At 39.6% G+C, this 121,896-nt stretch overlaps 15 protein-coding genes, 1 non-coding gene and 3 pseudogenes across 19 annotated transcripts; 9 read left to right on the top strand and 10 right to left on the bottom strand.

The window, feature by feature from the left end:
* Positions 1–9,340: 9,340 nt before the first annotated feature.
* LOC126785645 (phosphatidylglycerophosphate phosphatase PTPMT2-like) lies at positions 9,341–11,940 on the bottom strand. 2 transcript variants are annotated; one of them, XM_050511264.1, is made up of 7 exons: positions 11,758–11,940; positions 11,443–11,645; positions 10,880–11,002; positions 10,477–10,570; positions 10,301–10,383; positions 10,121–10,210; positions 9,341–9,964 (listed from the first exon to the last, which is right to left on the bottom strand). In XM_050511264.1, exons 2-7 carry the CDS (start codon positions 11,629–11,631, stop codon positions 9,704–9,706), a joined length of 840 nt encoding a protein of 279 aa, XP_050367221.1. In that variant the 5' UTR covers positions 11,632–11,645; positions 11,758–11,940; the 3' UTR covers positions 9,341–9,703. The 2 variants fall into 2 exon arrangements, with proteins under 2 accessions (XP_050367221.1, XP_050367211.1); XM_050511254.1 differs by having other exon boundaries at positions 11,753–11,939.
* A 10,536-nt stretch (positions 11,941–22,476) lies between these two features.
* On the top strand, positions 22,477–23,948 carry LOC126791612 (leucine-rich repeat extensin-like protein 4). Its single transcript, XM_050518092.1, has one exon. The coding sequence runs from the start codon at positions 22,520–22,522 to the stop codon at positions 23,735–23,737; it is 1,218 nt and encodes a 405-aa protein (XP_050374049.1). The 5' UTR covers positions 22,477–22,519; the 3' UTR covers positions 23,738–23,948.
* Positions 23,949–24,232: 284 nt separating this feature from the next.
* Positions 24,233–26,120, bottom strand: LOC126791268 (acid phosphatase 1). The gene is made up of 3 exons (XM_050517699.1): positions 25,576–26,120; positions 24,664–24,873; positions 24,233–24,536 (listed from the first exon to the last, which is right to left on the bottom strand). The coding sequence occupies exons 1-3, from the start codon at positions 25,965–25,967 to the stop codon at positions 24,359–24,361; spliced, it is 780 nt and encodes a 259-aa protein (XP_050373656.1). The 5' UTR covers positions 25,968–26,120; the 3' UTR covers positions 24,233–24,358.
* Positions 26,121–27,390: 1,270 nt separating this feature from the next.
* On the bottom strand, positions 27,391–29,825 carry LOC126792342 (uncharacterized). Its single transcript, XM_050518794.1, has 2 exons — positions 29,133–29,825; positions 27,391–28,214 (listed from the first exon to the last, which is right to left on the bottom strand). The coding sequence occupies exons 1-2, from the start codon at positions 29,726–29,728 to the stop codon at positions 27,548–27,550; spliced, it is 1,263 nt and encodes a 420-aa protein (XP_050374751.1). The 5' UTR covers positions 29,729–29,825; the 3' UTR covers positions 27,391–27,547.
* Positions 29,826–41,739: 11,914 nt separating this feature from the next.
* Positions 41,740–44,349, top strand: LOC126800365 (derlin-1). Its single transcript, XM_050527731.1, has 7 exons — positions 41,740–41,852; positions 42,424–42,559; positions 42,641–42,714; positions 42,959–43,052; positions 43,290–43,418; positions 43,509–43,669; positions 43,939–44,349. Exons 1-7 carry the CDS (start codon positions 41,836–41,838, stop codon positions 44,066–44,068), a joined length of 741 nt encoding a protein of 246 aa, XP_050383688.1. The 5' UTR covers positions 41,740–41,835; the 3' UTR covers positions 44,069–44,349.
* Positions 44,350–44,874: 525 nt separating this feature from the next.
* LOC126800383 (profilin-2) lies at positions 44,875–46,176 on the top strand. The gene is made up of 3 exons (XM_050527752.1): positions 44,875–45,169; positions 45,436–45,573; positions 45,987–46,176. Exons 1-3 carry the CDS (start codon positions 45,041–45,043, stop codon positions 46,119–46,121), a joined length of 402 nt encoding a protein of 133 aa, XP_050383709.1. The 5' UTR covers positions 44,875–45,040; the 3' UTR covers positions 46,122–46,176.
* A 1,648-nt stretch (positions 46,177–47,824) lies between these two features.
* LOC126800371 (profilin) lies at positions 47,825–49,002 on the top strand. Its single transcript, XM_050527743.1, has 3 exons — positions 47,825–48,041; positions 48,192–48,329; positions 48,612–49,002. Exons 1-3 carry the CDS (start codon positions 47,919–47,921, stop codon positions 48,744–48,746), a joined length of 396 nt encoding a protein of 131 aa, XP_050383700.1. The 5' UTR covers positions 47,825–47,918; the 3' UTR covers positions 48,747–49,002.
* A 673-nt stretch (positions 49,003–49,675) lies between these two features.
* Positions 49,676–50,558, bottom strand: LOC126793519 (caffeoylshikimate esterase-like; annotated as a pseudogene).
* Positions 50,559–51,602: 1,044 nt separating this feature from the next.
* On the top strand, positions 51,603–57,936 carry LOC126793511 (cactin-like; annotated as a pseudogene).
* Positions 57,937–58,583: 647 nt separating this feature from the next.
* On the bottom strand, positions 58,584–61,621 carry LOC126787887 (glucan endo-1,3-beta-glucosidase 13). Its single transcript, XM_050513805.1, has 4 exons — positions 61,356–61,621; positions 59,030–60,310; positions 58,892–58,922; positions 58,584–58,791 (listed from the first exon to the last, which is right to left on the bottom strand). The coding sequence occupies exons 1-4, from the start codon at positions 61,408–61,410 to the stop codon at positions 58,656–58,658; spliced, it is 1,503 nt and encodes a 500-aa protein (XP_050369762.1). The 5' UTR covers positions 61,411–61,621; the 3' UTR covers positions 58,584–58,655.
* Positions 61,622–62,243: 622 nt separating this feature from the next.
* On the bottom strand, positions 62,244–64,431 carry LOC126793494 (pentatricopeptide repeat-containing protein At5g65560-like). The gene is given in 4 exon segments (XM_050520035.1): positions 62,244–62,282; positions 62,284–62,536; positions 62,538–63,252; positions 63,255–64,431. Coding segments are annotated over 4 exon segments (2,184 nt in total).
* A 516-nt stretch (positions 64,432–64,947) lies between these two features.
* Positions 64,948–68,503, top strand: LOC126786101 (mitogen-activated protein kinase kinase 6). 2 transcript variants are annotated; one of them, XM_050511825.1, is made up of 8 exons: positions 64,948–65,193; positions 65,499–65,577; positions 66,117–66,251; positions 66,820–67,044; positions 67,153–67,335; positions 67,497–67,720; positions 67,815–67,860; positions 67,958–68,503. In XM_050511825.1, the coding sequence occupies exons 1-8, from the start codon at positions 65,111–65,113 to the stop codon at positions 68,048–68,050; spliced, it is 1,068 nt and encodes a 355-aa protein (XP_050367782.1). In that variant the 5' UTR covers positions 64,948–65,110; the 3' UTR covers positions 68,051–68,503. The 2 variants fall into 2 exon arrangements, with proteins under 2 accessions (XP_050367782.1, XP_050367774.1); XM_050511817.1 differs by having other exon boundaries at positions 64,950–65,193; positions 65,499–65,583; positions 67,958–68,496.
* A 1,301-nt stretch (positions 68,504–69,804) lies between these two features.
* On the top strand, positions 69,805–70,773 carry LOC126804982 (protein OXIDATIVE STRESS 3-like). The gene is made up of 2 exons (XM_050532064.1): positions 69,805–70,233; positions 70,355–70,773. Exons 1-2 carry the CDS (start codon positions 70,100–70,102, stop codon positions 70,587–70,589), a joined length of 369 nt encoding a protein of 122 aa, XP_050388021.1. The 5' UTR covers positions 69,805–70,099; the 3' UTR covers positions 70,590–70,773.
* Positions 70,774–71,013: 240 nt separating this feature from the next.
* LOC126804981 (arginine--tRNA ligase, chloroplastic/mitochondrial-like) lies at positions 71,014–76,811 on the bottom strand. 2 transcript variants are annotated; one of them, XM_050532062.1, is made up of 18 exons: positions 76,688–76,811; positions 76,403–76,473; positions 76,154–76,287; positions 75,984–76,059; positions 75,767–75,868; positions 75,453–75,668; positions 74,927–75,007; positions 74,604–74,687; positions 74,416–74,520; positions 73,584–73,762; positions 73,349–73,433; positions 72,994–73,177; positions 72,729–72,798; positions 72,167–72,236; positions 71,877–71,966; positions 71,568–71,636; positions 71,348–71,449; positions 71,014–71,255 (listed from the first exon to the last, which is right to left on the bottom strand). In XM_050532062.1, exons 1-18 carry the CDS (start codon positions 76,785–76,787, stop codon positions 71,145–71,147), a joined length of 1,929 nt encoding a protein of 642 aa, XP_050388019.1. In that variant the 5' UTR covers positions 76,788–76,811; the 3' UTR covers positions 71,014–71,144. The 2 variants fall into 2 exon arrangements, with proteins under 2 accessions (XP_050388019.1, XP_050388020.1); XM_050532063.1 differs by having other exon boundaries at positions 76,403–76,477; positions 76,688–76,806.
* Positions 76,812–79,634: 2,823 nt separating this feature from the next.
* On the top strand, positions 79,635–79,707 carry TRNAK-CUU (transfer RNA lysine (anticodon CUU)). Its single transcript has one exon. It is a non-coding gene; the product is annotated as a tRNA-Lys (tRNA).
* Positions 79,708–81,088: 1,381 nt separating this feature from the next.
* Positions 81,089–85,185, bottom strand: LOC126793483 (probable glutamate carboxypeptidase LAMP1; annotated as a pseudogene).
* A 3,905-nt stretch (positions 85,186–89,090) lies between these two features.
* On the top strand, positions 89,091–91,533 carry LOC126793199 (probable pectinesterase 53). The gene is given in 5 exon segments (XM_050519656.1): positions 89,091–89,467; positions 89,637–89,847; positions 89,850–90,116; positions 90,572–90,807; positions 91,380–91,533. Coding segments are annotated over 5 exon segments (1,227 nt in total). The 5' UTR covers positions 89,091–89,102; the 3' UTR covers positions 91,528–91,533.
* A 2,351-nt stretch (positions 91,534–93,884) lies between these two features.
* LOC126795309 (protein IQ-domain 26-like) lies at positions 93,885–95,788 on the bottom strand. Its single transcript, XM_050522150.1, has 3 exons — positions 95,157–95,788; positions 94,794–95,009; positions 93,885–94,662 (listed from the first exon to the last, which is right to left on the bottom strand). Exons 1-3 carry the CDS (start codon positions 95,592–95,594, stop codon positions 93,991–93,993), a joined length of 1,326 nt encoding a protein of 441 aa, XP_050378107.1. The 5' UTR covers positions 95,595–95,788; the 3' UTR covers positions 93,885–93,990.
* An 11,249-nt stretch (positions 95,789–107,037) lies between these two features.
* LOC126790800 (protein DETOXIFICATION 51) lies at positions 107,038–108,865 on the bottom strand. The gene has a single exon (XM_050517152.1). It carries the CDS (start codon positions 108,704–108,706, stop codon positions 107,063–107,065), a length of 1,644 nt encoding a protein of 547 aa, XP_050373109.1. The 5' UTR covers positions 108,707–108,865; the 3' UTR covers positions 107,038–107,062.
* Between the last annotated feature and the right edge of the window lie 13,031 nt (positions 108,866–121,896).

The raw sequence follows: 121,896 nt of genomic DNA, 5'->3' as shown, positions 1-121,896 counted from the left end.
TGAAACCCTACCTTCTTTTCAGCTTTATTCTATTCCAGATTCGAGCCTTTTGAGCTGAGTAAAGATGTGCTTATCTTGATGCATGCCATGAGAGAGAGAGAGAGAGAGAGAGAGAGAGAGTACTAACGTGCATGCTATTGATCTATGGGACGTGCATGAATCGAAATAAAGATAATTGAAACCCAACATGGAGGGTATAGCTAGGGCTCTGCAGCTTCATCGTAGTTTCTGAAAGGAATAAAGAGGGAATTGAACCAAGAATGAAAGGACAAGAATAAACTTTAAAGCTTCAAAAATATCCAGCAGCCCCTGCATTATCCTATAAATGAATTCCGATACATAGAGTACGTACGGAAGCATATATCTTCGACTCTTAAATACAAATGTTGTAGAAAGCTTAATTCGCATATATATCCCCTCCTATATACAGTTAAATGAGTTAACGAAGCTATATATACAGGATAAGATGTATACTCTTGCGAATATTATACCGGTCCAATTCGTACATTCGATATACTATAGATCGATCCGTAATCGGAATATTAGCATCTTCGAACGATATGAGTTGCTGTAGACACATGAAATTTAATGAAGTAAATTATCTTCGTTAAATAATTAAATCGACCAAGAGCCCGACAAAATTGCACACGTGGCCAAAAAGTCAACAAAGTTTGCGCGGATCCAAATAAAACTCGTGTCAGCACATAAACGGATGATCGTAATCGAAGCTACGTGATTCCGTTTTGCACCGGAAAATTGAATGTCATTGACGATTCGAAATGGTAATCGGATATTTGATTAAATTAATAAATTCCTTAACGGTCATAATTAAATCAATTATTTTTTTTGTTTAATTTAGTTATGAGAATAACTAATTTTAAATTAATCGGAAAATACATATTGATTTAATTATACAATTAAAGAATTTATTATTTTAGTGTCATTAAAATATTATACAAAATAGAAACTTTGACACTATAAATAGCCCTTTCAACATAAAGAGAGGGAGGGATTTTTGAGACTTGGAGAAGAAGAAGAGAAATCACTCGAGCAAGAATCACTCTCGACAAATCCAACCTCAAGTCCACGAAGAATCGTCAAGCCACCAAATCGCTCGTTCTTCATCAAATCCAAATCCAACCTCAAGTCCACGAAGAATCATCAAGCGGCCAAATCGCTCGTTCTTCATCAAATCCAAATCCAATCCAAACTCAAGTCCACGAAGAATCAGCAAGCGGCCAAATCGCTCGTTCTTCATCAAGTCAAATCCAAATCAAACTCAAATCCTCAAGATCAAGTGCACGTCACCCTTGAGCCAAATCACATACGGAGATAGAATCAGAGGAGTTCACCAAAGATTGTAACCCCGCGCTTGATATTCAATAAATTACATTTATTTGTACACGTGTCTGCATTCTCTTGCTTGTTTTCAGATTCGCGTTCTACAAATTGGCACGCCCAGTGGGACTTTTTTGGCCTCTCATCTCCTTCTCCGAAGAAATCTTCAATCCGTTGGTGCGATGGTTTCCAAGAACAACCAAGCCGTCCTAACGAAGAAATCCAAGTCCACAACCGCGAGGTCAAGCGGAGAGGCCGAGCCGGTCAGGAAGTCCAAACAAACATCATCAAAATCAAAGAGTGAACCGATTGCCCTTGTCACCCGGAGCGTGGCCAGAGCTCAACCCACGACATTTATGGCACTTGCTAGTAAGCCTCGTCAACCAGTCATCACCTTGGAGAGGTTGGGAGCAACAAAGCATGTCTCTCAAAGTAGGAAGAAGCAAGTGTCAAAGGAGAAGATGCCAAATGAGCAATCTCCTCTATCCGTTCATAGTGATGGCCCTATCCTGGAAGACGTTTTCTCTGATGACGAATCAAGCACGGCATCATACCATGGAAGTCCCAAAGAAGATGGCGACAACTTCCATTCTATGACGCATGAGTCCTCTTCTGACAATGTGCAAGTCTTGGTGACGGGGACATCCACAATCGAGGAGCAACTCTCCAATCTGTTGGAGATGGTTGAAAAGCTCACCCGAACGGTTGAAGAAAAGGACGTGCAAATCGCTGAGCTTTATAGCAAGTTGGGAGATCATGATGATGAGAACTCCACCAAGGGGTCGCCTGACAGGAGCAAAGTAAACGGAAAGGGAGAAACGTCCAAGAACAACGACGAATCGCTTGGTTCCTTATCACTCCAACAATTGCAGGACATCATCACCAACTCAATTCGGGCTCAATATGGAGGTCCTTCTCGTGACTCCATCACTTACTCCAAACCTTACACAAAGAGGATTGACAGCTTAAGGATGCCGCGAGGGTATCAGCCACCAAATTTCGAACAATTTGAAGGTAAAGGAAACCCAAAGCAACATGTTGCCCACTTCGTGGAGACTTGCAATAATGCCGGGACAGAAGGCGATCACCTTGTCAAGCAGTTTGTTCGCTCGTTGAAAGGAAATGCCTTCGAGTGGTATACAGACTTAGAGCCGGAGTATGTTGACAGTTGGGACCAAATGGAGCGCGAGTTCCTTAATCGATTCTATAGTACAAGGCGGACGGTGAGCATGATGGAGCTAACTAACACGAAGCAACGGAAGGATGAACCCGCGATCGGCTACATCAATAGATGGCGCACACTTAGCCTTGATTGCAAGGACCGATTGTCAGAGATGTCAGCCGTTGAAATGTGCATCCAAGGCATGCACTTTGATTTGCTATACATCTTGCAAGGAATCAAGCCTCGTTCTTTCGAAGAGTTGGCTACTCGAGCCCACGACATGGAGCTAAGCTTGGCAAGTCATAAAGGAAAGAATGAGTCCCTGGTTGACCAACGAACATATAAAGTTTTCGGAAGCAGATTTGACGAGGTTGTGAAGAAGTCTTCCAAAGAATCAATGGTCATCAATACTGCACCATTTAAAATCTCTACGCGGGATAAGAAGGAGTTCAATAAGGTGGAACCTCCTCGAACCTACGATAGGAGTAAACGCACGTTGAAGGAGATGGAGCGAAAGACGTACCCGTTCCCAGACTCTGATGTGGCAGGCATGTTAAAGGATCTGCTCGAAAACAAGATAATAGATCTTCCGGAGTGCAAGCGTCCAGAAGAAATGAATCGAGTCAACGATCCGATGTATTGCAAATATCATCGCCTCGTTAGTCACCCTATAGAGAAATTCTTTGTTCTCAAGGATTTGATCATGAATCTCGCCAAGCAAGGGAGGATTGAGTTGGACGTTGACGATGTTGCTGAAGTCAGTTGCACTACCGTAACATTCGGGTCGTTCGAGCCAGTTCCACTCTATTTTCACCCAATCAAAGCATCGTCCCATTTTACAAAGGAGGCGCACGAACATAAGGAACGACAAATAAGCAAGAAGAAAACGACTTGTAGTCAAACGGAGAGCAAAGAAATCCGAAGTCTTATCCCGTCGCGCATGAAGAGGCAGTGTGTGTTGGAAGTGAATTCCACGGATAAACTCAAAGTGAAACGACATACCATCATATTCACTGGCCAAAAAGGAGAAACTAACCTCGGTAACGGCGATGAGGATAACATTATCCAAACCTTTTATCATATCACGGTGGCAGAAGCATATGCCGTAGAGGAAGACGATCATGAAGATTTTGAAATTGAAGTAGACGAAGCTCCTCCAGAACTTGAAGACGGGGGGCAAGCCACAAATGCTACACCGTATTCTCTTGTCTATGGTGTCGAAGCCGTGTTACCATTAGAGAAAGAAATTCTGTCGTTGAGAATCGCTTTGCAAGAAGGTCTCACAAATGAGGAAAATGTCAAGTTGCGCCTTCAAGAGTTAGAAGCTTTGGACGAGAAGAGGCTTGATTCACAACAACACTTGGAATGCTACCAAGCTAAGATGTCACACGCCTTCAATAAAGGTGTTCGACCATGGTCATTTCAAGTTGATGATTTAGTTCTTGCTGTTCGAAGACATATCATTATAACGCACAAGTCTGGCTCCAAATTCAAGTCAAAGTGGGATGGTCCTTATGTCGTTAAAGAAGTATACACCAATGGAGCTTACAAAATTGTGGCGGAAGACGGTTTGAGAATCGGTCCCAGCAACGACAAGTTCTTGAAGCAGTACCATGCTTGAAAACGTCAAAGAATGCTCCAAGTCCGCACGAGCATAAACTGCATATGACGCAAAAAAAAAAACAAAAAAAGCATGCTCCAAGTCCGCACGAGCCTAAACTGCACAAGACACACACACAAAAAAAAACAAAGTACGCTCCAAGTCTGCACGAGCCTAAACTGCATAAGACACACACAAAAAAAAAATGCTCCACGCCTGCATGAGCTTAAACTACACAAGGCACCCAAAAAAAAAAACCTTTGAACTACGTGATGACTTGATTCCTTCTTTAGAAGGATACGTAGGCATCTTGAGAAAAAACAATCTTAAGTTCAGTCACATCAAAAAAAAATAAGGGTTTAATTGAAAAAAAAAGAGAAGAAAGGAGCAAAACTTGATCATTCAAGTCTGTCACATCCAGGTCAAACCCTTGAAGCTGCTCCGACGTTCTTCAAAGCTGGCTCTCAGTTATGGAATCTCTCGGATTAGACACTTCTTCTTTGACTTGAAGCTGTTCCGACGTTCTTCAAAGCTGGCTCTCAGTTCTGAAATCTCTCGGATTAGACACTTCTTCTTTGACTTGAAGCTGTTCCGACGTTCTTCAAAGCTGGTTCTCAGTTCTGAAATCTCTCGGATTAAACACTTCTTCTTTAACTTGAAACTGCTCCGACGTTCTTCAAAGCTGGCTCTCAGTTCTGGAATCTCTCGGATTAGACACTTCTTCTTTAACTTGAAGCTGTTCCGACGTTCTTCAAAGCTGGCTCTCAGTTCTGGAATCTCTCGGATTAGACACTTCTTCTTTGACTTGAAGTTGTTCCGACGTTCTTCAAAGCTGGCTCTCAGTTCTGAAATCTCTCGGATTGGACACTTCTTCTTTGATTTGAAGCTGCTCTGACGTTCTTAAAAACCGACTCTCAGTTCTGGAATCTCTCGGATTTGGGCACTTCTTCTGTTCCGGATCAACAAGTTTTGCATCGTGAAGAAAACTCTTGAAAGCCGCATGTTGAATGTGATGCGTAAAGCCTAATCCGCTTTTGTTGACTGCCGTCAAGTCTATGAATTGAGAGCAGTCAAGCGATTAGGTCGTTTACGTGCTTCAAATCCGTCAGAAATCAACGCGTTTCGAAAGAAGTCGAATGGTTAGATTGACCGCGGCGCTCGAATTGTTGTCAAAATCCCACAAAAAAAAGTTCAAAAAAAAAAATTCGGATTCAAATCATTAAAAAAAAAATTCAGATTCAAAAAAAAAATTCGGATTCAAAAAAAAAAAATTTCGGATTCAAAAAAAAAAAAAATCGGATTCAAAAAAAAAATCGGATTCAAAAAAAAAAAAAAAAAAAAAACCGATTGCAAGAAGGCATGACTACACTTGATTAATGAATGATTCAATGATTATCAAACCTCTCACATTTATCTCTCTGCGTCTGAAACAACCAGTACCCTTTTCTCAGAGCCAGCCGCTCAAAAGCATCCACACTACCTTCTCTGTCAGGAGCCAACCAGTCAGGAGCCTCCACACTGCCTCCATCTCTCTCTCTCTCTACAGGTTCCCTCCTCACTCTTATTAATTCTGAGACCGAGATCGAAGCCTCTCGAGGTATGGCAGAGGGATCTTCAATCGAAGGTCCTCAGAGGAAGAGGCTGTTGCAACGCCTTAAAGACCTTCACCAGTAAAACAAGACACTCATGAAGCTTGTTGCAGGTAAAGATAGGTGTATTGAATCATACATGATAGATTTTGAAGAGCTGAATAGTGTGAAACTCAGTGTCCAGAAATTGGAGAAACAAAATTTCAAACTCACCCAAACAAATAGTCAGATGTTGCAAGAGGCTGCTGGAGCTAGCACGTCTGCTACTGCGGCAACTGTGCCTGTGGAAGAGTTTGCTGATGGAAGTGACAAGGATGGTGCCTCAGGGAGGATGAAAACTGACAAAGCTGTTTGTGGATGAAGCTTCTCCAACTCCTTTGTTGAACCAACGATTACATCGGATTAAATAGGACTTGCAGCTCATTAATGTAGAATGCAAAAGCATGCTCAAGTAGACAAACATGTAGCTCATTAATGCAGGCAGAGGAAAAAACTGTCAACACTACTGGGCAAGCATGCAGCTCATTAATGCAGGCAAAAAAAAAAAAAAAAGGGGGGGCCAACACTGATGAGCAATCAATGCAGCTCATTAATGCAGGCAGAAAAAAAGGGCCAACACTACTGAGTAATCAATGCAGCTCATTAATGCAGACAAAAAAAAAACCAACACTGCTGAGCAATAAATGCTAGAGATGGATTGTCAATGATCATCAATAAATGTTCAAGCCATACCGAATCAACACCAAATCAAATAAATCGACGGGAGAGCCAGTAATTTCCCTTTGTGACGAACTAAATCTCGGAAGTCATAAGGAAAGATTACTACAAAATTTGCGGAGCCTCGAAAGCTAGCTCCACAAATTCTCCAAATCAAAAGTACATACTTCAAGCTGCGCTTTCGGCACGTAACGACGACATGTCTGCAGCACGACTTGAAGTGGGGGCATTTGTAGACACATGAAATTTAATGAAGTAAATTATCTTCGTTAAATAATTAAATCGACCAAGAGCCCGACAAAATTGCACACGTGGCCAAAAAGTCAACAAAGTTTGCGCGGATCCAAATAAAACTCGTGTCAGCACATAAACGGATGATCGTAATCGAAGCTACGTGATTCCGTTTTGCACCGGAAAATTGAATGTCATTGACGATTCGAAATGGTAATCGGATATTTGATTAAATTAATAAATTCCTTAACGGTCATAATTAAATCAATTATTTTTTTTGTTTAATTTAGTTATGAGAATAACTAATTTTAAATTAATCGGAAAATACATATTGATTTAATTATACAATTAAAGAATTTATTATTTTAGTGTCATTAAAATATTATACAAAATAGAAACTTTGACACTATAAATAGCCCTTTCAACATAAAGAGAGGGGGGATTTTTGAGACTTGGAGAAGAAGAAGAGAAATCACTCGAGCAAGAATCACTCTCGACAAATCCAACCTCAAGTCCACGAAGAATCGTCAAGCCACCAAATCGCTCGTTCTTCATCAAATCCAAATCCAACCTCAAGTCCACGAAGAATCATCAAGCGGTCAAATCGCTCGTTCTTCATCAAATCCAAATCCAATCCAAACTCAAGTCCACGAAGAATCAGCAAGCGGCCAAATCGCTCGTTCTTCATCAAGTCAAATCCAAATCAAACTCAAATCCTCAAGATCAAGTGCACGTCACCCTTGAGCCAAATCACATACGGAGATAGAATCAGAGGAGTTCACCAAAGATTGTAACCCCGCGCTTGATATTCAATAAATTACATTTATTTGTACACGTGTCTGCATTCTCTTGCTTGTTTTCAGATTCGCGTTCTACAGTTGCGCGCAACTGTAAACCAGCCACTGTTGCAGCGGAGAGAATCAAAATATTATATATGACGACATGGTATAAATAAGTGTACGTAGATGCTTGATTTTGCCATATTTCTGTTAACTCTACTTGATAAAACAAACAAAAAAAAAAGGAAGATCCTAATGAAGCAGAAAGAGGTCGGAAGTGTCTCTATCCACGAACAAGTATGCAATAGAAAATGAAATAAAGGAATGCCATGTCCTGTATCAACTTCATCCTAGCTCTATATATAAAGGTGATACTCAATTTTTTCGCTTTTATGGAAGATTTTGGATGCTTTTCATCTTTATGAGATAGAAGGTAGCTAATACAAACTAGTAGTGAGAGAGAGCACAGAGGGACATACATGTTGTGTTTGCAGAGATTTGGTCCGAAAAAGAAGTTGCACCAAGAATTGTGATTAGTGCGAGGACGAATATAACAACATGCATGCATAGCCTAAAGCCAAACCTAACCTTTTACGGATTCTTCCACAAACCAAACCCTAACCTTGCTGCAGCTTTCGCTTTGCTTTTATTTACTTACACCGCTTTTCATTTTTAATTTCATCGTATATATAGGAAAATTCTAGTATATATCATGTATGTCATGCATCTCATATCTGACGGTTGATATTGTTTTGTGAGTGAGATCAAAAAAATAATATTTGTTGTTAACCGTCAGATGTGAGATATATAACATACATTGATGTATAATAGATTAACCCGTATATATATCACTCATTTAAATTCTAAACCAATGCTATACTTATAAATTGCAATTGCTGATTGCAGCAAATGTAAGATTCTGTTGCGAAGGTAGCTCGTGAGCCAAGGATATGAACAGAAATTAAAGGCATAATCATAACGTACGGTCCCTTCCTTAGTATACAATTTCACCTGTATATTAAATCCTCCATAAATATCTTCACATAATACAAGGACCGACTCATATCAAATGTACCAAATAATAATTTCTCGAATACAGTCGTTGTATTTCAGTGAGCATATTATCATGCCTTCATGGCTTCATGTACGTACTACAGATTAAGTCTACTTTCGTAATAGAAAATCGATTAATAATGCAAATATTAGTTAAAGGGTGACATAGTGAACACTAAAGAACAAACATCTTCCGTACCGATATGCTATATACTACGTCATTTCGTGCCCGAACGAATTTTTTTTTTTTTTGACAACGTGCCCGAACGAACTTGGAAAAGGAGCTTTCTTTGAAAAGCCATTAGTTTAAGGCCACAGATAAGATAGTTTTCTCTTTTGTATACATTTGTGTCGAATTAAGCAAATAATTCTCCCATTGGACAATTATAATATAGATATACCATATAATATTGATGTTTTTTTAATCAAAATATAATATTGATGTTGAAAAGTGATAACTAATATTTGTCCCAATATGCTAATAATATAATTTATCGGAATGATAGGGTTAGATAAGAATGAGAAAATGACACTTTGAACTACCACACTAAGTGTATGATATTAAAAATGGTTTGTCACTATCCATCAGAATCCACGGACGGAGTCATTAGACTTGTCACGACAGAACAGGTAAAGGGTTGAAGTCTAGAAGATCATATGCCTTTTTTAATAGTGTAGTAATACAAGTAGAGAAAAGATTAACATTTTATTGAAGATGTGAAATTGGAATTAACATGAGTTTCAAACTTAAACATGGGATTATCATTTTCGACCCAAACCAAAATATGGGCTTTTAGATGGTCGGTTAGATGGTCGGTCCACTATAGAATAGGAACCAGTTAGGATGTGAATCTTGATTCAAAACCACATCAATGAAACTTCCAACTTCCAAGGTCAAGCAAAATGATGACTGAAATTCCCGCAAATTACATAGTGTGGTTGGTACAAAACTAGGACATTGACAAGCAAAATGACAGCAGGAAAGGAGAAAATTGAGATACAATTATGTACAGAACTGCAATTACATTCCTCAGCCATTGACAGTGTTTGGTATACACGACCTTGACAAACGCCGCCGCTTTGATTTTTTTGTTCTTTTCTTTTCCTTAGTATCTTCATTTACCCTTCTCTCATGAACATGAAGATACTAAAAACCTTGGAACTTTGTAAAACTTCCAAAATTGTTTCCTCTTTTGTACAAACAAACAACTCGTGCCACTTAGAAATGAGGGACTCAGCAAGCGCGTGACTCTGGAACTGGCAGCCGCCTTGTGACTGGTCCACCGGAAACTTTCAAGGATGCGAAAAGGCAGGACAACCGCGCTATCATGGGGCTGGATTTCACCATCTTAGGTACCATTGTCAACTGCTTAACATCAGTATTGTCATAACTGCCATGATACCCTTCAAGATCATCTTTCGTAATAAAAACCGCATCTCCTGAGGGAGAGCACGCAGTGGTAGCTCTACAACATCTGCTGTACTCTTGAACAGCCTGCTTATTTATTAAGATGTAAGCAAAAGCAGAGAATGGAGAGCAAGAGTTTTGTGGGAATGAGATGCAATGATTCAGTTACTGGGACTGACCCAAACAACTAGTGGAAGGATGTTGGAGAATTAAACAAAATGATTAAAATCAAGAAATACGTACCTTCCACTGTGAGGGGGCTAACAGCACACGGGGCCTTCTAGATCGCACATACTCCAGGGCAGCAGATGGGGTCATATTCTTGTATTCCACCTACAGACAAACCAAGTCAATCCATTGATTTTCAAATGGTCTAGAAGAGGTTATGATCACTATAAAGCTGAATTTGTAAGAGCTAGTTACCAAATAACAAAGCACAATGGTAGTGCTCCTTCCCCGACCTGCTTTGCAGTGAACATAAGTAGTTCTACCACTTGATCCGTTCTCTGTATACCAAAATTTCAAATTATTATAACATATGAACAACCCTAGCTAAGACATGACAAACTAGAAGATAAAAGTGGAATAAAATCACTCACTGTGAATGAACTCCACAGCCCTACTGATATCTTCAAACGAGGGCGCAAAGAGATAATCACGTGTGGGGATTACCAAATGCTCAATTCCATGGGCCTGATGCACATCAAACATATCAACCGGATGAGTGCATAATCTAAACAGGGAAAAAGACTTGAATGCAGTATTGTTGTTTGATCGCTTATAGGAAGAAGATATACAAAATCAATTTTTTCTGATATTCTCAACCCTGTGCACTCCATTGGAGGGAAACAAAGATAAAATTTAGCTTTTTAACCCTTAATATTTTCTCAAGAGAAAAATTAGATGCTTTGAATAACTCATTCTTAGCATCCAAACAGAACAAGCAAGAAAATGTATAGCTAACATGCTAATAGAAACTGACAACCAATAGAAGCCACTCACATGATACAGAGACGAAGGAACCAGCGTCTCATAAGATTCATTGAGCGTGATAACACCGCCAACACCAAGCCGCTTCAGGTGAGGCACATCTTTCGGGAAAGGAACTGCGCCGAGGAGCACAAACTAAAACAAAAAAAGCCACTCATCCATTAAACACCATAGAAATACGCAAACTCATGTTCTCAATCTAACTTACATCGAAATACACAACTGCAAAACCAATTTAAACCACGCTGTATATATCTCATTACACAAACTAGGTCATCATAAACTCAATCACAGTGGTCCAACCTAAAATTACATAACAGAGTACACAAGTATCAAACATTCAACATCTCTAAAGATCATAGATAACTCAGAAGTCACTAGACCAAATCACATATCTTCCTACACATCAACTATAACCAAGCAAAACTCACGGCAAAATAATCAAAATAAAAAAAAAACTCATACCAACTTGAATTGGCTCCAAAAAATCAAAAAAATCCAACAACAAACACATGAGAAAAAAAAATCAAAGAACAAGCTTTCAGCACAAAATAAAAAGTCAAAAGGATGAAGACCTGGTCAACTTCATCCCACCATCTGAACTCAGCTTCCATCTTATTCCGAAGCACATTATACAGAAGGGTCGGGTAAAACAGGATCCGAGCACCGGCTCCGACCAGAGCTCTCTTCGCTTCGTGAACCCTTACAATCTGCTTCAATTCGCTCCGATCCAACTCCGGCTCGTCCAATTGCTCGATCCTCATCTCCCTCCAAAGCCCTAACCCACCAAAAAAATCCAATCTTTACAACAAAATCACACAACCCTAATTTCCCAAATCTCCCAAAACAAAAACAAAATCCCCAAAATAACAAAAAGATACGAACTTTACGATCAAGCTGCCGAATTGATTGAACCGCCAAATTGGGTATCGATCGCGTAAGAGCTCTGAGGTTGAAAATCAAGGAGATTGGGAATATTCGAGAGGTGGGCTTGGTTTTCTAAATTTGGGGAGACTGTGAAAAAGGAGAGAGAGAAAGAGTGGTCTAGTGTTAACTTAGATGCCAAGGAATTTGGGGTTTTTGATATAAATTGGTCAAGGAAATTTAGGTAACTGAAAATTGTGATTGTAACAGTTAATATGGGAAATTAAAGAGGGGGTTTTAACTAGGGGAATGTAATTATGGTAATCTAATCCTTGTTTGGAGGTGATTGGTGGATTACATTTTCCTTAATTGTGAGTCAAAATTTTCAGAGAGGTTACCATGAAAATCTTATTTAATATATGTACTTAAATGTGTGTTTTTCACACCCCGGATAATTTAATAATAAATACAAAAAGAGGGGGAAAATGGATATGTTTGGCTTGACTAATGTCTAAATGTCTATTCCCCTCCATCTGCCAAAGGAAGAAAATTTTCTTAACTATATTTGTGCGCTGAGATTAGATTGATGTGTGTTGTTTGCGGTCATGGGTAGGAATTTAGAGTATGCACTTCCAAAACAGGCAGTGAGAGACTGACTGAGAGGAAGCTTCAAAATTAGAAGGAGAAGGAAGGGTAGCTCATGGTTTGGTACAGCCTCTTGTTTTTTTGGAACCTGGTCCCCAATTTCTCTTAAAAAGGATCAAACAGTCTAAAAAAGTTGGTTTCAGAAATGACCCAAAAGAGGTCTCACATGGAATCATGGATGGCCTTTAGCTTCGACAAGAACTAGCAATTCAAAATTGAACTAAGAAAACTTAGCTTTAAGTTAAGGATGACACCCCCTTTTGTTCCTAGAATCACTTTGGTGTATCTATCTGCCATGTCGTTGGGTTGATCTTTGAGTTGTTATCACCAAGACATCAACCATATATGGTTTCTATATATTAACTCCAGTCCATTCACCTCTATAGTTTTACTCTTCACTCGATTGCCTTTATTCATTTGATATTTGCGTGGATGGTTTAGCACCAACATAAAATCGAAAGATATCAAACTCTATTACAAAATTTTGAGTACAATCACATAAGCTAGGCATGTGAACTTGTGAAGTACTCAAGGTAGCGATGCTTTTGATGGTAGGAGGACCAAGTGGTGGAGTGGAAAATGAAGCATTTGGCACTTGGATTTGTTGTTGATGACAGTGACAAGGTCCCAGTGACAAATATGTAGCTGTTCATGATTCTAGTATTGATGTGCTTCCCATTCAACTTAATCCTCTTCCTCTTGGACTTAATTGGTAAGATGAATATGCTATTGGAACAGCTGCCCTGATGTTCCCTATCTTCAAGAACCTAGTTTAACAACTAGCAATGCCATTTTGATTGCGTGATTGGACTAGGTTGCTGGGGTCATTTCCTCAATTATTAGTTGAAACAGTATCAGATCATTTATTATTGCACCAATTCACCTCTGCAGACCTAGCAAGATTACAAGACCTGTCATATTGGGCTACAATCTTCTTGGGTTATGATAGGTTAATCCAAAGACTAAAATATCGGCCAGATTGGAAACATCGACACTCCAAAAAACAGAAATGTTTTGACGATACATTGATTTTTCATAAAATATCGAAAAACAATAATTGAGTGTAAAAAAAGTATATATAAATAAAATGTAGGTAATATTACAAAACTGGGGTTAGCAGTCTAGGTAATATAAATAAGTGGTTGCAATATGACACACCAGTTCATGGGTTCGACTCCCAGCACAGATTATTATTTTTATTGAATCAAGGAATAATTGCAGAATATTTTAAAAATCTCTAAAACATCGTCAAAGATTTTTGTAAAATATTCTGAATTTTATGAAAAAAATTGAGAATTTTGCACGAAATTTTAATTGGAAAGTGTCAAAAATATCCACATCAAGAAAAAATGAAAATATCACCGATTTTTTGGCGATATTTTCGATTTTTTAGTCTTTTGACATAGTTATAAAAAACAGGCTAGGCCGCCGCCAATCCACTGTTCCGATTTTTGCATAATCGGCAGTCTAGGCATTTTTTTTGTCAAAAATGCCACCTAGGCAACCTAGGCGGTTCTAGGCATATTCAAGGCGGGTTCTAAACGGTTTTATCTATATTTTCAGTATTTTTTATTTAGAACTATTAAAATATCTATTTTAATTTTTATATGCTATATAAAAAGAAAAAATAATTAAAAAATACAAACCGCCTTGTTCACGCCTAGTCCCCCTACTAGTCCTCTAGGTGCTAGTCTCTAACAATCCGCATGACTAACGCTTTGCGTTTTTTAGAACCTTGTCCATGGGTTGATCAAATTTCTAAACCCAATTCTTTCCAAAACCTTATATCTCCTCCAATAGAAAGATCACATGATCTATTGCTATCAAGGGAAACTTTATAGAATTATTGAGTGCAATAGTCAATAGTGTGTTCCAGACTTCCAGTCCATAAATGTATAGTCTGTAATCACTGGATATGGATGTAGGAGAACACAGAAGGAATTGGCATTAACTTCTATTAGAATAGCTCTCACCAACTAGAACACAAGCAGAAGCACATGAAATACATGCAAGTATTTTGGTGTAGTTCATAATTGTTCATGTACATTAATGGTCTAAAACAAAGAAAATGCATAGGGCTTTGTATTACATTACTTTTTTTTGGTAATTTGAACTTTCATTAAAAACCAGAGGACCAAAGCAAAACAGAAAAAGAAAAACATTAAGGAGGAGGAGCAGCTGCATCGAACAAGAGAATACGCATTAGGGAGGAGGGGGGATTGGAAACCCAATCTTCAGTACACATCTTGCGTAAGGCTTTCGAGGCGACCCAATTGGCCGTTTTGTTTGCCTTTCTACTGGACCAATTCCAATTAACTCGTTGGAAGCGATGGAGACGCTTGCGGGTTCTAGAGAGCATTGCAGACGTCGTCCAGTCAACCAACGACATAGGATTCTTTAAAGCAGAGATTAGGGAGAGAGAATCAGACTCCACAATTATGGAGGGAAGAGAGATGGACAAAGCTAGATATATGCCCAAGTCAATTGCCTTTGCTTCAACAATTAGAGAAGAGGAAGCAAAATCCAAAATCGCAGCACCGTTGACCACCACACCATTAGCATCTCGAATAACAGCTGCAAGGCCACAAAATTGAGTGGATTCATTCCAAGCCGCATCTGTGTTAATTTTGAAAGAGCCCAACACCGGAGCCACCCAACCTCTATTAGAGGCCTCCGTCTCCAAATTAACTGAATGCAAAGGAGGGGATAAGTTCACAGGAATGGCAAGAAATTCACCTGCAGCAGCACATGCAAGAGATGCAGTCGTGATAGGATTTGGTTGAGAATGATAAAAAATAACAGAGCATCTACCCTTCCAAACATACCATAATTGAAAAACTAAGAGAGTTTCCTCCATAGATTTTGCCTTGAAAAAGGAGGGATCACCGTTGAAAATGTCCTCTAACCATCTAGGGAAAGATGAAAATCGTTGATGGGAGACCGAGTAACAAACCAAGATATGGATACCCAAGGACATAGGAAAAGAGAGTGTTCAATAGTTTCCTCATACTGCTCACAAAGAGGACAAGTAGCATCTCTGGCAAGGTGACATCTAAATCGGTTATTATTGGTGGCCAGAGCATTTGACGCCGACCGCCAAACAAAGTTCTTAATTCTCGGGGGAGCATGAAGATTCCAAATCCAGTTCCATACTTTCTTGGAGATGATGTGAGAGCTACTGGCATAAGTGGTGGAGGGAGGGAGATGAAAGTGTACAACTGATTTGTATCCAGATTTAACAGAATATAATCCGTAAGTTGAATGTTTCCAAACCAAGACATCATTGTCATCCGAGGAGCCAAACGAAGTTGCTTTAATTGCATTGACCACATTAATAGGAAGAAAATGCTCAATATAATTGAGAACCCAAGTCTCAGAAAATCTATTAATCAAAGAACAAACAGGGGTGAACTACGAAACTTGCGGGCGGAAGGAGACCAAATTCCCCATAGGAAAATTATGAATCCAATTGTCATTCCAAAAATCCACATTCGTCCCAGCTCCAATCTTCCACGAGAGGCCCAATTTAAGTAGCTTCCTACCTTCTAATAAGCTGGCCCAAGCCCAAGAAGGAGAGGACCCTCTAGTTGCCTCCAAAAAACTCTTATGCGAAAAATAACGGTCTTTCAAAACACAAGCCCAAAGAGTCTCAGGGTTACAGATAAGCCTCCAACATTGTTTTGCAAGCATAACATCATTAAAATCAGCAATATTACGAAAATTCATTCCACCCTCATATTTTAGAGCACACAAACTCATCCAGCTTTTCCAATAAATGCCATTTGAGGAAGAAGAACCCCACCAAAAGTTTGCCATAGTAGAATCGATGTGCCTGCAAGTGGATTTTGAGAATTTGAAGACTGACATTGGATAGGTGGGGACAGTTGAAGCAACAGATTTTATCATGACTTCTTTGCCTGCTTGTGAGAGAGTAGAGAGGTTCCAACTCATGATCTTGTTTAAGATACGGTCTTTGACATAACTCGGAGCCTTTACTTTTGATCTACCCCAAATTGTTGGGAGTCCAAGGTAGATACCCGAATTTGGAACGGCGTTCATATTCATCACATAGCTCAAAAGCTCAACAATTTCAGGCCTAGTATTTGGACTGAAATAGAGAGAGGATTTTTGAAGATTAATGAGTTGTCCTGATGCCGAGTAGTAATGGTGAAGGGTATCAGACAAAGTCTCGCAGTTGTAGAGACTCGCCTTGTGAAAAAAAAAAAAAAAACCATCCGCAAAAAAGAGATGGCTAATTTGGGGACCATTCTGACTAATTCTAACAGCATCCAGAAGGTTGTCCGAACATAATTTCCTAATCATGAGGGAAAACACATCATTAACAAAGAGAAACAAGAATGGGGATAAGGGGTCACCCTACCTTAGACCTCTTGCAGGTTTAAAACCTTTTCTCGGCGTTCCATTGAACAAGACAACCATAGAGACTGAAGTGACACAAGACATCACTAATCGAATCCATTGATGAGCAAAGCCCATTTTGGAGAGAACTGCCTCAAGAAAAGACCAATCCACTCTATCATAAGCTTTATTCATGTCAAGCTTTAAAACAAACTCTTCCGCATCACCACATTTTTGCATCTTCAAGTAGTGAAAACATTCATGAGCAATATGGATATTATCCTGGATTTGTCTCCCCCGAAACAAAAGCCGATTGATTTTCAGAAATGAGAAGAGGCATGAAGGGTTGGAGTCTTGTAGAAATGATCTTGGTAAGAATTTTGTATGCAAAATTACATAGAGCAATAGGTCGGAACTGAGATGCCACTTCAGGGTTTTCCACCTTAGGAATAAGAGCAATGAAAGTTGCATTAAATCGTTCAAAGGAAGAAAGAACGAGGACGAGGTAGCAGCAAAAATAAGCTCATTTACAATATTCCAATGAGCTTGGTAGAAAGTACCCAAGAACCCATCTGGCGTGGGAGATTTTAAAGCACCAAGACCAAAAAATGCTGACTTGATTTCTTCCAGAGTAACCTCAGCAAGCAGGGCAAAGTTCAACTCAGATGTAACAACCGGACTCACAAAACCTAAAACAAGGTTTTGATGCTGAGTGGAATTGGCTGTATACATATCCTTAAAAAACAAGTTGAGGTGAGATGAGGTATCTCTTTCATTTTGAAGCCAAATACCATTATCATCCTTAAGACGAAGAATCTTGCTACGTCTTCTATTCATTAGAGTAGTATGATGGAAAAAGCTGGTATTACGGTCACCAAGAGCCAATCATAAAACTCTGGAGCGTTGCTTCCAATATAATTCTTCAAGAGTCCAAAGATTATGGATGGAATTGGTAGAATCTTGGATATCATCAAAAATCTCATCATTCCCAGAGTCAATGAGATTTTGAATCTTAGAAAGGCTCTTGTTCACATGTTTACTAACATTATGAAAAGAAAACTTTGCCTATTGAGACAAAGCATGACTACATCTTCTCAAATTTAAACACCACTGATCCACAAAATTAGGAGGAGAAGAAGGTAACCAATTACCCTTAACAATTTGGGAACACAATGGGTGACTATTCCATAGATGTTCGAAGCGGAACAACTTTGGCGCTTTAAATTGCATGGGAAGAGTGTCCACCAAAATAGGACGGTGATCAGATCCAATCTTAGGGAATTGAAAAACTTGACAGCATTGGAAACAAGAAATCCAAGCATCATTAGCAAGGGAACGATCTAGTCTTTCTTTCATCACAATTTTCTTATCTTGAAAGCAGAACCATGTGTATTCCGGCCCTTAAAACATCAAGTCATGAAGAGTGGTTCAAGCAATGAAGTCTCGAAAGAGATTCAATCTCCATTGAGGTTGAGGAAGGCCTCCCCATTTCTCATATTGCCATTGGATTTCATTGAAATCACCAAGACAGAGCTACATAATCAATCTTTGGTTGAAAGCCGGGTACAAAGAACGTCAAAAGTGATTTTTTTCATTGACATTAGGAGTGTCATACATCCAAGACACATTACAAGTGAAAGCATTCGAGGAGAAGGTAACACAAGTGTTGATAAAAATCTCTGAACTAGTAATACTAGAAATACTAACAGAATTATCCCAAAGTAAAGCTAAACCTCTGGAGCTCGTCGTTGTCGGGTTCACCACAAACATATGGTCATAACACAGCTTAGACTTCCAAAAATCAAGAACTTATTCCACCTGATGAGTTTCCATAATAAATAACATAGAGGGCGATAACGTTTCACAGTACTCTTGAGTGATTTTCCAGTCAAATCCACCCCAAGACCTTGACAAGCCATAAACCTCATGGAGGACCCGTAGCTGCATCAGGCCAGCTACCGGTGCCTTGATCCGGATACAGATCAACTTCAAAAATTACATGACGGCCACCCACTGCTTTATTGGAAAGGGTCTCCCTCATGATAGTAGGATCCTCAAGGAGAGTAATCATAGTAGCACAAGCATAAGAATATGTCGTCACGCCATCACAAACAGCTTGGATAGGAACTGGAGTTTGTTCATTAATCTCACAGTGTGACATATCAGAGGAAGAAGACATCAGAACCATAGCAGCTGAGAGGAGTTCCTGAAAAGTCATAGAGTTAATATCCAAAAAAGAAGCAAGAGGGAAAGATTCAACTAAAGCCAGGTTCATTGCTTTCAATCCATCCTCAATGCCTTCGACATGGTTCGGAGCTGGATCCAGAGGAACAACTTCAACGTTAGCAAAAGATAACTCCACCACCCGAGAACGACTACGACATCTCTTAGATCTACCCCTCTGCCTCACTTTTCCACGAGTTGCATTAGCACTAACAGAGCAGTCAAATTTCCCCATAATCTCATAAAAGAGACCACTGCCGGAATCTAAAAGGGAGACAGAGGAAAACGTGTCATTCTGAAATCTCTTCTTGATAGGCAGCTCAAACACCCTTGAAGATTCCTCCATAGCTCATGTTCCTCTTAAAAGACTGAATAAAAGAGTTAGTTTCAGAGCTACCAATAGGGCTTGGATCATTAAAATCAGATAGATCTGCTAAAATATCTTGACCCTCCATGGTCTTGCCATCAAACTTTCCCCCAGAGTAATTATTAGAGATGATGGGGTTTTCTTCCATATGTTGAATAGTGAGAGATGAGAGAGGGGTGGTGATTTGGGTGATCTCAGTAGACAAGAGAGAAGTCTGGATAACTGGAGTAGAATCAGACACACGACTGGGGAAGGGAGATAATGGAATTATGCGGGAGTTGTTGCTTGGAGTCTGAGCTACCACCGAATAGAGGTCATCTTGGTCAATAGAAGGAGAAGAGATAATCTGTTGGGCCATGCTCAGGTTAGACTTACTGGTCCAGGTAGATAGACTTGGATCAGGTTCGTGATGGATAGGAGGGTAGAGATTGGGCTCATCATGGTTAGGAACAGTAGTGTACGGCCCATTCCGGGGGGGGAGATGAAAGGCAGATTATTAGGAGACTTTGAGATATATTTTATTACATCATGGCTATGATAGATGTAACCAGGGCTCTGGGCAGTCACATAATCAGGAATCTCTTGGTAAATACAGCCAACAGGTACAAATTCCCCCAAACCACGATTAAAAGCATTATTGCAGGGCCAGAGAAAGGTTTTTCCAAAGAAGAAGGATTGACACCACTTTTTGAGCTCCTTCCAGTAGAAGTCCCCTCCAAAGGCTGAGTAGAGCTAGCTTGGGTAAGCTCCTTACCCTTGTCCCTGGCAGAAAACCTCCCATCATTGGTTCTATCATTCATAAATATATTCCCAGAAGTATGCCTGACAACCTGATTCAAATGGCCAACAGAGATTAAGGCATTGTTGGAGTTACCAAAGGGGGGATGGCTAAATTCAGACTGAGGTCCTCTATGAAGGAGCCGAGATTGGGAAGGAGGTGGTCCTGGATATGACTATTGGTTTTGTCTCTGGTGAAAAGATTTGCTTTGAAAATGCTCCCAGCTTCGATCGGATTCCTGATTCTGATGTTTTTTAACTGTGGGAGCCAGCATCCAAACCTCAAACCGTTCAGCTTTCAGATGTCTAAAATGAGAGCATAGCCTCTCACTATGCCCCAACCTGTCACACCGAAAACACAACAGTGAAACCCTTTCATATTTAAATTCAACCCAAAAAGGCTGGTGAGTGCCATTCTTAATCTAAGTTCCAGGAACAAGGGCATCTTTAGAGTTGATCATGACTCTAGCTATGAGGAAACTACGAACGATTTCCATGGGGTTCTCAGGCTCTTTGATTTCTCCAGCCAAGCCTGCAATAAGGTGGACATTCTCCAGAGTCAGGTGCCCCCTTGGTAAGCCATGAACCTGCATCCACAAAGTTAGCATATAGAGAGGAATATCATCAAGTCGAGCTTCCATCAGCCAAGGCTGTATTTCATTACTTATTGTCAATCAAATTTAAATTCTTTACCTAATATACAACTGTTTCCTGGATCCTGCATTTTGGTTTTCTCAGTACTAATTGGGTATTACTGATGTAAATGGTGTCAGTAAATTTCTTGTGGACTAAAGCTTTATGAAAAACACAACTACTTCCCCAAGATCTGGTTCTACAATTGGATAATTCAGTCTCTTTTTTTTTTTTTTTGGTGATTTGGTGGATGAGATTGTGACTGCCTGACTGGCCATGGGAGCTAGCTGCCATCCATTTGTAGTATGCGCTTGCCTTTTGATTGCTATTCACATCATGAATCTCTCTTTTGCCCCAGTGATGCATTCTGTGCCAAATCCTTGTGACCTTGATAGTCCAGACACTCCATGTTACTATGCATTGCAGTAGAAGCGGTACATGTCCTCAATCAACAACATCATAAATTCATAATCATGTTATTTAGCTCCATTTTGTATAAGTGAAACAAAAGATAATTATATGGAATGAGTTTAGTACTAATCCACCTTCTGAGGCTAAGGTTGTGATCACTTGAAATGAGTGGATCACAATTTTCACTAATTCACATATACATTGTTCTGTCTAAATGCTAGTAGTTGATCCAATGCAGGGGCGGACCTAGGTATATTGTTGAGTGGACTCAAGTATTAACCCTCTTCTCATGGCCAAAAAAAAATCCTAATGCTATGTGTATATATATACACTAAATATATAGTAATATATGACCCTCTAAACAATTAAATTTGACCCAATAGAATGTGTGAAGCCCAATCAGCTAATAAGTCTAAAAATTAAGCATTAATTTCTCTTATCTCAGCCACACGACCTTTAATTTCAATGACAAAGCAACGCCCAACGACGAAGTCTACGTTTCACATCATTATTTCCTTTAGTGCCTCGACAGTGCTCTCCGGCCTCTCTCCACAGTCCAGTGCTTCAACGAGTTCAGTCCCTCCCTCCCTCAGTCCCACACAACAACAACAACAAAAATTTCTTGGAAAATTCAAGTCCACCCAAAGTTCTAATCATGGGTCCGCCACTGGATCCAATGCCTTAACTTCTGCCCATTCCAAAGCCAGCAAATAATCCTCAGCTTTGTTGTGGATCAGCTAGTAATTATTGAAGTGTCTGCTTATTAATGCCATGAACAATAGCCGATGGGGCTTAGCATAAGTTGGTGTTAACATTAATGGACTTTTGTACTGCTATACTATATTAGGAGAATCCATACACTCCTTTCAAGTATTGAAGGTTAGATTTCAGATTAGGTACTTATTTATCTGAGATCTTGAGCTCCTACTTAATAGGATTGAGAGGTCTAAGCATGGGGTAATTTCATAGGATTGAACCTAATCACAGTACTCTTGGCTGTAAACTGATTGTTACTGAGCCATTATCCAGAAGAGGTCCCTCTGATACTTCTCAATCGACCTCCTCCTACTTGTTAATCATTGGGATTACTAGTAAGCAAGTTCATAATAACCACTAATCTACATTGTTTATGTGTTTTGGTGAGGATATATGTGAAGTGTGAAGTCTGAACTGATCAACCTTCTCTATCACAAGTCAACAAAACTACAGAAGAACAAAGAAAGAAGTGAAAAACATAAACAAAGTGAAACGGGTCATTCAATACCAAATAACCCCACAAAGTCTGTCCCTTCAATAACTCAACCACATTTGGACAACTTCACAAGTACAAACCCATCAAGCAAGCATTATAGTGTTATTTCTCTACTGAGAACATGAACTGCTGGCTTCTGGCTTTTCTGCTTCTGCTTATAATTCCCACAGAAGCTGGTTTTGGTGTTGGTGGGGGTATTGGAGTTAATGTTGGCCCTGTTGGTGGTGGTGGTGGTGGTGGTGGTGGTGGTGTTTGGATTGGTGGAGGCATCAGTGGCCAAAACCCTTCATCTGGGTCTTCCTCCTCAGACCTTAGCAGAGCCTACACTGCTTTCCAGGCATGGAAATCAGCAATCTCTGATGACCCAACTAGGGTTTTGGACACTTGGGTTGGCCCAGACGTGTGTTCTTACAAAGGAGTCTTCTGTGCAGATTCTGAGGATGGCCAAACTACTGTGGCTGGTATAGATCTCAATCATGCCAATCTCAAAGGCACTCTTGTCAAAGAGCTCTCCTTTCTAACGGAAATGTCCCTGATCCATCTCAACAGCAACAGATTTTCAGGCTCAATTCCTGACACTTTTAGAGACCTCAACTCTCTCCAAGAGCTTGACCTCAGTAACAACCTATTCTCAGGCCCTTTCCCCACAACAACATTATACATTCCCAGCCTCATTTACCTTGACCTCAGATTCAACAATTTCATTGGTTCCATCCCTGATGAGCTCTTCAACAAAAACCTTGATGCTATTTTTCTCAACAACAATCAATTTGAAGGTGAGCTGCCTCAGAGTTTGGGGAATGCACAAGCTTCTGTTATCAATTTAGCTAACAACAAGTTCAGTGGCAACTTCCCAAGTAACTTTGGGTTCATGGGTACCAAACTGAAGGAGATTCTGTTCCTCAATAATCAACTAACTGGTTGCATCCCTGAAGGAGTTGGGCTCTTTTCTGAGATCCAAGTCTTTGATGTGAGCTTTAATTCTCTGATGGGTCATTTGCCGGACACAATCTCCTGCCTCCAAGAAATTGAAGTACTCAACTTGGCACACAACAAACTCTCAGGGGTTTTACCAGACTTGGTTTGCTCACTGAAAAGCCTAGTGAATATTACTGTTGCTTACAATTTCTTTTCTGGGTTCAGCCAGGAATGCACTAAATTGTATTACAGGAATGTTGGTTTTGATTTCTCTTTGAATTGCATTCCTGGAAGGAACATGCAGAGACCACAGCCTCAGTGTTCTTTTATTCCAGGAGGTGGGTTAAATTGTCTGAGAATTCCTGGGGCAAAGCCTCTTGTTTGTGGCGGAGTTCTTCCAAGCTCATCATCATCTCCATGAAAATTTGTATGGAGCTAGCAGTAATTGTACAAGAGGTTGGTGAGTGGTTATTTATGTATTAGTTATCAACTTATCCTTCAGAGCTTCATCTAATTTAGTTCCTTTATTAACTCCTACCTGAATCTGGAAACAAAGTTCTCCAGGTTATGTTTTGATGATTAGCCGTAGGAGAATTATTAGTTAAATTAATCAAATATAAAACTTGGTTTCACTGCTTGGCTTGTGACATTTATGTGGGAATCATATTATACTGTGGTGTTTATGAACATGTTTATCTTTTTGTGTCACGTGACATCTGTGAACCCAGAAAACCTTGATTTACCATTTCCCAATTCACAGAGCTCTAGGCCTTGCCTTAATGGCTTTCATCTTTTTCCATCTTAGCCAAAATAGATAAATACCAAAGTGATTTTCAAGCTCCATGTTTCTGATGCGAATATAGAAAAATGCAAATGGGATTTACAATTGTCTGAAACCAAGGTAACTGAGAGAATGTAGCTGAGACATTGTTATCATACAAGGCTTCTCCCAATCGCAACCAAAATCAAATATTATCATGGTGGTCAATGATGAAATAGTGAAGAGAGGTACAACAATGCTAGAGTTATATCACACAAATATTTACGCAATATAATACATTGGGTTTGGAAGTTTAAAGGATCGCCGGGCAACTGCAAAGCCCGACAAGTCACTCCACTGATCTCCCGAGCTCCCATGAATCCGGAAACCTTCGCTTATCAGTTCTGCTCTCTTCTTGGACTTGTATTCAGTCGCGAGTGTTCCTTTATCCGAAGCTCCCCTGTAATCATCGCCAACTAAATTTTAGTAATCCTTACCATGAGGCTAGTTATCCTACTTTTTTATCAATGCATAATGTACATGAAATGCTCGAGGAGAAGAGCTGCAAAAGGGTTAGCTGATGTAACCTCAGTAGCAGCCTCTCCCAGTCGCTGTAACCCGAATATAGGAGGTTTTTCACCGTGGCATTTCTCTGAAATTCGCTCCGCCCAGTTAGCAGGAAGATCTTGAACCCCAACCGTTGGAGCCCCTTGTACAGAATCAAACTTGCTGGGATAGCAGGGGCCTCAGCCAAATCCACCCACTTATCAAAAGATACCTCATCAAATGTCACTGATCTGTAACATCATAGACCTAATCAATATTCATCACATAGAGAAATAGAGCAGCTAATCCATAACACAGTTGAAAATCTTTGATGCAAATTGAATAATCCCGCATCAATTAGGAAACCAGGCAAGTTACACTCTAGTAACATCTAAGTGTATTATGTATCTTCATATAGAGCAAACAAAAACACATATAACTTTAACTTCATAACACTAATACATGCGAGATTTTTCGGTTTTTCTATTATTATACCGAAAAATTCCAGTCAATAATCCTTACAACATCGAAAACTCTAGCGAATAGTTAACCTGTAGACCTTCATATTCCCTAAATCCCTAATCACTACAATGCAATAAGCCAATAAATACTTGAATAACCTTTTCTTTCTTCTTCTTTTTTCTAAATTGATTTTCTTGACAAATAAATACTTCATTTTTCCTACAAGCAAAGAACAATTCTGGGCCTAATCGTTAACAATTATATCACGACCACAATACTTATGTGTCCCACGAGTTCCATGTGGCGATCACCCATTGGCCCATTCTATCTAGAATGACAAGCCAATCACACGTCTACTCCCTACCAACCAGAACACGACAATACAACAACCCCAACCCTACAGGCCTACACCATCCATGATCAACCACCAATCATACAAATCCTCAGAGCAGTAATTAAATCAGACGGCGGTAAATAAATCAAGGGCTTACCCGAAGCCGTGTTCCTCATAGTACGGCAAGTTGGATAGCAGCGTCTCATCGATATCGAAAACCCAGGCGTCTTTCCCGTCGCCGCCGAGCTTAACCCCCTGGCCGAACGCCAGCGAGAAATTCGAGACGATCGCCGAGTCGGAAGCGTACTTGTCGCCGGTCATGTAATCCTGAACGAACCCCACGCACCGGGACGGAATGCTGGCCCAGCTGCCGGCGTCGTTGGTCTCGACGGAGAATCGCCAGCTGTCGCAGTAGATGTTGTCGTCGGCGCGGAGCTTCCGGTCTTCGGAGGCGTGGCGGTTCGGCGGGATTTGGATTATGGAGTGGGACAGGGCGGCGGGGATGGTGACGAGGACGGCGAGGAGGAAGGGGACGGCGGAGGAGGCCATTTGACGGAAAAACCCAGATAGGTCTTTTAGGGAGGCAAAAGAGCTTTCTGGTTTTTCGGTCTTTTCAGAGATGGAGAGAGAAATCAGAGGGGGAGAGAGAGGGAGCTGCAGAACGGAGGGAGAGGAAGGAAGTGTTTTTTGACGAAGAAGAGAGAGGTGTTGGGTTTGGTTTTATCCTGTGGAGACCGGAGTCAAATGTGAAGATTTTGGCTGGTAAAAAAATGTATTTGGGGTAAATTGTTTTCAACTTACACGAAAAGAACACGAGGGATGATGTAACTATTGGGTTGGATAACAACTTACAGTATACGATATTATGCAAATCAAATTTAGTGTTTAATAACAAAATATTGTGTTGGATTTTCGATGAATTTTTTTGAATGACTCGAATAATGCCTTTTGTTGTCTGTATTGTCGTTGATCGGTATTTGACACTTTTACTAAGATAAGAAACATAAAATAAAATATTTCGACTAATGATTTAGGGTGAGTTTGGCCCCGAAATGAGTTTTTTATAATCAGTTTCAACGGAATTGATTGAATAATCAGTTATAGCTGAGCTGCGAGAATAATCAGCTGTGAGTACTTGAAATATTGTGAATATTGGTATGAAAGTGTAGTGAGTTTAGAAAAGTGTGGTAGTAAGATGATAAACAGATTATAATCTATTCCCTATAATCAGAAGTTTCAATTTATAGCTTTTAAAATTTAACTTAGTAGGTATGAAATTCTCATATAATCACATATAATTTATATTTATCAAATATTTTAATTAAATTATTTAAGAATTTAAGCATACTCGGGCTAAACTCGCCCTTAAACAAAAGCTGGATTGTGTGTGTTTAATATATATATCTGGCTCGCGTTCACAGCCCATCTATAGATATGATTTCTTTTGCATAAATATAGGATTGCTTGATTGCAAAGGAATACGCTCTAACTCTCCTTGTGTGAAATCGTATTACATGAACTTAATTAGTTGATAGTGACAGAGGATAGGGTCGTAGCCTAGAGAACTTCCCTCTATTATTTCTAGAATTATAGAGGTATAATAGCTTAAACTTCATCAGAGCTAATCATATTAGCCTACACTAGGCATCAGATTGATTTGATTAGCCCAGGGTAATATCTAATCCTAGCTCTGTCCATGTTAGTTGACAATCTAATTTCGATTAGATACACAAGTACATTCTTTTACATCTTGAATGGATTTGGTATATATTCCGTGATTTGTAACCCCTTCGATCTATAAGTTCCTTGTGCAAAAGTACATTAGCCGTAGTACAATGTGTTTGATTACAACCCCCAAAACTACCAGCAGATGAAAGACAACGTTCATTGAATTAATAACACCAAAAATAACTGGGACAAATTACAGAGAAAACCTTCAAGATCTGTGAGAAAAAAGAATTGTGAGAAAAAAATAAACATGATCAAAAAATGTGGACAAAGATATACATGCATTTTGCTCAAACCAACAGTGCCTCAAATTAGCAAAAACTAATTGGTTGTCACAGCAGCTAGCAAGTAGAATACATATTAGCAGCAAAATTAGTCCAAGGCTAGGTTTGAACCAATTTCTAGGACAAGAAATCCTGTTCATCGTAGCAAAGCTCCTTTCTTAGTTTATGTGAGAAGAGTTTGCAAGCATCCATGCTGAGATCAATGGCAGCAGAAAGTGCTACAAATAGAGCAGCATCAGCCGTACAAGTTACATGCTGCACTCCAACTTGCACCATAGGCTTGCTCACCTTTCCTTCCCCTTCGACGCTTGATCCCATCACGAATCCTTTAACCGGCGACCTTGAGTAATTCAAACCCGAGTCTCTCAGTAGCCGACTGTCGATGCAAAACTCTCCGCCTTTTTTGATGCTCAGTGTAGCTTCAGCAATGGTAATGCTGCTACTTGGACCATTGTCATTGACAAGCTCAAACTTGTACCCCAAGCCATCGACAGGGCCTCTCTCGCGCCAAGCCTCCAACCGTCCCCATGGCTTCCAGTTGTTAACAGAGAAGCCATGAGGTCGGAGGATGAGCCAAGCACCCGGGTTGGACCTAGAGACACGGTCGGACCCCGGGGAAGGTACAAAGGGCGTGATCATGGAGGCAGCCGCCACAGGCGAGCCGGATAGATCATGAATTGTTATCATCCAACCCTTTCTCTCCCTTCCTGGTCTTTCTCTTTCACCTGAAAAGGTTCTCCTCCATCCTCTATTATTTTTGCTGGTGAAATCTGGTGGCAGAGATCTGATTTCAACACAAAATCATATTATTATACAGAATACACAAAAATATATATGAGAATGTAGTTGTCAAATTGGATTATATTCCTCTAAGTCTATAACAGAACATGAAGAACTGATACCAACTATATGCACATGGTAGGAATCCCCAATTATATCTAATGAGTAATGAGGCTGTTTTGATCTTCTCAAAAAGTTTTTTGTTTTGAAGTTGACATTGTCTGTTTGACCAAGTTTAGTTATGCAACTAGCCAACTAGAATGCCTTCATTGATTTGTTTTCTAAGTTTCTCGGTTCTCAAAAGCCACCGTTTGAATCAATTAACCACCCTATTTCAAGTTGACGACCATTCTAGAGAGCCGAACTAAGCTAAAAACTCACAAGCAACATATATTTTCCACTAATTAAACCATAAAAGATACACTCTAAAATACGTTAAATCTAATATGTCACACTAACACACTCTGAATTACGATAAAACTATCACCGTGCCAAAATCTCGTATCCTACCCCAGGAATTTCAGTTAGTCGGATATTGCAGTGCTGATTTGGCCACGACTCATGAAGTACAAACTAAATGTCCTCATTATCATGAAAGGAACACATGAAGAATCTCTAATTAAGCATGAAAGAAACGTAAAACCCTGAAATGAACCAACTTGGCATGTGAATTTTGTTTGGACTCCAGCTAGAGATAAAGACACTGACTCTTCCCGCTTCAAAATTGCTTAACCAAAAAAAAACCCACACCGTGATGAAACCCTCAATTTTCTCATTCACTCACACCAATAGTAATTTCCACCAATAAAAGTAACCCTTTTTCCAGAACTATCTTGGCCCACGTTAGCAAAAAGACATAATCAACAACTAGAGTGCGCCATATATTACAGAAAAAAGAAATGCAGTAATTAAACGTACTCACCGGAATCTGGAGTTACGGTCGGCACTGAACTTGCAGCTGAAAACAGGCTGTCGTATATCCCTGCCCTGAATCTGGAAAACCACAGGACTACACTCCGGCTCGCCACCGAACTGGAAAACAAACCGAGGATCCGGTTCAGCCCGGACAGTCATGTGTAATCGCGCTGAGGGCTTGTCACTGCGACTCCCGAGCTTCATCCACCCGTTGTGGATAACCTGCGGGCTGGCTTGAGCCGCGTCCAGATCAATGCTGAGGTTGACGCGGCCTAGCAACTTCCCGCTGGTGACTCCACATGTGTTGCCCATCCGCCCGGTGTATACAGAGACACGCAGCGTGATGGGTTTTCCCGACAGCCGCCTGAGCGCAGTCGGGTCCAGGTTGAACCCGTGGGCTGAGGTGGAGGAGTCGGGAGGGGAGTCATTAGTAGAAGAAGAGAGACTGAGAGGAGCAGTTTGGGGAGGAAAGTTCTTGATCCTCATCTCGCAGAAGCAGGGAGTGGTGGAGGAGTGAACGCCGGAACCGGCAGGCCTGGTGGCGTGTGGTAGCTTCAGAGATAAAGAGTCGACCATGACCCGAACAAAGGGACACGGATCCATGAAAGCAACGTTATAATTGCTGTGGTCTATGAATGAATGTTGGTCTGTGTGTCTGGTTCGCTCTGTGAGTGAGTGAGAGAGAGAGAGAGAGAGAGAGATAGAGAGATGGAGGAGAGTAGAGACAGCTGCCTTTTAGGTTTTGGGTGTTGACATGGTACCAAGTAAGGAAGATTATATATATGTGGGATTGTTTAATGGAGGTGAAATGGATGATGATGATGATGATGATGATGATGGGTTGGTTTGCATGTTACCGGTTTTGACGATTCACTTGCTGGAAAAGGCTTGGATGGGGGGATTGCAGTTTAGCTGGAGCTGAGTAGTTTTTACTGTAGTATTTTGATTTGGACGGATTCTGTGTTGCAGTGTTAGATTCCATGCCATCTTAATTTAAATACGTATCATTTTAAACTAATTACGTACAGACTAAAAAGGTTAACCTAGCTAGTTATTGCCATCGATCTAGTTTTTCTCATGTCTTATCCGAAAATTCTTCTCTCCACCCTGTGGAGGTTCACCTGCGTATGTGGCATAGCTTCAGCCACTTATTTCCGTCAGTTTTTGTCCTGGTGTTAGTCCATTTAGGTTTGATTTAGTTTCTTTAGAATACAAGACATGGTCAAAAAATCAATTACAGAAGTTGGATCTTAGTGAAATTTAAGGTAAGCTTTGATCTTTTTCATCTTCGTTCTTCTTCCTTAGAAGGGGTGGCGTCAAGGGCGTCGATGAGAACAAAGTCGGAGCCAGAGGAACTGGAGTTCAGATGATGCAGTTAGGAATTGTATTTGAGGGTGAACCTTCACTTGGGTGAAGGGAAGAACCTCCGTGTCTTATCTGCATAAAGTGGGATCGAATGATTGATTTAATCAAAAAACTAGCTTCCTCATGGATCCGTGAGAGGTTTTAGTAGAGTAGTTTGTCATCTCCTAACTCCAAAATTCACAGGATAGTAACATTAACCCGCCCTTTTACGGTAAATTATGGGTGACATCTACCAAATGTCATCTATGACCTCATAAGCGAATTTGTAATGCACATCAAATATTTACGATGCATTGGTTTCATAATAATGGCTACTATAACATGCACTATATAAATAAGGTCTCGACTCTCGAGTTCAAGTTACTCATCTTTCAATATGACAAAATCAAAAAGAAAAACAAAATAAAGTATTTTTTCTCAACACAAACTCTTACTCTAAATGAAGTAGGTTTTTTTATATGTTAAATTCAATTTTAGTATGTTGCTCGCATTTAACATCAACTTTAGTGACGCAGATGAGGGATCATCTACGCTAGCTCGCCATAAATTGAAGATCAATTTATAGATTTTACAAGTATATGTGTAAAAATATAACAAATCGAATGCATTTTCATATCACAATAGGTGTGTGTGCATATATGTATATAAACTTGATCAATGTGGTTATGATAAAGGGTTTACACTAAACTTATCCATGAGAATCAATTTATACCAACCTCGAGTAAACTCTCAAAGCTGGCAAGATTATGACTAGAAGTTTTAAAGTCAAAAACTTTAGTGACGGAAATAGTAATTGCAAACAAAAAGGGTAAAATCACAAAATGAGAAAGCAAGATTGGAAGAAGGAGCCCACAGTGGGAGCCATGGCAGCTTGGCTAAGGTTGTCACCACGTTGTCAACAAGGCCTGCCTGGATTTTTATACACAATACAATTGGAAAATACTAGCAGTAAAGAACTGTTGACGTGGCATTCTCGGCGCCGCCTAATCAAACTGATCCTGACACCGTTAACATTTTTTTCTTATCTATTAGCCTAATTAAGTACCTCTTAAGTCTTAACTAATTTTTAAGTTTTTTTTTCTTTATTTTGTTAAACTCGATGCTACGTGGTCCATATATGAATGAGATCATTCTTTCTTTTTCCGAAATGTATCGATTGGTATTGTAATCACCTTGATTGATAGTCTAAACTAAAGATAATGTACAAAAATATGACTTTAGTAGATCATCGATCGAAAGAACCACTACAATAGTGCTGACTGAGTTTAAGTTTATGACTAGACTCGAATTCATGTCTCTTAAAAATTTATGTAGTTTACAACGTGCAGGTGTGGCCACAATAAAGATTTAATGTGGTACTCTGATAGATTGAAATGCTGAAATTAAAGAAAAATTATACAGTATGTTGCTTCGGTTGATCAATGTAAATTATATCGTGAATGTTATTAAAATTCATTATTAATGATTATGGGATTGTGGATGTTTCTGGTTGGATTGGTGGGTGGTTAATATAAAATGCTAATTGGCCGGTAAAGGTGCATGAATTTATGACCAAATGCAATTTGTTCTTCATATATATTCACAACAAAATCAAATGTCATATGCAATGTCTTATTCAGAAGAAACTAAACTTTGGAATGTTTTGGTCTAAGAGCCTTCGTATCTGTCATTTGTGGTGGAGGTAATTACTAATAGAATTTCTTTAACAATTTAGTTTTCGAGTAGGAATCAAACTAATCAATTGTTGTGCATGCAGTGGCACGCAGCAACTCGATCAACCAAGCATGTAGGTGGTAGTGGTACCACCCTTGCCTATTGTGATCGGCAATCTCATTTTCCCAGCATGATGCTTGTTTCATCGCTACGCTACCAAATGTTTCACTCCTCAAAAGCTAGCCCGGCCAACTCTTTTATCATGCATGCGTATAATCCCTTAAAAACGCACCCAATCCGTGAACTAGTATGTCTCCATCCTTGGTCAAGACTTCTCTTCTCCATTGTCGTTTAATGTTAGCAGATACAGTGTTGATCGAGTAGGGTATGCAATATCATTCAGTCGACCTGTTTAATTGGTATGTGACATGTAAAGTCGATCAGTGTTAATTTGTTAACGTTATAAAAGGGCAAATTAAAGAGACAACCTAGCTATCTGGTTGTAGTTTTGTCCCAGGACAAAGTTTTTTGGGGTCCAAAAGACACGAAAATATATTCATTGGTCCTTAATTTGGAGGGCGATCGATCGAGCTAGGCTGTAGTGTCTCTCACAAACCTTCACCAAACTCAGTGATCGAGTGCTTCATACTAGGGTTACTATGGGTCGTGGTCTTTCCAAATAAGCTAGGGTTTCCAGACAACCCATGCCAGCATGGTGGTGATCGAAGAAGTTGGCAGAGACAACTTAGACAGGTCATTTGGGCGTGTATGTAGACTGATATTATCTTCTGACCAGATTGGGTAGAGTGCAGGATATAGACCAATGGAAATTGAATATAAATGATACATCACATATATTGATATATGCTATTCTACTCTTATATCCACCAATGCATTCTACCATATATTATTGGCACTGGTAAGACCTTGTTAATTAACACCGTAAGACGTTGTCATCTTAATTGGTTCGTCGTGTATGGATGCTCATGCCCAACGTACCTCTTATCTCCGGTCAATGGGAATATATATTAAGCGAAGCAATCTGATTAAAATCATTCTGTTCGTACTTATCTCATCTCTTTCACCCTAGTAGGCTAGTATATGAAAATATGTTACAACAAAAAATCATAAGTTTCAGGAAGTACTACGTCTGATCTTAGAAAAAAATGCGACGTTACCCTTGAGTGGAGTATTGCACGATTACCCTTTCCAATGCTGGTGCATTATAGAACAAATATATGACAAATTTTCGGTTGAATGCTATCTTCGTATCTTGAGATATATCTTCACGTACAATCTTTATTTGATCAACAAATTAAATTCCAGGTTCTCAGATAACTTTCAGAGCTCATGCTCTTTTGGTAAACTCTTTCATCTGTCAATAAGTCAAATAGTCAATTAACATATCAATGAATATCATGCACGCAAGAAGAAAAACAAGTATTAAGGTGGTCAGAAAATATGCAAGAAATACTAAGAAGAACGATATGAAGATATGATCTGATGATAGATATTTCAAATTGGGAAATCTTGGCGGGGAGGTAGTTAGAAGGCCTTCTGTAGTTGCGCTGCCCTATCGGTATGTACATACAAGTTCTGTATAGCAGTGAATTTAAAATTCCATGCACCACAATTCACAAAACATATTAATCAATAGTGACTGATGAACCGCAGTACAAAACTCAAGAAAGATCAATGTATGTATATAAGTACGTACCTGTAGAATATTTTCACGTACACAGAGTTTCGGCATTGCTGATAGATTGCATTAGCCTACCACTTCTTGGACCAAATCTAGTAAGCTAGCTATATGTCACATCCCGCCAAACTTAAGCAAAATTTTACCTTGAGCATTCTAGGCGGGTCCGGAATATGGTGGAACCCTTTGGAAGAACCTAGAAGATGTTAGAAGTCTCAAGAAGCCTTGGGACATTTCCGGAAATCTCTAGAACCTTGGAGAGGCTAGTGGAACTAGACTATTCAAGAATCCTCTAGAACACTCAAGGATAATCTCAAAGTCTTATAGATTTGGATAGACTTAAGGAGAATCATCTAGAACTCTCTAACCTTGTAGATTTGGATAGACTCAAGGAGAGTTATCTAGAATATACATAGTCCTAGAAGTATCTAGAACTTGTAAAGTAGGATGAGGAGGCCTATAAATAGCAAGGCACCCCTCTCATTTACACCATCAAGTAATCAAGCAAGCTATCAAGCATACTTGTAAGTTCTCTCTTGTTCAATATAAGTTCTCTTTCGAGATATTCTTCTTTGCCTTTCAATTGTTCTAGCAGGGCATTTGCGAGAGTAAGGCTGACTTAGCATAAGGGAGCTGCTAAGGCCGCACGAGTTGCATAGCAAAAGAGTAAGCTCGTGACAGTTGGTATCAGAGCCGAAGTTCGATCAAGAGGCTAGCTCGACACAATGGCAAAGAACGGCAATCCTGTTGGTAGTGTTTCCGACGACACGCAAGAGAAGGGTCATGAAGAACTTGTCAACCCGACGGTTCCAAAGAAGGAACGAATGAAGGACATACTAGCTGCAATCGACTCACGACTAACCCAAGTGGAAGAGAGCGTGAGTGGCATGGGAGCCCAGGTGGAAGACTTGGAGGCAGAGGACGCCGCAATCCACACTGCGATCAAGGGCATGATGCTCAAGCTAGAGGAGTCCTTGCAAGGCGAGATAGACAAGGTTCGCGAGGAGTTCATGGGGGAACTCGCCCGGATGCGTGAAGTTCAAGAAAGGGAGCACAATAGCATGCTTGCACGCATGGAGGAGATGCAGGCAGATTCTGCACGCATGGAAGCTATGCAGGCAGACCTTGCCCTATGCAAGCGCGCACTAGCCGCGGGGGCTAGCACCAGCAGTAGCGTAGAGGCCAAGCGGATCGAGGCGCCAAAGCCAAAGAGCTTCGGAGGCATGCGCAACGCTCGAGAAGTAGACAACTTCTTATGGGGGCTAGATCAATACTTTGGGGCCGTAGGCATCATGGAGGAAGATGCCAAGATAAAGACCGCGTCTCTTTATCTCACCGACACCGCCATGTTATGGTGGAGGAGAAGGCGAGGAGATGTCGAAAGAGGTACGTGCACCATCTCTACCTTTGATGACTTTGTGAAAGAGCTTAAGAAGCAGTTTTATCCCGAGAATGCCGAGGATGAGGCAAGAGCTCGCTTGCGAAGGCTCAAGCACACCGGGCCAATTTGTGATTATGTTAGAGAATTCACTAACTTGGTGCTTGAGATTCCCGACCTATCCGACAAGGATGCTCTCTTCAACTTCATGGATGGTCTCCAATCATGGACCAAGACGGAGCTAAGGCGACGAGGAGTGCAAGACCTTGCTACCGCCATAGCCGTGGCCGAAAGCTTAGTTGATTTCTCAAGTCCAAGAGAGTCCACCAAGCCCAAGGAGAAGAGGAGCAGCTATGCCAAAGGTGGGGGAGACAAAATCCAACGCAAGGAGGAGCCCCGCCGTGAGAGCCACTCGGCAAGGTTCAAGGATAAAGGCAAGTCAAGAGACATGCGGAGCTCGGACAAGCCAAATGACAACAAGTGCTTCTTATGCGATGGTCCGCATTGGGCTAGACATTGCCCACAAAGGAGAGCACTAAGCGCGCTCTTGGGAAGTCATCAAGGCGAGAGTGAAGCCGAGGGTGGCAATGGAGGTGCACATTTGGGGTCTTTGCAGGTGCTTAATGCTATCCGCTCAACACCCAAGGTCCAAGCCAAAGGTTTGCTCTATACGGACATCACCATATGTGGGAAGCCAACAACGGCGATGCTCGACACGGGGGCAACTCACAACTTTATTTCCGTTGAAGAAGCACGCAAGCTTGGACTTAAGGCAACAAATGGAGGAGGTTCCATTAAGGCGGTTAACTCACCTGCCCGCCCAATACAAGGAGTAGTTCGAGGAGTCAAGACAAGCGTGGGAGCTTGGTGTGGGAACCTAGACTTCTCGATTGTACCGATGGATGACTACAAGGTAGTCTTGGGGTTGGAATTCCATGATCAAGTCAAGGCATTCCCGGTGCCATTCGCCAATAGCTTATGCATTATGGATGGCGAGAGGTCGTGTGTGGTGCCAACAACCCGAGGAGCAAAGCAAGACATCAAGGTCTTGTCGGCACTACAATTCAAGAAAGGCATCAAGAGGGAAGAGGAGAGCTACTTGGCCATCCTTAGTGAGTTTGATGATGAGGAGCCAAGGCCTCAAGATGACATGCCCAAGGAGGTAGCAGCAGTTCTTGAGGAGTTCAAGGATGTATCACCCGCGGAGCTGCCCAAGAGACTACCCCCAAGGAGAGAGATCGACCATGAGATAGAGTTGGAACCAGGGACCAAACCACCCGCCATGGGTGCATACCGCATGGCGCCACCGGAGTTAGCAGAACTAAGGAGGCAATTGAAGGAACTTTTGGACGCGGGGTTCATTAGACCTTCGAAAGCCCCATTCGGTGCCCCGGTATTGTTCCAAAAGAAGAAGGACGGATCTCTACGCATGTGCATTGACTATAGGGCGCTCAACAAGATCACGGTAAAGAACAAGTACCCTATCCCTCTCATTGCCGATCTCTTTGATCAATTGGGTCATGCACGCTACTTCTCAAAGTTAGACCTTCGTTCGGGGTACTACCAAGTGCGCATTGCGGAAGGGGATGAGCCAAAGACCGCATGCATCACAAGGTACGGTTCTTATGAATTCATGGTCATGCCATTTGGTCTAACTAATGCACCGGCGACATTTTGCACCTTGATGAACAAGTTATTCCACCCCTACTTGGATCGGTTTGTGGTCGTCTACTTGGACGACATAGTGGTATATAGCAAGACCATGCGGGAGCATGTGGAGCATTTGCGGGAAGTGCTCAAGGTTTTGCGGGAAAACCAGCTATACGTCAAGATGGAGAAATGCTCATTCGCGAAGCCGGAAGTGTCGTTCTTAGGACACAAGATCAAGGACGGCAAGCTTATGATGGAGGATTGCAAAGTACATTCCATCCAAGAATGGGAACCACCCACCAAGGCATGGGAATGGACAACAAAGTGTCAAGAAGCCTTTGAAGACTTGAAGAAGGCAATATGCGAGGAGCCCGTACTTAGCCTACCGGATCACTCCAAGCCATACGAAGTGCACACCGATGCTTCCGACTTTGCCATCGGTGGAGTCCTCATGCAAGAAGGACATCCAATTGCTTATGAGAGTCGGAAGCTCAATGACACGGAGCGGCGCTACACCGTGCAAGAGAAAGAGATGACTGCCATCATCCATTGCCTTCGAGTGTGGCGACATTACTTGCTTGGGACCAAGTTTGTGATCATGACCGACAATGTAGCAACAAGCTTCTTCCAAACTCAAAAGAAGCTAAGTCCAAAGCAAGCAAGGTGGCAAGACTTCTTGGCGGAATTTGACTACACCATGGAGTACAAACCCGGGAAGGCGAACGTGGTAGCGGATGCACTAAGCCGCAAGACGGAGTTTGCAAGCATCTCGCAAGTCACTAGCCCATTGCTAAGCAAGATCAAGGAGGGACTAAGGGTAGACCCTCAAGCACAAAGCCTCATCACCTTAGTAAAAGAAGGCAAAACTCGAAGGTTTTGGCTAGACGACGACCTTCTCTATACAACAGGCCGCCGCATCTACGTACCAAAGTGGGGAAGCTTGCGAAGGGAGCTAATCAAGGAGTGCCATGATTCCAAATGGGCCGGCCACCCAGGTATGAAACGCACACTTGCCTTGCTAAAGTCCATGTATTATTGGCCAAGGATGCGGGACGGGGTCGAAGAGTATGTGCGGACTTGTCTAGTTTGCCAACAAGACAAGATAGTTCAGCAGCAACCGGGGGGCTTGCTAGACCCTTTGCCCATTCCCGAGAGACCATGGGAGAGTGTCTCTATGGACTTCATCACTTGCCTGCCGAAGTCCGAGCAGTTTGGGAGCATCATAGTGGTAGTGGACAGATTCAGCAAGTATGCAACCTTCATGGCCGCATCAGCCGACTGCACTGCGGATGAGACAACAAGGCTATTCCTACGCAATGTAGTCAAGCTTTGGGGAGTTCCAAAGAACATTGTCAGCGACAGAGACCCGCGCTTCACGGGGAGATTTTGGACGGAGTTGTTCAAGATGTTGGGGTCAGACTTGAACTTTTCAACAAGCTTCCATCCACAAAGCGACGGTCAAACGGAGCGCGTCAATGCTCTCTTGGAGCTATACTTACGGCACTACGTGAGTGCCAATCAAAAGGATTGGGCCAAGCTTCTAGATGTGGCGCAGTTTTCCTACAACCTGCAGCAAAGTGAGGCCACCAACAAGAGTCCTTTTGAGATTATTTTGGGACAGCAGCCTACTACCCCTTTATCCCTTGCCACTCACTATGAAGGGAAAAGTCCAGCCGCATTCAAGTTCGCCAAGTCATGGCATGAGCAAGCGGAGTTAGCTCGAGCGGCGTTGCACAAGGCTGCCAAGAGGATGAAGAAGTGGGCGGACAAAAAGAGGAGGCATGTCGAGTTCAAGGAAGGAGACCTTGTACTTGTGAAACTCTTGCCGCAGCAGTTCAAGGCCTTTAGAAAGGTGCACAAGGGCTTGATCCGCAGATATGAAGGGCCGTTTGAAGTTATCAAGCGCATAGGCAAAGTTTCATACAAACTCAACCTCCCGCCCAAGTTAAAGATACATCCGGTCTTCCACGTGAGTATGTTGAAGCCCTACAATGAAGACGAGGAAGACCCATCAAGGGGCATATCACATCGGGCACCAACAGCGGTAATCACCAACTTTGACATGGAAGTCGATGAAGTACTTGCAGATCGGGTCATTCGACGTCGAGGCGTGCCAAGTTATAAAGAGTACCTCATCAAGTGGAGAGGTTTGCCCGATACGGAAGCAAGCTGGGAGTCCGAGGATACGCTTTGGCAGTTCAAGGACATGATCCAGCAATACAATGAAGCGCGATGAGGGCATCGCGGGATTCGGTGGGGGAGAATGTCACATCCCGCCAAACTTAAGCAAAATTTTACCTTGAGCATTCTAGGCGGGTCCGGAATATGGTGGAACCCTTTGGAAGAACCTAGAAGATGTTAGAAGTCTCAAGAAGCCTTGGGACATTTCCGGAAATCTCTAGAACCTTGGAGAGGCTAGTGGAACTAGACTATTCAAGAATCCTCTAGAATACTCAAGGATAATCTCAAAGTCTTATAGATTTGGATAGACTTAAGGAGAATCATCTAGAACTCTCTAACCTTGTAGATTTGGATAGACTCAAGGAGAGTTATCTAGAATATACATAGTCCTAGAAGTATCTAGAACTTGTAAAGTAGGATGAGGAGGCCTATAAATAGCAAGGCACCCCTCTCATTTACACCATCAAGTAATCAAGCAAGCTATCAAGCATACTTGTAAGTTCTCTCTTGTTCAATATAAGTTCTCTTTCGAGATATTCTTCTTTGCCTTTCAATTGTTCTAGCAGGGCATTTGCGAGAGTAAGGCTGACTTAGCATAAGGGAGCTGCTAAGGCCGCACGAGTTGCATAGCAAAAGAGTAAGCTCGTGACATATAGCTCAAGAAAGATCAATGTACGTATATAAGTAAGCTAGCTATAGCTCTTCCAGCGTCAATGAATTTAGATTTGCAGCAGAAATCCTTATTGTTTTGGTGTCAAGATGGTGTCATGATAGGTGGGATATGCTCTCGGCTTCAATATTAATACTGTCGTAAGTACCAATTATTAACAATTAACCACCGAAGAGAAATTGGACAGGAAATGGTTAGAGTTTTCACTCCTCGAACATTACGTATGAAAACAACTCTCGCAGGTTTTTACACGACTTGGGGAGCCACTTCTCCAACAAGTCTGGCGAAATAGCAACACTTGATAATTCTAAGACTCGGAGATTTAATGTCATATTAGTACTATCATCGGGGATGAAGACGTATATGTCTCCTGTTAGTGTTATTAATACCACTGTGATTAGGCTTACAATGATTGGTCAAGTTTGTACATAGGAAGAAAATAATAACTGTGATTTTCCGAAGAGGGGAATTTCTATATCTCTGACAGTATCAACTGCAATTGCTTTTCCAATCCATCTCCACAACAGTAGACCTTCTTCGCTGTGAGCTGATCTTACCGAAAACTTCCACCAAAGATTAAGACCACGCAAACTCTTTTCTTGGGACACTTTCTCAATGTGACAATTCAGAAATTTCAAGAACACTTTTCTCTTTTGTTCAGATCGTCTCCGATTTTTTCTGAATTAACACACAACCTTGGAAGCAATGTGCAAAACTTGTTAAATTCTTTCGACAAGGCGATGGCTCGAGCAAGGTCTTAAATGTCGAGGTAACCTAGTATACATCTCAAACGTAACTCCCTGCGATAGCTCACTGAACCTGTTCCGTTTTTCTTCATCCAACTTCAACATGGCTCAATACTCTCAAGCAGGGACAGATCCTCTTCATAGAAAGGGATGCTCAAGCATCCCCAACCAATCACAAAAAAAAAGAAGTAATATACACATATTTTTTTAAAAATGGAAGCATCCCCTACACCCATCGACACTCAACATGTTTACATGCGCACATAATAGTAATTAATTAAATTCACTTTTTTTCCGATCTCAAAAACTAAGGCCTTAATTCCTAAACCAAATCTCTACCTTAGCTCCACTCTCCACCACAATATTGCCGTATTTCATTAACTACTAAAGTGTGGTTTCACGGCGTTACTCGGCCAGCTCTCTAGATCGAATTTGGGGATTTATAGTTTTTATTTTTGTTTGGCAATCTCAAGTGAAGGAGGTGATGGAATTGGAATTAGGATTTAGTTTTACTTTGTTTAATTATTTTGATTTTTCTGATTTTGAGTTTGGATTGAGTTGAATTCTAATTGCTACTTACTTTTTGAAATAGTCAAGGAAGAGAACAAATAATAAGCAGGTTTTTGTCCATCTACTTCATCGGTTCAAACTGCTTTAATCATTCAATTAACATAATTAAGTACTTATTGATGTATGAATTGATTGAATAAGATTATAGATTCCCGAATTGTTTTGTGACTTTTGTGGTCTACTATTTTATCGAATTGTTTAGTTATATATGTGCACTTATCAATTTTGGTAGCTAGCTGTAATGTCACATTGTTAGTAGTGGTCTAATATAAGTATTGTTTTTCAATGATTATAGGTTATTAGACTAAGATCATGTAATATCAAAACTTCAGCCAAAACGAAGCGTTTGAAAAAAAATACTTCATGGTTTTTAAACACCGTCTAAATTCTCATTATTTACTTATTATTCGATTTAGAAATTAGAACTTCAAGCATCTCCGATGTGACTATTCAGGATCGCCACTGCTCTCAAGTCCCAACCTAGCTAGCTTCAAGACCAACAATTTCTTAGTGCTGATTTTTCATTAGTTAACAGTTAAACCGGCAATTAGTCCTATTTCTAATTGGGAAGGGGTAACCTAGGGCAGGCCCATCGAGCCCAACTCAAATCCGTCGCACGCTTAAGCAAATCCCACTCGTGTGGGGGTCAAGAAACGTGCACGTTAACTAGACAAGTAGAGAAGCTTCTTCTCTCCCTGTTATTTTCTTAATACCCAAGTCGGTGTTCTCACGATTTCAGAGCGAGAGAGATCTGAGCTGGGCTGTCACTGAAATCTGTTATCGAATTCTGGGTTTGCAATGTCGACTCCTGCTGAGTAATACCCTTGTTTCCTTTTTGCTTCTTTGGTTCATGTATTGCTTGATTCTTGTGATTCTTTTCTGCTATAGGGTTTTGGGTTTTATACGCTTTGATATAATGCCAGTATATCGCAATCTTCAAGATGAATTCTGGGATTGCTTTGTTTTAGAGTTTTAGTGATTCATTTTGTAATAATTGGTATCTTGGAATTGAATTTAGCTGAGGTTATGTGAAGCTGGACTGATCCCACTACAAAGTTAATAGGGCTTTTGGTGTTTTGGATAAGGTTTGCTGGAAATTGTAGAACTGGGTGTATTCGGTTTATATATAATCACTAGATGAACCTTAGAATCTGTTTTACTCGGAATCATATTAAAGAAATAATCAGATATGGACCTTAACCTTTTCTTGTTGTTTGGTTTCGGATGAAGTTATATTAGGAACAATGCATACTGAAAATATAGTATCATCAGTCCATGTAATTTTGTCTGCATGTGTTAATGGCTTCACTCTTGTTATATTATGCACCAGTTCTTGTTTTCATTAAGGTAGAATTGTTCAAATGAGTTTTTATTTGCTCGTTTCAGATTCTATCAGTCACTCCCACCCATAAGCAAGGCTTACGGGACCATCTGTGTAGTGGCAACTGCGGCCTTTCAGTTGGGGCTTTATGATCCTCGTACAATTGCATTATTATACGGACCAGTTTTTTCACAGTTCCAGGTATAGGTTCGTGGAATAGGTTGAGGTATTGTGTTTAGTTCTGGGGATAGAACACTTCTTTAACTTCACATTCTGTTGTAGGTGTGGAGGTTAATTACGAATTTCTTTTTCCTTGGGAAATTCTCTGTCAACTTTGGAATTCGCCTTTTGATGATGTAAGTACCTGAATGACTCCTGATCAGTGATCATTTCGGTGCATGTCTATCATCTGCTTTGGTTTATGTAGTCAAATGTTACATCTCCTGTTAGAAGCATAAAATTTTATGTACCATAACATCATGCATAGAAGGAAAGAGACCAATTCATCTTTGCCCTGTTTTAACTAACAAAACAATTGATTATATTAGTTATTAACTAGATGGGTGGGGCACTAATACAAAACTGTTAATGGTTGCACAGAGCAAGATATGGCGTTCAACTTGAAAAGGGACCATTTGAAAGGCGTACCGCTGATTTCTTGTGGATGATGATATTTGGAGCCTTGACACTATTGGTGTGTGAGTTCACTGAGTTGTATTCATTTTCTTTTCCTTCAGAGTGTAAAGATTAAGCTGGAACTAGTTTGGAACTGAAAGGATTGCACATGTGGTGTTTCCTGAATTATTTGTTTTCTTGTTTCTTATATTTTCCTAAATATGGTGTTTAGCTTGCTCGGATTTAGTAATGTTGAATTATATACCATCCATGATTTCTCTTGTTTTCACCTCTTATGCTTGTCTTGAAATTATAGGTTTTATCTGCCATCCCACTGTTTTGGTCTCCATTCTTGGGGATATCACTTGTGTTCATGCTTGTTTACGTTTGGAGTAGAGAATATCCAAATGCGAATATCAACTTGTATGGTCTCGTGCAACTTAAGGTATGAACTGTGGTGTTTTCCCGAACTCTGTTAGGTGTTTTATTTTGTTATGTAACTGCGGCTGCTGCATATCTTAATGTCTGCGTGCAGGCATTTTATTTCCCCTGGGCAATGCTTGCTTTGGACGTCATTTTTGGTTCACCAATTTGGCCAGATCTGCTGGGAATCATTGCTGGACATCTGTACCACTTCTTGACTGTGTTGCATCCATTGGCAGGTGGCAAGAACATATTAACGACTCCAAGATGGGTGTATCCTTTTTATATTTTCTCAAGTGAAATTTACTCTGTTTATGGCATATCTGCTTGAATTTAGTTTTTCATCCATCGTTGCATTCACCTAAGAAAGTTACAACTCATCATCGTAATGTTCTTCTTTTGGAGTGGTAGTAGTGTTTATTCTCAGTGTGTTGTTGATTTGTTTCAATGCTTTTATTATCCATGCTTCAGCTAAAAACTAGTGCCTAGTACAACAAATCACCTGCTTGTCCCTGTAGCTTTTCTTGACTGCTACTGCTTAGACATAAAGTTGTTGCCAGATGGAGGATAGGTGCCCCTCCACGAGCAAGCCAATCCCAACCTGCCGCCGCCGCTGCCGCTCCTGGTACTGGTGTGGCTTTCAGAGGGAGGTCTTATCGACTTGCTGATTAATTGTGGTCTGTCAAGGGCCTGAGACACCCCCATTCATTTCAACACTATCAGAATCTTTGCTGGAAAACTAACAAGCAGAAAGGATGGCATTTCGTGATAGGACTCTTAACCGTTGCATATGTAGCAAAACTATGTTTTTCTCCTTTGAGATCATTTTCATAACTTGTTAAACTTGTAAGAGAAAGGAATTGCTATAGACATAGCTTACAGTATTCGTTCCTCAGAGCGGATGTTAAATGAATGTCGATGACCTAGATAATATACTTCATTTATTGTTCGAACTTTGGATACAGCTTCTCTAACAGATTCTTATTATTTATGATCATTTAGTTTGATATAGGATGCCAACAAAGTGTTTCCTCGTCTAAGAGGGATCAAACATAATTTTCTTACTAATTGATGTAATTGGGTTTCCGCATGCAGTTCAACACCATACAACATTCAGTCACTAGTTCAATTAAACCATCAGATTTCGTTTATTGGATTTCGCATTTGAGTTTGAGAAGTTGCGAGTCAGGACCAATCTCACATTTATGGTGGGATGTGGAATTGAAGAGAAGGGAAGAAAGTGCCATGAAGTAAGGCTTGAGATAAATAGTAATTTCTCAACGGAAGCAGAGGAAATATCGTGAAAAAGAGCAAGGACCAAGGGTGAAACGACACTTGGTAGAGTAAAATTTGAAAGTAGAGGGAGAAATTAGAGGTGATCCATCAGATGAGATCCATGTTTCTTAGCCTTCAAAGGTCGCTCTCCCCACATTTATCTCCTTTCCCTATTTATAATTTCCTTGTCAAACTAACCACCACTGACCAAGCCATAACATTAACTCTAAAAAGCTATTCAAGGAAGACCCTCCTTCACTTCCATATCAATATATCATCCAGTGTTATAGGCATAGCCTATATACAACAAAGAAGAAGCAAAGAAAGTAAGGAATATCAGAGACACAGAAGGTAACCAGAGAAGGAAAAATGTCGTGGCAGACTTATGTAGATGAACACTTGATGTGTGACATTGATGGCAACGGCCAGCATCTTGCGGCAGCGGCCATTGTTGGTCATGATGGCAGCCCATGGGCCAAGAGTGCTTCCTTCCCGCAGGTTCAACCCCACTATTAGTAGTACTTTATCATCCATCTATATCCCATTTGCATATGAATGCACGAACTTCTTTCAAATGTTTTATGTTAGCGGAATCATGTCAAACCTGTGCTTTACAATGTGATCTGCAACCTGGCAATGTACCATGATATGATCTCATTTGGTATTAAATGTGTTGCACTGCGTATGAGCAATGCAGCATTGTTGTTTGATGTACTAATTGCATGTCCTAATTGTGGATTTTGGTTCATCTATGTTGGTTGCAGTTTAAGGCTGAGGAGATCACTGGTATCATGAAAGATTTTGATGAGCCTGGACACCTTGCTCCGACTGGCTTGCACCTTGGGGGAGTAAAGTACATGGTAATCCAGGGAGAACCTGGTGCGGTTATCCGTGGAAAGAAGGTGATCATCTCATCTCTTTGTACATAATCCTGTCAACCAGATCATCTACTTGCTTGGTTATCAATGTGCTATCATAGGAAAACCAACTCATATATGCTAAATGTATGTATTGTAGTCAAGTCATGGTACATTGGTACTTACACCTGCAAGCCCTTCAAATGCCTTCAAATCTGTACTTGCTAAAAAAAATCTTTGCAGAATGTAGTGCCATAAAAGTAGCCTACCAGGCATTCACTAGTTAAGCTGTATATGAATGAGAAACACATTAATCAGATCAAAAACCATGGTGAATTGATGATCTCTTCGTTTACATCATATCTACTATCTTTAAAATGAATCTATAATGTGTTTTTGGTTGGATATTACAAGTTTTTATAGAGTATGATATTCTTAATTTGTAATTGATTTTTCAGGGCTCTGGAGGAATCACTATCAAGAAAACCGGACAAGCACTAGTATTCGGAATCTATGAAGAACCAGTGACTCCAGGACAGTGCAACATGGTTGTTGAGAGGTTGGGCGATTACCTTGCTGATCAAGGCCTCTAGGGTGCTCATCTACCACAATACGTTCTAGTATTTACCTCTTGAACATTTTTGTTTTTCTTTTTACCTTTTTCTTTTGGGGTTTGGTTCCAAGTTTGCATCTACTTCATCAAAATTCACCTGCAATAGGTGGTGAAGGCATTGTTGCAAGCAATAACCACGCGAGAAGGACTAAAAGCAGTTGTTTGATCAATTGCAGAAACTTAATATTTTCATGATATAATTTGTATCCTTTATTCCCTATTTAAGTTTTCTTGTAGCTTTTCTCTACGGTACATTATTTCATTGGAACAATATTAAAGATTATTTGTCTGGCCAAAGTTTGCCAGCACATATTTGAATATCTAGCTGGTGTGATTTCTGATTTTAGTTCTTCATAGACTTAGGGAATTGATGAATATAATACACTTCCATATGAATTGAAGCATCTTAATCTACTCTGTCTGCTGTCCTTGGCCATCATTGATGCACTTGTATGGCCACATTTGTATTTACAACCTGTGGTTTCCTAAAGAATAAACCCTCACATTTCTATGTTAGATGATTAAAGTGATATTACTTTGTGGGTAAAAAACACTCTTTTGTTAGACAGTTTGATATATTATGTCGTCAAATTTGAACCAATGGCGAATTCGGCGATGAATGGTTCAGCTGTCACAGGGAAGATTTCTCATTATATACATGCTCATGGAGGACCTCAGATAGTGCAAGTTGATGTCCTCACATATCATAGGGAATATCCAGTCAAGCATTCTTAGGGAAAGTGATGGGCCAGAAAATCAACAATCTAAAGTTGAATTAGATTTTACATTTACCAGAAAGAAACGAGTACTGTGACTGAGATAGAGATTCTCTCACAGACTTGGCTTTCCAAAATGCTTTGGTATTATTAAAAAAACCAAGCATCATGATTTTATTAATTATAGAGGTCCCATAAGCTTGTGTAAGAAAAGGGTTTGATCATTTGACAACTAGCTCCTCTTCTTTTGATTGTGTAGGGCTGGCTGGAGATAAGATGCTCAAATGAGCTGGTGTATTTGCCAGTCTATTCCATTCTGCTTTCAGCATCATGCTATTCATAACCTCTCTTAATCTTCTTACCACACCCTAACAATATAATCAAAGTAATTTCACCTTATGAACAAGTCATCAACAGCTTAAAGCAAACCAAAGGACAATCCATATCAAGAACTGTAAACTCAATGATTAATGCAGAAAAGTAGAAAACCAGCTGTGAAAGGGTTTGGGGAAACTAGCATCATATTCACTGATATAACACAATAAGAAAAAGTAGAATTGATCTCCAACTATGTTTGTACCTTATATTTCTGACACAAGATTAATAAAAAAATCACATTCTTAACTCTTAAATCTTGATTATAACAAAAACCATAAAAACTATCTTATCCGACTATGATCAAAATGTTCTACTATATGTTTATCGAGATTAAGTGCTACCATCGTAACTAGAGACTCCCTTGTCGGAATTAGGGAGTCACCAAATTCTTGACTTGTTTATCTTCATTTACTAGAGCTTATTGTAGAATTTACTCCTCTCTTGACAAAGAGTAAAATCAGTAAATATCAGAAATGAAACATTTTTTTAATGAAGGGAAAATAGGGGTTTTTTTTTAATTTAAAAAAAGAGAATAAGATCTGTCTCTTCAATATTTAAAGTGTGTGCGGTGCGTTGTTTCAACGCTGAAATTCACAAGAAGAAGAAGAGAAGCAGAACCCAAAAGCTTGAGACTTTCTTCCCCCCCCAACAAACTCCGATCACCGCCGATTCAAAACCTCAAGATGTCGTGGCAAACTTACGTCGATGACCACTTGATGTGCGAAATCGAAGGCAACCACCTCTCCGCCGCCGCCATCATCGGCCTAGACGGCAGCGTTTGGGCCCAGAGCGCCACCTTCCCTCAGGTTCGACCCTTTTGCTCAAAGCTTTGATCTTTATGTCTAATTTGAAGTTTCATTGATCCATTAGATTAGCCCTCTTTATTGTGATTCGGGTTTTTTGTTTGAATCAAATCTTGAAGTGTTTGGTTTTGTTGGGTTTAATGTGTGGTGTAGTTGAAGCCTGAAGAAGTTACTGCCATTGTGAAAGACTTTGAAGAACCTGGAACACTTGCTCCTACTGGGTTGCATCTTGGAGGCACTAAGTACATGGTGATCCAAGGAGAGCCTGGGGCTGTCATCAGAGGGAAGAAGGTAGCTGAATCTGATTCATTTTTTGCTTGAAAACCCAAATCATAGTTATGCAAATCGACCCAGTTCATGGAATTTGCATTTTGAGACAGTTTGTGGCTTTGCATTGTGATCCAGTTTGTGTGTTTGCAGGGTGATGTGGTTTTTAGTTATGTGGTTTTGACCCTGTTCATGATTTGTGAGCTTATGCATTGTGATCCAATTTGTGCTTTTGCATGGTGTTTGTGTTTATGTGTTGTGACCCAGTTTGTGGTTTTGATCCGAGGTTGGTGAATTTAATTTCAGGGCCCTGGAGGTGTTACTGTGAAGAAGACTACATTGGCTTTGCTCATTGGGATCTATGATGAGCCAATGACTCCTGGACAATGCAACATGATTGTGGAGAGGCTTGGCGATTATCTGGTTGAGCAGGGTATGTAGACACTCTTGGTATGTCTTGTTTGGTTTGATTGCAGTGAAAGCAAACATGTACTAGTAGTGGTGGTGAGTGGAAACACATTTGGTGCTTGAGAAATGATGATTATGGTCTTTGTCTTATTGTCTGTGTACTACTTTGATGGATGGTATTGTAAGATTTTAAAGTGAGGTACTTGTTACCACTGTATTTCCGCAGATGCATGCGGCAAATTGATTTGCATTAATTTTATAAATACTTTTACTTCAGGTTTGTGCAGTTGATGGTTGTGTTTCAGTTTTTGTCAAATTTTTCTTCAACATGTTTGAAGCATACAAGAGATCAAAGCTACATGTGTATTCTTACTTGCATAATGTATGATGATTGATATCTGCAAATCTGCAATGATGAGATTTCAAAGTTCACGGCATGGTTTCATAGAGAATAGTGAGGCAATATGGACATTGAAGATCTTTTAATAGTGTGGGACGGGAAAGATGGTTCGGATGGTTTTCTGGGGTTCAGCCAGGGTGGTGTTGGTGGATGGTTTAAGTTACAGATCTAGTTTAATTCTTCTTGTGGGCTTTAGGTACGGAGATGGTTAATTAAATCTTATTAAAACAGAAGAGTGGTCTTGGCTGATATCTTGACATTCCAATTCTTGCTTTGCATTTCGGTTCTTTTAATTATAACCTACATACCTGCCGATTTTATCTCACATATACAAATATTCTTGTACAGTGTGATCAACAAATTTGTGATCACGCCAGTTCTGAATTGACAGTGGGGAATCACAATATGAAGTATACGTTTTAGTTTGTAGGTAACAAATATACAATGATTTTGAATCTATTGACAGGCGATAACAAATATCCTGGTCACCAATTCTCCTCGAATTACTTGAAGTTTCTTATCTTCCACTATCTCTTCTCGAGTCTCCCTCCGACCTTGTAGTTCAGCGGGCACTTTTCCTGTCTAACCAGTTGATTATGTCTGAAAACACAATTTCAGTATTCTCCGGTGGTTCTCCATAGAGGTGATCATGCCACATATTTGGGTACAACTGCAGTGTCTTATCACAACTGGAGGAAACCTCGTAGAGCTGTTTGCTTACTGATGTGTCGGTAACTTTATCGTCTTCACCATGGAGAACTAGGAAGGGCAATGTGATCTCCTGAAGCCTCTGTTCAATATCTGTGCTGACCCTCAAAAGTTCGTAGGCGGTTTTCAGACGAGGTCGGCCTTTGTAGCAATAAGGGTTTTCTCTCGTCTGTTTCCTAACCTCAGGTACTTTAAAAGCAACATCGATGATATCATCGTGGGGATTATTTTCCAAGTTGGAATAACCCTGCAAAGCTTTATCAAAATACTGATGACAGTAGGAGATGGCCTCATGTCATCTGCAATCTTACACATCGGTGCAACCAAGACCTCCCAATATTCTGGGCTTTTCCTATGAACAAGCAGCGCCACTGCTCCTCCTATTGACTCGCCCATCAGATACCTCACTTTTCCTTTGTTCTCTTTGCTCTCACATATATTTGTGAAGTGCAGTCCTCCACAAGAAGATCAAAACTCTTGACATATCCTTTAAGGCCCGACGATTTTCCATGGCCTTCGTAGTCTTTCCAGTAAACGGCAAACCCCGCTTTGGCAAGTTTGGTTGATGTACTGTTCATGGTTATGCTGCACTCCATGCCATATCCATGGCAGATGAAGATCAATGCTTTGGGAGGTTTGTTATTGTTTGGAAGCCATTTGCATGTGAAAAGCTTCATTCCTCTAGAGTTGAGGATGAACTTCTCTTCGTATTTGACATCCTCCATATCATAGGCCATGATTTAGAAGTGAAGAACCCGGTTTTAATCCAAATATTCCAATTGAGGAGAGATTTCCGGTTAAATTCTCTCTTTCTCACTACTGTTTTACTGCCAAACGAGGTCTCTTCTATTGCGCTCTACTTGTAGGAACAGAAGATTTTTCCTAATTGTCTAGCTTTTAGTTGTTTTCAACTTTGGGGTTCGACAATGTAGTGGTTCCTATTTGGATTTGGAATAGTCTTTGGATAATAATTTATTCTAGTCGGTTAAGAAATCTCAGTCTAGGTCAGTAGCCCTTTTAGAAGCAAAGGCCCTCGAGTAGACTAATGCTAGGTAGCCCAAAATTTAGGAAAATTCTGGCATGCGCTAGTGCATGGTGTGTAGCAGCATTTTGCACCACACACTACCGTCATACACACTCGTGCATCATATGACACTCTTCTATCACCATACACATATGTGTGTATTTCATACATTGCTGCACAACATACACTCCCCAAAGTGTCATCAAAACACAAATTTGTTATCAATTTATTAATTACATTTTTTATAAATACGAAATTCGTTTTTTGGGTACTTTTTCTAATTTATCTTTTTAACCTAATTTGTTTCTATACCTAATCTAACTCAATTCACTTCTTTCTTTCCTAGCCTCCACTCCTCTCATCTATATTTGATCGATCACAAACTAGTCTTCAAAATCAATAAAGTTCTATAGTTGAACATGTTTCATCACAAGAACCTCTTTCAAACGTGGTCAAATTCCAATCTTGTAGAGGAGGATATGAGTTTACGAAACTCATCTTGAAAATGATAGATCTTACAATTTCCTCTGCTAATCTTGTTGTCTAGCATGTTCTTAGGTTAAAAAGATAAATTAGGAAAAGTAAAAAGAATTTCGTAATTATAAAAAAATAGAATTAATAAATGAATTACATAGCTTATGTGGCAAAGTTGACACTAAGGTGGATTCTAGACTTCTAGGTAGTCTCCTAAATTATGGGCTACCTAGCATTACTCTACATACTATATTTCTTTTAAGGATTTTAACAACCCTAAACAATGAGTCGGCACAGAAGAAGAAGATCATCGGAGTCCTCCGACAGCGAAGAGAGCCATGGCCGTCCCCAACGCAGAAAGAGGAAGCTGCCTGCGGAGGAGGAGGATCGAATGATTGCTGAGTACTTGGCCAAGAAGGCAGAAAAGAAAGCTTTGAAATTAGAGAAGAAGAAGAAGACCGAGAGTTTTTATGGAAAAAGAAGATCGAGCGAGATGTTTGCCAAGGGCGTGTGCCCCTTGACGACTCCTACATTGCAGTTAAAGATGAGGAAGAAATACTGGCGGAGATCAAAAGGTCCAGCGAAGCAGGGAAGAAATTAAAGGGCACGTCAGAGAGCACAACGCAAAGATGAGATGGAGCTTTTAGCTAGAGAACGTGCAAGAGCCGAGTTCCAAGATTGGGAGAAGAAAGAAGAAGAGTTTAACTGTGAACAAAGCAGCATCAATTCGGAGAATCGATTGCGAGAGGGGAGTTTCAAGCCGATTGATGGTCTAGTTCTAATGTCTAAGCATCTCAATAGCGGCTCCGTATCAGATGAGGAGTTTGATCAATTGGGAATAGATTCGACGGAGAAGGAGCCTTACATGCATGCATTCCAGGACTTGGCAGTGGAGGGATTGGAAGAGCTTCGAGATGATATCCAAATGAATGTTGATTATTGTAACAGCGCAATGCTAGAGCATGCATTGTTTTGGGAGGCACTGCTGGTGGTTTGTGAATCAAAGCTGGTTGATGCTAGGAGAAAAGATGCAGTCGATCGAGCTACGGTTTGTGGAGAGGAACCTCCCGCCGAGCGAAAAGGCTTGCATTCTAGCGTTGAAGCAGATGTCAAGGCTGTTCTAGATCAATGTATGTACTCTTAGTGAGCTGGAAACATTACAACGCAAAACCAAAGAGAAGGTGAGAGGAGAAGACAAACTTACTGAATTTTGGGAGGCTATTCTTTCACAGCTTCAGGCCGGTAATCACGGTGAATCACGGAGCAATTGGTGGTAGATTAAGTTATATAATCAATTACAAGATGTGAATCAAAAAATCAATCAATATAGCATTAACTTTCCACTTGGTATCAGAGCCAATTTCTTCTATTTTCTTGGTTTTGTGTTCTTACCATTTCAGAGAACCGGTAGTGTTCTTGCAGAAGCTCGGCGCCTTTCTCCATCCTTGTCGGAATCATCCGACGACGTCGGCAATCCGCGGTGCATCTAGCAGTCCTCCAAATCGGAGTAGTCCTCCTCGCCCCCTCTGCACCCGCCTCAACGCTCAACCCTTCACTCCTCTGCCTCCGCCTCGGCGCTCACCTCTTCGTCGCGTCCCAGCGACACCAAGCCACACTCTCTGCTCTAGTTCGACCTCACCGGTCTACTCGGGTCTCCACCGGCACCGATTTCCGGCTCCACCGCGCCGCCCGAGATCGAATCAAACAGGGGCAGCTTTCGGGAGCAGATGAATTCCAATTTCTGGCAATTTTCGGGGCATTTCAGCCCTAAAAATACCACCCGGATCAATCCCAAACTCCGACCCGGCCTAGCCCAGAATCGGTGCGACCCGACCCGACCCGGTCCAGCAAGAATCAATATCTTTTTTTCATGTTAGTGCATACTCACCGTCAGTGCAAGTGCACCAGAGACAGATTCTTCTCCATTTTTGTGGTTTTTGTTGTCTAATCCCTGATTTTTACATTGTTTATTTTTCAATGGGTTCTGGACACGAAACAGAGGGTTCTCAGCTCCCTAATGTTCCGACCTTCGAAGTATCTGTCAAAGGTTCTGACAGTGGTTCATTTGGGGGCGCCAAACTCAACGGAACCAATTTCCGTAAATGGAAACGCTTATGGCTGCTCATCTTCGAGGCATGCATAAGATGAGACATGTCACCGGTGTCACTAAGGCTCCTAGTCCTGAGGATATTGTTGCCTACACTAAATGGGACGACGACGACGATGGTCTTGTCATGTCCGTCTTGTGGAAAGCTATGAATGATGAGATAGTTGATCTGGTGGAGGCATGTGCCACTGCGCAGGTCATATGGGAGACACTGGCCGGCTTATATACTAATGACTCTGATTTCATATAGGTTCATGAGTTAATGTGCACAGCTTTGGCAATACACCAGGATGGGCAACTGGCGACGCACTATTTCACCAAACTAAAGAATATTTGGGCTGAGATTGATGTGAAACGTCCTTGCATGATCAAAAATCAAGAGGATATTGTTTGATACCAAAAGGAGAAGGAACTTGAACGAGTTCACCATTTCCTGAAAGGTCTTGATGCAAAGCATACAAACGCGAAAGATCAATTGCTCCGAATGACCGAACCACCTAGCCTACTCACCGCTTTCACCTATATCTGAAAGGATGAGTCTCAGCAGGAGAGTATTCTTCAGGCACCGGTTGTCGTTTCCAGTCTGACTGTTCATGCTTGATCTCCGGCACCACCCCTTCCGTTAGCAACTTCCGCTCTCCTTCATCGACAAGGACCACCACCAGGCTTCGGGAATCAGCCCCGCCCTCCTTGCTCTTATTGTCATGATACTAACCATGCTCGTGCGACCTGTTGGAAATTGTATCCACACCTTAGGCCTACAATGCCTCATTATCGTCCCCAGACGAAAGCAACTCTTCAATTAGTTCCAGAAAATTAGATATCTATGGTGTGGTTGGGCATGATCATCATACTGTTGGAAGAGCACCTACAACCTCCATCGTTGGCCGTGATCAAATTGGTATGGTTTTCAATATTTCTCACTCTGTTAGTTTGATACATGGATTATTGATTATGGTGCATCTGATCATATGACTTATGACAAATCTTATTTTACCACTTTGTCCCCTCCACCCGTACCCTATGTTACTAATGCTAATGGTGAGGCATTCCCCGTGTTAGGGACATGGTCTGTTCGTATTACTCCCACCATAGAGCTTCACAATGTACTATATGTACCTGCTTTATCTCATCATTTGATATTTGTTCCCCATTTGAACGCTGACGCTCAGTGCTCTGTGACCTTTTTTCCTATGTATGTGATATTTCAGGATCTTCTCACCGGACGAGTAATTGGTCGGGGGTATCTGAGGGGCTGGTTGTTTCATCTGGATCTGACATACGCAGGGGAAAAACCAGGGGGACAGTCTCAGACCACTTTACTCTCCACTTCTGACAAGCTAACTGAAGTTTGGTTATGACATCGTCGCTTAGGGCATCCATCTTTTAGTGTTATGAAAAAATCCATGCTTACTTTGTTTATTAGTGTGGACGAGTCTTGTTTATGTTGTGAGACATGTGTTTTGGGCAAGAGTCATTGATCTACTTATTCCCCTAGTACTTCTCCTAAAAGTTTTATTCGTTTTGAATTAATTCATTATGATGTTTGGGGACCCTCTAAAGAGTCTACTGTGTCAGGAATGCGATATTTTGTGTCATTTATTGATGATTGCACACGTCTTTCATGGATTGTTCTTCTTAAAAATAAAGATGAGGTTTTTGGAGCTTTTCGTGCCTTCCATACCTCTGTCCAAACACAACATAATGCCACCATTCGAGTTCTTCGTTCTGATAATGGGGGGGAATATGTGAATCATGTGTTTTAGGAGTTTTTTAACACACACAGAATTGTTCATCAAACGATGTGTCCTTACACACCTGAGCAAAATGGGGTTTCTGAAAGAAAAAATTGTCATTTACTTGATATGGCTCGGTGTATTCTTTTTAGTGTCCACATGCCTAAATACCTTTGGGTAGATGCTGTCATTACTTCCGCCCACCTCATTAATCGTCTTCCATCTTGTGACCTTCAGGGGAAAATTCCATATGAGGTGCTTGCATCTCATGTCTCATTACCCTCTTTTCATAATCTTCATGCCCGTGTTTTCAGTTGTGTTTCTTTTGTTCATCTTCCACAACATCAGCGTTCTAAGTTGGATGCCCGGGTAGTTAAATGTGTGTTTGTTGGGTACAGAGGACATCAGAAAGGGTGCCGGTGATATCATCCCCCTACTCGGAAGTACTATGTCACTATGGATGTTATCTTTTTTTAGGACATGAGTTATTTTTCCTCTTCTGATACTGCTCTTCAGGGGAGAATTCATATTTTGAATAGCTGTATCATGGAGAGGGGGAGACAAGTGAGCCAGTCGATATGGTAACAGGTTCCGTTGAGATTACCAATGTGTCAGCTACATAAGCACCATCAGATGTCGTCACTCGAGAGATGCAGGTACCAGAAGATGACAACACAACTGCCCCTCATGTCTCCCGTACAGCTGTTTATACCACTGATCAATGCTCTCATGGTACAGAAGATCACCCATATGAGGTTAGTGATTCTATTAGGGCTAATAATAGACAATATGTTTTGCCAAATAGGTATACTCGGGGTCAACCAACAAAAAAATATGAACCTACCATTCAGACTAAAGCCAAGTATCATGTGGCAAATTTTATATCTACCAAAAGATTATCTAAGTCATATGAGTCATTTGTGAATCAAATATCTACTGTATCAGTACCTAACAAAGTGCGGGATGCATTGGGAGATCCAAAATGGAGGAAAGCAATGGAGGAAGAGCTGGATGCATTACAAAAGAACAATACTTGGGAGCTTGTACCTCCACCATATGCAAGAAGACTGTAGGATGTTGTTGGGTGTTTACAGTGAAGCATAATCCATATGGGTCAGTAAGCAGGTATAAAACACGACTAGTAGCAAAGGGGTTCACCCAGACATATGGCATAAACTATGATGAAACATTTGCACCTGTTGCAAAAATAAACATTATCCGGGTATTACTCTCTATCGCTGCTAACTTGAACTGACCACTTAGGCGGTTTGATGTTAAGAATGTATTCCTTTATGGAGAACTAACAGAGGAAGTATACATGGATCTTCCGCCTGGATATGTGGCCGCTTCTCCAACTACCTCTGTATGCATATTGAGAAAGTCTTTGTATGGTCTTAAATAGTCACATCGTGCTTAGTTTGGAAGATTCTCACAATTCATGAGGAAAATTGGCTACAGACAGAGTAATTCAGACCACACGTTATTTCTCAAACATCAACAAGAGAAGGTAACAACCATAATTATATATGTTGATGATATGGTAGTTACTGGGAATGATACTGTTGAGGTGGATAGATTACAGAAACAGCTTGCCAAAGAGTTTGAGATGAAGGACCTAGGTACACTCAAGTACTTCTTAGGTATTGAAGTAGCCCGGGGAAATGAAGGTATATATCTCTGTCAGAGGAAGTACATTCTTGATCTATTAACATAGACATGTATGTTGGACTGCACTCCCATTGATACTCCTATTGAGCAGAACCATCGGTTACCAGAGTAACCAGATCAAGTCCCTACTGAAAAACCTCGTTATCAGACGCCTAATTTATCTATCACATACCAAACCAGATGTTGCGTATGCAGTCAGTGTAGTGAGTCAGTTCATGCATAATCCCAATGAGGACCACATGGATGTTGTTGTAAGGATTTTGAGGTACTTGAAGTCAGCTCCGGGGAGAGGAATAATGTTCTCTAATCACAATAATATCCTTGAAAATTGTGGCTTCACAGATGCAGACTGGGCGGAAGATATTACATATCAGAGATCCACATCAGGGTACTTTACCTTTGTTGGGGGTAATCTTGTTATATGGAAGAGTAAGAAACAAAATATGGTAGCACGATCTAGTGTTGAAGCAGAATACAGAGGTATGACTTAGGGAGTGTGCGAATTGTTATGGCTTAGAAATTTGCTACAAGATTTGGGTATTAAGCCTAAATGTGCTATGCAGCTGTACTGTGACAACAAGGCAGCCATTGATATTTCACATAATCTTGTGCAACATGATTGTACAAAACATGTGGAGGTTGATCATCAGTTTATAAAAGATAAGCTAGACGCGAAGATCATTAGTTTTCCTTTTGTTTCTACAGAATAGTAACTTGCCGATATGCTGACAAAAGGAATGTCTAAAAAGGTCTTTTATGATTCACTTAGCAAGTTGGGCATGGTTGATATGTATGCACCAACTTGAGGGGGAGTGTCGGCGTGAATCCGACAGGTAATCACGGAACAATTGGTGGTAAATTAGGTTATATAATCAATTACAATATGTGAATAAAAAAATCAATCAATATAGCATTAACTTTCCATTTCCTGTATTGAAGGCCAATGCATATTTGAAAAAGCAGTATTCTAAGATTTTGCATAGTTAATAAAGATTTGGAATACTCTCGAAAGAAGCCGAAAGAAGGGGTTTAAGTGCACATTTGAGCGAGGCATTTTTCAACTTTACTTCAACTTCAAACGTTACCGCTACCGCTACCGCAGGTGAATTATGTATGAACTTGCACACCATTCCTTAATGTAATAGTCAGAACGCAACAAAGTTTCTTGTTTTATTGATGATGCTCAAATCTTTCTTTTGTATCTAACTGAAAATATCCCAGAACTAACACCTGCACGACACCACTCCCTGCACTGATGTGCAGCGATCACCACAGATACAAGGATCGCAAGTTAATACATGAAACGTCAAATCAACAAGACCAGAAGAAAAGTTTATGTATGATAAAGATGTGACTTTCAAAATCAATTGCATTACTACGCCAACGAAAATCCATTGGAGATATGAAGTGGTTACTGAGCATGATCATTGGATGTACACATTATTATGGTGTAAGTTGACGTAGGTGGTAGACTGATTTTGGATCTAACAGTTCATTCAAGCCACTACAATCCCCCTTTAATTAAACCTTAGCCATTGGATGTACACATTATTATGGTGTTAGTTGACGTAGGTGGTAGACTGATTTTGGATCTAACAGTTCATTCAAGCCAATACAATCCCCTTTAATTAAACCTTAGCCCTCTGCATTCATGCCATCCCACATTCAGAAGATCCAACACTAATATACAAAAAAGCATGGGGAGCAGATAGATCTAACACAGCAGTTACATTCTTTCTAAAACCAACCTGCAGTATATAAATCACTGCAACACAAGGATCAGTACTAGTTTCCGTGCAAAATGTCTTCTGCTTCTCAGCCACGGTCAACTTACAACGAGAAATGATATGAAGGTCGCAAGAAAGCAAGTGAAAATCCATGCTGGAACTCCCTTAACTGCGGTAGAGGAGGAAGTAGAAGATATTGCTGTTGTGTTACTACTAGCAATAGTTTTGTTGCTCCTGTATTCAAAGTTGCAAATCAAGACAGACAGACATGGGTAAATGAGTTAATAATGATATTAATAAAATAGAACTAGGATGTCGGATATGTAATACTCACCCTGCAGTCATATAGAGGCAGCTGTCATAACCTACATGAATTAAAATCAATTTTTGGTTAGTCCTTTTGAATGGGATTCACAAGCATGAAGTAACTTAAGCAAGTCTGATGTAAAAGATGATGATGTCGTAGACATACTTGGGTTCTTATCGACTTTAATCCCTGACCCTCCAAAACTGCAAGCAATATCTGTAGCCCCATTTTGCTGGTAATAAACGTTGAAAGCATACGATGCATGAGACACGGTATTATCTGGCTCAAAACAAGGCTGGCTCGGCTGAATAGGGGTACAGTCCACATTCCCAGAGCCACAGGCCCAATCTAACGCATTCTGCAAGTCCGCTTCAGAAGCTTTACTTGAAGCAATGCACCAAGTTGTTGTTCCATTTGAACTGGTAACATTAGAATCTGTGGTGGTCATATCCACAGCATTTTTTCCAGTGAAATCCACATTGTAGACGCTTGTCTGGTCAGGATAAAATAGTCCCCAATTCCTCTCAGATTCCAAACCAGGCTTCCTATTTTCATTAAACAAAGAGAAGAGGTAGGTATCCAGTTTCTCCCCAGGCTTTGCAGGTGTACCAGTATTGTTAATGACATGGCGAATCAGATTTGTATTGTAAGTTTGGGCATTGTCAGGAGTTGCAGCTGTCTCTTTTGGCGATCCTTTCGACGGCCAGCCTGTTTCAGTGACCATAACATTGATTGTTTTGAAATTCAGAGCCATAAGTGCGTAGTATATAGCATCTATCTGAGCATCAAACATGTTGGTGTACAACAACCCAGTATTTGGATCAATTACTTCTGAGGATGCCTGAAATAGAGCGTAGTCAAGGGTGACATTACTTGGGGAATCTCTGTAAGCATAGTATGGATATATATCAATCATGAAGGGGGACTGGTTTTCAGCAAGAAATTCCAACAGGGGTTTCAGGAAAGATGCGTAGCTGCTACTAAATGCTCCCGCAGAGGGAGGGAATGATCTAGACAGAACACCGAGGGAATGTGTACTTGATACTTTAATCTTCTTACTAAGACCAGCTTTCTTCAGTGCTGAGAGGACATTTCTCATGGCAGGTACTACACGAGCAGAGACATTACCAGTGGTCTCAGTTACTTCAGCTCCCACTGTTATGTATGTGATCTTTGTAGCCGGATAGTAAGGGAGAATGCTGTTCTTAAGCCAGGTATCTGCATTAGTTTGGAACTGGGAAAATGGCAATAAGTCTGAGTTTGGAACCCCAATCATAAGTTCAACACCAGTGTTTGCAAAGGCCTTGAGGACCTGTATGTTGGAGTCATAAATCCGAACATATTTGATGTTGTGAAGCTGCACAAGCTGCGCAGCTTTGTCAGGTGTAGGAAGGTCATCAGCATTTCTTCCATAGCAAATTCCCACAATGCTTCCTTGGCAAAGATCTGTAAAAAGAATCAAGATGATTTAAGCAAATGTGCATTCACTGAATTCTGAAAACATGGGTTAAGAAAGGATTAATTAAAGAGGACTAATTATGGAGTCAACAAAAAATATTGTAGGAACAAAACACTAAAACCACACATAGATCCTAGTTCCAAAAGTCATAGACTCATAGCCATTGTCAAACAATTGCAAAAGTCACTACTGAGAACAAAGGTGTCCTTTCAATAATCCATCTTCTACTACGATTACATGAATGGCAAGTTAATCAGTAAAGTTCCTATCAACTGCACACTTCAGCCTATAAGGTAAAAAAGCAAAGCAAACAATACTTGTGCATCAAAAAGAAAATTAGCCATTTCCCCACAGCAACCAAATTATAATGATTGTTCTTTACTTATCATTTTTACAAAATGTATAATGCCAAACTGGATAGGGTCTCGAAAACTCCATTATTGAATTGTAGCTGTCCATCAAAGGAATAACCAGAAACCCCACCAAGCACCAACTTGCAAGAATACAAATAAAAACATGGCAGAACACTTCAAAAGAATACTGTAGATTAAGTTCCACAATATTACCCAGAAAATTTTAAGAGTCCAAAATACATTAGTATTTAAGCTACACTAAGCTCTCATTAAAAAATGATGACCCTTGGAGCTAAAAGCAAGCTAATCACCTAAGCCTATACTTATTCTTCCACCAAAATACCAATCATTCCTCAGAAAAAAATATATGAACTTGAATACTTTAAGCTGCTAGACTCTTCTAGGATCCAAGGCAAGGTCTGTAAGAAGAAAAGGTGCAAATCAGAGAAACCCAATAGGCCAATAATGCTGAAAGTTGCAAGTAACCCCACCGACACTTTCTATTTCGTATGTAGATTTGGCTATGTTAATTAGATACCATAACTCAAGAACAAACAAAGATCCGAAGAAGGCAAAAATTTCAGCACAGACATTCAACCCCATTACATACTGAACATAAAAGAAGATATATTGAAAGAGATTTATGAAGAAGAACAAGAACCCAGAAAGAGAAACCAACCCAAAAGCACAAGCAGCTGCAAAATGGCAAAGACAAGTCTGAACCCACAAACCATTGCCTTCTTTCACTCGAGCTCCTTCAACCCACTAAAACCAAACCAAAGTCTTCACCTTTCCTGCTCCTCCTCCTTCTCAGATATAGCAAAGCCTTCAACTTTGTCTGCTTCAACGGCTCTATTCTCCTTTCAAGCCAAAACGAGAGTGAAAAGCACACAACACTAGCTAGTGTAAGAGCTTCGTGTAGAACAAACAGTCCACTCTTTAGTGCTTGTGTCAGGGACACAAGACCAAGACCGGACTTGAGACCATTGTTATGAAATGTGGTTTAATCAATGGCCTCGGTTCCGGAACCTTTTAAAGGATGTCTGCTGTTCCCCACATAAATATATGTCTAAACTCCACACTGTGCTATACTTAGCTACGCGCCACTTAGAACGGGTCTATTCCCAGGTCTGGTTTTGGGTTTTAATATTCAAGTTTTATCTGCCAGAGACAAATCTTTGTTTCTTCTTGCTTTTGGGATTTTTGGACCCTTTTGCCTCGCCTTTTGTTTTTGGGGTGGAAAAGAGAGCTACGGTATTCTCTATTGAATATATTTTGGAGAATATGTTTGTTATATTGGAGAAAACAAGTTCAATCTCTATAACATACAAGTGATCTATAACATTTGATATGCAAATGTCATGTATATTTTCGAGGAATTATATTAGGTTGGACTCACATCATAGTGTGTAACCAAGCCAGGGGATGTTCGTACACTTCAATCAGGAGGTGTAGCATAATAACTTTTATAATATTGTGTATGCAGAAAATCTATGATCCACTCTTCGAGCTGATCAGAAAGATAGACAGGTGAGACAACAGTGAAGATCAGTAGTATTATACACCATCAAAATCCCTCAATTAACATTGAATAGGTCTCAGGATGAAAGCTTGTAACCCATATTCTCAATGACGGTTACCATCTCAGAGCACCTAATGATATGACCTCTCTGAAGTAAACCTTCAAGAAGAACTTTCCAAGCTACTTCATCGTAGTTATACGCGCAACAAAGAATTCGGCAGAAAACAGATTTTGCTTTCTCGTTATTCTCTTCTTCAAAGAGTCCGCATACGAGCAATTTGCATGCCTGCAATGCTGGTAAATAACCAAGCTGTATCATAGTGTCCACCAAAATAGCTTTCTCCATATTCTTTCAACCTACAGCAGCATTGAAGAAGAGAATTACAAATATACTCACTGGGAGAAATACTGCTATCTCTCATATGAGCATACAATTTACGGGCTACGTCCAAGTTCCTAACTTTGCAAAGTGCCACAATAAGCTCGCTGTAAGTGCTCATATTTGGTGCACAGCCATGTTCATCCATCTTCTGAAGGAGCTCTAAAGCAATTTCAAAGTCCACTGTTTTCCATATATCAGCTGATGGGACACTTGAAACCATTTGAAGTCCTATTACATTATCATCAATCTTCAGCAACTTTTCATTTGACAGGTGTTTGATGAGTAAGGAATAGATGCGATGACAAGGGCTGCAATGAGCATTAACCATGCGCTGAAAGACATCAAATGCAGATTCTACTAATCCCAAACGGAGATATGCCTCGATCAAAAATGCATATGTCAAAGAATCTGCAGAAACTCCTTCTTCATCCATCTTAATCATTACCTTCTCTGCTTCTTTAATATCATCAATGCTGCAATATGTATGAACAAATGTACCGTACATAACTGCATCAGGTTGGTAACCAAGAGAGACAAATTCATTTAGAAACCTCTGAGCATGTTCGAAATTCCCTTCTTTTAGCACATGGTTAATTAGAACGTTACAAGTATGGACCGTAGGCTGCACACCAGTACTTAACATCTGTTCCACCACTGACAATGCTTCCTTTGTTTTTCCTCTTTGCACAGCCCACCTAGGAAGGCACAATAAGTATATGAGTTTGGGACACAACCCTCAACAAGCATTCTATCAAATAAAATGCGAGCATCATCAAGTTTCCCAATCTTGCAATAGACATCAAGTAAAGCAGTAAAAATCACTTCATTAGACTTGATGACTTTCTCCTTGAGGGAATCAAATATGAATTGAGCTTCTTCTAATCTCCCAAACTTACAGAGACTGTCAATGATAACACTGTAAGACCACTGGTCAGGAACTACACCACTATGTTTCATCAAATTAAGCAACCTATAAGCACTATCTACATGACCTGCTTTACACTGCCCATTGATCAATGAATTGTATGTAATCCGGTCCGGTGAGAGCTTCCGTTCAAGCATCCTATCAAGAAGCGCCATCGCCTGGTGCACATTGTTCCTTTTGCAAAACCCATGAATCAATTCAGTAAATATGCCAGCATTGGGACGGCACTTATTAGATTCCATCAAATCCAGAATCCCGAAAGCAACCTCAACCGCTCCCTCCTTGCAAAACCCATCAATCAATGCATTATATGTGACAACATCCGGAACCAACCCTTTCGCCGACATCAGGTCCAGAACCTTTCTAGCATACTCAATCTTATTCTCGTCACACAAGCTAGTAATAAGCACATTATAAGTATTCACACTCGGCTCACACCCCTTCTCCTTCATCTCCCTAAACAAATTCATCCCCTCCATTCTCCTCCCCCCTCTACACAACGCATGAATAAGCACATTATATGTCGGCGCATCTGGCACACGCTCATCCTTCTCCATATTACCAAACAACTCAAACGCCTCACGGCTCCTCCCAGCCGCACAAAGCCCATGTATCAACACATTATAGGAAACCACATCTGTTCTACAACCCTTGTCAGGGATCACCTTAAAAATCCCAAAAGCACTATCTACATCCTTATTCCTACAATGCCCCATTATCAAAGAATTATAAGTATTCGTATTCGGCTTCAAACCGGCCTCGACTATCTTACTAAGATACACACCAGCCTCAACCACATTGCCTAGTTTACAATAGGCATTCACCATGATATTATATATATGCAAATCAGGGCGTATTCGATCCAATACCATGTCTGAGTACAACGTTTTCAAATCTCCAATTCCGAGAAACTTGGCTTCACGCATGTTTAATTATAAATTTATAACTACCTTTATTTCAACGCCAGTGGAACGCGCGTTCGGTAGGCTAGTAAAAATATTAAAGGAAGAAAATCATTCCTTATCATTGGTCAAATTTCTCAATAATCCATTGCAAATTATAAAGAAATTTTATTTAATTTCCACCAATCTTTCATTGATAACTGGGAAGATTGATGACTACACCTTCAATGCTTCAAATATGTATACAGCTCGTCAAATAAACTTTTGAAAGAGTAAAGCAAGTTAACGAATGCATGAACCAAGGAGAATCATCTTCACATTTTCAAGTTGGTGGGCAATGTTCATAACTTCATAAATATATCAGCTCGTCACAATGTTCATAACTTCTCCTTAACCTTCTAGTAGACACATCAAGATCACATCTCTCATCTTAACCTTATGATCAACGGTCAGATCCACTAGATAAAAAGTTGTATCATCATAAAACAATAGAACCGTCTACACCAGATCGAACCGAAATAATTCAAGCTTTGTATTATTTGCAACGGAAACAACAAATAATTCTATATAATTTTCGCGGTCTTCATCATTTGAATTTCTCTGTTTCTACTTTCACTCCAACTTAATCAAAACCCTCTCATTTCCCCAAAATCGAATACCCAATTTCGTTAGAAACCCAATTAGGTCAAAAAACCCGATTAGGATGAAGACTAAGACGCCATTGAATCTGAAGAAGCAGCTCAAGCTCTCTGTTCCTGCTCAAGAAACCAACATCACCTCATTCTTGTAAGTACCCAAAGATTCCATCTTTCTTATAATCTTTCCCCAAATTTCCATTCTTGGATAGCATAAAGTGACATTTATGGAATGAAATTAAAGAAAAAATGGTATCTTGGGTCTTTGATTGTACTCCTGTTCTGGGTTAGGGTTTTAATATGGTAATTTCATGATTGGGGGATTGATGGATTTGATTGAATAAGGGTTGTAATTAACTTTCTTGTTTTGATGGGTTTGAGTGGAAAGTTTGATTCTTGTTTGGGTTTTGTGGGTTTATGGAATTTTTTTTTCTGAGTCAAGGCATTGAATTTCAGGACTGCCAGTGGTACATTTCATGATGGGGGTTTGCTTCTGAACCAGAAAGGGTTGCGGCTTACCTCCGAAGCGAAAGAGGTTCGAGTAAGTTTAACTTTGATTGTGGTAAAGAGAATTGACTTCTGGATTGATAATTTGATGTATTCAGTTAACCACCATTATCAGTCATATCTGCTTTAAATTGCGTGTTACTTTTTCTCTGTGATGGATTTTGGTGACTGATTACCCATTTGATCATTTGATATACTCCCTTCCCACATAGAGATTAGGAATTGAAAGTGATGGAATTCAATTGTGAGGGCATGGGGGCACGTTCAAGTAGTGCTTAGCTTTATAAGCTGTGTATTGCTTTAGGCAAAGAATGTAAACTTGCCACACTATTTGACTCTTTAGTGTTCTTGGGTGCATAAGAAGTCTGTTTTTATGCCACAAACGAGTTGGTCTCACATTCTTAAGTTGCAGGCTGCACTTCTTGTGTTTTCTTTTGTATCCATCATGAATACATGCTTAAGGTGATTAGTTTTCATCTGCATATGGTGCAGGAATTTGTTTTACAATTTTTTCTATATCCTCCTATGTTTGCCTTTTCATTACCTTTTTCTGGTGTATCTGAACAGCCTTCTGATAATAAGGAGCTCAATGTTGAACTTTCCTTGGAAGATCTTGAGACTATCAAAGTGATTGGGAAGGGAAGTGGTGGTGTAGTCCAACTTGTCCGCCATAAATGGGTTGGAAAACTATTTGCCTTGAAGGTCAGTATTAGAAATCATAACTGTATTCCTACCTTTGTCTGCTTGTCTTTTCCGTGTCAAATTGAAAAGAAAGTTCAATTTAACCACAAGGCCTATGTGCAGGTAATCATTGTTCTAATTGATCTGGGAAAAGGTTTATATCGTATATATATTTTCTTCTTGTTTTTTGGAAACAACATTTTCTTAAAAGTACAGTAATGTAGCAATAGGCCTTATTTTGGTAACTCCTTTTAGTCGCAACTAATTGAATTTCCAAGTCATGATCCACCCTTCCAGAAAAGCTCATGAGATTCTTTTGTTGCATGTGGTGCAGAATATAGATGCTTCTTAGTTATGGCTGTATGGGTTTTATAGAATTCTAATATTTGTGGTCTACTCAGTTCTCTCATCTTAATATCCTTATACTCACATGCTATTTTCCCTTGCTATACTGTCTCCTCTAATCACATCTGTGCTCCGGGAGTACTCACATGCTATTTTCCCTTGCCTATACTTTCTCCTCTAATCACATCTGTGCTCCGGGAGTAAATGTATCACTAGGAATTCTTTCTTTTTATATGTTTTGCAGGTTATTCAGATGAACATACAAGAGGAGATTCGTAAACAAATTGTGCAGGAGCTAAAAATAAACCAAGCAGCACAATGTCCACATGTGGTGGTTTGCCACCACTCCTTTTATCACAATGGGGCAATTTCTCTTGTGTTAGAATACATGGATCGTGGATCTCTTGCAGATGTAATCAGACAAATTAAGACAATTCTTGAACCATATCTTGCAGTCGTTTGTAAACAGGTACATGAGTCCATCACTTCTCATCGCATGTGAAGACTAAGTTCATTTGCAACATTTTGAAAAGTTATATTTTTCTCTTGGCTAATAAGATCTATACTTATGCATCAGGTTTTACAAGGGCTTGTCTACTTGCACAATGAAAGACATGTAATTCACAGAGACATAAAACCATCCAATCTGCTAGTAAACCACAAAGGGGAGGTCAAGATTACTGATTTTGGTGTGAGTGCTTCACTTGCTAGCTCCATGGGTCAGAGGGATACATTCGTTGGTACTTACAATTATATGTCGGTATGTAATGATTCTTTCTATTTCTCTTCCTTTCACTGCTAGGAGTGCTAGCTCCCAAGACTAAAATTTAGATGCTTATTCTTAAGCTTGCAACATGTTACATTGCAGAATCTGTGTTACAATGAGATTTACCTTTTCAGTTTTTTTTTTTTTTTTTGCAGCCAGAGAGAATTAAAGGAGGCACTTATGACTATAGCAGTGACATTTGGAGTTTAGGCATGGTGATACTTGAGTGTGCTATTGGGCGGTTCCCTTACATGCAATCTGAAGATGAACAAAGCTGGCCAAGCTTTTATGAGCTTTTAGAGGCAATTGTTGGAAGCCCACCTCCTGTTGCTCCACCAGATCAGTTCTCTCCCGAATTCTGTTCTTTTGTGTCTGCCTGGTAATCCCATGTCCATGCATTGATTGCATTCTTCACCTCTGAAATGGATAATTTACAGCAATGTGACCTTTCCTATTTCCCTTTGCATTTGCAGCATACAGAAGGATCCTCAACACAGATCATCAACTTTGGACCTTTTGGTTAGTCAGCTAGTGTTCTGTTTTTGTTCATCTTTTAAAATTTAGCTACTTTGCCTTTCAGTTGAAATCTGACAGCAAATTCATTTTCTTCTTTCAGAGTCACCCATTCATCAAAAAGTTCGAAGACAAGGACATTGATCTTGAAATTCTGGTGGGTAGCCTGGAATCTCCTGTAAATTTTCCCAGATAGATCATCCTAATGATCCTATAGTTCTTGTGGAAACAAAATGCAGGTCTTATTTCTACTGTTACAATGTTATATTTAGTTACCGCTGTGTGGTTTTTTCACTTTCACAAAGTTACAGCTCCTATATTAACCTGCTGTATCAAGATCTTACATGCATATACCTAGTGTTTGCCATTTTTGATGTCACAGAAATGAGATTTCCCTTTTTATTTTCCATATTGAAGCGCACCCTTTTTGAACTTTTTTTTGTATTTGGAAGAATATGTATAATGGCCGACGTTATATGGATGTAGTTGAAGGAATAAGAGAGACACAGAGGGTGGTGTGACGGGGTCAAACCGGCAGAGGTGGGTTTTCTGTGGGCACTAAACTGTAGGCATTTATATACCAAGGTTTGGACCTTGAGAGGTCCAAGTCCTACAGATATGGGATAAGATTACAAAGCATGAATCTTTAAGAGGGTAAGATTTACAGTAAGCAGAAGAAGATGATGAACCAGCAAGCATGTGGTGGCAGTTTGAGTACCCATCAAGACCTAATATAAAACACTACTCCACTCCAATCATCATGACCTGAGCCTTTGTCAACCTCCTTATCTTTATTCTCTTTTCCTTCCTTAGCAACACTATTATTCGAGATAATTATATGAATAATTTCGTTATCAAACCAAACCCTGGAATTTTTATTACACTTCAGCCACTAGTTTCTATACTAAGGGACAGCATATCCAAGATTTCACATTACATTAAGCTTTCTCATTATATTAAGCTTCGTTACTATTTTTCAAACATCTTGGTCTGTGATTAATTAGGGATTCCATACTGTGGTGACGATGGCCAAGATCTAATGATCAAAATAATTATGGCATGAAAATGGATGTTGCAGCTAGATACTTTAATAACACCCTTAGATGATAACGTTTTTCAAATTTTAATAATTAAATTCAATCACGAGAAACATGAGAAATACGATAAAATATCGTAATTATCTCTGATTTTAACATATGAAGATAATATTAGATTCGTAATTTTAAAATTAAATTTTTAATGGTTGAAGAAGACCAAAGGGAACCAACACAACAATGTTGCAAGCATCGTTCCAACCAAGGCTCCTAAAACTTGAACCAATTGTAGAATTTTATACGAGGTATATGCTCCAAAACATTATAAAGTATTCGGATTATCCTTACATCAAAGATCAAAGAGGACAGAAGGAAGCAACACAATGCAGGCCAGCCAGCATTGTCCCAACCAAGTGGGGAAACAATGTTATGTCTTGGTAAAAGTTTATGTCAAAAGACAAATGTGCAATTGTAGATAATCTTAGAGCCACTTTGGATTATACTCCATTAGCCAAAAACCCAAACCTTTTCCCTTTATTTATTTACTTCTTCATGCCATAAAACATGGGAATATGCTAATCTGTCAAGGCTTTATGAGGCAAAAGTTCATATAAGATGGCGACCTCAGTTTAAGAAGAAGAAGAGGGAGATAGATACTTAGATAGAGGAGACGGTGACTCGGATATGGATGCCTTCAAATTTAGGCCTTATCCTCATTTCTTGTTGTATGGGAAAGCAAGTAAATTTAGGCCATAAGGATGTGATAAGTATTAAGTGATAATGACAAATTCTGGGATAAGGGGTCGGTATACAAATTTTATTTTATTTATAGAAATGATGATAACGGAATACTCAGTGTTATCCATTGGTTCATTATTAAACGGAAACGCCACCAAGTGTTTTATCCTATTCCCATCAGGCATATATTTCCTATATATATATATATATTCCCTTGGAAACCAACCTGAATCGGAAACCATATGTTCTAAAGCTTCCAGAGTTGTTCAACGCCAAACTTAGATATTCAATTTCTTCTCGTTCAGTTGTTCCTATTCTTCCTCTTGTTCATCTTCCTTCTTCACGGGTCTTCAAGAAGCTAAGGTTGTCTGTGCTCATAATTGGAAAGAAAGTGAGATTGGTTATCACGGTTTTGAAGATAGCTGGGTGTGATCAAGGAAGACTACCCTCAAGATATTTGTGATTCAAGATCCATGGACTCCATGGAGTCATCCTCTTCGTGTTCGTCTTCATCTGATTTGGTTGATGATGCATCTTCTTCTTCATCATCTTCTTCAAATGGACCTCTTTATGAATTGTCTGAGCTCATGGTTCATCTTCCTATAAGGTAAACAATAACCTATATAATCACATATGCTTATTTCTTTCTTGATTTCCTATTCATGATTCATCAGTACTTTTTATTTTGGTTCTGTGTTCTAAATTTGTTGCGTTTTGATTTTATGCAGGAGAGGTTTATCAAAGTACTATCAAGGAAAGTCGCAATCTTTCACATCGCTGGGAGGAGTGAAGAGCTTGGATGATCTTGCAAAGAAGGTGGCAGCTCCTTATAGAAGGAAAAGGAAGCCATGCAAGAGCTATGGAGGTGGTTTAGATAATGGTCACAAATCTTATAATACTAGTCCCAAAGCCATTATCTCAAAGAAAGCTATTTCAAGGGGTTCTTTCTTATATTCCAAGTAGTAATTTCCAGAGGAAATGATGCCTTCTTATTACAAAGAAGCATTTCTCTCTTCTTATCTGGGTTTTTTCACTTTTAGTATACCCAGTTGTACGTAGTTGTTCCATCTGGAACACAAGTTGAGGATTTACATTTTCAAAATGTTATGGCGGGTCATTTGTATAGTGAAATTCCATTGTTTCTTTATGTAAGTTTGAAAGTTTCTGACTTAACCTTAGTTCTTAAAGCCTAGATGTTTGTTATTTCTGGTGGATTATCTGATTACAGAATTCCCAGAAGTTCTCAAAACAAAAGAAAGAACGGAGAACCTCTTGGGAACGATTGACCAACCTGATCTGTTTAAGACGAGAAGATCCAAATCACAGATGCTTTAGTTTTAGGGAGTTTGCAACATATTTTGTATTTCTGTGCTGCATTTCATCAAAATAGTCGTTCAACGGTTTTACAGTGAAAATTGGATTAACAAGAGTTCAAAATCCCTAAGTTTAAGCAGGCTGTAGAATCATATCGTACACCATTATATCTTTGGAGATTTAACTGTGGACTGGGTGAACATATTACATCTTGTACACTGCTTCAATTCCGAGAAGATGAAAGCATTTCCTCATGACTATGCCTGTTGCTTCACAAAGCAAGAGTCGACTCGTTTCCTCAGCCACACCGATAACCTACCAGGTTTACAATGTACCAAAATTATGTAAGATTTTGCTGATACTCATCGCAAAAAACTATTAGGCAACTAAGCATAGATAATAGATACCTTGCATTCTGAATAGAACTTTCCGCTGAAGATTTCTGATAAATTATACAGGTATTCACACAGGACGCTTGGCAAGAGATTCGTGCAAGCCTCCTCCACGGTCTACAAAGTGAGAGCAAGAAATGTGAAAATAAGAACCATGCATACCAACAGCAGAAACCAATCAAGATGAGAGAGGTCATAAAGGCGGCAATGAGTTCCATCTGTGTCATGTTCATACCTCAGAGAACTTCAATAAGTGAAGCGCCAAATCACGCTCGCCTGCATGACCCAGCACAATTTCTCCCGTCTGGATTAAAAAAAAACATTTGAAATCAGACCTTTATAGCAAGGTGTCATATATCTGTGTCAAGTGTCTTAATACATATACATAAATGAGACAAGTGTAAAAACTAAAGACCTACATTTATAGAACAAGTATGTGGGCACAAATGCCTAAATAAATGAGATGTGTATGTATATATGAGTCCAGGACTAACAAAGTAGATAAAGAGAGATTGGTTATGTAACATACTGCAGCTGGACTTACCCTTTTCAATTCATCAATGTCTTGACCCGATTTTCTTATTATCGAGCAGATCCGAGCATGCATGTATAGCAAGTAAACAGCAGTGTTACCCTGACATATAGTTTTGGATCATTAGTACAAATATAGTATTAGTGGAACAATATAAACAACTAGCTTCAAGAACTCTACAAGATTCAGAGCTCCTACGTTTAGTATGACATTCATTTAGAAGCTAGCTGATTCAACATCAGATTAGATATCTTCCAAGGAACACATATTTTAATAAAATTACTATAGAGATGTTAACGCACCTTATCATTAAGCATTTGATCAAAATCAAAAGTGTAATTGGTCAATCTGTTGTTCTTCAGATCAGCATACCTGTCAAAACATATTATCAGAAAAGATGGAAGAACCAAACACCAAATCAAGCATCGAAAAAATAAATAAATACATACATCTGAGACTCATCGTATACTGACTACAACTAATAGAATCAGCAGAAGAAACTAATCATCTCCAACATATTTTTATAATATCATAGCAATGTTCTAATGAAAATAGAAACTCTCAATACTATCTGAAAGAGAAATAATATTTCAGAGGGCAATCACAAAGTTGTATTCAAGTATCTAAGTCAAAATCTTTTTATACTACTTAGTTAACAACATATGCAGGACTAAATCTTAGGCAGTCAAGGGTAAAGCAACACCACACAAAGTTAGATAACCTCGAATGTGAAGTTCCAAAAATCGTAGGAAGAAGTTACAATTCATGCTCTTGCATAATAATATGGTTATATTCATTAGGAGGAGAAATAAATTATTATTGTATCAAAAGGATTATAAGCTCTTCAAAGTTCAGACAGCTTACTTCACAGCGCCATAACCAACGGCCACTGCAGTTTGCTCAAGCTCATCTTCACTCCAGTCTTCACCCTTACCTGGTTATGATTAAAGAAATACTTACCACTGTCAGAAGCTTGACGTGTTTAGAAATAAGCAATCAGAATAAATAAGAGAAAACATCCATTTGGTATAACTGTAGTGATATTTTTGCAAATATATGCTAGAAAAGATGTGTTTGAAATTATGAAGAAGATATCAGGAGAGCTAGACTAAGTCCTTCTGTATCATACCACGCTCGACAAGACTGGTTTTGCTTCGGCTCTTGGCTTCATCAAGTAAATCAACTAATCTAACTACATCAGAAGAGCGAGTTCGGAATCGTTTGCCATCTTCTCCAAGAACAAGACCAAAACCAACATGGCTAACTTTAGGGTATGAGCCATCAACTGGAAGCCAACCAGAAAGTGTAGCGGCCTGAAAACAGAAAACCAAAATTATGTTCAACCACATAACTACAATGAAATATCCCCATACCTTAGAAGGTAGGAGGAACATGAGCTTAATTACAGCTTCAACTTTCAAGGATATCGACCAACAGCTAAAAATCAGGGTCTGCTGAAACACGTAATCGTTTTTGCTGTATACCTTGAAAAACATACTAAAGTGTTGCTGCTGGCCAACATCAGTAACATATATGATCCATTCAGCTTTCTCCTCATTAAGGCGGTACCTGTATATAACAAGCAGCATTGTCAGTAAGGATGACAGCATGATTAGGCATATCAGACAGAACGGGAGTGATGCAATATGAGTGACTGGCTAACTGCTCTCAGACATATGCTCCAAAATTTCATTGTATATCAAATTAATTTTTACGAACCAAAGAGCTGCCAAATCAGTGGAAGCGTAATTATAACTGCCATTGCTCTTCACAACTATAAGAGGGATGTTAAAACCCTCCAGATGGATTACACGTGCACCCTCGCTTTCCACTATTAAACCTTGGTCAGTCAACTTCTTTAAAACCCCAGGGATATATGGGTTGTAAAAGCTTTCTCCCTGCCAGAAACATAGTACACATAACGTCAGTGCAACACAAGACAGTTTAGCATATTACATAACAGAGAATAATCTTTGTGCATTTCCAAACTTAATGAATTAAATGTGATTCCATTATTTGTTGTTTTCTGTGGTCATAAAAGTGACGTTCAAGCATACCAACAAAGTATCCAGAAATACACTCAAATAAACATTGCATATGCACATAAATTACCTTCTGGTCAAAGTTACCTGATAATCCAAAGCACATTGCATATGCACAAGCATAAATTATTTATCTTCTTAACAAAGTTATGTTAAAGCCCAAATATCCCCTACCCTTCCAACTCAAACAGCCCAAATAGGCACTATTTCCATCACTAAAAAGAATATATGTGAACTTTCGTCCCCATTGTCTCACAGGATTATTTCAGCAATACATCAACTTGTTATGATCATACAGTAATAGTTAGAGCCTAAAGGAGAATTAATTTCAGTAATTGCACCTAAGCAGAACCAAGAGTACACATATCATCTAACCATGAGAGGAAGGCAAGAAAAACATAAACCATGTATTGAATTAGGAAGAAGAACCCTATTTTCAATGCAATATTTGCTTCATAGAAAAAGAAAGAATATTTAAAAGCTACATGTCAAAGTAACCTGTAACTAACCTTTTCCTCTAACTGAGTTCCAAGGCGTTCATAGACCATTTGAAACTCTCTACGGCTGACATCACATATTTGAAGCCATGCCTCACGGTACTTGGGAGTCCCACCCTGCAGATAGAGTTGCATCAGAAACTTACTAACCTTATGGACAAAGAGATCAACTTCATTACAAAAGAGATCCAATGAAACACCTGAAGGGATACCACTGCAGCTTGTGCTCTCTCCTTGAAGGCTGGATCCTCATCAAATCTCTTTTTGGATTGCTTATAGAAATCCTATCAAAATGCATTTAAATTATAACCAGTACCAATCACTTCATTTTATTTCTAATTCATCTTGGCTAGACTCTAGAGCATTTTGTGGTTATAGCAATACTACATAATATAGCGCGGTATTTAACCAAGGCTTCATCCAAATATGTATCCAGTTCATTACTTGAGGTTTGACCCAAACTGATGAAACATAGGAAAGATGTGACTTAATGACAAGAGAACTAAGAAAATACTTTACTCACCTGAAGATCACCGATTTCCATTTTATTAACATCATCCACGTCCGGAAATTTTTCGAATAGGAATTGAATCAACATGCCAAACTGCAATAACCATACAAGGTTGTTGAACAACATAAGCAATTATATAGTAATAATAATAACAACAAACAAAGAGACCAAAAAATTTCCTGATGGCTTCCCTCCTATTACATCCTGTACTTCCAATGTCAGAAGGTTCCAATATTAAACTAATGAAAGGTCCCAGAAAATAGCATGTGATATGCATACAGTACTTGGTTGCATATATGTATAATCCTATAGTACACAAGAGAGGCACTGACTTAATAGTTAAGGTTAATCAAGAAGTGTCTGGATTATCTTTGCTGATGTTACAGATACAAGACAGTTATCCCCTCAAAAGAAAACAAGCTCTGGGGAATCACAACAGACAAGAAACCGCAGCTTATTTACAGAGTCTAAGGATGCCTTACAATGATCCGTTCCCAATACCATACACATGTTATCACTTATCAAAATCTACATTTACCTGTGTTCCCCAGTCACCAACATGATTACGGCGAAGAACTTCAACATTGGAATACTCAAGCATACGGGCTAGCGTGTCCCCAATAATTGTAGATCGCAAATGGCCAACATGCATTTCCTTGGCAATGTTAGGTGAGGAAAAGTCTACAATAGCCCGTTTGATCTGGAGCTGTGGTGCCCATGTTTCGATCCCATCAATAAGCATCTTTTGCAAGCTCTGAATATACAACATATTCACAGTTACAGATACAATAAAGGAGTAACACATCGATATAAGTGAGTATGTGACAAAGGTCAGATCATCTTTAACAATACCTTAGCCATCCAATTATTCGACAACTCAATATTAACAAACCCAGGCCCTGCTACTGTGCAATTCTCTATTATTTCAGATTGAGGAAGATTTCCCCTGATAGCCTACAGAAATTAAAACATCCAATCATTACTGCTATCAACTCAAAGTCTACACAAAAGCCATTATCGCCAAACACAAAACTACTCAAACTTAAAAACTGAAGCTGAATGTGAATACCTCCCCAACAGATCTAGGATTGTTGAATGCAGTTCCCTTTCCCTTAATCTTAGACCATATGTCCATGGCATTGTTACTGCAACAAACAAAAACACCTTAATCCAACACCTCCATTATAAATCTGTACAAGGCCCGAATCAAAAACAGAAACATCTTCAACAATCAAACACCATTGATAGTCTCCAAATCGCCCAGCTGATGGAACAACAACCGGCTCGACATTCACATCAGGCACGACTGTTCTAATCGAAACTTCAAACAGCTTTCCTAATTGCCACTTCACACTCGGCACATTCCCTCCACCCTGAGACACAAAAACGAAATCAAATTCAGCTTCGAAACACACAAACACAAACACATCGAAAACGAATCTCGCAAGCTCAAATTTCAAGAAGAAGAATCAGAAAAACTAAACTCACAGCTGCCATGGCTGGCACTGAACGCGCCTTAGTTGCAGAAACAAGCTTCCTCGATGACGCCTTCAACAATCCTGTCTAGTTCCATATATCAAATTTCAAACTAGAAGCTAAGAAATTACTATAAGAATCGGTATAAACCCTAACCCTAACGAACAAAGAGTAAAGCGCTACGAAATTCTCAGTATCCAAGCATAGTAGAAAAGCATGCGTAAGGAAAAGTAGCGGTAATGAGATTAAATAGGGAGACTCATAGAGAGAGAGAGAGAGAGAGAGTTGAGAGGTTACCGGCGGCGGGGAGAGACGGCAGAGAGAGACGACTGAGAGAGAGAAACGGCGAAGATGAAATCGGCGGCGGGAGAATGAGGTTTATGGAGGACCCTAACATTGCTTCTCTTCAATTGCCTTTATTTATTTTGTTGTATTTTTTTTTCTTTTTTTTTCCTTTTTCCGTTCTCTTTTTACGGTTAGCTTCGTTAATACTCGCCAATGAGTCGTCGCCATGTCATCAAAGGGGGAGGGCTAAGGGTCCCACACGGGTTGAACGGGCTGAGAAATTGAATTCTCCTGGACTTTGGACTTGGGGTGCACGGAAAGCCCAGTCAGCCCTAGTCCACTGTTTTGTTTTGTTTCCTCTGCTCTTTTTTTAAAGGAAAAATGTCATTTAGTACAAATTTGGCATCCTCTTTGCCCATTTCAATGACAAATAAGTGCCCCAACAAATGTTGCAGCTGCAATTATAATAAAGGACAACTTGAAACACTCTCCACCCACCAAAATGTACCCATTTCAACACAAGATAACTAAACATTTGTCCAATTAATATAAAAACTATTGTTTGTATATTTTTTAGATTATTTTAATATTATCAATCTAAACATTTATAGAGTGAGGAAGTTGATGAGAGAGATCACGTTTCCGGAACCTTGCTAGACACCGAGGTCCGATCACCGGATTCTGGTCCACGTCGTCTGACTCCGTCCATCGGTCGCCAGAAAAAAATATTGACCCTTAGTAATCCTCATTAACAAATTATTGACACTCATTAACTCCCAATAACAAATTACTGACATAGTAATCCTCAATATTAAATTACTAACCTCCAGTAACAAATTACCCAGTAATTCCCAATAATAAATTACTAACACCCAGTAACACATGTTATTGACCCAATAAAATAATTATTACCCTCAATAAGTCACATGAAGTGATCATTTGGAAGAATGGTTCAATTACATAAAACTAGCCTTGTAATTATGCGATGCATGTGTTTTGATTGCACGGGTTATATAATTTTATTTGAAGTGTATTCTTAAAAGACAATATTTTTATGTAATTTTGTTTCATATGAAAGATAATTTTAATAAAACACATTAATAAAACATTAATATTTTTACATAATTATTCTTCTGTCTATGCAGAGATATACTTGAAAGTTCACAATTTGTGAAGCTTTTGGTGCTCCCTTAATAGTAGTAGAGATAAACAACAAGAACAAAACCAGAGGCAGAGAAACGAATTCAACTCAACCAAATCATTAAGATTCTACACATATGATAAAGAGTAGCCATCAATATTTATAGGCATCTTGAAATGCATGATAGGGGTACACCAAGCAAAATGGAACATAAGCAATAGACCAACAAGAAATGGGAAGGCAGTTCTCTGCTCTTGCATTCGCCAAGTCTCTTGAGCTCCCTGACATTAGTGAGAAATGCAACCTTACCGGCCATCCTTAGAACAAGCAAACCATGTTTCACCTGCCACCGAATCTCTTCCACCCAAAACCTCGTCGTTGTCATCATCATCATCATAATCCCACTAGGAGGGATAGGAAGATTCCACATTTTATTCAGAGTAGGAGCACAAGAATGAGCAGTAACAGAAGAGGAAAGAAAGGAAGAAGCTGACTTGATAGAGAAGCAACCATTACCATTCGGCCCCAAACAAAATAATCTTCAGTGGGATAGAAAGGAATAGGAATTTGCTTTGATAGAATTGACAACATCAATAGAAAGAAAAGAAGAGAGCTTATCAGCAAGCCAAGAACCATTACACATATAATTAGCAACAGTATCATTCAAGTTGATACGGTATTTCAAATGATCAAGAACTAGATTCAGAAGATGACAATGAAAGCACCAGTTGAATAACCAGAAATTAATAGTCTTACCATTACCTACAAGGCTACAATCCATCTCAGACCATCCAATAAAACTTTTCTACAGTCAAGAATACATTTCCAAGCAGTAGATCTATGGCCAGTTTTTTTGACATCAAAGAAGGAATTTTGCTTTCACAAGCTTAACCCAAAAATTGCTAGAGTCAGTCAAAATCTTCCGAGCAAGCTTAGCCAGAGCTGCATAATTAAAATGGTTAAAAGGCCTAATCCCTAAACCACCTGCGTTTTTAAGGGTACGAACAGAAGACCATAGGATGAGAAGAAGCAGACCCCCAGAAAAAGTCCCTAGCACAAAGAATCTAAGCTTTTAGAGAGATTCGAAGGACATTTAAAACAAGAATATAGCACAACACCCCTCCACATGTTGTTGTTCCTCGGTCTTATCCGATTGCTTCCCTCCAATAGAAACGCCCCACGTACGCCACAACCCTACAGGACGTTGACCTTAAATACCGCAACAACTCTATACCGATCTCTCAGTTTCAGTATACAGATAAGAAAAAGAAGATATCGAAGGAGATGAAGAACAGTGGAAATGGGAAGAGTCACAAAGGAAATGCGAGAGAGGATCAGGTGAAGAAGGACAGGAAATCAGGGTCGGGCATGAATGGATCGCCCAAGAAAGGTGGCCATGGCGGCAAGTTCACCTGGGTCGGCGATCGGGGCTACACCACAACTGAGATGGGATTCCAGAAGGAGGTCATCGACGCCAAGGACCCAAATTTTGAAGACGCAGTCGAGAACCCAAGTGGCTGATGATCATCATGGTATTGATCCGTGATCTTGATGGCTCATGTAGTTTATTAAAGTTTCTATGAATGAGATGTAAATAGATAAGGTCAAGGAAGTTGATGATCCTTGGGATGCTTATGTAGAACTCTATGCGGTTTTTATAATCCAAACATTCGCTTCTTAGTACTTTGGTGCATGATCTGATCCTCGCTATGAATGAATACCCTGCAACTTTTTCTCTTTGGATCTGGAAATGCTATGAACTTTTGTTATATTAGGTTGGCTGAATTAAAATATGTAAACCAGGTGGAGCAGACAGAAGCCCGTCTAGCTCAGTTGGTAGAGCGCAAGGCTCTTAACCTTGTGGTCGTGGGTTCGAGCCCCACGGTGGGCGTGTTGTTTAGTTTTTGGTCTCAGACTTATAGTATGCATTTTCGAGGGCGATCCTTGCAATGTGTTGTTTTTTGGCTCAATCTTTCTTGATGATCTTGATTTCAAATGTGTTTGAATAACTATTTTGTTTTCATTTTGGTTGACTCAGATGGTCTGTCTGGCTTAATTAGTTAGTCCTCTTTGGGTTTTCATTCTATTGTTGGACATTTTCTGCAATTGAGTTGCTTCTCATATATAATATTTATAGCAGGGATCATGAATGAATCAGAATCAGTTGAAGCAAACAGAAGGGTCTCAGAAACAGAAGGGTCTCAGATGTTTTCAAATTCTGATGAGCACTTGTATGATCTGATCATAGTTTGTTACTTGTTAGTAACAATGGGTTCTAAAATTTTTAAACAGCTGTTGCAGACGTCAGCCCGTCTGGCTCAGTTGGTAGAGCGTTTTAATATGTTGGTATATATACATTTAGTGATCCGGTAGAAATTTCATTTAATTCGGACCTCGTTTGACCGTCAGAATTTCTGATAAACTAAAAACACCACTAATATGCTCTAAAAGATGACCAATTACCAATATGTGAATGCCGAAAGCTGTTTACATATTGAAATCACATATGTTTTGTCACAAATCATGCACGGTCGCACCGAGAAAACTCATTTGGCAAAGCCCGGTCAATGAGATTTTAATATGTCAAAACGCTTCTTTTTTGTTGATCGTGTACATACGGTTAAACAATATCTGAAACAGACGAATTTTTTACAGGATCCCTAAATATATATATCGATCACATCTACTGGTGTCGATCGACATTATTTCGAGACTAGAATTTATTTGTGACTTTTTTAGGAATGTTTTTCAATAATTCTTTTATTGTTTTTTAAACCCTTAAATAAGATTTTTTTTTCTTAATATAAACCCGCAAGGCTCGGCCCGCAAAAGCCCGCAAGACCCACTTTAAATTGGCGGGCTTGGATCTTCATATTTATAAAAATGTCCGGTTCAACCCGGCCCGTCTCTTTATCTAAATGTACTAAACTCTAGTTCGACTCACCCCGTTAACGAGCCCTGTGAGAAATAACTTGTTTTTATCTGTTCATTAATTTTATTTTATTTTTATAAATCTTCAATGATTTTATGCAGTATACAATGCCTGATATATGACAAACTCTCATGGACGTACAGTTCAAACACAAATAGGACACCAAATATATTTTGTGGTACCTGCATCTTCCCCATCATTACAGAGTCAAACACGAAACTAAAAGATGTCTATTTGCAAAATGGGCGGTAGAACTAATATTGCAATATCTGCATTTGGTAAACAAAAAATACTCTGAACGTTTTTTAGCATTCCTTTGTGGTAGCAGTAGTGCAGTACATTGGAGATATCTGAATAAAACACTGTACAAGTTATCATTTGAAATCAATCAGCACGGAATTTTAGTCTGATGTTATAAGCCATTTCATGTTAGATCCCCATTGATGACTTTTGCTGCATGTCTCACAGCTCTAGCAACTCTCCAAACTTCATGTTGTACAAACTTCCATGACTGCTGTATTTAGTCTCTTTGCCTTTTCAATGGCTTCATCTACGCCGGGGAATGATTTAGATCCGTAATCATCATTCCTTGAGGGCCCATAAATCTGCAAATTCATTACATTATATCGGTCCATTTTGTACTTATCACAATCCAAGATTGGCATTTAGGCTTGAGCACATTAACTTAGATATACTGAGGATTAAAAAATCAAATGAGAACAAAAGAAATAGCATCTGTTGAAGATTTACAAGAACATACCAAATGCTTATACCATGACCTTCTAAACAGTCCATCTTGATCTGTAAACGCACGCTCTGCCATCATTAGTTTGTCATTCAGCTCTCTCACCTTAAAATGATATTTCTTCTGTATAGAAGGCCAACCATTGTTCTGTTCTATTTCCTGTACAGTTATGCTTCCATCTTAGAACAATAATGAAATTAATTGTCAATTAAGATTTTCAAGAAATTTGATTGATACCCTTCTCCAGTTGTTGATTAATGTGGCTGCATTTTTGAGTTCCTCAATGGACTTGAACAGAGGAGTTAGGTTCATGTTTTTATCTGATATCTCAATTTCCAAATCCTTCATGTGTTTCGGTCAATCAAGGATATGGAAGTACATTCAGGTTGATAGAATGTAACTGACATCAGTGACATGTTAAGTGAAAGACAGAGGCATACCTGTGGCTCAAGCGCGTAGGATGTATAATCGAAAGGCAGAATCTCGGAATCGGCCAGCCAAAGAGCTATCAAACCCCACACACTTGCGACTGTTGTCAACACAAACACAATCATTTGGGTCACTTGATCGTACATTGTGATCATAATAGTATAAGAATTTCAGTGGAGATTTCGGCAGCAAAGAATAAAGCAGACCTGCAACATGCCTAATGAAAGAAAGGATCACCAAAATTTTCCATCCATACATAGTCATCATACCTGGAATGGTATACTGGGTATCCTGTAATTCAAAATTGATCTGTAAGCATTTTTAACTTTTTAAGTAATAATGCAAAGTAGCTATGTTATACACGTCCTCCTACTTTGTCAGTGGCTATCATGGTTGAGACTTTAGAGCTTCAGTTATATCAAATGTGCTGTTACCTTTACCGAAAGCCATGTCAACTGATGGAATTCCAGTATATTGAACAAAAGCTGCAAAATCAGATTCTCCACTTCCCAACCTGCCAATCGTAGTATGAAAAGTACCGCTTTTAAAAATCCACTTCATGAAAAAGAAAAATTTCAACATTTATGATGTGCGAATAATACAAGACTTGAATAGCTAATCGGCTAAACAGAAATTATATGAGCTGCAATTTTGAACAAAGGAATATGGGGCCTTGAGTTAAGTAATTGCTTACTGTAGGCGAACTGCTGGAACCAACCCATGCTTGGTAGAGAGTTTGTGATGAGTTATCAGGATCTTTGACCTTCAATTTAAAACTTCAAATGACTGAGACAGGGGAATAGTATCAGTGTTATAATATCTAGCTTAAGAAGTTCATCAAGCTGTGGAGTGGCAGAGGCCCAGAATCATGGGGTATATACTGCACTGTTGACATTCAAGTAGGCAATAGACCTCGAAGCTAGCATCTCTCTATTATCTTCTACCCATTCCGTTGATCCTATCTGCAAACATTATTCAGTTTTTAATCTCGTAGAAACATATCAATAAAGGGAGACCAGGCCGTATTCTTCAGCATCCCAATTGCACAAGATAATTGTGCGTCGAGGTTTCCACCCTTTTTCCTGCAGCTTCGCCAATCTTTGATCAATCTACATCACACACAAAAGGAACTTTTGCTGAATTTAAGCAGAAACTTTATGATGCTACACATTATAAGTCAGATGTTACCTCCAGCAGTGCTGCAGTACCACTATTTGGGTCAGCAACTCCAAATGTCCATGCATCGCGGTGATTACCCCTAGAATGACAAATCTGCATATATTCGGCAACACAAATAGTTTCTTTATCTCATTCGTTAAAGTACATTATGATGAGTAGTGAGTACTAATAGTAACAGATGCTGCTAATTCTCAAATGCTAGATTTCTACTTGCAGAAAACTCACACTTACCTATCAGGTTCTTCTTCACCTTCAATGACACCAATCACATTCTCAATTTTTTCTATAACTTGCTTTCCCTAAAATCAACATATGATTTAGACAAAGACACAAACTTGCTGCACATTCTGTTCTAATTCAAATTAGTATCTCTGACTTAGATAGTTAGTTCATCTTCATAAACACACAATGTGCCTAAAAGTACACAGAAGTGACAGAAAACATGAAAATGCTTCACCTGGTTCAACCAAGACTTACAGTGTAACTAAGATGCACAATCCCAGGACCTGGACCAACCCTATAAGCAGGGGCATTCCCACTCCCCTGCCAATCATCATCCGTCACTTGTCCTCCAGTGGCTCTCAAAATAGCCTCACCATCCGCACCAGAATTAGGCAGCGAAGGTATCAAAGTAAAGTCCCCACCTTTCTCCACTTCCTCATCAGAAAGCCTCTCACACTCTTCACTACTCGCCCACCCCGGCGTCGTCGGATCCCCTATCCCATTATACACCGTCCCGACCTGAACCCCACTCGGCGGCAGCCACTTCTCCTCCGGAAACCACCTCCCTCCACCGCCTCCACCGTAGTCCTTCCTATCAGTATAAACCAAAGCCCTGATCGCCCCTTGCTCGTAAGCAATCTGCACTATACTCGCCCTGTAAATCTCTCCATACCTACAACATTAGACAGATTAAAGTTTCGATATTTCCCTCTTATATTTCGCATTTTAACCAAACATATATAAAACAAGTCTCCTAATACCTAGCCAGTACTATAGTACCGGAAATGTTGACTCCCATTTTCTTCAGAGTCTCGTAGTCCTCTACCCTCCCGTAGTTGACGTACACCACGTCACCGGTGACATCCTCGGACTTGGCAAAGGATTGGAAAGTGAGGAGGATCTCGGCTGCCGCATCAGCGTAGGGGTTGCCGGGGTAGGTTTCTTGTTGGAGGTCAAAAGTGAGGGGTGGTAAAGAAGGTGAAGGGGTCAAGGTGAGGCAGCGGGAGATGGGGTAAGTGAGGGCGACGTGGTAGGGGGGGATGCGGGATTGGAGATTGGAGGAGGTAAAGATACAGAGGGCGTAGGCGGCGGCTTCGGCGTTGGCGGAGGTTCCGGCAACGTGGGGGCGGCGCGTGAGGGTGTGGAGGTGTTGGAGGAGAGGGAGTCGGAGATGAAGAGAGAATGGTAGGAGGATTTTGGGCTCGTAGGAGAAAGGAGGAGGAAGGTGAAGGAGGTGAGTAGTGCTAAAAAAGCCGCTGTGGCTGTTTTGATCGTCCGATATTGTGGGGGGGGGGGGGGGAATTTGAACTTTATGGATTAGGAGAAGAGGAAACAGGAAATCTAAGACTAGTTTTGGAAACTGACACTTCGAGACTGAAGCTCTTCTTTGGTTTAGCTATGGCGACCTCTGCCAGTCTTCAGCTATGTTCCGATTAGCTGCCACGTATGTGGAAAGGGCCGCGTGTGTATTAATTATCAGAATCATTTATTTTGTTTTCATTAATAATCTTTTATGTACCAGTAATCTTTAAATACAAAATTGCTAGCAGTTACACAGCTTGTTCAAAAATAATCAAGAACATTTGAAAAAGGTATTTGTAAATGAATGTGTCAATCTAAGACGAAATATAAAAATAAAAAACCTCACGATTAGTAACTTGTTCACTCATCAAAACACTACATGTGATAATGTTACTAACTTTGAGTGTAAGTTTTCCTTATGAACCAAAAACTCTCAATTATTTTCTTCTCATAGATGGTCAATTAATTGTACCATTGGCCATTGTAATATTGTTTATGAAACTCTTATATGAGCAGCTCTATGTCGCGCGCTGATGATGACGAACTTGCAAGATCCACATCATGCCTAAGGTTCGATGATTCTAACATCATCGACTGTAACCAAGGTCTAGTATCCACAAACTCAAAATCGACTGCGGCATATAATCTTTAAATTTGACATAAAGATTGCGAGCCAAGGTACTTTTACTCGAGAATTTACTCATATCAAATCGATCCCTAATAAAATACACTTTGTGTTAAATTGAAGTAGTCTGTAGAGCATTTCTTACTAAATAGTGCTTGTTAGAATATATATTTTTAGGTAAAACACCCGTTATTATCTTTGGTGACTCTCTATGTGCTAAAGTTGGAGTTTAGGCTAATAATCCCCCTCATGTATTCTACAATTTCATTAATAGACAAGGTGAGAGCGCCAAAATTCCAGCCCTTGTTCCTTACAAGGAAAAAAAAAACAATCTCTAATAGATTTAATCATTGGGGACTTCTGTGCCATTTTCACATATGCATTTTTGCTCATCCAACTAGGCAATTAGCTCGATATCTATTTACATCTACTTCCTACTATAGGCGAGGTAGTCGCAGATTGTGGTAAGAAATGCTTTCCCCGATCTCCTTGCCACAAAACTACAAGCCTATTGTTACGACTCCGAATTTCGATTGATAAAAATTTAATTTCGAAGTCATGAAAATTCTAAAACAATCTCAAATATATTGAAATGATCTTATCATAATAGTGTATCGAAACTGAGTCCACAGCATGACTCAGTCGACTTGAATAATACACAACTAATGAAAATGTAAAATTCACTCAATCCTTACCAACAAACAACATTAAGAAATCTTCGACAATCTTCAGAGAAAGCCCTCTACTTCTGCTAATCCACACATGCAGAATTATCCCCTACATCATTAAATAGGTGCACCGGGATTGTAAACACAAACCCGGTAAGCTTTGCAGCTCATATGAGTTAAAAACAGTATCACGCATAGAAATACAAAAGTAAATACTGAAAACATTCAATTATAAATGTACTCATGAGTCACAGGACAGCCCATCTGGTTGTCCAATAATATCTTAAAATATAAGTAAGTGATCATGAGAAATCAGACAACCTATTTATAATACGGGTACTCATCTGTTACCCCTCATGTAGTACACCGTCGGGCATTGGGCAACCCATTTGTTACCCAAATATCCCAAAAATATGGGTACTCATAAGCTGGTAACCTATCTGTTACCTCTCATGCAGTACACCGGCAGACAGACTAGAGCATTAACTGCATCGTAACTTTCGTCCGGCTAAGGCTAGGTTCCGAAAAACATGTCTGAAGACATAACACACGTCCGAAGACAGAAAACGTTTTAACAAAACTCAATGTTAAAACCACGTACAATAACAATCAACCCATGTTATTGTACTACAACAAACGACTCTTGCTCAATAAAATAAAAACAGTTGCCACAGTATAATTCATTTGTAAATAAGAACGTAACAATATATAATATAGCAACTCACATATGTATCGTATTTACCATTTTATACACATACACAACCCACTATATTATATGCATGTCATAGTTCGATATTTTTAAGAAAACGTAAATATGAGTCACCACCAAGGGTAGGCTTGTCATAGTGAGATTTACTCACATTCACCATAGTCCATAATCACAAAAACTTTTTCAAAATCATTTATTAAAATAGCGTTTCACTTATCTATAAACCGTTAACGATCAAGTTTATGTAATTTAAACCAAAACATATTTTTAAAGTAATTTTTATAAACTAGTAATGCAACGACTATGGTGACAACTCAAACTAAATTCAATAATTATAATACTACTTCGATCATGATGATCATTTTGAGGTTTACTCACCTTATTTCATGCGTGCAACTTCCACGACACTGAAAGTAATTTCCTCACTCGTTTCGTCGGTCACCTAATAGCATGATAAAATGCTTAGAAAATGATACGTAAAATATCAGGTGACGATTTCAGTACAGCTAATTGTTGTTCATAAAACATTATTCACGGTTTAATGTTTTAATAAACACTGTTCAAAGTTACTGTTTTCTAAACACTGTTCATACTTATTGTTTTACAAAACACTGTTCGCATTTATTGTTTACAAACGCTTGTTCAACGCGTAACTGTTCATAATACTATTCATGTGGCGCCACTGTTCACTGACAGCCACCAATGACCACCAAATTTCACCACCATAATCTAAATGACATTCCTAACAACTTCCTAATTTACCACAAAGTCTAATTTTAAGTATAAACACTTCAATTTAACAAAAACGAAAAGCCTCAATTTAAAACCTAGGATTTCATTTCTTCGATTCTCCTATCACACAATGATTTGGGATAAATCTTTTGGAAAGTTTGTAGTATGAAATGAGACCTTCAAAATAAGATAAGAATCTTACCGATTGTTTGCCGGAGGAGAGAGATCTAACGAGTTGAAGTTCGGCGAAATATGCATTTTCGGCAGAACTTCCAGTCTTCACCGCTACCAAACGGCGGCGAGATGGCAGGTGACGCTACCACCAATCGACAAGGGACGCAACAACCTTTCAAACGTGACTGGTGCGCCGCTCTATGGTGGCCGGACGGCGGAGATTCGGCGGCCCAAAGTCAGCCACTCGGAGAGGGAAAAATCTGGGATTTTCTGGTATGAACGGTATCCGATCCGAATTTCTGATTTTTCTCCATTTTTTCTCTTTAATTCCTCTATTTATACTATTTTCCAAAAATGTCCAAATACATTTTGATTTGTAACTTCTTTATATGAACTCCAATTTAAGCGTGTCGCGTGTCCACGAATTCGTATCGACGAGCTCTACGATTTTCATATAAGAAGTTTTCTAAGAAACCCAATGAGTCAAGAGTCAACTCTTAGACTCGTCAAATTGAACGTTTCTGAACAATTAATCTTTCGAACCCTTTCGTTTTCAGTCTCGTCTAATAAAATTGGACAATGACCAACTTAATAATATCAGGAACTCATTGTAAATTAGATATGAATTTTCAGCGTATTACTCCTATGATGCACATTCTAGCATTATATCTTCACAAGCAATTATTTCAAACCCAATGAAGGAGCAAACTGGTAGTGGAAGTAGCACACTACACACTACACGGCACCAGAAAATAGATGGACGTGGAGATGTGATTGTTCCATGGCAGGATGCTAGTTCTTATTCTGGTTTCTTCCACCCCGTGTTCATATCTGGTTCCTACACTTCTGCATCACCAAAATTCTCCACAGAACACAAGCTCTTTAACGTGGTTAAGTCACTGGATCTGTCATCTTCTCCAAAGTGGACCTAAAAACTATCCTCTCAGCTGCACCAACTACTTCATTTTCATCACCACTGATCAATCCAACCAGGATCACATTCCATGAGTAACTAAGTTGTGGAAAGCTTCACATTTCCAGAGTTTCAATACTTCCGAATCATACAGAACATCTCGTAATCAACCTAATGGCGCTGAATCTGTAACCGATTATTACAAAGTAGGTTTATAACTCAAATGCATTATACTAATGTTTTAGGAGCAGCCCCATTATTGATCATGATCATCCCTGGAAGAATATACTCGCAGACACAAACAGAAAGAGAGACACTTCACGAGCACCACCAAACAAACCCCAACAAAAAAAGTGCAAACCACAACAATTTTAGCGAGGACGATTTTTTTATAAGCATACAAATGCTCTACCTGTCGTCCCTTTGTGGTTTAGATTGTTTGGTTTCTACTCTCACATGAAGAAGAAAGCCACCCGTGATTTCTTTGATTCTCCATTTCAGCACCACCAGTTCACTTTCCACCTAAACCAAACCCACCAAAAAACTTGTATATAAACCCAAACACAGAGTTAGAGCAAATCATTTTCTATTACATAGCCTGGAATTTCCAAACTAATAACATCCTCTTGTTCTCATTCTCTTTCTCTTTCATAGAAATGCCAAGGTTATTCCAAAGCATTTTCTATGTTACTCTTCTTCTTCTTGTCCTAAACATAACACAGACATTATGTCACACCAAAGGAATTCGGCCGGGAAACTCTGCCGGAAAAGTACGCCTGGGCCAGAACATGACCCGAGCCCAATTCTCGGAGCAACAATTCATGAAGTGGGTTAAGTTTGTCGGGAGCCTCAAACACTCGGTTTATAAGAACGCGAAGAACAAGCTCTTCCCTTCTTACACACTCACTGTAGATAAGAACCCTTCCAAGGGAGACTTCACAAAGATTCAGGAAGCCATTGATTCTCTTCCGTTCGTCAATCTCGTTAGAGTCGTCATCAAGGTCCATGCAGGTGTCTACACGTAAGTAATGTCTCGTGTCTTTTTCCCTGTGGATCGAAGTTGGTGTTGGTCTCTGTCTTTTTAACTCTTTCAATATCTGTTGCATGACAAAAATGTATGATCTTTCATTTCTTGTATGTAACTTGGCAGTAATTGATCAAGTCGTGAAATGGTAAACTTGGTCTTGCAGGGAAAAGGTGAATATACCACCATTGAAGTCGTTTATAACCATAGAAGGAGCAGGGGCGGATGAGACAATAGTTCAATGGGGAGACACAGCTCAAACACCTTCAGGTCCGAAAAAGCAACCGATGGGGACGTTCAATTCTGCAACTTTTGCTGTGAATTCACCTTATTTCATTGCCAGGAACATTACTTTCAAGGTACGTAATGAGCATTATGAAACTCATCGCTGTCAATTAAGTATCCGATCACCGGTGTAATTGTGTGATAAAATTTGCAGAACACTACGCCGGTGCCGGCTCCGGGAGCAATCGGAAAACAGGCAGTGGCATTTAGAATATCCGCAGATACAGCAGCCTTCTTGGGGTGTAGGTTCTTGGGAGCACAGGACACATTGTACGACCATTTAGGGAGGCATTATTACAAAGATTGTTACATTGAAGGCTCTGTGGATTTCATCTTCGGAAATGGTCTCTCCCTCTTTGAGGTAATATAAACTACTTTTCACCTTCTAATGAAGATTGTTTCAAAAGATTTCGAATTGTTTCGTGAACTACTGATCATCGTTTTCGGTATCGTAACTTTAACGTACAAATTAACGTTTAGTAGTGTATTTGTTGCTCGATATGTAGTCAATGTTAAGATTATGAAGTTTAGAAGGTTTAGTTTTCGTGTTATACATGGACATTAGAACTTCTGAACTAGAGTCGACAAGCAACAATATGTCATATACACCAGTAAACGTCGTCTCATTCGGGCAAGCCATTTGGAATATTAACTATGTTAGTCGACAATGAAGTGAGGTCAAGTCCATGCATATGCCTACGCATGTTCTTTATGGATCGGTGTCTTGTATCGTGTCGTATTAACCCTTGTGCTTCCGGTCTCGATCAGAAGAGCCCCGTTACTCACATGAAAGCGTGCGAAATGTATGCGGTGCAGGGATGTCACGTGCATGCAATAGCAACAAACACAGGGGCATTAACGGCGCAAGGGAGGAGTAGTTTACTGGAGGAGACGGGGTTCTCGTTCGTCAACTGTAAGGTCACGGGTTCAGGAGCTCTCTATCTTGGAAGGGCTTGGGGACCCTTCTCTAGGGTTGTCTTTGCCTACACTTATATGGACAACATTATCATGCCCAAAGGATGGTACAACTGGGGTGACCCTAATCGTGAAATGTATGTACCTCTCTCTCTCTCCCTATCTTGTTATGCATTGCATTTGTTTATATTCGAAATGCATATAGACTTGGAGGCATTTAATCGAAATCTTGCCCCTAGTTTCTCGTTACACCCTAAACTCCATACAAGCATGCGGAGAGCACTTTCGGCCTTTGGAAGACAGAATGGGCGGTTCACAAAGACGACCTAAAACCATGTCTGTATGTCATCTAGCTAGCAGACTAGCACTTCCACTTCCACTTTTTCAATACCTACGTGTAGTGCACCACATACCAGAAGTGCATACATAGAAAAACCCCGCATCTACCCACTCGTACATTACCTCATTCCTCTTGGCATATAATAAGAATAGCCCCTTCAAAAAAAAAAAAAAGAATAGCCACGGCAGCATATACATATAAGCCTGGTGCTGCACTGTTGCATATATAAGCCACCTACCTACTCCTCCTCCTACCTCAACCAGTTCTGGTTTTGCTTTGGCAGTTTCACTTTGGCCTTAGTGACCATGCGCATGAAGCATTTTGCAATGATGATATGGTTTGTTAATTTAGGTCTGTGTTTTCGTGCAGGACTGTGTTTTATGGGCAATACAAGTGCACAGGACCTGGGGCTCAGTACGCAGGGAGGGTATCATGGTCTAGGGAACTTACTGATGAAGAAGCAAAGCCTTTTATTTCCCTTACCTTCATAGATGGGTCTGAGTGGCTCAAATTCTGATTTTCATCCACTAATATATACATGACTGTTAACACTTCTTCCTAATAAATGATTGTGATTATGCCATATCAACCACTCTTTAGTCTTTACCTTCCCCTCCCAACTCAACAAAAAATATTGAATTTGAGACTGCACTTTGGAGATTGGAATGTGCTTTTGCCAAACCCAAAACCTCACAATGCATAACTTGGGCCTATTGTCGAAGAAGAATCCATTATGTAGGCTTAGACCCGAATCCGGATCCAAAATTTGGAATTCATAGTGAGCTTGTCCATAAGCATTCCATTTATTCCCTAGTCCTACAAAATTTGGTTTCAAAACCCCATATTCAAACGGAGAAAAGGTTCATATCAATATGGGTAACTTCATCCAAATTTCTTAGCAAAAATAAACTCTAAAATTCTACGGTTGGCCTTATGTATTGATATATTGATGGAGTTTCAATGGCCGTTGTTGTAAGTAATATGTATATTAGAGATTTTTTAACGCTCCCGAAGTTTAAATTGATGAAAAATGTGTTTCCCCATATCAGTTCATTACACTATTTTTAATGTTAATCTAGTTAGCCCACAATTACCTCTCCACTCTTATAGAGGAAGAAAATAAAAAGAGCAGAAAGGTAACAAACTTGAAATAAAATCTTTCAAAAAAAAAAACTTGAAGTAAAATACAGTGACAGAATACTCACCTATATACAGTCTTTACTGTATCCCAAGAACTGACTACTGAGGCTACTCGATCAGCTACATAAACTAGAGAGGAGCAATTTGTCACTAATCTCTAAGACTGTAGCAGCAGCAGCAGCCTGACCTGCAGCTAAAACATCACTTGAAAGCTACCTTTCATGAAAACAAAGCTTGGCTTAGATTATACCAAGAACGAAAGAATGTGGCCTTCCTTTGCCTTGCTTCATTCTTCACAGTTCAGCCTTCCCGTTATCCATTGTGACAGGTCGTCCAAAGCTATTCCTCATTGGCTTATTATCTATCTCCTTTCCCTTGGTAACTCAAATCAGATAACAGGGTAACTTTTTTTTTTCAAAGAACCAGAATTAACTGAGGAGCTGGCAATTCTAGAATGCAGGTTACCAATTCTACTGCTACTAATTTTATTTGCCTCAAATACCATGAGATTACATCATTGCATGTTCTTATAATAAGAATTGTATCATGCAAACCTATAAGACAAAATCATCTCTAACGAACTCAAATGCAACATCTATCATGTACTAAAAACTGATCAAAATCATCCATTTTCTACATCTCCACTGAAAATTTGGTCCTTAGAATCGTTTATAGCAGATAGCTGCGTGATATGATAAACTTTTTACAGTGAAAAGACACTACCATTTATCTAAGCTTTTACTTTATACTTGCAGAGTCCTTTCTTCAATGCTAGTGAAAAGGGTCGTCTCTGTTTCTTCTGATCTTTGCAAGGCTCTCTCCATCTTCCATGCTCTGAAAAATGAGGTAGAGAATAACTAATATCAAACAGCTAATTTGGTAAACATCTGCATCATAGTCACAAGAAAGTGAATAAAAGTAGGATTGGAGCCATAGCAAATGAAAGCAAGTAGGGTCATTTCCATAGAATTCCCTTCACAGTATCAAACAAAACCTAAAGAACTCCAATTCACAGAGAGAAAGAAGAGCCTTTCGATAGCGGGATGGTTCAAACTTGCTCTTTTTCCGACTCTATGTCCTTGTCAATATTCAATAATAATTCCACTGAGAAAAATTGGAAACATCATCTTCTTCTATGGGATTTTACCCTAAGTACAGGACCAAATTGCCTCACATGTTCAAATAGTAAATGGATAATAGTAATATGGTCCCGTGTGGAATATATTGCTAGCATTGTCCTGTCACATACAATCTCTCGGTTATAGGAATTGATTTACAAAACTAGAGGAATCTGTATACTATAGTTCGGATATCAGTAATTTCATATTAGGAATAAATCTTGTATTTAAATTATTAAAGAATAAAGAGCTACATTCAAGAATTCAGGATCAGCGCGTTCAAACCCTAAACTTGAATAAGTTCTATTCGGAATGTATTAATTAGATATGATGGTGAAAATTTTCCGAATATGGATAACCCAATTAATGATTGAGAAGATAGATGGATCCTCTTTGAGTAATGAAAAAGACAATGGAATTAAGAGCTAGCTTAAAGAAAGATCATGATGATGAGCTGGGATTTGCCTATACAGGACTCAAAGCAGAGACTTTTGTTCTTCCTTTGTTAGGGAAAAGACAATGCACTTTGCATTTCAATGATAATTAGACAACTACCATTGCAATCATATGATTAACATACACAACAACACGATTAAGAGCTCCATTACATTAGTACCAACTCAATTTCATCTACAAGTTACTAAGATTTCTGGTATAAACCCTAATTACTAAGCTAAATGCTGAACAAGGTTAACTAGCCTGAACATCAAGACATTATTACATTAAGACCTCCTCAGCAAGCTACTAAAATCTGACGACCTATCAAGCTTCCCCATCACAGCATTCTTGAAGCTAATGGCTTCCTGCACTTGTGAACAAGACCTCTGCATCTTAACACCACTCAAGCTGCTCCTTGACTCGAGCAACTCATTAAGCGAAAGCCTCTTCTTCGTCCCCGGCTCCGGCCTCTGTTTAGGTGCACTGTGAGACCTTAACTTGGCCTTGAAAGACTGAGTGCTCGCCATGTAATTAGGGTAGTTCCCAAATGCCCTGTAAAAGTTGTCGGCGCAGACACTCTTGGCCAGCGTGGCCGGCCCATTAGACCCGCAGGAGTTCACAAACCTAGGCGTGCTATGCGCTGTGGAGAACCTGCATTCCTCTCCTGTGAGCCCCCAGTCGGAGTCTTGGAAGTTCCGGTGGTCGGGGATGGTCAACCTGGCCGGACAGCAACAGAGATGTGGAGAAGACACTGCCTGGTAAAATTGATCGTCGCTTAGTTCAGAAATTGAAGTGTTGGTTCTCTTAGACCTGGATTTAGGCCTTCCTGTGTCAACCTCAACAATTTTGGGGACTTCATCAATAGTGTTGAAACTACTGTTGTTGTCTAAACAACCAGATAGCCTCCTGCTGTGGCTTGGAGCTGTGTGCTCACTCCTAGTCTCATCAAATTTCTCCTGCAAAATTTACATTAAATCTCTCATTTATGATACTACACATCCAATTGAATACAGTACTGATCAAACTGTTACACACATTCAATTAAATGCTCTGATGAAATTGTTGTGAAAACTGAGACGTTTTTTACCGTAGATTTTCGTGCGCGGATTTCGATTCTGTTGGCTTCAGTGAGGTTAATGTTGAGATTGAGGCCCCGGGATTTATGAGAACGAACAGTGGCCTGTGCTCTGACCAGAGCTTGCATACTGTGGAGTGTCGCAGTTGCTTGTTTCCTCACTAAATAGCCTCTCACTAATGCCTGCAACTTCACCAGTCCTTTCAGAGCTCTCAGGGCTTTTCTGGCCTGCATTCAATTCGCAATCCAAAATTGAACAAAACCCAAGAACCAATCTTTGTTTTTTTAGTTCCATACAAAAGCCAATTTACATTAAGCCAGACATTAAGTGCTACATTGAGTTCAAATTTCAAACAAAGCCAAAATCCAACATACCAAGTATCCCCGGAAGCAAGTTTGGACCTTGACAGCGGCCCATCTCTCGCGGCCGCCACCAAACATGGTCCCTCTGCCATTGCTAGTGAGGCGCACCACAGCCACGGCCGCCTGCGCGGCGAAAACAGCGGCGTCAGCAGCTGCGGCCGTGGCGGCCGCAACTGCAATTGCGTGCCTGCTCTGCTCGTTCTCTGTTTCATTGTAAAAGGACCTCAGCCAGGCAGCCTCGGACGGTGAAATGTTGGGCGGGATAGTAGCCGGATTATGACACAGCAGATTCGCCGGAGGAGAACTCACCTCCCTCCCAAAGCTGGAAGCTTTCTTGTATTCAAAACAGGACATAAGAGCTGAATCGGAACTGTGGTTGTGATGGTGGTCTCTGTCTTTGTCCTTCTTAATGCCAAACAGGCCCTTGAGCCACCTTGTTGCTCTACCCATTTCCAGAACCAGAGAGTTTAAGCTGTTGTGAGGAAGAAGAAGATGAGAAGGGTTTAAAGGATTGAGTGTGAAAGCAAAAGCAGGGTTACAGCTCAGAAACTCGGGAACTTTTCCCTGTTTGCGGAAAAGGGCGAAACAGAACAGTTGAAAAAAGAATAAAATCTCTGAGAGAGAAAAGAGAAAACGTAAAGGTTTGAAACAGAAACCCTATCGGTTTTTCTTTCTCACTCTGTTTTTTAATTTTGGTTTCGGAAGATGATTAAAAGAACAGAATAGGGAGGAGGAATTTGCGCCACAAAAATACCAAATCCCCAAGTTTGAATAAAAAAACGGGAAGTTAGAGATGAAGCCAAGAAACAGAGTAGAGTAAAATAATTGTGGGATTGAACTTCACCCTCGGTAGAATCAGATTCTTTCGTCGTCGGAAAAACTTAAACAAAGAAGAGAGTGGAGGGTTTGGGGGGGGAAAGCGACGGAAAACGCATTGGATTAGGACCCCGTGTTTTGGTTCTTCTCCAATGGGCAACTCGGGTTTCTCAGAAAAGGGTTGCTTTCATTTGTATGTGAGAAAAGGAGGGATGAGTAGAGCAAATGCGTATATGAAATATTAAGCACTTTGTGGAGCGACGTGTCTAAGAAAAGAAAGATGCTTCAACTCACTCAGTGTGTTACAGTGGTCTGACACTCTCGTGATGCCTATATTTTGGAAATATTTTTTGATAATGGGACTTGGTCGTTGTGTTCATTGCTTCATTATGAACGTAGAACAAATATTTGTTAGGGGAAAACGTGTTTGAATGATTGATTCTTATCACGTATTAATTGTGGATTTTAGGGAAGTCTTCTTCTTTGATCTCTGTTGTCACCAAGTACTCAAGTAGTGTTGTTGATTATGGAGAAGGATAGGTCGAGCTGCATTTGTTCGAGTACGGATGACACGATGTGATTTGTTCACTGAGTTAATAGATTACACAGCGATTAGGTATCAGGGTAGTGGACATTTTCATTCATATTGTATGATGATTGAAGATTTTGATCCAAAAATGCTAATAAGACGATTGGGGTAAAATAAAATGGAAAATGATTTGGTTTTCCATTCTCATACTATATTGCTCTATGTGACATTAACGTTATGTTAAGTGGGTCGATTTTAATTTACGCGATCAAGTTGAACATAATTGATACAAGCTAGTCACTGCAATGTAGTGTAATGGATATTACTTAGTTGGATGTGTTCCCAAACCCAAATTCGATTCACGAAACGATCAAAAGTGGTCGGGCTACAATGCCCCTGTTGAAAGACCTCCCCCGATGAATTAGTCCTTAGGCCTAGAAAGCCTTTGGGATACCGTGACAATCAATCAAAAAAATAATCGATACAACCTATCTATTTCTTTGATGAAATCTCATCATGACTATTGACTTGCACACTCTTCTCTCTTTTAATACACACTTCTCCTTCATGAATCGAGATGGGTTTCTCACTACTTTCCCCCAACTCTGGCAATGCCAATGAGTGAAAAATTTGACCTAATAGGGATGTATTTAATTTCCACCGCCAAATATTAACTCCTACATAGAATTTCCGGTTATCATTCAATATATGTTATATATATGTTCACTACAAAACGCCCCCTTCTTCTTGGTTGCATGTGTCCACTGCCATATGCAATACCACAATAGCTAATCGAGAATTCGACGCCGTGCTTGTTGCAGCTAAGCAATCTTAGCATATATATATATATATATATACCATATCCAGAGTGAAGGTTCACTCTGAAGTTTCAGAGTGAAGTTCCAATTTTGGCACACTTTTCGGTCAATTTTTTTCAGTATAAGCGATTCAATATTTAGGTATGTTATTCAAGATCATCTCTACAAAATTTCATCTAATTCGGACATCGTTAAGGTATTGAAATTAGATTAAATCAATGAATGAATTAAAATTATTAAACGTGAACCGTTCGTGTAAATCTCAATTTTGAAAGCTCAAATAATTGTTAAATTGGATGAAACTTTATAGAGATGATCTTGAATAACATATCTAAATATTGAATCACTTATGGTGAAAAAATTTGACCGAAAAATTTGCCAAAATTGAAACTTCACTATGAAACTTCAGATTGAACTTTCACTCTGTATATGGATTATATATATATATATATATATATATATATATATATATATATATATATATATCATTTCTGATTCAGATCGAAGCTAATCAAATCGAAATGCATGCATGCATTTTTCACAGATCGGTAAATTATTCCTGCCCTTGTTTGTCTCGTTACCTTTTACCATTTTTCTGCTAATATCTGAAACACGCCCCCCATGGCAGTAGCTTCATCATAGTTAAAAAGGTCCCCGATACGATAATGTACTTTTGCAGATTGTTCAATGTTCATTCATTTCAACCTTCGTTTTGCAAATTTAACCCAAAACGTGGGGCAACTACGTAAATTAATATATATTGACTTAACAGCTGGGTTGAAAGTGAAAAATCCAGATGATGTCATGAAGATCTTTGTATTTACGGAAATGTACAGTTGGAGCGTTGACGAATCGAGGAGGCTTCCGTCATTTCTTGTACCAAAGATGCCGAAGGATATTAAGTGGGTTTGAAAATTGGGCTTGGGCCCATGTCCTTGGATTGACTGATTGACACCCCCGTGAAACGGTGACATATTGCTGCTCATTTTACATGAAAAGAGGAAGATTTTTTACGCAGTTGATTTTACTGCCGAAGAAAGATGACAGATTCGTTCTAAACTGCAATTCTCTGCTCTCTATTTTACTCAAAAGTCAAGACCAGTATGTAGTTCTTGTTTCATAACAAGGAAAAACGTTAACTAGTTTGAATCATGTCATTCATGTGTACCGGATTTTTCAAGTGATTATGTTTCCGAGTTTCGACAAGTTTTAGGGCGAAATTGTTCTAGAGTTTTAGGGCGAAATTGTTCTAACTTCTAGGTTATTTGCAAATAAAAGCAGCCCCTTGTCATTCCGTTCATGTCACTGTCTTAGACTCTTAATAGCTTGACTTTCCAGGTGCTTATACATAGCAGGACGTACAGGATCACCTGCATAAAATACAATACATGAAGGACTAGGTACATACATACATACATACGTAGTGTGCCACCTTAACTCCTCAATCAACTCAAATATATGGTACAGAATCATTTTGTACGTATCAACTATAATCACTGTATCTCTGATGCCACTGTTGGCAATAACATCTCACTCACAGAAGTACTGGTAAACCTTCAAAATGGAAGTACTGCTAGCTATTGCAACCATATGGCATATGCTAAGTCTGGACTCTGGACCATTCATGGCCCAAATAGATAACGTTGTACATGTGGATTTCCTTTCCAACTTTGGTCTCTAATAGTGGTGAGTGGTGACTTTAACCAATTTCAACTTTGAAGAACAGTAATTGAAAGTTGAAACTCAAACTTACCAGTGAATTAGCTTTCACGGGTACGTAGTAATAACATTACACCTCAAATCCTCGTCAGAGATAAATAAAAAATAAAAATTACGGCAATGTAAAGCAGTATGTAATCGTCCATGTACGTCCAAAAATGAAAATCTGGGTTGAGGTAAAAGTGAACTTACTGAACTACATGTATGAAAGAAGGATTGTGTGTATGGTACTTCTCTAATACTAATTCACGTGATCAATAATAATGCGTGGTCCGAAAAGAATAATCTATCTAACAAAAATTTATATGTCCACTTCCACGCACGCCTTCAAATATTAATCTGAAATAACCAAAATGACTTGGTCTTGTGTATTTCTGAATTCTGATGATCGATGATTTGCAAGTAGGAGTTTCAAGTTTCCTATTGGCATATAGTCTAAGTGTAGGATGAGCAACATTTAAAGAGTATAAGGACCCATATGTTGACCTGAAAGGGATTAGAAAATCATGGGTTTAGAAATGAGAGGTAGATGGTGGCACATACAGACCATGTGTGGAGGAGTTGATCGAGTACCTCCAGAGGGGGGACATCAGACATTAGACATGCCCAACTATCCCCTATTGCCATGGAAAAACTAAACCAAATGCTCACTATTTTGTCTAGTCTAGCTTGTAAGTAACCCAGTAAGTAATACTATAATATCTCAACAACTATATGAAATCAATGTACCTATCTTGTTAATAGCTTTGCTCTTGTTGCTTCTGAGGTGGACAGAGGCTATGTCTCTAAACCTTCATTTTAGATACAACCTACTGCTTTTTAGGTAAGTGCCAATGGGTTATGGGATTGCAAAGAGACAGCCATGATGGCCGGAGTTCTCTGGGAGTTACTTTGGCTCATATATATGTATATATATGTAACAAATTCATAATTGGTTTTTGTTGGATTCAATTTAGTACTATATATTAGAATGCATGCCAATGCCAGCGAGGAGAAGTAGAGTCTTGTTGAGTTTAGGTAAGAATTAGGTAAGGAGACAAGATGGGAAGAACGAATGAGGATTAATTATAAGGCTAGATAGCTAGCAGCAGCTTGCAATGCCATGTGATCTCCCCAAGAACAAGATAATCTTATATGAACAATGCTCTCTTCATATCATTATAACCTAGCTAGTTAAAATAAGGAGTTAAGGACCATGATCATTGTTAGGTATATATATATTTACCTTGGTTAACCCAGAAGCTATAAATATCTATTCGAATTGATGGATACGATCGAAGTATGTATTCTGAAATAGATCAGTACACTATTTGAGTGGGGATAATGCTGCTCTGGCTCTTTGCCAGAAGCTTGTAACTATTGCAGTGGGGTTAATAATCTTTTGGTCTTTTCTGGGCAATTTGAGACTGGAATCATGAGTACTCATTTGGCATAATTTGATATGTTAGCTGCAGCATCTATCGAAATGTTCTAGTGCTCACCAGCATCTATTTGGATCACCACAGTGCAGAAGATTGAACTCTTTCTGCATTTCGATGAACAATCTATGTACGTACAGCTACAGAAGGACAAAAGGACCACTATGATTGAGGCGGCCGAGGAGGCCACGAGTATAGCATTTTTCTTCTTCATGTACATTGGAGCTGTGTGATAATGGTAATGGACATGCCCAGATCGAGGTTCAAGTTAGTCTCTGGACCATGCTACGTACGTAGGGTAACAAGCCTGCAGTACGTAATTACCAGCCTCATTCCCTAGAGTACCATCATTCTCAGTCCCAGATGCGGGTAGGAAATTAAGATGCTCGATCATCATATCCTTTCCTTTTGTTCAACGGTTAATTAATTTCATTATCGTCATGCCAGATCTATGTACAATGGCAATTTAATTCACGGAAGCTTTGGATGAATGCGATTAGTTTGTGCTGTTCTTTATGTGTGTGCGTGTGTATATATATATGGTCGAGTACATCTAATGAAAGAACTATATTATGATTGTGAATATTCTGCATCATCAAGTACGTACAGGGTATAACATACTACTGAATAGTACTCGTAATATAAATTTTACTCGGTCGCATACATGCATTTTATCGCTTAGCTAGAAAAAAAACAGTAGTAGAGATTTATATTTTAAATTCAAGCATTCCCTACACACACCCAACTATTCTACTCTCACAGGCGACATTTTACTTTTTGTTCGTCTTATTTCTCTTTGTCTTTTTCCTCAAAAACTAAAGCTCTAATTCATAAATTAGATTAATTGATTGTAATTAGGACCTTCAAATTGAGCTCCACACTCCACCACAACATCACTCCATGGAGGATCTAATTGGGGATTTCACCATTTGGGTTTTTGTGTTTGTTTTGCAATCTCATGTCAGTGGGGTGAATGAGCTGATAGAATTGAGATTGAGTTTACTTTTACTTTAGTTTTAGTTCTTATGATTTCGAGTTTGGGTTGAGTTGATTACTTGAATTATGTTTGCTACTTTGCTTCATTTGTTTTTCGTTTGTTGCAATTGGAGACTTTAAATTTTTAATCCGTGAGGCCGGTGGTACAGAGAAGAATGGGAAGGGTCAAAAGAGAGAACAGAGAAGAAGCAAGTTTTTTTTCCATCCACTAATTCCACTACATCGGTTACATTTGCTTGGGGATAATCATTATGTTTTCTTCATCTAATGAACTTAATTAATTGTTTGTTGATATATGAATAGATGGAATAGCATAATAGATTTTTTTTAATTGTTCTATGACTTTTGTGTTCTACTATTCTATTGAATTGTTTGGTTATGTATGTGCATTTATCAATTTTTATAGCTAGCTATAATGTCAAATTGCTGGTAGTTGTTTAATGTAGGTATTGTTTTTCAATGATTATAGGTTATTAGACTAAGATCATATAATGTTAGAACTTCAACTAAAACGGAAGCGTCAAAATAAGACCAATGCTGAGTTTGGAAAAATTACTTCATGGTTATCAACAAATGAGTATGGAAGTTTAGTCTGAATTCTAATCCATCCATAACTTCCTTTTTAACTAAGTGTATCTATTTTGGTTTCAATTGATAAAAGTTTCTTGCACCATCGAGATTCTTTTTTTGTTCTTTGGTTTAGACCTTCAATCATCCCAAAGTTAACAATTCAGGATCACCACTGCTAATGTGGTTAGTTGCCAATTAAGCAAATCAGAAGCTAAGTACATGCATGCGTATATATGCACCAACTAAATTAAATATAAATGGTCGTTGTTCGTCTTCCGAAGGCATAAGCCAGAAACTTAATTTCATCAAAAGCTGTGAATTTTAATTATAGTTGCCTCGTCCTTCCTATATATCCAGTAGATCGAAACCCTAGAAATCCAATGCATGAAACTGCCCATTTCGTCATTTACCAACTCCTACTGCAACTAGTTTCTTAATTAAGTGAATACTTAATGTATTAAAGCTAATGCTACCAAATTGGACACTCAATCCTTCGAATCTAGTATGTTAAGAAAATCGAAAACGCCCAGCTAGAATCTGCAGTCTTAGCCTGATTGAAATAGCATAAACTACTAATTAAATCACATCCGGCCCCTTAATATCACGTTCAGATGACGACCACATCTGTATAATTTTAGTGAAATATCGACGGGATGGAACATGTTGGTCTTTAAAACTCGATCGAGTAGTACGGGAGGTCGGGCACTGCATGCAAGTTGATACAGCTAGTTGCACAATTAAGTTCAATAGTAAGCGGAAGAGATTAGACTAGAATCACTAGATAAAAGCCAAAGTGGTGGCAATATCCGGCCGACACGACTCAAACTCACGCGAAGCTATAAACTAAGTTGATTTAGCATTAAAGCATCAAATACGAGTTATTTGTATTTGCATTGACTAAATAATTGTGAAAAACAGTATGTCTTTTTTTGTTGTCGAAGAGAAATACAGGTCTGCTCGACAACTTGTTCGTATACTTTAACAGAAGATGATCATGTCAAGTTTGTCCGGTCGTCTAATAATGGCAACCTGGTGGGGGAAGGTTGATTATTAACTAGGTTTATAGTCCTTGTGAAAGTTTGATATATAAATAATATAATTAAGAAACTCGAATAGAGTCTCTATGCATGAGACTATGAGAGGAAGACCCTTGTCATTTGATTAATTTCCCTTATATTTTGAAGTGTACATGCATCTTGCCAATCTTAATTGTATAGAACGTAAAAAAAAGAAAAGTTCGGCAGCATAATCCCCACGTTGAACAGACTGACTAATAATATTTTAAAGCAAAAAAACAGAAAAGGAAAGACGAAATATCTAATTAAATCTGTGCACCAAAAAAATATCTAATTCAATCTAGTAGGTGGGGGCTTGTACATGTTCTTAGAAAAACGATGGAAGTGTAAATTAGCAGAAAACTTCCAGAATGCTGGAGATGCAAAGCATGGCCAAACAAATAATTATTTCAATGGATTTGACGGCATGGAACCCACAGGTATAAAACCAACAGATTTGTTAAGCCCCGGAAAGTCAGTATTTTGAAATGCAGATTTGGCATAAACAAGCTAGGGGAGATTGATTCATGGGTCAAAAATGACCGAGCCAGTAGCTAGGTAGCTGCGAGCACAGAAAATGCATTTGAATTATTTGTTTTCATTTTCTGACCACCATGGAAATAATTAAAACACAAAAGCACAATGAAAACAAAATCAAAGTAGTCCCTGTAGTAGTAATTATAGTGATTAATTGAACCACATGAAATGAAATGAAATGAAAGGGCTGATTCCCCCCTCGTGCAAAATCTGCAGAAACAGGTCTTGTATATATCATGCTTCTGAATACCAGACAACACACACAGTTATATATATATATATATATATATATATATATATATATATATACAGTCTCTATCCAGAGTGAAGCTTCATTCTGAAATTTCAGAGTGAAGCTTCATTCTGAAATTTCAGAGTGAAGTTCCAATTTTCGCACACTTTTCCGTCAAATTTTTTCACCATAAACGATTCAATATTTAGGTATGCTATTCAAGATCATCTCTACAAAGTTTCATCCAATTTGACAATGGTTTGAGCTTTCAAAATTGAGATTTACACGAACGGTTCACGTTGAACAGTTTTAATTCATTCATTGATTTAATCTAATTTCAATACCTTAACGATGTCCGAATTAGATGAAATTTTGTAGAGATGATCTTGAATATCATACCTAAATATTGAATCGCTTATGGTGAAAAAATTTGACTGAAAAGTGTGCCAAAATTGGAACTTCACTCTGAAATTTCAGAGTAAAGCTTCACTCTGGATATAGACTATATATATATCAGCTGAGCTGAGTGCCATAGTGGTGCTGGTCTTATCGGTTTTCAGTTTCTTGAGCCTCTTGCGTTATAGGATTTGTAGCCTTTGTTTGTTTGTTGGGGTACTTCAACTCCTCTATCCAAATCACAAGGACACAATTCAACGACCTGAATAGCGTTTCATCCTTTACTTTAGAGGCACGGGACTTACTGAACCATATATGAGTCATGTGTGTGTGATAATGATCCGACGAAATTATTAGTTATATACATGTATACTCTTGTCAAATACATATAGAGTCGTTGATTTGGTTTCCATATGCCAATCCTGATAGTTGATACTACGCGACGAATAACGCGAGTCCTATCAAACATGAAATGCTGTATAATGTTGTGTGTGCAGTTTGAAACTTTGAGTGAAGGTTTGAATATCTAGGACTTTGTGAGTTGAGAAACGATGCGCTAATGAAAAGACAAGCTCATAATTGAGGCCTCTATGTATAAACAATGGGGAATGAGTACCTCTTCTTACAACTGTGATTCACTTTGATAGTGAGATGTACAGAGCGTATAATTGAACAACTGTACAAGGCCTATGTGTCGTCAACAAGTGAATCGGTCCTCCAAGTTCACCGTAGGCATATATATTGCAGGTGAAACTCCGATCCATGATCGGAAGACTTGCCCGGATGCTATACCATTATGCTAGTTGTAAAACATCCAACCAAGCGAGCCAACTGTAAACTTAAACGTCATATGTTCTTCGGGAAGGGAAGCTCAGGAGAGGATCCTCTCCCAAGAGAGTAAAGAACTGTTTTCATATCCCATATCAACACAAGCGAACGTATTACGTATGTTTCAAAATTTAAAAGGAATTTGCATTTTGATGTGTAAGGTGCTCCAAATTTATACATAGGCGTGCTTGTTAAGGTCACTACTTAAATGTATTATCGCAATTTGCTTAACTACAGTAGTTGCACATCATTATTGAGATCTTTGCTCAAATGTATTATCATCCACTTACACTATATCGATCGAAGTCTTGCGAGAACATATCTTGTTTTTAAGTAGAATTTGGTTTCTTTTCTTGGTGCTTGGATTCATGTTGCTGGGTATTGCTTTATGTTACAAAGATTTGATTGAAATTCTTAAAATTATGGAATTGAGTAAGTATAATGCACGCAAAATAACTATCGTCATCTTTGCTTAATCTATTAGAGAATTAAGCAAATCTCAGCTGTAAAAATCGAAACAGAGAAGTCAAATTATCTGGGTATTGCTTTATATTACAAGGATTTGATTGAAATTCTTAAAATTATTGAATTGAGTAAGTATAATGCACGCAAAATAACTATCGTCATCTTTGCTTAATCTATTAGAGATTTAAGCAAATCTCAACAGTAAAAATCGAAACAGAGAAGTCAAATTATCTCAAGTAACATACACGTGTAAAACCAAGAGTTTTTACATACCTAAGCTGAGATATATATAATTACAAGCAGCATTACGATCCTTCTTCGTAGTTAATTTGTAGATAATTAATTGCAGCATGCATCAAGTTACCTGGCTAACGAAAAGGACATCAAGCTGGAACTGGGAGCAGGGAGCATGAATCTTGCTTCCACTTTTCCACCTATTCTCTTTTTAGTACCTAATCACATCAAAATCTATCATTACGATGGGACATGCATCAAATCCGTAGGTGTAAGTATTTGCTTAAGATAAGTAGGTAAAAATTCCTTGAGCCACTATGAACTATAATTAGCTCAAGCTTCTCTAATCGAGCCCTACCAGCTGGGTAATTCACCTCGAACTGAATGATTAGTGTTGCTGGGACCAATGAGCAAGATAAGGTCAAACTTGCATAGCCTCTCACGGAAGTAGTACTCAATTCTGCGTGTCAAATTTTGATTGTATGGTAATCGGATACTTCGGAAAGCCTAGCTTAGCTTGTCCACCCAACATACTCGATGAAGGAAAAGATCAAACATGTCCGAATCTTTGAGACATTTCCCAATTGCCCTAAACATTTCTTACAGGACTCCTGTGTACAGTGTACTGCTATGTCCCGGTTAAAAAAATGTCACTCTATTTCAAGTTATATCAAAATCAAGCTAATAGCCTAATAATGCAAGAGGCATGTCCTACTACTTTTGATTGAAAGACGAAACACATGTTAGACTGTAAGATAATCCAAATCAAATTATTCGAGCACCTAATATATGAGAGTAAACAGTTTTATTAACCTTCTTATGGCTCTGGAATCCACTAGTTGTACATCTGGTGAAACAAAAAAAAGCAATTGTAAGTCCTGAGCCGTAAATAAGCTAGTTGGCAAAATAGCAGCTTGAAACAAAACTTCGCTACGATAATCACATTAGAGCTAAAATTTCAATTAAGAATTCGTTGGTCCTGATAACTTGACATACATTTTACGCAACATAAATACATTAAACTTATTCAGTCGCAGCAAGAGATGTATATAAAATTAGTGTAGCAATTGTCGCTTTACATGTCATAGTTGTGGAGTGTATTGAAAATCATTTGTTCATTACTGATTATTTGTTAATGTCAAGTCTAGAATAAATTGAGACCAAAGAACCGGGGTAGGAAAACTACTAATTACAGTCATTCACATTAATCATGCCAAAGAAGCATAAGAATAATTAAGAGGAAGAAATTGATCATTTATATAAAAATAGAAAGTGCCAAAAATTACATCTTGATATTTCTCTGGATTATAAGGAAGAAGGCATCGTAATGATAATCAAAGGCTGCACTTCTTCACCTTTGGAATCACTGCTAGTAATCGACGAAGGTAGTACCACTTCACACCCGGCGCACGATAGCGCCTGAGCCCTCTTCGCCTGCAAATCCCAGTCTGTGGTCCCAACAACATACAACATCAGCCCCGCACAGCAAATCTGGGCCGACAGCAACCCGATCCACAACCCATTTAACCCGACCGAGATCCAGAACCCGAGCCCGACCGCCACAGGCATGCCAACTAGATAGAACGCGCCGAGATTCACGCGTGCCGCTGTAGTCGGACGCGCGCTACCTCTGACTACACCACACGCGACTGTCTGGGGGCAGTTGCCGAGCTCGCACAGCCCTAGGATGGGAAGCGCGGCCGACGTCAGCCTTATGATCTCTTCATCTGCCGTGAACATTCGGCCCCACACGCCCCTCATCCCGGAAGCGAAGGCCATGGCGGATAGGCCCATGACGAAGCCGAGTCCGACCGCGACCACAGCGGATAGTCTCGCCTTAAAGGGCCGGTTCGCTCCGAGCTCATTGCCGACCCGGGTCGACACCGCGAACCCGAGAGAAGACGGGAAGACGTAGATGAACGACGTCGTTTGGATAAGCACCCCCATCGAGGCGACAGTTGCTTTGGGGTCCACCAGGAGGCCGCACAAGACGATCATGATCTCGTACCACCACCATTCCAAGCAAACGGACACGCAGCTCGGCCAGGCGAGGCGCAGCAGCGGCTTCCAGCCGATGAGGCACTCCCGGCTTGGCGCTGTCCACGTGGGCACGTGCAGCCCCGTTGCCCATATGTAAGTAACTAAGAAACATAGAGTGAAAAAATTGGACGCGGCAGAGGCGACTGCGACACCGGCGACTCCGAGGTGGAGCTTAGAGACAAGGAGAAAATTCATCGGGAAATGGAAGCAGGCGCCAGCGAGGGAGGCGAGGGTTAAGGGGTGGGTGATGCCCTGGGCTCGAAGGTAAATGCGGAGTGGGTGAATGAGAGAGTTGGTGAAAAGGTCAGGGAGGGAGCACATGAGATAGGTGTGAGCCATTCGTGTGATGTTGGGGTCTTGGTGAGCATAAGTAAGAATGGTCGACATGTTGTACCAGACGAACGAAATGGGGAGGGAACAAACTACGAGGAAGATCACGGCGCGGTGGAGCGTGACTGACAGAAGCTTCGGACGTCGCGCTCCGAAGGCTTGGGAACATAAGGGCTCCATACCCAAGGCTAAACCGGAGAGTACGGAGTAACCGGTGATGTTGGCGGAGGCTATAGCTAACGAGCCCGCGGCAAGTTCCAAGTCGCCGAGGCGGCCGAGAAAGAGCATGGAGAGGATGGACCGGGAGTAGAGAATGAGGCCTGTGACGAGCATAGGGAAGGCCAAGTTGACGAGTGACTTGGTTTCTTTGACTACGTCTGTGACGGAAATTGGGCTGCTGGTTTGTTGCTGAGGTTGTAATTGTTGCTTGACTAGGAGTTTTGGCGGCTCATCTGCTTCGTCTTTGGGGAGAGATAAGAAGAGGTCTAGAAAGATATGAGGTTGTGGCTGTTGGTGAAGCTGTTCTTCTGCTTTCTGGGTTGTCATCGACGAATTAACAGAAGGGTTTGGATTACACATGATCGATTGACAATGATGATCGCCAAGTGTTTGGGAGAATTGACTACTGCAGCTATATGATTTGGTATGCTTTTGGATGCTCTGTTTTTTCGGTTGGAGAGAGATACTCCCAAGAGAGCACTCTTAAATGTCTTCTAAGCCTTCAAAAGAAAAGATAGGATGGATAAATTGGTGTTTTTTGCCGTAGATGGGAGGGATATACAAGTATTAATAGAGAGACCATGTTGATGATGGGGCAATTCGGTCTTTTACTTTCTTTTTATTATGCTCTGTTTAAATCTTTAAAATTTTAGCTCCAGTTGAGGAGGGAATATAAATGTGAAAAAAAATATGAGTGGTTTGGAAAATAGGAACGTCAGAGATGTCAGATTACCCAGAGGATTCAATTTCCGATGAGTAAAAAATTTTGCAGTGGTTTTTCACTTTCTCCGGTAATTTTTCTCTGAATGAGTCTTCATATACTGCTCATCATCAGATCACTTTCTCTGGGGTGTGTCTGTGTACTCTCTGTGCTTTCTGGCCTTACAAACCTAGAAGATTTTAACAATGTACTTCCTAATAGCGTATAAAAAAACAATGTACTTCCTAATATGACATTTGATTCGAGCGTCCTCTTCTTTATAGAAGACGCCCGTGCAAGAACAGAAGCAATTTGTGTATAGACACATCACGGATACAACCTCTAGTATGGGAAATTATGGTATTTGCACACAACCTTTAATTAGGAGAGGATCGCACGCTTACTGTTGGCTAGCTTTTGATTAGTAATATTGTTGCACACTTTGAAGTTTGAACGAGCATGAATGCAGAATTACATTGGTTAATTAAGGTCTTCTTCCAGTTAATGGTTTAGGGTAGACATAATTAACCGTTCATCCACTTATAATCTTAAGATTAATTGATCTTAATTATGTGCCACGGTCAAACGATTTTGTAATAAAGTGTGAGATTATTAGTAATTTTCCTTGTAGGGCATACGTAATGAACCTTTCATAAGATTGATCCTGCTTCATAAGAAGATTTTATAATTAATTTTGTTATTGAGTGAGATATTTGTAATATTCCTTGTATACCTAATTTGTAGGGATTTACTTGTGGTACAAGTTTGTATATTCCAGTTTTGATTACTAATTTTTCCAAATACTTTTAAAGTACACATGTCTATTCGACTTGTTATTTGTTTTAATCATCACATTCGTTGGCATCGTTGTACTGCCCTAGACTAATTTTATGAATTACTCTTGGTGAATGTTCTAAAGATAATATTAGGATGCCATTTTCACACACAATTAACACAAAATGCTAATTATATATTCTTGTAAAAAAAAGTCTCAAGTTTCGACTCTGCATGCATATAATTGGTCAATCATATTTTTGTAGATCACATCATCCAAGTAGCAATTGAAGATAATTGGAGTGGCAGGTGATGAGGTCATGCTCAAGCTCGACACTTGCGCACTAGCACTTCGTTGAAGCTAAGCCTGAGATTTCAAAGTTTATACATACTGCCGGCCAGTTTCATTTAGTCTTTTCTCTTGTATAAAAAAAATGTAGTCTTTTCTCTGGTGCAAACAATATGTATGGAGATCGAATTTGGTTTGGGACCTAGTAAGAACAGTTAGGGATCGAGTAGCCGGAATGGGAGGGATACTCTATTGTGGCCGGTGGAGGTGGGGCCGTTTGTGGCCGTTTGGATGATCCGATTGGCCAACTGGAGTTTCAGTGTCAAAGTTGGAGAAATAAGGTCAGGCATCTACACGTCAGCAAAACCACTCACTTCCCGTTTTACTTCCAAAAATGCATGCTGTCGATGGACGTAAGTTTGCCCTCCCTCCAAAGTCTCATCCGACCTCAGTTCTCGTCACCTCTCCGCCTCTTGATCATGGTCTCTCGAATGGGGTTGGTCCTAGTGCCATCATCTGCGGAAGTTGGGTCGACGCTTGCGAGCTCCGTCCCCACTTCTTTATATGTTGATTGTATAACTGTTTTCTTTTATTACTGAAAATAAGAGTACTATATATAATTGATGTTTGAATTCGATATGAATTAGTTATCGATCAGCTTCTTAGTCATATAAATATATATTTTGTTTGTATGAGAAAATGTTATACAAATAGTTAATTGGAATTGTACCACCATAAATTTCGTAGGGAAGAAAAATTCACACGATAGCAGTAAAGTCGTTGTCAAACGGATCGGAACAAACTTACAACAAGAAGGTCACACCAAACACTAAATCAGTGAAGTCAGTAATTATAATCGTAAATTGCCAAACTTATTCAAGGCACCAAGGTGCTACTGAACCAGCTACTGAAATTGACACGTGGAACTATCTGAACCATACATTTGATCTTGTCATTGGTTGGGAATAACTTCTATTTGACGGTCAACGTTTAATTATTTCGAGATTAACTCAGTCAAATAAGGTTCATAGCCTAGAGTCTGATCGACGGGTTTAATCACACTTGGATTGTTCGAATTGGGTCTGGGATCTATCTTGTTTTGCCGATCGACGATTAGTCGTCTTCTTCTCTTTTCACTTGTCTGCCGCCAACATCACGAAGACGGTGGCTTCTCGTCTAGTCGACGTTTAAATGGCGAGGTCGGCTTGGCCATCACCACGGACTGGTTTTCTTTTCGTCCCAGATGCCGGTGATTGGCGCTTGAGGGTGGGTGGCCATACAAGTTTGATTTCTGCAGCTGAGGCTGCTTGATCTTTGTGGATTGGGGGTGGATTGAGATTAATTTATGTCATACAAGGAATCTGGGCTACTCATGGGTGGCATCTGGTATTGTGGCTATTGATTCTATCAAGGGGTGAATGAGTGGAGTGATTTTGGGGTGTGGCTTGATGTTGATAGGGAACAATGGATCAAAAATTCAAGATTGGTTCCTTCAGATCTGATGCGAGCTGTACTCTGGGGTTTAAATTAACGGCACATGTATGGTGCAAGAGCGCCCTGGATAAAGCGGCACCAAGGACCATCTCTAGAATCTTGAGCTAAGCATCCAAACAGGATATTAATCGTGCAATTCAACAAGCCATAAACGAGAATTTAGCTAACTAACTGTACAAGATTTATGTCCGATGTGTTGAGCTAACTTTCAAAAAATCAAGAGGCTAATGTTTACTTCCATACTGTACACGTGCATGCAAATGCGAGATCTGAGTCGACGATAAATGCAGAAGTGCAATAGGTGTAAGATGGACGGTGGATTCGTCAGGACCGCGCTGGGTTTCCACGAACATATGGAACGAAGGAGATAGCAGACACACATATATATGCCTTGAATCTTGAACCCAATGAATTCAGCTTTGGCCTTTTTTTTACTTACTTCAGAGTTATAGCAACAGTGGCTCTGTCCCGTGCATGCAATGATCGACCGTCTCTCTGTCTCTCTCTACGTACGTTCATATCTCTGTCATTGTTGAGCTGGGTGTAATTGACTGCTGTTGTCGGTTTCTATAAGTTGGATCATGATATTGTTTAATGATCACAAGAAAATAGAGATCGCTGTGTGTGTGTGTGTGTTTATATAAGAAGTGAGGAAGGAATGGATAAATAGATAGATAGATATCGAGAGATCGATACAGAGGTTAGCTGGAGATGGAGGAAACATGAGAAATGAACAGTGGAAGTGGGGTGTAATGCTGGCGCTGGCTTACTGATCGAGTTGTCTGGGTGGTTTAAAATCCGCAGAGAAGTTAAACCGAGACGGTGGAGGTGGCTAACTAGCTAGAGGGTCGAATACGGATAGCCAGCTTGTGGTAGCTCCTAGTGGGATGAAGTGGTGAATATGACATGCACACTATTCTATTCTTGGATGCCTCTTATCTGTGTATACCCCTTTGAATCACACTGCACCACTTCTTGTTTCAATAACGGGAGCCCGTGTTCCCCGCTCTACGCCCACCTTACAGTTCTTCCTAATAATCCTAACCCTGTTCTGCAGCGTGGGCTCCTTCATATTTTGGATGCATGCACCCTTCTATACTTTTTTTTTACATGCACCCTTCTATACCCTTATATACTGGTGATTATTTTCAATATTTACAAAAGAACACAAATATTTCAACTTTATTAGGTCACAACTCACAAGAGTCTTGGTTCGGAACGATACTCGCACTAGCGTACATATTGTTAGCGTAAGTGAGCTGTGTGTGAGCTATGTAAAGAAACAAACATGGTGGTAGAACAACTAGATTCATCATTAGAGATAGTGCTAACAGCAATGCAATTGTCCAATTCATTTCCCATAAATAGCTAGACTTGTATCCAGATGAATTAATCAATATCAAACAATCAATACAAGAATTTGTTCATACCTGTTTTAACTTGGTATCAGAGCAAAGATCCGAAAGGACTTTGTCTCTATTTTTTTTCCGCTGCAATCAGTCGGTCTCGGCCCGATCTCCCGCTGTCCTCCGACGCCACCTCCTTCCTCCGACGACGATTCTGAAGAGCTTGTCCGACATCACCAACCCCACTCGACGCCGCACGCAGTCCCGACGACGCGCTGCTGCTCCGATCGGCGTCGTGTCTTGGTGTTCCCTCACGGCTCCGACGCTCCAACCCTTTAATTTCTCCTCCACGACCTCCTCTCTTGCCGCCACGGCCTCCACCGCCGCGACATCCTCCGCCTCCGCCGGATCCGCGTCCCTGGACATGACCTTCCTCGGGGCCGGTCACGTCGACGGCCTTGGTGCGGCCATCGTTGTCGGTATCGATCTGGAACTCGCCGGACTCGCCGTCGCCGAGAGTGTGGAAGCCTTCGGTTCAGATCGAGGACTGGTGGACGAAGAGATCGTCGCCGCCGTTCTCCGGGGTGATGAAGCCGAACACTTTCTGGTCATTGAACCACTTCACTGTTCCGGTGTGCCTCTCACTCATCCTCACACCACAGATCAAGAAACCCTAAAAACCCAAAGGCAGAGGAACACCAACACCCAATTTCAATCCCTCTCTAAAAACCACAGTGTGTTTTTTTTTTGGGAAAGAAGGTGAATTGGGGACGGGCAAAGGAAGAAGGAGGATCAGTGTCCGACCCGGCCCACTGTCCGGCCCGACCCGGCTTCCGACCTGACCCGGTTGACTGATTTGTATACACACCCACAAATTTGATTAGTACACCTGAACACAAAAAAATGGTTCGTTTGTATGTCGGGAATCTTGATTCTCGTTTTTCATAATGGGAGCTTCAGATTATGTTCCGTAAGTTTGGAAGTATTAGAAGAGTTTGGGTTGCAAAAAAACCACCGAGATATGCTTTCATTGATTTTGTTCATATTAGAGATGCGGAGGTTGCTATTCGACAGTTAAATGGTAAGAATGGTTGGAGAGTTGAGTTCTCACACGATTCTAGACATGTTGTGGGACAATTCTGCACTAATGGTAATGTTTCAGCTACTACAAAACCTCGAGCAAGTGGAAAGATCGGTATAGATTTAAAAATTTCTAACTTTATTGGTTCTGATACTTGGATTATTGATTCTGGTGCATCTGATGATATGACTTATGATAAATCTTACTTTAAAATTAAGTTGTCTTCTCCACCAGTGTCTTATGTTACCAATGTCAATGGTGAGGTTTTTCCTGTGTTAGGGATAGGGTCAATTCGTATCACTCTTATTTTAGAATTTCATAATGTTCTATATGTACCTGACTTATCACATCACTTGTTATCTGTTCCCCAGTTGAACACTGAGTCTCGGTGTTCTGTAACATTTTTTCTCATGTATGTGATTTTCCAGGATCTTCTCACCAAGGAGATAATCGGTCGGGGGGATTTCAGGGGCAAATTTTTTCACTTGGATCAGACATATGCAGGAGCTCAACCAGGAGCCCAGCTATGCACTTCCTTGACTGCAAGTTCTAATCAGCTAAGTGAAATTTGGTTGTGGCATCGCCGATTGGGGCATTCATCTTTCCATGTTATGAAAAAAAGCATGCCTTCCCTGTTTATTGGTGTTGATGTGTCCTTTTTGCGTTGTGAAACATGTGTACTTGCTAAGAGTCATAGTTCTACATATTCTCCATGTCTTTCTAAGAGTCATAATTTGAATTAATTCATTCTGATGTTTGGGGACCTTCAAAAGAGCCTACAACCAAGGATATGAGGTACTACGTGTCGTTTATTGATGATTGCACTAGGGTGTCTTGGATTGTTCTCCTTCAGACTAAAGATGAGGTTTTTCCTGATTTCCAAGCTTTTCATACTCATGTCCAAACACAATATAATAGCACCATTAGAGTTCTTCGTTCTGATAATGGGGGGGGGAGTATGTCAACCGTATCTTCCAACAGTTTTGTAAAAATCATGGGATTGTTAATCAAACCACATGTCCACGAACACCAGAACAAAATGAGGTATGTGAAAGAAAAAATCGTCATCTTCTTGAAATGGCTCGTTCCATTCTTTTTAGTGCTCATGTGCCTAAATATCTTTGGGGTGATGTTGTAGAGGCTCCAGCTTACGTTATCAATCGTCTCTCATCCACTGTCCTTCAAGGGAAAATCCATGTTCAGGTTCTTGCATCTCATGTTCTCAAACCTTCTTTTCACAACATACCTGGCCGTTTTTTTGGTTGCGTGGCTTTTGTTCATGTTTCTAAAAGTCAACAAAAGTCTAAGTTGGATCCTCAGGCGATCAACTGTGTGTTTGTTGGTTATGGAAGTAGTCAGAAGGGATACAAGTGTTATCATCCACCCACCAAAAAGTACTATGTAACTATGGATGTCACCTTCTTTGAGGATATAAGCTATTTTACCTCTTCTGATACAGCTCTTCAGGAGGAGAATTCATTCTTTGAAGAGTTGTATCATAGTGAGGGGGAGGAATCATGTAATGTCATTGTTGGAGATACTTTGACTCCAGTAGCAGAAGCTCATTCTGAGGTTGATACTAGGACCCCAGTAGTAGAAGCTCAAGTTTTAAATGACCATAATCCAGTAGTATCAGACACTCCACAAGAGAGAGATGCCTCAGATACCCAGGTTCCAGAAAGATAACTAATAGTGGAAAGCACAACTGCCCCTCATGTCATCACTCATACCCCTGGCCAACAACTTCCTGGTGCAGAAGGTCACTCATCTGAGGTATGTCCATCCACTGGTACTAGTTGTGAGTCTCATAGTAGGCAATATGAGTTACCAAACAGGTATACTAGAGGTCAACCCCCAAAAAGATATGAACCAAGTTTACATGCCAAATCCAAATATCCAGTAGCCAACTATATGTCCACTAAGAGATCATCATCTTTTGTTAATCAAATATCTGCTATATCAGTACCTAACAAAATGCAGGATGCGTTGGGAGATCCAAAGTAGAGGAAAGCAATGGAGGAATAGATGGAGGCATTGCAGAAGAATGATACATGGGAACTTGTGCCTCCACAACATGGCAAGAAAGCTGTAGGGTGTCGTTGGGTGTTCATTGTGAAGCATAATGCGGATGGATCAATCAACCGGTATAAAGCACGCCTTGTTGCGAAGGGATTTACTCAAACCTATGGTATTGATTATGATGAGACTTTTGCCCTTGTTGCAAAGATGAACACTATTCGAGTTCTCCTTTCGTGTGCTGCCAATTTGAACTGGCCACTCCGACAGTTTGACGTCAAGAATGCATTTCTTCATGGCAAGTTAGCTGAAGAGGTGTATATGAGTCTTCCTCCAGGGTATGTAACTACCTCTTCTGGTGATTTTGTGTGCAAATTGAGAAAGTCTTTATATGGTATCAAATAGTCACCACGTGCTTGGTTTGGGAGGTTCTCACAGTTCATACGGAAGATTGATTACAAACAAAGTAATTCAGATCATACCCTGTTTCTCAAGCATCATCAAGGGAAGGTAGTAGCCCTAATTATATATGTTGATAATGTGGTAGTTACTGGTAATGATACTATTGAGATGGATAGATTACAGAAGCAACTAGTCACATAGTTTGAGATGAAATACCTAGGTACACTCAAGTACTTCTTGGGCATTGAGGTAGCTAGGGGGAGTGATGATATATATCTTTGTCAGAGGAAGTACATCCTTGATCTACTAACAGAGACAAATATGTTGGATTGCACTCCAATTGATACTCCAATTGAGCATAACCATTGGTTAGCAGAATACCAGATCAAGTGCCTAGAGACAAAACTCGTTATCAGAGGCTAGTCAGACACCTGATTTATTCATCACATACCAGGCCAGATGTTGCGTATGCAGTAAGTGTAGTGAGTCAGTTCATGCATAATCCCAGTGAGGATCACATGGATGTTGTTGTGAAGATTTTGAGGTACTTGAAGTCAACTTCAGGGAGATGAGTAATGTTTTCTAATCACAACAATATCCTTGAGGTTTGTGGCTTTACAGATGCAGACTGGGCTGGAAATATTACAGATCGGAAGTCCACATCAGGGTATTTTACCTTTGTTGGAGGTATTCTTGTTACGTGGAGGAGTAAGAAACAAAATGTGGTAGCTCGATCTAGTGCTGAAGCAGATGACAGAGGTTTTGGTCAGGGAGTGTGCGAGTTGTTGTGACTTAGGAATTTACTACAAGATTTGGGTGTTAAACCTAAGTGTGCTATACAGTTGTACTGTGACAACAAGGCAACTATTGATATTTCACAGAATCTTGTGCAGCATGATCGTACAAAACATGTAGAGGTTGATCGTCACTTTATAAAAGAGAAGTTAGACGCTAAGATCATTTGCTTTCCGTTTGTTCCTACATAAGAGAAACTTGCGGATATACTCACTAAATGAGTGTCCAAGAATGTTTTTTATGACTCACTTTGGAAGTTAGGCATGGTTGATGTGTATGCGCCAACTTGAGAGGGAGTGTTAGCGTAAGTGAGTTGTGTGTGAGCTGTGTAAAGTAACAAACATGGTGGTAGAACAGTTAAATTCATCATTAGAAATAGTACTAACAACAATGCAATTGGCCAATTTATTTTTTATAAATAGCTAGACTTAGTATCCAGATGAATCAATCAATATCAAAAAATCAATACAAGAATTTATTCATACCTATTTTAACTCATATCAGATCATTTGGAATTAGTTTGGGATGGTGTTCTACTTGGGAAATGATATCTCATAGTATGAGAATTAAGAATAACAAGGTCGGTATGAAATGTTTGTATGTCTGGCAAACACAGGAAGTTGGCATTGATATTAAGATCGAGTTGAGTGAGAAACATGCCCCAAGTTGACAAACTTTTAGTTGTTTAGGGTTTCCTTTTTCCATATTAAACTGTGCAAACATAGTTGAGCATCTACATCACTGGTGTATTATATAACGTACAATACGGAAGAGGTCCGATTCTGCGTTCTTTTTAAAGTTGAAGATCAGACATGTATAATTAGTTAGAAGATGAAAAGTGAGTCGCAGAGAGAAAGGCACAGGTGTTGAACCGAGACAGTAGAAGCCTTTGCGCTAGAGAATATATTGGTTTTAATTGGGTCGATTGTGAGTAGGTCCTGAGTCAGGGATGGTAGTGCGGCATCTTTATTGGGTACTGATGGGCAGCTAGATAAGCTCTACTGTGTTCGCACAGCACCTGATCGATCATGGAAGCACATGTTCGATCACCTGTTGCGCGCTAGCGCTTGTGTGTTGGCGTCCTGAGGGAATTTCGGGCTTTCAAAAAAAACAAATATATACGTGTGTGTGTCTCTGCTTCTTATTGTTTAGTTCTTATGCTTGATGATGGCTTTCTGTATCATCCAAAGGTTAAGTACTTGCAGATTGTTAATTAGTAGTAATCAATTTCATTCCTTAAGCACAGATCGAAGATCCTTCGACACTAAAGAACACAAAATAGAACAAATAAATTTGTGCTGTGTAAATTTTCTGTAGCCATTACTATTTTTTCCCCTCGACATGATATTATCCATCTTTACCTGATATAGTGATATTATCTCATATCAGGTATATTTGTTAATTTGGCTATCTGCTATCTTGCTCTCACTACTATCTAGCTAGCTACTAATCACGTTTTGGTTGTTCAATGTTCTATAACTCACTCTGATCAAAGATTTTTGAACTGAGTAATTAGCTCCATTACTAAGAGTCTATGACTAATTGATCAACATATTCAGATGAATTTCAACATGCATATATGGTTATTGAAGTATGCAGAGATTCCTAAGTCAGTACTATTGGGAGATAAATACATGCAATATCATTAATAATAACATTTCCCTAGCTTCAATGTTGGCTATGAAAATAATTCGAGTACTGTTCTAAAAATTAATTGTTCAATTTCAACTGTTGTATAGGGTCCATTGTGCATTATTTCTCCCATAATTCAGTTGATAATATTAATATTTCTTAAAAAAATTATATTGACTTTTGCTAATGCTAGCTTTAAAGTGCATGCCAATATATTTTAACATTTCAATTGTGGTACTAATTAGTAACGTACTTTTTTTTATTTTCATAGATTTTTTTAAAAGCAATTTATTTTCATAGATTATATGTACGTATATATGCTTTGGAAACTCCCACCTTGCGAGTTGCAAATCATGAATGAAACCTTACGAGGCATCTAATATCCTTTTTCCTCATAGTATGATCATGCAAAAGCAAGACTTATAATTACTACAAAAGCTGAACATCAACTATATGGGACGCGTGGCAACACCCTAATTTGGAAACGAAATGCACAGAAGTTATTCCTTAACTTTGCCATTTCTTAATATAAGATTTTTATGATCTACCTCCTTTCATGAAAAAATCTTTGCTGTTGATCCTCAAGATCACACTGATCGATCGATCTGCAAAAAGGCACAAGCAACCGCAAAGCAAACCCTTTACTGGTTCCTTTCCACCTTCACACGCTCATCTTTTCCTCCAAATTATTTGCCATCTTACCTTTTCGTTTCTATATATTATCTAGCTATAGCATCACAGTGGGCAATGTTAAATGCATGAGACTATGAAATAGGTCCGTCATTTCCGACATAAAACGACTCGAAACTCGCACGAAATAAAGTTGGTTGAACACGCACGATTAAGAAGCGGGTCAGCGACGAGTGAACTCATCATGACCTATTTAATATAGGCTCAACAACGGGTTAACTCGCTACCACGAAATTAACCCGCATGACACGTTTAATGAAATGGTCGAACTAAACTCTATATAAAATACATGTACAAAAGTTATTTAAAATAATAACATTATATGTATATAAATGTTTTATAAGTCTTTTTTCATTTTGAATTAGAATTTTAGGTAATACATTGAATTTTTATGTCTGATTCTTTCTTCAGTTTGTTATATTATCTAAAACTACATGTTATATTTATTAAATGAATTAAACATGTTTGAAACAAGTAACTCGTTTAATAAATAAATTGAGTTTGATTTTAAATTCTTGAAACGATTATTAAATAGGTTTAAGTTTGAGTTTACATTTTATAACATGCAAAACAATTTGACCCGACACTATACGATACATTGACAACCCTACTATGAAACAATAAAATATAGGGTTTGGGTGTCCAGATCATGCGGTCTAAGAAATAAAGGTAGTTCTGATTTACTGGTATTATAATGGTTAGACCGAGTAATAGATTCGGGAAGTTTCAATTTATATAAGAAAATAAGTTAACAAGCTAGTATATCTTCAATTACGAACATGCATCCGAATTCGTTGACAGTCATTTGATTCATTATAGCTATTACCGTACTTTGCCCGCCGACCTTCCTTTTTCTGGCTGTTCATCTGTATGTATAACAGGGCATTTGATTGTAGTTGTTATGACTTTGTCAGAAAGGAGGAAACAAGACTAGTGCCTCAAGTAAGATGGAACTGTATTAGTATAAATGAAAGAAAGCAATCAAAAGGAAATAGAAAGAAGAAATTAATTAAAAAGGGCACGTGATATATGGAGGAATAGGGAAGGAGTTGCCGAGTTAGAGATGGGTCTTTATAAAGGCCAGCTACTTGTCTCTTACGCACAGCTAGCTCATTTCCATGTCGATCTACGTTTGCATCTTATTAGATTCCAAAGCTTAGTTAGGTTAGCTTGCAAAGCAAATAAAAGATAACCCTAAAATTCCAAGAGGCTGGCTAGGGCCTAGGGCACTGGAAACACTTCTACACAAATAATCCTTGATGTATCATGATCGTATATTCTATAGAGATATATGAACTTTAGGGTTTGGTCAGTTTCCCATATTGGGAACTTTGTGGGTTTCTTGGGTGCTGTAGCTTGCCTAATTTGTCACGTAAAAAGGAAGAAGAATACAGATCACCAATAGGAAGAGACCCACACGCATGCATGCCCATATCCCACGTGGGACGCATTTCTGCACATGGCTTGCAAGACCTTCTTGTCCAAGTCCAATTTCGTCACTGTTGCTGACCTAATTCCCCCTCTGCTCGATATATAAGTCCACTCCTGGAAATGCAACCTAGCTTAGATTGGTTTAGGTTTACCATAGGTTCTTCTTCTGGCCTCAGGTTAACTGAGCTTGGTGATCTTCAATCAATTCGCTGAAGTTCGCAGCCTACTTGTTGGACTTGGACTACTACTAGCTATTAGTAATAGTCTAATACTCATGTCTTTCTGACAATTAAGGTCAAGGGATGGAAAGGTCGATCGATCTGTACCTAATTATAACTCCGGTTTTGTGGTGAAGGTCGGGGCCTCGGGGGGGAAACAAGCAAACAAGTGATACAACAACTCTGTTCCAAACCTGAGCACCAATAATCCCCTTAGCGACCCCTCCAAGCTAGGCTCCAATACTGTTTAGGGTTGGACAACAACAGTACTTAAGAGAGTCATTTAGTGATATAATGGAGATTAACCATGTGGCCCGATTAGGCCCTAGTCATTTGCAAAATAGGGTTGGACAATCTCATGATGAGGATAATAAATTTAATTTGACGGGACCAATTAGTCAATACTTATAATTATATGTGTTTTTTTTCAGAGGATCTCCAACAATTTTGTTAAAATTTATTTAAAATAGAGAATTAAATGCCAAAATCTTTAAAACATTTATGCTCAAATTCAACAGTTTCTCTATTTTGAATATTTATGCATTTATATTATATAATCCAATTTTTATAACCATAAATTATTTTATATATTTAAGTTGCTAGTTTAAAATAAATGATTCAAATTATTTATTGTTTTAATTAGTTATTATTAAAACTTGAGTTATTGGATAAAGTGTAAGAA

This window comes from Argentina anserina, chromosome 1 (assembly GCF_933775445.1).
Source record: "Argentina anserina chromosome 1, drPotAnse1.1, whole genome shotgun sequence".
In the NCBI taxonomy this organism is placed as follows: Eukaryota; Viridiplantae; Streptophyta; class Magnoliopsida; order Rosales; family Rosaceae; genus Argentina; species Argentina anserina.
The sequence above is the reverse complement of the archived record's forward strand: the minus strand, read 5'-3'. Positions and strand labels throughout refer to the sequence as shown.

Coding starts and splice junctions, on each gene's coding strand:
- LOC126785645 (XM_050511264.1), bottom strand. CDS start 11,631: ATGAGGATCGAGCAATTGGACGAGCCGGAGTTGGATCGGAGCGAATTG. Junction 11,003..11,442: donor GGTGGGATGAAGTTGACCAG/GTCTTCATCCTT, acceptor TTTTTGTTTTAG/TTTGTGCTCCTCGGCGCAGT. Junction 10,384..10,476: donor GGCTGTGGAGTTCATTCACA/GTGAGTGATTTT, acceptor TTTGGTATACAG/AGAACGGATCAAGTGGTAGA.
- LOC126791612 (XM_050518092.1), top strand. CDS start 22,520: ATGAACTGCTGGCTTCTGGCTTTTCTGCTTCTGCTTATAATTCCCACA.
- LOC126791268 (XM_050517699.1), bottom strand. CDS start 25,967: ATGGCCTCCTCCGCCGTCCCCTTCCTCCTCGCCGTCCTCGTCACCATC. Junction 24,874..25,575: donor TATGAGGAACACGGCTTCGG/GTAAGCCCTTGA, acceptor ATGATGTTACAG/ATCAGTGACATTTGATGAGG. Junction 24,537..24,663: donor TGGGAGAGGCTGCTACTGAG/GTTACATCAGCT, acceptor CGATGATTACAG/GGGAGCTTCGGATAAAGGAA.
- LOC126792342 (XM_050518794.1), bottom strand. CDS start 29,728: ATGGATCCGTGTCCCTTTGTTCGGGTCATGGTCGACTCTTTATCTCTG. Junction 28,215..29,132: donor GACCGTAACTCCAGATTCCG/GTGAGTACGTTT, acceptor TGTTGAAATCAG/ATCTCTGCCACCAGATTTCA.
- LOC126800365 (XM_050527731.1), top strand. Junction 43,419..43,508: donor ATGGTCTCGTGCAACTTAAG/GTATGAACTGTG, acceptor GTCTGCGTGCAG/GCATTTTATTTCCCCTGGGC. Junction 43,670..43,938: donor TTAACGACTCCAAGATGGGT/GTATCCTTTTTA, acceptor GCTACTGCTTAG/ACATAAAGTTGTTGCCAGAT.
- LOC126800383 (XM_050527752.1), top strand. CDS start 45,041: ATGTCGTGGCAGACTTATGTAGATGAACACTTGATGTGTGACATTGAT. Junction 45,170..45,435: donor AGAGTGCTTCCTTCCCGCAG/GTTCAACCCCAC, acceptor TGTTGGTTGCAG/TTTAAGGCTGAGGAGATCAC. Junction 45,574..45,986: donor CGGTTATCCGTGGAAAGAAG/GTGATCATCTCA, acceptor TTGATTTTTCAG/GGCTCTGGAGGAATCACTAT.
- LOC126800371 (XM_050527743.1), top strand. CDS start 47,919: ATGTCGTGGCAAACTTACGTCGATGACCACTTGATGTGCGAAATCGAA. Junction 48,042..48,191: donor AGAGCGCCACCTTCCCTCAG/GTTCGACCCTTT, acceptor TGTGTGGTGTAG/TTGAAGCCTGAAGAAGTTAC. Junction 48,330..48,611: donor CTGTCATCAGAGGGAAGAAG/GTAGCTGAATCT, acceptor ATTTAATTTCAG/GGCCCTGGAGGTGTTACTGT.
- LOC126787887 (XM_050513805.1), bottom strand. CDS start 61,410: ATGGTTTGTGGGTTCAGACTTGTCTTTGCCATTTTGCAGCTGCTTGTG. Junction 60,311..61,355: donor GCAGCTGCTTGTGCTTTTGG/GTTGGTTTCTCT, acceptor TTCTTTTTACAG/ATCTTTGCCAAGGAAGCATT. Junction 58,923..59,029: donor TAAAGTCGATAAGAACCCAA/GTATGTCTACGA, acceptor TAATTCATGTAG/GTTATGACAGCTGCCTCTAT.
- LOC126786101 (XM_050511817.1), top strand. CDS start 65,111: ATGAAGACTAAGACGCCATTGAATCTGAAGAAGCAGCTCAAGCTCTCT. Junction 65,194..65,498: donor ACCAACATCACCTCATTCTT/GTAAGTACCCAA, acceptor ATTGAATTTCAG/GACTGCCAGTGGTACATTTC. Junction 67,336..67,496: donor GTACTTACAATTATATGTCG/GTATGTAATGAT, acceptor TTTTTTTTGCAG/CCAGAGAGAATTAAAGGAGG.
- LOC126804982 (XM_050532064.1), top strand. CDS start 70,100: ATGGACTCCATGGAGTCATCCTCTTCGTGTTCGTCTTCATCTGATTTG. Junction 70,234..70,354: donor ATGGTTCATCTTCCTATAAG/GTAAACAATAAC, acceptor GATTTTATGCAG/GAGAGGTTTATCAAAGTACT.
- LOC126804981 (XM_050532062.1), bottom strand. CDS start 76,787: ATGTTAGGGTCCTCCATAAACCTCATTCTCCCGCCGCCGATTTCATCT. Junction 75,669..75,766: donor CGAATAATTGGATGGCTAAG/GTATTGTTAAAG, acceptor TTGTATATTCAG/AGCTTGCAAAAGATGCTTAT. Junction 73,434..73,583: donor ACTGATTTGGCAGCTCTTTG/GTTCGTAAAAAT, acceptor TGTTATATACAG/GTACCGCCTTAATGAGGAGA.
- LOC126795309 (XM_050522150.1), bottom strand. CDS start 95,594: ATGGGTAGAGCAACAAGGTGGCTCAAGGGCCTGTTTGGCATTAAGAAG. Junction 95,010..95,156: donor CTTGCTTCCGGGGATACTTG/GTATGTTGGATT, acceptor AATTGAATGCAG/GCCAGAAAAGCCCTGAGAGC. Junction 94,663..94,793: donor TCCGCGCACGAAAATCTACG/GTAAAAAACGTC, acceptor TAAATTTTGCAG/GAGAAATTTGATGAGACTAG.
- LOC126790800 (XM_050517152.1), bottom strand. CDS start 108,706: ATGTGTAATCCAAACCCTTCTGTTAATTCGTCGATGACAACCCAGAAA.